Source organism: Nerophis ophidion, linkage group LG05 (assembly GCF_033978795.1).
Source record: "Nerophis ophidion isolate RoL-2023_Sa linkage group LG05, RoL_Noph_v1.0, whole genome shotgun sequence".
NCBI classification, from domain to species: domain Eukaryota; kingdom Metazoa; phylum Chordata; class Actinopteri; order Syngnathiformes; family Syngnathidae; genus Nerophis; species Nerophis ophidion.
The window spans coordinates 52,171,744-52,315,922 of record NC_084615.1 but is presented as its reverse complement, the minus strand read 5'-3'; the positions used below and the strand labels follow the sequence as shown (position 1 = coordinate 52,315,922).

The 144,179-nt window shown below is 39.7% G+C and overlaps 5 protein-coding genes across 8 annotated transcripts in view; 4 read left to right on the top strand and 1 right to left on the bottom strand.

Annotated features, from left to right (window-relative positions):
• Window positions 1–16,471, top strand: part of ctsf (cathepsin F) — a 24,817-nt gene extending 8,346 nt beyond the window's left edge. Inside the window, exons 6-18 of the mRNA XM_061902170.1 lie at window positions 625–738; window positions 815–963; window positions 1,062–1,158; window positions 1,237–1,317; window positions 1,788–1,907; window positions 7,374–7,438; window positions 7,539–7,629; window positions 7,738–7,796; window positions 7,919–7,970; window positions 10,946–11,034; window positions 11,357–11,465; window positions 15,818–15,926; window positions 16,009–16,471. Coding sequence (XP_061758154.1) covers window positions 625–738; window positions 815–963; window positions 1,062–1,158; window positions 1,237–1,317; window positions 1,788–1,907; window positions 7,374–7,438; window positions 7,539–7,629; window positions 7,738–7,796; window positions 7,919–7,970; window positions 10,946–11,034; window positions 11,357–11,465; window positions 15,818–15,926; window positions 16,009–16,219 — 1,346 coding nt within the window. The 3' untranslated portion in view covers window positions 16,220–16,471. The remainder of the gene's footprint in view (window positions 1–624; window positions 739–814; window positions 964–1,061; window positions 1,159–1,236; window positions 1,318–1,787; window positions 1,908–7,373; window positions 7,439–7,538; window positions 7,630–7,737; window positions 7,797–7,918; window positions 7,971–10,945; window positions 11,035–11,356; window positions 11,466–15,817; window positions 15,927–16,008) is intronic.
• Window positions 16,472–22,815: 6,344 nt separating this feature from the next.
• Window positions 22,816–55,318, top strand: aup1 (AUP1 lipid droplet regulating VLDL assembly factor). Of its 2 annotated transcripts, XM_061901505.1 has the most exons (12): window positions 22,829–23,187; window positions 25,673–25,810; window positions 28,737–28,887; window positions 31,174–31,361; window positions 35,905–35,977; window positions 36,170–36,243; window positions 39,518–39,584; window positions 45,706–45,808; window positions 45,877–46,014; window positions 50,228–50,367; window positions 50,454–50,542; window positions 55,034–55,318. In XM_061901505.1, exons 1-12 carry the CDS (start codon window positions 23,147–23,149, stop codon window positions 55,077–55,079), a joined length of 1,248 nt encoding a protein of 415 aa, XP_061757489.1. In that variant the 5' UTR covers window positions 22,829–23,146; the 3' UTR covers window positions 55,080–55,318. The 2 variants fall into 2 exon arrangements, with proteins under 2 accessions (XP_061757490.1, XP_061757489.1); XM_061901506.1 differs by lacking the exons at window positions 35,905–35,977; window positions 36,170–36,243 and having other exon boundaries at window positions 22,816–23,187.
• Window positions 55,319–57,985: 2,667 nt separating this feature from the next.
• Window positions 57,986–77,536, top strand: fnta (farnesyltransferase, CAAX box, alpha). The gene is made up of 9 exons (XM_061901502.1): window positions 57,986–58,164; window positions 58,410–58,495; window positions 60,408–60,522; window positions 60,661–60,765; window positions 60,945–61,071; window positions 64,003–64,151; window positions 65,273–65,335; window positions 71,439–71,628; window positions 77,104–77,536. Exons 1-9 carry the CDS (start codon window positions 58,037–58,039, stop codon window positions 77,245–77,247), a joined length of 1,107 nt encoding a protein of 368 aa, XP_061757486.1. The 5' UTR covers window positions 57,986–58,036; the 3' UTR covers window positions 77,248–77,536.
• Window positions 77,537–100,177: 22,641 nt separating this feature from the next.
• Window positions 100,178–101,312, top strand: LOC133552381 (transmembrane protein 271-like). The gene has a single exon (XM_061899591.1). It carries the CDS (start codon window positions 100,422–100,424, stop codon window positions 101,196–101,198), a length of 777 nt encoding a protein of 258 aa, XP_061755575.1. The 5' UTR covers window positions 100,178–100,421; the 3' UTR covers window positions 101,199–101,312.
• A 9,813-nt stretch (window positions 101,313–111,125) lies between these two features.
• The window catches only part of pigg (phosphatidylinositol glycan anchor biosynthesis class G (EMM blood group)), a 154,984-nt gene continuing 121,930 nt past the window's right edge, over window positions 111,126–144,179 (bottom strand). The window contains exons 12-14 of one of the 3 annotated variants that reach the window (XM_061901499.1): window positions 141,556–141,719; window positions 133,364–133,600; window positions 111,126–111,256 (exon numbers count right to left, since the gene is read on the bottom strand). In XM_061901499.1, coding sequence (XP_061757483.1) covers window positions 133,384–133,600; window positions 141,556–141,719 — 381 coding nt within the window. In that variant the 3' untranslated portion in view covers window positions 111,126–111,256; window positions 133,364–133,383. Of the gene's footprint in view, window positions 111,257–122,589; window positions 124,383–132,812; window positions 133,601–141,555; window positions 141,720–144,179 lie in introns of those variants that run through there. The other 2 variants (XM_061901498.1, XM_061901497.1) reach the window with 2 other exon arrangements.

The following is a 144,179-nucleotide window of genomic DNA, read 5'->3' as shown; positions in this document are numbered from 1 at the left end:
TTCAGCTAATTTTGTATATTTAGAAGTAATAATCATGAAATATGTCCATTTGTATCCTCTTTGAAGTATGCTATTTCAAGATTCATACCGCATTTCAGTACAACTTCTGCTCTTCACCTTTCAAACCATTTTTAACTTTTAAATTATTAACCTTCAAACCATTTCTGCCGTCCACTAGCATATCACTTCAGCTTATACTTGTCAAAATTCAAACCATTTCAACATTCAAACCATTCCTTCTATTAATCAATTTCACCGTTTAAGCCATTTCAGTATTCAAACCACTTCTACATTTGAACTAATCTTACATTCATTCTAACTTCCATCATCAGCATTTCAGTTCAGCTTCAACATTGCACCATTCAAACGCAATTTGTCTGGCTTCATCTAGTTTAATAATCAAATTCTAATTGATAAAATGTATCTGTTAATTAATAAAATCTTAACACTGATCTTACCACAGTGATCGGTTTTGTAATCCCACATTCCAAGAACATGTTGTTCATAGGAGAGCGTCAATGCTTGTTAGCATATATGCATAATGTGGCTGGCGACCAGAAGGTGTACCCCACTTCAAGAGTATGTAGAAAAATGATAATGATTAGTATTCATTTGTGTCCGTAGAAGCTGACCGCCGTCTGCAGATCTTCCATGAGAACCTGAAGATTGCGGAGAAGCTCCAGTCTTTGGATCAAGGCTCTGCGGAGTATGGTATCACTAAATTCAGCGACCTCACTGGTGTGTATGTTGGCGTGTTCTGCCACGTTCTTGGAGCATCTCTTGGTTTAACAGGTTTCTTTCTCTTTGCCTTCAGAGGAAGAGTTTCGCTCGACATACCTGAACCCGCTGCTCAGTCAGTGGACGCTTCAGCGACCAATGAAACTGTCTGCTTCTCCACGAGGGCCCGCCCCTACCAGTTGGGATTGGAGGGATCATGGAGCAGTCAGCCCGGTAAAAAACCAGGTAACGGAACGCAGGAGGAGGTTTCCCTAAAAGTATGGGACTAATAAGCTATATTTACTGTCAGTTGACCTCCTTATGTGTGTGTGTGTTTCCTCTAGGGTATGTGTGGATCTTGTTGGGCATTTTCTGTCACGGGTAACATCGAAGGCCAGTGGTTTCTGAAAAATGGAGCATTGCTGTCATTGTCGGAACAAGGTAACTTTCTGTTACCCCCTAAAAAAAAATATATAGTTAAGTACATGATTTGAAAAGTTAATAATTTGTTCCTCACAGAACTGGTTGACTGTGACGGGCTGGACCAGGCGTGCAGAGGCGGGTTGCCGTCAAATGCCTATGAAGCGATTGAGAACCTTGGTATGTAGACAGGAGTTTGTGCAACCATTTTAAAAAGTACAGTGAATAGTTTCATTTTTAGGTGTCGAAATCCACATATGTTGTACCACGACGAGGGTTGTACGGTATACCTTTACTAATAAAATACTGTGATACTAATTATTTGAAATCGGTGGCAATTAGTATTACCACCTTTGCTTCAAACTTAGGTAAACATTTAAATAACAAGCATTTACATCTGCACAAGGAAAGAGTGACAGGTAATAATGTAGTCGTTACACCTCTCCTGCTGTTTGGCTCCCATACAGACCGTGGTCGAGGAGCACAGGGCAGATGTTCATTTCAGGTTCAATATCTTGTTGGGGGTAACACACAAAATAATTCCCGTGGTTCCTTACTGATACCTCTATATAAACATTGAGCTCTGTGCTTGAACGTTATGTAACATGTGGGCAATTTTTAACGTTGTTTCTCCTGCGTGTTTGCTTCAGGCGGTCTGGAGTCAGAGAGCGACTACTCCTACAGCGGCCATAAGCAGACATGCGACTTTGCCAGCAAGAAGGTTGCTGCCTACATCAACAGCTCAGTGGAGCTGTCCAAAGATGAAAGTGGTAAGGCCACGAAAACAACGTGGGGCCAAAATAACTCAAGCAATACACACCAATGTGAAAACCACACTTAAAACAAGCAAACAACAAAAGGGCATTTTAGGGATGGGAATCGAAAACCGGTTCTGTTCCCAGTGTATTAGTTCCTTGGAATCACTTGTCATTTTTTCAAACCAATCTTAACGATTCCGGCGGGCTTGCACAATGTCATTACGTAACGTGCATAGTGACATGGCAACATGGCTCCCACACCGGCAGAAACTTTCTAAAGTCTTTTTACAAGGGATTGCAACAGCGCTTCTTGTGATACAGTAATTGCAAGGCTGCTATTTCATCAAGAGGAGACATACGAGCGATACGCTGAAACATTTGAACATAAAGCATGCAATGATTATAAACGAATGTTGCAGCAGTCATCTGGTGTAAATACAACAGGTACTAACAAAACACTGACTTTAAAGTTATAGATATTTGTAAAATTTAAATGAATGTCTTCTCATTTGGATGAGAAGTATTAAAGGCTTATTGAAATTAGATTTTCTTATTCAAACGGGGATAGCAGGTCCATTCTATGTGTCATACTTGATCATTTCGCGATATTGCCATATTTTTGCTGAAATGATTTAGTAGAGAACATTGACGATAAAGTTCGCAACTTTTGGTCGCTAATAAAAAAGCCTTGCCTGTACCGGAAGTAGCAGACGATGTGCGCGTGACGTCACGGGTTGTGGAGCTCCTCACATCCTCACATTGTTTACAATCATGGCCACCAGCAGCGAGAGCGATTCCGACGAGAAAGCGACGATTTCCCCATTAATTTGAGCAAGGATGAAAGATACGTGGATGAGGAAAGACTGAAAAAAAAGACGAGGGCAGTGGGAGCGATTCAGATGTTATTAGACACATTTACTAGGATAATTCCAGAAAACCCCTTATCTGCTTATTGTTTTACTAGTGTTTTAGTGAGATTATATGGTCGTACCTGTAAGTCGGAGGGGTGTGGCCACGGGTGTGGTGACCGCCAGCGTCCGAGGGAAGCCACGTTTCTCGACGAGGCAAGGCAGCCGGGCTGAGATTTTTTTTTTCCCCTCCTCCACGGTGTAAGCATCCGACGGTCGGGGGCAGCCGGTAAGAGGAGGCAAGAGGGTCACTAGGAAACACTGGCTGTGTTTGTGTTGCTAAAGGCGGCCGCAATACACCGCTTCCCACCTACATCTTTCTTCTTTGACTTCTCCATTATTAATTGAACAAATTGCAAAAGATTCAGCAACACAGATGTCCAGGACACTGTGTAATTATGCGATTAAAGCAGACGACTTATAGCTGGGATCAGTGCTGGATCAAAATGTCCGCTACAATCCATGACGTCACGCGCACGCGTCATCATACCGCTATCGTTTTCAACAGGATACTTTGCGCGAAATTTAAAATTGCAATTTAGTAAACTAACCTGGCTGTATTGGCATGTGTTGCAATGTTAAGATTTCATCATTGATATATAAACTATCAGACTGCGTGGTCGGTAGTAGTGGGTTTCAGTAGGCCTTTAAAGACAGATTCTGACTGGCGCGCAGTAAATTATAGCTCCAGTTCATGTCTGCTGCTTGATGAATGTAATCGTGCAGTGACTGTTTGTGGTCAAAAACTTGCATCCATTTGCCACCGTAGACATTCCATTTTTTTGGCAGGGGAATGTTCAATGACAGTCTAAGAAAAGTTGCATGTTTTACTCCAAACCAGATTTTCACTCAGTTACACAGGTGAGATTAAAAAAAAAGAATATAGTGTAAAAGTTCTATCATGTCCGCAATTTAACTTCAAATGTGAAACTAATATGTGGTATTAACTCATTACATGCAAAGTGATGTCAAACTTTTATTTATTATAAGTTTGATGATCATGGCTTAAGACTTTTGAAACTCCACATTTTCTGAGATTTTCAATTGAAGGTTTTTATAAACTGTGAGCCATAATCATCAAACCTATATCAAAAGTAGGTTTGACATATCTGACTTAGCATGTATTGAGTTAATATCACATGTTACTAAATGTTATGTTATTGTTTAATATCCACATATGATATCTATCCATCCATCTTCTTCGGCTTATCTGAAGTCGGGTCGCAGGGGCAGCAGGCTATGCAGAGAATCCCATACTTCCCTTTCCCCAGTTACTTTATCCAGCTACTGCCGGGGGATCCCCAGGCATTTCCAGGTCAGCTAAGACCTACTCCCCTCACGTGTCCTGGGTCTTCCTCAGTGGCCTACTACTGGTCGAACGTGCCCTAAACAACTCCCCAGTTAGGCGTCCGGGGGGCATTCAGATCAGATGCCCAAACTACTTCATCTGGCTCCTCTCGATGTGGAGAACCAGCGGCTTTATTTTGAGCTCCTCCGGAATGACGAAGCTTGTACCGCTTGTACTTGTGATGTTGTCCTTTCGGTCATAACCCAAAGCTCATGACCATAGGTGAGGATAGGAACATGGATCAACGGGTAGATCGAGAGTGTTTCTTTCCGGCTCAGCTCCCTTTCACCACAACAGATTGATATAATGTCCACGTCACTGCAGACGCCGCACCTGCCGAACTCACGATCGTCTTTTTCCTCCCTCGTGAACAAGGCCCCAATATACTTTAACTCCTCCACTTGGGTGCAAGATCTCCTCCCCAACCCGGAGAAGGCAATCCACCCTTTTCCGGGCGAGAACAATGGACTCGGATTTGGAGGTGCTGATTCTCATCTCTGTCGCTACCACACTCAGCTGTGAACCGATCCAGTGGGAGTTGAAGATCCTGGCCAGATGAAGCCATCAGGACCACATAATCTGCAAAAAGCAGAAACCTAATCCTGCAGCCACCAAACAGGATCCCCTCAACACCCGACTGCATCTAGAAATTCTATCCAAAAAAGTTGTAAACTTACAGTAACTCATATCAAAGGACAGCACTAGTGGAGTCCAACCCTCACTGAAAACGGGTCTGACTTACTGCCAGCAATACGGAACCAAACTCTGACACCGATCATACAGGGAGCATACCGCCACAGGCGGTCCAATACCCCATGCTCTCTGAGGAATCTCCACAGGACTTCCCAAGGGACACGGTCGAATGCCTTGTTGGTGGGGCAAACTTCCATGCAGCCTCAAGGACTCTGCTAAGAATATGAAGCTGGTGACTCACAGTTCTACGACCAGGACTAAAAACACACTGCTCTTGAATCTGAGTTTCGACTATCCCGCATAGCCTCCTCTCCAGTAGACCTGAATAAACCTTACCAGGAAGGCTTAGGAGTGTGATCCTACGATAGTTTAAACACCCACTCCGGTTCCCCGTCTTAAAGAGAGAAACTACCACCCCGGTCTGCCAATCCAGAGGCACCACCCACCCCCTATGTCCATGCAATGTTCCAGAATCTTGTCAAACAAGACAGCCCCACAGCATCCAGAGCCTTAAAGGAAAACTGCACTTTTTTTGGAATTTTGCCTATCATTTACAATTATGAAAGGCATGATGACTGACGTTTTTTTTTTAATACATTAGAAGTATTAAATAAACAAAAAATAAATGTCTGCTCCTAGAGGCGCCAATCGGAGCTCCACTATTCCAACAATAAAATCAGTCCGCTGCCTCCAGAGTCCCATGAGCCAAAAATACCCGATAGGACTCTTTCTTCAGCTTGACGGCATCCGGAAACCAGAAGGTTCTGGAAGCAGCCTCCACAATAGAGGCACGGAACAAGTAACGAGACTGAGTGAAAACCCAAGAACATGACTTAAAAAGTTGCCGTCATATTATGAGTTTTTTCTACTTTTAAAAAACTTCATTTTAGTCTCCATAACATGTCAAAGTGGTCCTTTGGTTAAAAGTTTTCATAGATTATATTTTACAGACCATCTTAACCCTCTTCTGGCCATCTCTTCAGGATGCATCATTCTGTGGGCGGTCCTACTTTCGTGATTCCACTTCAACTGCGTCTTGTCCCCGCTAGCCATGTTATAAGTTTAAGCGCCTCCATAGCGAGCCTACTGACAGATGTAAGTTCGAACTATACGCTACTTTTTATTAGAAATGGCAACAGCGCAGGATGCATGTGGATGCACGAGTCAGTCCATACATACCATGAATTGATTAACGTGGACCAAACAAGTTGAAAAACTTATTCGGGTGTTACCATTTAGTGGTCAATTTTAAGGAACATGTACTGACTGAACTGTGCAACCTACTAATAAAAGTTTCAATCAATCAAAAAAAGTATGCCACACAACAAACAGATAGAGAAAAATGCAGAGCTTGTTAATAACTACAGCGCCGGACTACAATGTTGGACTTGCACAAAGCACTTTGGGTAAATTTAACCTATATATAAACGTAACTTGTAACAAATACGTCACAAGCTACTCAAACTTCAAATGACTTGTTGGAAAGAAGCCTGAAGACAGGTGAGATTGTTTTATAACTATCTCTGTTGTGCTTCCATGGGTTGAATTAAAATTTTTGGGGCTTACGCAGATCCCAAACACATAAAAACAGGTACCAATGAGTAAGATGTTGGGTCCCCTTTAAGTGTACATTTTACAAAATATTTGTTTTAAAGAAAATGTACTTAAAAGCACAGTTGGGATAAGTGTAAAAAAAAAAAAAAAAAACTTTTCTGAAAGATTCAAATTATTATTTCATGGTTAAGTCGAATTTTAGGAAGAGGGTACCGGCAAAAAAATATATTTTTCCATAGTTCAAGTTTGTTAATTTTTTCATAGTTTAAGTTTGTTCAATTTTTCAAATGTATTCATCAAATATGTAATTATATTACTGTACAGGACATTTTTCTTACTAAAGAAAAATATTTTTGTGTTTATTTTATTCTACAGGGATACAATTTATTTCCAGTGGACACAAATGGCAAGAACGGGTGGAGTGGCCTAGAACCACCTATGAAAATAGAAATGAAAAAAAAATCAAAACATGAACACTGTCAAGATTTGTACATAGGCTCAGCAGGAATGATTTGTGTTTAATGTGCAGGCTGTGCGGGATTACCACCCAGTTACTATAGTTTTTCTCTTTAAGTGTCCTGTTATTGACTGCTGACCAGTACAGTCAGAATGCCCAAATCTCACCCCCTTATGAATATGCTAATCATATTGAAATTAGCCATGTGCCTAAGATCTGCATACTCTGCAGAAAAGCAAATGTTGGCAAAGCCCAAACGACCACCTCTCTGAGTCGCTAAAGTTTTGCCAAGTATTGTAGAAATATGCATGATGTTGGCATGAGGCAACACACATTTCCACATCAAGTTCACTCTCTTGATACATCTCATTTTTGCTGTAAAAAAAAGGGCATACGCCTTGTTACAAGAAGCCCAAGGTGCATTATAAAGTGTAAATGAGAGAAGGTGAATAGGTAGCGCCAAATTTATTTGTGTCGGTTCGCAAATTCATTGTGTCCATTTTCCCCCTTTCTCTCAGAAATGGCAGCTTGGCTGGCAGAGAACGGCCCCATTTCTGTGGCTTTGAACGCCTTTGCCATGCAGGTAAAGCCATACTATCTCCTGATTGAAACAAATAAGAAACAATACCTGTTAAAGCGTGATATTTAACATGATATTTTTTTGTTTTTCTTGACTTTTGTAGTTTTACAGGAAGGGCGTGTCCCACCCTTTTAAGATCTTTTGTAACCCCTGGATGATTGACCACGCTGTGCTGCTGGTGGGATATGGAGACCGTAAGTGATTGTATATGACTTATGAAGGCAGAAATATAGAGCTGCTTGAATGTGCAAGGGTATCAATTTAGGAATGTGATCAAATAATGGAGGTGTCTGTGCCTTTAGGTAAAGGAATTCCATTCTGGGCTATCAAAAACAGCTGGGGGGAGGATTATGGAGAGCAGGTAAGACAAACCAATACAAAAGTATCATTCCCTGAGCCTTAATGGATAGCAAAACAAAGTTATTATGTGGAATATAATTATTTGATTGTTAATTTCAAATTATTTATTCTTTTCTCACACAGGGTTACTACTACCTTTACAGGGGTTCCAATGCATGTGGAATCAACAGGATGGGTTCATCTGCTGTTGTCAACTAAATAACACAGCACGCGCACACGCACGCACACACACACACATATTATCAAACCACCATGGCTCACAGACTGCATGACAAGCTCATCTACACAAAGGCATGCGCCTGACTTCCTCATGTTATTTTAAAACCAGACTTGTGTTCCTCTGTATTGCAAAATCTATGTTACAAAACAACCCAGCGCTATTTTACTGTTACAAATATTGTGGATTTGTTGATTTTTGAAGCATTCTTCACATAACCATTAGGTGTACTTTTTCATTTGTCAATTTTAGGGGTGAAAAAACAGTTTTTCTCACTGTAGGCTGCTGTGCTGTGAACTGTCTTATTTGTTTTGTTACCACTGACTGGAGAAATGAGAAATGTGATTAGATTTATCTTCATGGTAAGCTGTGGTGTAAAAATGTTGGAAGTTGGTAATAAATAAATTGAGAAATCGAAATATATGAAATTATATTTTTCTTTGTACATTTGTTGACAATCATTTACAACATGCCACCTGTGTGAAGGTGCCACCCCCCTTGTCAAAATCTCCCCAAACGTTTCCCAATTGTTTGTGCTTTTAACATTTTTACCTCAAACGTGCCACCTCATCGCAGGGCCAACACAGATAGACAACATTCACACTCACATTCATAACTATAGTAGTCAAACAAAAAATTGCAGCAAAAACGATTGGGAAAAAACAGAGGAGATTTTGACGAGATGGGGTGGCCAACTTCACACAAGCCAACATGACTAGTCATTTAAAATGCTGTTCTAGAGAAAACTTGTGTTTTCTGGGAAAACAACTACTGTGCTTAAAGGCCTACTGAAACCCACTACTACCGACCACGCAGTCTGATAGTTTATATATTAATGATGAAATCTTAACATTGCAACACATGCCAATACGGCCGGTTTAGTTTACTAAACTACAATTTTAAATTTCCCCCGGAGTTTCCTGTTTAAAACGTAGCGGAATGATGACGCGTGTTTGTGACGTTATTGGTTGGAGGGGACATATTAGCCCAGCACCACTTCGGCTTAAAGTCGTCTCTTTTCATCGCGCAATTACACAGTATTTTGGACATCTGTGTTGCTGAATCTTTTGCAATTTGTTCAATTAATAATGGAGAGGTCAAATAAGAATGCTGTTGGTGGACAGTGGTGGATTGCAGCTGCCTTTAGCACCAAGACACAGCCGGTGTTTCTTTGTTTGTTGTGGGGCTTTAACACAGAGCGATCAAGCGAACATGTTTCTCTACGTCAACCAGCAAATTTTTGGATGGGAAAATTGTGATATTAAGTCGGCTCTTACCGGAGACTTGAGTGGATTACGCGACCTCATCCTGGAGCTCAAAAAGGCAGCTGTGAGCTTGGCTCCTCGGCTTCTCTCAGAGACACTGGCGTTCACCGCAGCCATCCGACTTTCAGGTATGACTTCATAATCTCACTAAAATACTATTAACACAATAAGCAGATAAGGGATTTTCCAGAATTATCCTTGTAAATGTGTCTAATTAAATCTGAAACTCTCCCACTGAAGCCGTCGGCTTTTCTTTTTTTGTTCTTCACTCTTAACTTTCCTCATCCACGAATCTTTCATCCCCGCTCAAATTAATGGGGAAATCGTCGCTTTCTTGGTCCGAATTGCTCTTACTGCTGGTGGCTCACTTTATAAACGATGTACAGTCAAGGCTTTTTTATTAGCGACGAAAAGTTGCAAACTTTATCGTCGATGTTCTCTGCTAAATCCTTTCAGCAAAAATATGGCAATATCGCGTAATGATCAAGTATGACACATAGAATGGACCTGCTATCCCCGTTTGAATAAGAAAATCTCATTTCAGTAAGCCTTTAAACATATCCAAGCCATATTTGCTTATTGCCTTTTCCACTTAATATATATAAGAGAAGCAGACTATTAGCGTCATTCACACCATTTTTACTGGATAAGTGGCAATACGTTGTTGTACGTGTTCCAGCCGCACGCTGCTTGATCAAACCCAAATTGAAATAAACTGACTCCATATCCCATGATACACTTGCACTATTCCGGTCAGAAAATGTAAGTCGAAATAAAAGTCGTGTGTTTTTTTTAACTAGGTAACCAAACAAGCAGCAATATATCGATCAAACGGGCTTAAATGCTTATTAATCCTACGTAAACTCTTCATTTCAAATCATATCGTTAACTCGACTGTCGTGTGCAAAATTAAAACACGAAGTCTTATTGTGAAATGTACTTTATGGCGCTTAAACCCGGAAGTGAACGAGTATCATTTCCATTGTTGCCACAACACGAGCGCCTGAATGTGGTTGAATTTATCTGTAAATATAAGTTCATATATACATTTTAAATCTACATCTGGGCCTTGGCAAGATTCAGTGACATGCGCTGACTAAAAGACACTAATCTTTTCAAGGTACTTTAACAGTTTAATCCCAAACTTTTGTAGCGCATGGAGTCTGCTAACATCAGCTAAAATACACCATTGCACGTTGTTATGTTTTACTTAAAGAAAACCTTTGATTGTTTTGGGACTAATTTTGGACAATGTGGCATTCTATATCTTGGACATAGTATTAAAGTTGTCATCCAAAAGGGACAAGCGGTAGTAATGGATGGATGGATCAAAAAAAAAAAACCTGTAGTTTACAACTACTAGCTATACTACTGAGTGGGGTGTTTGAAAGTGTGGGCCGGGTGCCACTTTTTGCCCGCAGCTTGTTTTTTGTTGGCCTTTAATGTAATGTAAACCAACATTACGGTATTATAATAATGTATTTTTTAATAAAACTGGATGCATGGTAGGATATCTTAGCATTTAACATATATCAACCTACAGTGGATTGATTTCAACATCTTAAATGCACATAGTGAAACCATGCCTCCTTCATTTTTTCTGTGGGGAAGAAGAGTAGACACCCCTAAACTACACTGCATTTATTTCCTCAGCTGGCGGATGATTCATAATGTCACAGGCCACAAAACGCAAGCATGTGGTCAAGGAGGTTCTTGGAGACTTTGTCACGCCAGCGGAGAATCAGCAGATTGTGAGGGTTAGTAAGACATTCTTTGAATGAATTAATTATATATTTTCAAAGTGCTTTACATTGCAAACCCCATACATCTAAGACTGGTGGTAGTGAGCTAAATGTACACCAGTGTGGCTGGCACTGGAAGCAAGGTGGGTGAAGTGTTTTGCCCTAAAACCACGGCAGCAACTAGGATGGCATATGCTGGAATCAACCCAACCCTCAACTTTCTGGACACTGCTCCACCTGCTGAGCCATTCCGTTCTGTCATATACTTACCCTTTTAAATGTATATGTAATCATGCAACACTTGACAAAATACTTCCTGTCTCTTAATCTCTGGTAGGTGACTGGTAGCCGTGGTAACAACCTCCATGAAACAGTCACACATCAGGGCCAGATGTTTCTTGTGAGCATGCCCACTAAATTCCGCAAGAACATTTGGATCAAGAGAGGTGAGAGCAACTACAACTTAAATAAATAAATGATAAATGGGTTGTGCTTGTATAGCGCTTTTCTACCTTCAAGGTACTCAAAGCGCTTTGACACTACTTCCACATTTACACATTCACACACACATTCACACACTGATGGAGGGAGCTGCCATGCAAGGCGCTAACCAGCACCCATCAGTAGCAAGGGTGAAGTGTCTTGCTCAAAGACACAACGGATGTGACGAGGTTGGTACTAGGTGGGGATTGAACCAGGGACCCTCGGGTTGGGCACGGCCACTCTCACACTGCGTCCCTTCACAAGTAAAACAGCCTATGATTGAGTGTCAATCAAATTAGTCACTGTTAATCTACGACACTTACACACTGTCATTCTGTCTGTTTGTATAGAGCAAAGCGGTGGTTATCACTCTTAACTGGTGGGAGTAGTGTCCATACTAGTTATTCCAATACAAACAGTCCAGGCCAATAATTGTGGGAGTCACTCAAAAAGGTTGTATTATGCTAAGCCCTATTTTTTTGCATGTCATTACTATGGGGGGCAACGATTCATCGAAATTGTCAACAAATATCGACCATACCATTTGTTGCCAACAAATTAATTTGTCTGTGACGTCATGACTGGTGTTTTTCTGGACAGAAGTGAGTCATCGCGACAACATTTCAGATGAAAATATGTCAAGTGTGGGAACATTTCACCTTTGTTTTGTTAAAGACATTAATGCTTTGCTGTTTTTGCAAAGCGGACCTTGTTTTTTAAGGCAGTACATCTGTCATACGGGAACATTTACAGTGGAGCCATGGTGTCGAAAATCAGAAAAATGCGACCTTAACTTGATAAGATAGTTAGCTTGTACCTTCCCAGTGAGACAAAGTTGTGTGAAAAATATATTATATTGTCACTTTAGCAAAAGTTCAAAGTCTGCCAGTTAAACTTTTATTTTTAATCAATTCAAGTATTTTTTTTTTTTTTCAGAACTTCAGAAATAATGCAGCATCGGTATAATACCAAACATTATTTACACACACACACACACACACACACACACACACACACACACACACACACACACACACACACACACACAAACATTAGGCACCACAGATCACAAAATAATGACTATACAAATCATTTAGATAGTTAAACTGTTCAGAATTAATCAAGTCTATTAGATTGCAAAAAATGCCAGAGTTAATCAATAATCATATACCTGTGTGCAGCTTTTTAAACACATAATTTGACAAAATGATTGTTTCTTTTTGAGGAAGTTAGATAGCTTTGGTCGGCCCTGCGATGAGGTGGCGACTTGTTCGGGGTGTACCCCGCCTTCCGCCCGATTGTAGCTGATATAGGCACCAGCGCCCCCGGCACCAGCCTAATGAGCCTAATGAGCAGCACAGTAACAGCCTAATGAGCAGCACAGTTACGACATAAATAAATATCTCAGAATGACGTGCAGCATCATGGCTCATGTGTTAGAGTGGTTGGCCCCACCTCGATGTTTGTTGGTTTGACCCTTAGTACCGCTGTGAACATGTTGAAGTATCCTTGGGCAAGACAGAGTTGCTCCTGATGCTGCGTCATCAGTTGGTAAATGTGGTAATAGTGTCAAAGCACTGTACCTTGAAGGTAGAAAAGCGCTATACAAGTATAACCCATTTACCATTAGTAATCTTTTTAAGTCAGCACTAGGGATGGGTGCTGAATTTGTTACTCTTCCAAAATGCGCTAGCTTTTTTTGAATTCTTAATTGCAATGATTTCACAAAATCTTGTCATTTGCCATTGCCCCTTTTTTCAGAAATAAAACATTATAGTGAATGTCGTATATATATATATATATATATATATATATATATATATATATATATATATATACATACAGTATATATATATATATATTTATATATATATATATATTTATATATATATATCCATCCATCCATCCATCTTCTTCTGCTTATCCGAGGTCGGGTTGCGGGGGCAGCAGCCTAAGCAGGGAAACCCGGACTTCCCTCTTCCCTGGGGATCCTGAGGCGTTCCCAGGTCAGCCGGGAGACATAGTCTTCCCAACGTGTCTTGGGTCTTCCCCGTGGCCTCCTACCGGTTGGACGTGCCCTAAACACCTCCCTAGGGAGGCGTTCGGGTGGCATCCTGACCAGATGCCCGAACCACCTCATCTGGCTCCTCTCGATGTGAAGGAGCAGCGGCTTTACTTTGAGTTCCTCTCGGATGGCAGAGCTTCTCACACTATCTCTAAGGGAGAGTCCCGCCACACGGTGGAGGAAACTCATTTCGGCCGCTTGTACCCGTGATCTTATCCTTTCGGTCATGACCCAAAGCTCATGACCATAGGTGAGGATGGTAACGTAGATCGACCGGTAAATTGAGAGCTTTGCCTTCCGGCTCAGCTCCTTCTTCACCACAACGGATCGGTACAACGTCCGCATTACTGAAGACGCCGCACCGATCCGCCTGTCGATCTCACGATCCACTCTTCCCTCGCTAGTGAACAAGACTCCTAGGTACTTGAACTCCTCCACTTGGGGCAGGGTCTCCTCCCCAACCCGGAGATGGCATTCCACCCTTTTCCGGGCGAGAACCATGGACTCTTATTTTCCTTGGCGATTTCAACACCTCCAAATTCAGTAATGAAAACTACAAGATGAATGTTACAATCAAACAGCTCGTGTGTAATAAAGTGCATACTTGCAGTATAAACACTTTGTTGGGCCTAACATCACACATTCTGCTCCTTGGAAAAAGCTGCAGGTACTTTTTAGTTAGACAACATACCCCAATAGCCAATTAAGCACTGCCTTCTAATTTCTTGAAAGTGTAACTGCATTGCAAATGAGACTCAAATGTGTATGAAAAGAAGCTATAACAACTGTACAGCACAGTTAATAATCAGTTATTTTTTTTCAAACGTTACATTAAAAACTACAAGTTTACTATCAAACAATAACATTTATTACCACACACAAAAGTACCAAAAATTGGTACCGTTGAGGAGCTGTATTGAATCCCAGGTAGTTGGAAATGGTACCGTATCGTTTCAAGTGTGAACGGTACCCATCCCTAGTCAGCACATGCCCAAAATGCAGCGCATCCTGAAAGTATCCCCAGTATTCACTTTACTTTTTCCACATTTTGTTATGTTATAGCCTTATTTCAAAATAGAATAGATTGATTTTTGGCTTGAAAATTCTAAACACAATACCGCATGATGACAATGTGAAAAATATTTATTTTTTTAGATTTTTGCAAATTTATTAATGATAAAAAAAACTTAAAGGCCTACTGAAACCCAGCTCATTTAACATTCTCAACCGCCTTGTGCTGAAATAAACAATTTATACACGGCCACTTGAGACAGCGACCAAACTACGAAACTAAAGCTAGCAAGAACAATCCATATACCCACAACACATCTCATCTGCTTGTGTTGTTGTGAACAACATCATGGATGTAACATCAATGAAAACAGTAGTCGCAACTTGAGAGGCATGTTCTCTCTTTCAAAAGGCCTCAATTCGCCTATTTACTCGTCAAGCTGAGAACAAAAGGACAGCCCACTTCCTCCCTTCACAATAATAGCGCGGTGCGCCACATACCGTCTGACTGCGTTAACAAAATAAAGGTTTTAAAAAGGTAGACTACACAAGCATAATGTATTTAAAGCACTTACTGATACACTTACAGCTGTATTATGCATAGAAAAATGTCCAAAGACGTATTGCACCAATAAATGTGAAGCTTTTAGCTTTTAATTGACAAATTTTTATTTTTAGTTGACACAAAAAGAACAAATTCTATGGTGGCAAAATAAAATTGTGGCGGGACAAGCGGTAGAAGATGGAAATTGATATTCAAATATATTGTTATTAATGTTATTATTTACTTGTTGGGATTTATTTGTTACTAATTCATGTCCGTTAATCTGAGTTTTGGTGGTACAATAGATAACTTTTCAAATGAAAGAATAATCGTGCAATCAATTGTGATTACAATGTCAATCAAATTAATTGTGATTATTATTGCCATAATCATCCAGCACCAGCTATGGCTGCTCTACTCAACGTATGTTATGAAAACCAAATTGATTTAATCAAAGCTGCTTCCTGCTAGAAAATGTTGTGCGTTTTTACTAATAAGACAGCATTCTCTGCTCGATTTGCTGCAGCACTTTCCCACCCTGCAGATAGCGCCATTAAACAACGTTCTTTTCATGTTATGATAAATATTTTTCATATTTTTACAATAAATTGTATATTATTAAATATTTATATTAAATCTAAACATATGTGTAGGATCTGTTGAACATTTACAATTGTCTGTGGTGTCATATCAAGGAGACTTTGTGATTGTGGATCCAATCGAGGAAGGCGAGAAGGTAAAGGCAGAAATCAGCTCCATTCTCTACAAAGATCACATTGAGTACCTGCAAAAGTGCCATCTGTGGTGAGATTCTACTCAAACTCCGCACAGCAGAGCTTGTCCTCAGGAATGAAACTGACTGCTTTGTCTGACTGATCGCCATTAGGCCTGAGGGCTTCACCAAGGAAGACCAGACTAATCAGAAGCCTTATCAGAAAGACCAGACTGAGAAAGAGGAGGAAGAAGAAGACAGTGCTAGAGAGTCTGAGGACGACGAAACTGATCTCTTTGTGAACACCAACCGCAATACCTACCAGTACAGCGAGAGCGAGGAGGACGAGGACATTGAAGAGGGAGAGGGACAGACCGACTCTTAGTTGCATTGGTGAACACACTTGCAGCTTCCTTACGGACTTGTTGGACGCTGTAAAAGCTGGACTATTTCTGGATGTAAATGTCGGCCCAGAGATGCCTACATTAAACCATTTTTATTACCGTAGATGTTCGGAAACATTTCCACATTATATATGGGCTTATAAACATTATGGAGATTGAATGAAATAAATAAGTCTTTAAATGGTGAATTAAATGTGTCATGAATGAATTAAAATCAGAATTAAATACGTCAATTAGTCTTAAATCGATTTAATATATAATGATATAGATTTAATTGGTGGGGCAGTGGTTAGTGCTCGTGCCTCACAGCGAGAAGGTCCTTTGTTACATGCCCAGGATCAAGGTCTTTGTGGGGTTTGCATGTTCTCCCTGTGACTGCATGGGTTCTCTCCAGCTATGTTGTTTGGGATAGGTTGATTGACAACACTAGATGGTCCCGAGTTTGTGAATGTCTGCTTATCTCTGTTGGCCCTGTGATGAGGTGGCCACTTGTCCAGGGTGTACGCCACCCTCTGCCCGAGTGCAGCTGGGAGAGGCTCCAGCACCCCCGGGACTCCGAGATGGATAAGCGGTAGGAAATGGATGGATGGACGGATAATTATGAATTAAATCATTAAATAATTTTACATTAGATTAATTAAAGACAATTTAACACAAATTTAAGCTATGTTTAAATTTCAATAAACGCCCGATTGTAGCTGAGATAGGCACCAGCGCCCCCCGCGACCTCAAAAGGGAATAAGCGGTAGAAAATGGATGAATGGAATAAAAAATTACCTAATCTTTGTTTTGCTTTGTCAAATACTTTAAGTTCAAAACGGGTGTCCAAATTTTTACACTGAAAAGTCAAAGGATGCATGGACAATTTGGATTTCATTTTCAAAACCAACATAAAATGAAATAAACAGCCTGCATGTTACCTTTGTGTTAATTAGCATCAACATGTCAGTTTTTTTTGCGTCAAATTACACTGGTTTCCTTTTTTTACTCTACTTTTTAGGTTTTTGTTTGTAATAACATTTTTAGAGCCAGTAAAAAATGAGCGGCAGGCTGCACTTTGGTCACCCCAGGTTCAAACCAATACAACTAATATGAAACATTTAAAATTATTTTAAAAAAGAACAATAGTGTCACAGTAGCTTACACTTCCATCGCATCTCATAAGCTTGACAACACACTGTGTCCAATATTTTCCCAAAGATAAAATAAGTCATATTTTTGGTTCATTTAATAGTTAAAACAAATTTACATTTTAGCAATCAGTTCATAAAACATTGTCCTTTACAATTATAAAAGCTTTTTACAAAAATCTACTACTCTGCTTGCATGTCAGCAGACTAGGGTAGATCCTGCTGCTATGTATTGAATGAATAGAGAATCCTTTTAAATAGGGAAAAAATCCTTTTTGAATTGAGAATCGTATTGAACTGAAAAAAAAATCGATTTTGAAACGAATCTTGACCCCAGGAATTGATATTGAATCGAATCGTGGGACACCCAAAGATTCGCAGCCCTAATATATATATACATATATAGTGTTATTATTACATTTTATTTTTATTTTTATTTTGGACAAACAAAATCTCATCTTAAGTTTTACCGTACATGGTTGATGATGATTGAATTTAAATGATTTTACCTTTTTTTTTATAATATTTCAAGTTCTTGTTTTTGGATGGTAATGATCCATCCATCCATTTTTTTTTACCACTTGTCCTGTTTGGGGTAGTGGGGGGTCGCTGGAGCCTATATCTCAGCTGCATTTGGGCGGAAGGCGGGGTGCAACCTGGATAAGTCGCCACTCATCGCAGGGCGATGGTAATGATATTGAATCGATTTCTCAATGTACCTTTCTACTGTTCTGTTACCGGTTGTATTTTTTGTAATGAAATGTATGTTCATGGATGGCTGGATGGATGTTCCGTACTACATTATCCATACATACATTTTCCTACCGCTTGTCCCTTTCGGGGTCGCTGTAGCCCAGGGGTCACCAACGCGGTGCTCGCGGGCACCAGGTAGCCCGTAAGGACCAGATGAGTCGCCCGCTGGCCTGTTCTAAAAATAGCTTAAATAGCAGCACTTACCAGTGAGCTGCCTCTATTTTTTAAATTGTATTTATTTACTAGCAAGCTGGTCTCGCTTTGCTCGACATTTTTAATTCTAAGAGAGACAAAACTCAAATACAATTTGAAAATCCAACAAAATATTTTAAAGACTTGGTCTTCACTTGTTTAAATAAATTCATTTATTTTTTTACTTTGCTTCTTATAAATCTCAGAAAGACAATTTTAGAGAAAAAATACAACCTTAAAAATTATTTTAGGATTTTTAAACACATTTACCTTTTAAATTCCTTCCTCTTCTTTCCTGACAATTTAATTCAATATTCAAGTTTTTTTTTTTATTGTAAAGAATAATAAATACATTTTAATTTATTTCTTCATTTTAGCTTCTGTTTTTTCAACGAAGAATATTTGTGAAATATTTCTTCAAACTTTTTATGATTAAAATAAATAAAAAATATTCTGGCAAATCTAGAAAATCTGTAGAATCAAATTTAAATATTATTTCAAAGTCTTTTGGATTTGTTTTAAATGTTTTGTTCTGAAAAATCTAGAAGAAATAATTATTTGTCTTTGTTAGACATATAGCTTGGTCCAATTTGTTATATATTCTAACAAAGTGCAGATTGGATTTTAAAATATTTAAAACATGTCATCAAAATTCAAAAATTAATTTTAATCAGGAAAAATTACTAATAATGTTCCATAAATTCTTTTTTGAATTTTTTCAAAAAGATTCATATTAGCTAGTTTTTCTCTTCATTTTTTTCGGTTGAAGTTTGAATTTTAAAGAGTCGATATTGAAGATAAACTATGTTTCAAAATTTTATTTATTTTTTTCGTGTTTTCTCCTCTTTTAAATCATTCAATTAAGTGCTTTTTTCATCATTTATTCTTTACAAAAAACCTTCCATAAAAGGAAAAAAAAATGTACGACAGAATGACAGACAGACATACCCATTTATATATATATATATATATATATATATATTTATTTATTAAAGGTAAATTGAGCAAATTGGCTATTTCTGGCAATTTATTTAAGTGTGTATCAAACTGGTAGCCCTTCGCATTAACACTAGAACTACCAGGATTTTCCACCTACCTAGAAGTACCAGAGAGGGGTCATTTGACCCGGCGGCTTTTACCGAATACACTAATCACTCATTTTGTTATGGTAATGAGGCTGTTAGGGGCCGTGTGTGGGGTGAGGGGTGAGGGGGTCACACCTTACAGTGGTAACAGCCAAGACAAACAGGGACAGACAGCTTCTTCCCAAGGGCTGTCAGCCTCCAAAATCGCCACAGGTAAATAGCAACTTGCATGAAGATATCAGCAGCAAAGACAGATAGCACAGTTTGGCGGACAGTGTGTTACAGTTTTTCTCCATTGGTTTGGCTCATTTCTTGAAACTGAGATGTCATTCTCAAAACATGGACAAATCCCAAAACTAATTTGCAGTTCCTCACAACAGAATGGCATTCATCATTGCTTTCATCAAATTTCAAATGCTTTTGTACATGTCTCAATCATTTAGTACATCCTTGCAAATGGCCATGTACAAGTATCCTACAGTTAACACAATCAGCTTACATTTAGTACAATTTTCAAATGAATGTACCTTGCTGATCTATCCCAATTGGTTGATTCTCAGTGTAATGGTTGTCCTGAAAACATGTCAGCACATTTTCTTCATATAGGTCATCATATGCAGAATAGTCTGCTCAATTTTCAAGATAGTGTTAGGGAATTGGGATAAAATATTTTAGAACGTTTTGGAAGATGTCATATCAAAATTATGATAATCAGGTTAGTATATAACATGTCTCGTCAACAGTCTCTAGTAATGAATGTTAACGTAAGCCATCAAAACAACGGAATAGCAAGTGTCCAATTATGCGCCTGAAGTATGGAGCCTGGCGCATGTTGTTTCCAATTGTTACATTCATGGAGACTGACAGAGACTGCGAAAATGCCTGAAACGTGAACGTGCATTCATTAGGGCATGCGCAAGCTGCGTAAAGACTGGAATAGCCAGCGTTTTGTGTGTAAACAAGCGAGTTGCCGTGCAGTTTGCAGCAGGAGCATGCCCAGTGCGAAATTTCTCACCTCAAATTCGTACTGGGCATGCTCCTGCTGCCAACTGCACGGCAAATTGCTTGTCTGCCGTGCACGCGAACGCGATGATTGGTTCAATGAACGTGTGTATGTCCCATGTGATCATGACGAATCATATGACTGCAACCAGATAATGGTTGAATTAACGTGTGAATCTCCCATGCCATGTGACCATAACGACTCATGTGAATGCAACCTGGCAATTGTTAGATGGATAAATACCAGTGCATGTGGACTACTGCTTCATTTCCCTCAAGAATTTTGTGGTGAAAGAAGCTCCTCTCCAAGAAACGAAGATGCAGAGATACAGCACTCAACAGGCATTGGAAATGATCCTGGATGGAGCTGACCCTTGCGAATCGGATGGAGAAGACATCAATCTCCAGGTGGATTCAGACTCCGAGCTGTCTCAGTTGTCTTCAGGTAATATTTCATTTAATATTATTTCCCATTTTACATTTGATTTCAGTGAGGGAGTAAATCACCTCAGAACTAGTATTTTTTACTAGAAATAAGAACCTAAAAGCTAGACTATTTTGACATGTTTTAAGACATTTGCCAAAGGGGCAAGCTTTTTTACTAGCTAAGATTTTTTACTAGCTTGATTTACTCATTTCAAGCAAATGTTGTTTGCCTAGCAAATTTTGCCTAGCAAATTTGCTAACCTAGTAAAAAAAATGCTTGCCCCATCGGCAAATTTCTTAAAACAAGTAAAAATAGTCTAATTTGAGGTTTTTATTTCTAGTTGAAAAATACTAGTTCCATTCATCTTCTTCTGCTTATCCGAGGTCGGGTCGTGGGGGCAACAGCCTAAACAGGGAAACCCAGACTTCCATTTCCCCAGCCACTTCGTTTAGCTCTTCCCGGGGGATCCCGAGGCGTTCCCAGGCCAACCGGGAGACATAGTCTTCCCAACGTGTCCTGGGTCTTCCCCGTGGCCTCCTACCGGTTGGACGTGCCCTAAACACCTTCCTAGGGAGGCGTTCGGGTGGCATCCTGACCAGATGCCCGAACCACCTCATCTGGCTCCTCTCGATGTGGAGGAGCAGCGGCTTTACTTTGAGTTCCTCCCGGATGGCAGAGCTTCTCACCCTATCTCTAAGGGAGAGCCCCGCCACACGGCGGAGGAAACACACATATATAAAAATACTAGTTCCAAGGTGATTTTTACTACATTACTTGAAACTAGAAAAATAAACAATTTTTGCAGTGATTAGCTTCTATACTTGCATTTGTGATATCATTTGAATTTCCCATTGCTCATAAGTACATTTTTTTCACGCTACAGATGAGGAGAGTGCTCCCAAACCAACAAAGAGAGCTCGGCTGGCGACTGATGTGACAGAGACTGCAAAAGATGGCACAGTATGGCATGAAGAACAGGTGGGAACGGGTCCACATTTCACCCCACCATCGCCATACAGCGCAGATGGAGAGCCAACAGCTAAGGCCAGGAGGTCAATCACAAGTCGCCTTCAGAGCTTCCTTTGTTTCATCACTCTGGACATGCTGTGAGCTGCTAACAGCCACATTTCCACAACAAAAGGAGTGTCCGCAGGGGGTCCAAAGGGTCAAATGACCCTCTTGTGGGTCTTTTAGGTAAAAAGGTCAATTGACCCCTCCGTGGTAGTTCAAAAAGATTCAAATTAGCTAGTTTTTCTCTTCATTTTTTTCGGTTGAAGTTTGAATTTTAAAGAGTCGATATTGAAGACAAACTGTTTCAATTTTTTTTTTTTTTTCGTGTTTTCTCCTCTTTTAAATCGTGCAATTAAATGTTTTTTTTCATCATTTATTCTTTACAAAAAACCTTCCATAAAAGGAAAAAAAATGTACGACAGAATGACAGACAGAAATACCCATTTTTTAAAATATATATATATATAGATCTATTTATTAAAGGTAAATTGAGCAAATTGGCTATTTCTGGCAATGTATTTAAGTGTGTATCAAACTGGTAGCCCTTCGCATTAATCAGTACCCAAGAAGTAGCTCTTGGTTTCAAAAAGGTTGGTGACCCCTGCTGTAGCCTATTCCAGCTGCACACTACTTTATTGTAATTGAAATAAAACAAAAATGTTAGATACGATATATTTTGCGTGACGGGAAGTTTCATTTCTAAAGTAATGAAGATAAAAACAACTACTGCCTCAAAAGAACGAACAAAAAAACTCTTATTCTTGACCTAAACGTTGGCTAATTATAAAATGTGTTTGTATCGAGACGTGTTCACAGACGTGTGCGACCCAACAAGTCTCGCTGACGTATTAAAATGTTTATGTGCTTGTTTATTAGGACGCTACACAACTTGTATGTCACTAACTCACCACAAACATGTGCCTTCGTATTATTTTTAGCTTAGCATCGGCTATGTTGGCGAGGAACATTCATTCGCATTAGCTTTTTTTATTTTGAAAAATGTTTCCCCGGAAGTGTTTCCCGCTAAGGTTATCAGGGCGCATCGGTCCTAGCAGTGCTTGTGCTAACATAAGCGATTAAGCTAACGCCATAAACTTGTTGGCTTGGTTTTCTCAAAGCCCTTTTGTTTGAATTTCTTCCAAAATCTTGGGAGTGAACATTAACATTTCACAGAAGAGTGGTCTGTACACGCCCGTGGAAGATAATGTTGTTGTGAACGTGATGACTGGTTTATTTTTAGGGAGAAGCCAGGTTGTGGTTGTTTTAATAGCGGCGTCCTTTTGAGTAAATAGCTTGCACTTGACAGACATGGAGGCTCCCAACATTGAAGATATGATCGACTTTCGCCGGTAAGTCATACAAGGCTTGCTAGCTTATGTAACGACTTGATACAGAGCAAAGCATTTGACATTACCCACTACATTTGGGATCTAAATACCTCGAACCTTATTTGTTCGGTCTCAGTTGTCGGTGTATATTTCGGAACCAACTAAACATGACATAATGTTAAGCGTTCATTATTATGGCGACACACAGTGACACGTAATGCAGTGTGTCCGAAACGAAAGTCTCTAACTCAGGCCTGGGCAATTATTTTGACCCGGGGGCCACATTTAGAGAAAAAAATGTGTCTGGGGGCCGGTATATCTATATCTGTGTATATCTATCTATATATGTGTATATAAATATACACACCCACACATATATAAACTGTGACAATCTGCTGTACAATATGTGTGTGTTTGGGTCCTATTTTTAGGAATACCAATACAAAACCTCACAATAACGTCTGATTGAATGGTGATAGGGTGAGAAGCTCTGTCTTCCGGGAGGAACTCAAAGTAAAGCCGCTGCTCCTCCACATTGAGAGGAGCCAGATGAGGTGGTTCGGGGATCTGGTCAGGATGCCACCCGAACGCCTCCCTTGGGAGGTGTTTAGGGCACGTCCAACCGGTAGGAGACCACGGGGAAGACCCAGGACACGTTGGGAAGACTATGTCTCCCGGCTGGCCTGGGAACGCCTCGGGATCCCCCGGGACGAGCTGGACAAAGTGGCTGGGGAGAGGGAAGTCCGGGCTTCCATGCTTAGGCTGCTTCCCCCGCGACCCGACCTCGGATAAGCGGAAGAAGATGGATGGATGGATGAATGCTGTTGTAGGCACAATAGCAGTTGCGCATTTTGCAAATTTGTATAATGCGCAATCTTTTTGCAAATTGCTTCCAGCTATATATTTGAATAATGTGTGGTGCACATTTTGCAAATCAATGGGCGCAAATACATGTTTTTGGTGTCAAAATAATTTCTTAAATACTTATGTAAATCTATTCATTTGTAGTCGGGACAATATAACTGAGTATTGCCCTCAAATCAGTCCAACCCTAACCCTAGCCCTAACCACTATACAGTGTACATCCACTACTAAACTACTGACTAAACTACTACCACACTTTGGTTTACTATTCATAAAATATAATAATGTAGGGTTACTGACTAAACCATCCACACAATCCCGTCTTAAATCTCGTTTTGCGATATGCAAATTGCTTGCGCACAATGGAAATGACGTCCATCCATCCATCCATTTCCTACCGCTTATTCCCTTTCGGGGTCGCGGGGGGCGCTGGCGCCTATCTCAGCTACAATCGGGCGGAAGGCGGGGTATACCCTGGACAAGTCGCCACCTCATCGCAGGGCCAACACAGATAGACAGACAACATTCACACTCACATTCACACACTAGGGCCAATTTAGTGTTGCCAATCAACCTATCCCCAGGTGCATGTCTTTGGAGGTGGGAGGAAGCCGGAGTACCCGGAGGGAACCCACGCAGTCACGGGGAGAACATGCAAACTCCACACAGAAAGATCCCGAGCCTGGGATTTGAACCCAGGACTGCAGGACCTTCGTATTGTGAGGCAGACGCACTAACCCCTCTGCCACCGTGAAGTGGAAATGACGTATAATTTGCAAAGTGCGCGAGATTGGTGTAATGCTTACAACAATGCTAAAAAAGTTATGACAGACCGCCTTAGGAAACAGAATGGAATTTTACATGTTGCATTGAATGAGACACCCAGAATGTACAGGAATATAAAGAATGTGGGATTTACAATTTTAACTATGACCGATACAACACTCAATATTGACAACATATGAACGTCACACCGCCACTCCATCCAAATTATTTACGATCAAGCGAAGCACAACAAAAATGCAAACACGGCGAAATATGAACGCAAAGAGTAAAAAAAACCACCTACAATCTAATATATGCCTTTTATTGTAGAACTTTGTTGTAAAAAGCTCCTTCAGCTTCTGTCCCTGACACTTGCATTTCAGGCCGCTCTGGGAACACTATGTGGAAACGCTCCCCACCCACATTGCTTGGTACCTCATCTAAACTGCTGTGACTTAAATTACCATCGTAGCTAATTAGATTACCATAGTAACTAGTATATCATTCAAAAGCGCAGATTCCAATCATTGAAATACTTTGTATAGTTCAAGACTTTCGGTCATTAGAAAAAAATCACTGCACATCATAATGGCAGCTACACTTTCCATCTTAAAGATCTAAAAACATTATTTGGGAATGTCCTGCGGGCCAGATTGAAAAGCTTAACGGGCCGCATGTGGCCCCCGGGCCTTAATTTGCCCAGGTATGCTCTAAATGTTTGGAAATAGAAGGTCAACACATGATTATGTTCATTATATTGATTTACTGTAACGACATGCTTGGATTGAGAGCGATAGCTTTCTATTAACACACTCAGGTATGCTTCCTCCTCCTCGTAAACATTATTTTGAATTATGTGCTTTCCATTTGTCCACAGGTTACCCAAAGATACGCTTGTCCTCCTGCTGTTGCTGCTTTACTTTCCTGTTGGCATTTGTTTGATGTTATTACGGATTTTTATCGGCATCCACGTTTTCTTGGTCAGTTGTGCACTACCAGAAAGTTTTCTTAAAAGGTAATTATGGTTATGTGTTTGTCAGTGCTTAAAAACATCCAAACACTTTCATCAAGGTTATAATATACAAACCCCAAAACCAGTGAAGTTGGCACGTTGTGTAAATCGTAAAGAAAAACGGAATACAATGATTTGCAAATTCTATTCAACCTATATTCAATTGAATACACTGCAAAGACAATATACTTAACGTTCGAACTGGTAAACTTAGCTATCTTTTGCAAATATTAGCTCATTTGGAATTTGATGCATGCAACATGTTTCAAAAAAGCTGGCACAAGTGGTAAACAAGACTGAGAAAGTTAAGGAATGCTCATCAAACTCTTATTTAGCCCTTTGAGACACTCGTGATTTAGGGCTACATAAGTAAACATTGATTGATTGATATTTGGAACATATCACAGGTGAACAGGCTAATTGGGATTAGGGGGGTGCCATGATTGGGTATATAAGCAGCTTCCATGAAATGCTCAGTCATTCACAAACAAAGATGGGGCGAGGGTCACCACTTTGTGAACAAATGCGTGAGCAAATTGTTGAACAGTTTAAGAACAACATTTCTCAACGAGCTATTGCAAGGAATTTAGGGATTTCACCATCTATGGTCCATAATATCATCAAAAGGTTCAAAGGATCTAGAGAAATCACTGCACGTAAGCCGCAAGGCCTGTGACCTTGGATCCGTCAGGCGGTACTGCATCAAAAACCGACAATGTGTAAAGGATGTCACCACATGGGCTAAGGAACATTTCATAATACCACTGTCAGTAACTATAGTTCATTGCTACATCTGTAAGTGCAAGTTAAAACTCTACTATGCAAAGCGAAAGCCATTTATCAACAACACCCAGAAACTCCGCCGGCTTCGCTGGGCCCGAGCTCCTCCAAGATTGACTCATTCAAAGTGAAAAGGTGTTCTGTGGTCTGACGACTCCACATTTCAAATTGTTTTTGGAAACTGTTTACGTTGTGTCTTCCGGACCAAAGAGGAAAAGGGCCATCCGGTCTGTGTTAGGCACAAAGTTCAAAAGCCAGCATCTGTGATGGTTTCGGGGTGTATTAGTGCCCAAGACATGGGTAACTTACACATCTGTGAAGGCCCCATTAATGCTGAAAGGTACATAAAGGTTTTGAGCAACATATGTTGCCATCTAAGCAACTTCTTTTTCATGGACACCCCTGCTCATTTCAGCAAGACAATGCTAAGCCACATTCTGTACATGTTACAACAGTGTGCAGTGTTTCCCACACATTCATTCATTTATTTGTGGCGGCCCGCCACGAAAAAATTACGGCCGCCAAAAATAAAAAAAATAAAAAAAAAAAAATATATATATATATATATATATATATATATATATATATATATATATATATATATATATATATATATATATATATATATATATATATATATATATATATATATATACATACATATATATTTTTATACTCCGCGTTCTTCTTGGTCATCGCTGCCGCTGCTGCCATTAAATTCTAAATAAATGATTATTTTCCAAAAATAAAATACAACTTTCTCAGTTCGAACATTAAATATCTTGTCTTTGCAGTGTATTCAATTGAATATAGGTTGAAAAGGATTTGCAAATTTGAATTCTGTAATTATTTACGATTTAAACTGCCAACTTTACTGGTTCTGGGTTTTGTGACAAGTAACATATCGCTATATTGATTTTAATTATCATGTACACATCATTGCACATTTGCTATTTCACTATATTGACCAAAGGAGATAGGTTGATTGGCAACACTAAGTTGCTCCTAGTGTGTAGATGTTGTCGATCTGTGTTGGCCCTGTGATGAGGTGGCAACTTGTCAAGGGATGGATGACATCACTCCTTTGAAAATGTATTTTAGAATAACTTAAAAACCGTAACAAACGGCACAAACAAACATTTTTGCAGCACAAAGGTTTGGGACAAGTTTGGGGAGTTTTGGACAAGGTCGGGGGTGCAACTTTACACAGGTCGGTTTAAATATAATGTACACATCATTGTACATGTAATATCACTATATTGAATTTAAATATAATGCATACATCTTTGTACATGTAATGAATCAATATATAGATTTAAATATAATGTACACACGATTGTATATGTAGTAACTCATTATATTTTTGCACAGATGTATAATAGTATTAAGTAGTCTTAATGGGGGGTCAAAGCACACCTACAAGTGACGCTATGTCTCCATAGCTGGTGTAATAGATGGATGCAGGTTACACAAAAAATTTATATAACCATTTTTTACTCTACGCTAACACATTTCTGATATGTCTTTATATTCATTACGAATATTACATTGTTAGATATATTTAATCCAATCCCCACTATTTATAGCTGCTTCTGAATGAGTGAGGTATCTCTTTCGCCGTGGCAACATAATATCTTTGTACCGTGTGGTGGCAGTGTTGTTGCGCTCAGTCGAGAGCAAGAAGATGGCAAGTTAACTCACAGGCATACATAGACAGTAACGTTTGTGTTTTAATCACGTTTGTCCAATTTAAAAATCTATGTGTTTAACATTACTAATTAATTAATCTCAGTTAATGCAATTATTCGACGCCTCTAGTTTTCGTAAGTATAAAGTTGCTTGGCACTTTACACTTCCTTTGCATCACCTAATTTTTACCAAAACGTTGTACTTTCTTTGCCGTGGTGGTTTGCAGGAGTCTAGATGATCTCATTGTCTAATTGCATAGTTGTAATGTCATTCTTTTAAAGTAAAAAAAAAAAAAACATCAATTTTTTTTCTCAGTCATTGTATAGAAAATAGAGGTTGCAGGTTGACAGCTATGATAATTTGATTAAATATGGCCATTAGCTGTGAGCATACAGTCTTATTTGTTCAATGTTTTTTCATGTGGTTGAGAGGTCACTTTTTTTTCTTTCTCTCCTAACAGATTCATTGTGAGGGTTATGTGCTCGGTTTTGGGGATGCACGTGAGACAGAAGAATCCTCGGTCCAGAGACAAGAATACCAAACTTTTCATATGCAATCACGTGACAGAGTTTGATCACAACATAATCAACCTCCTGACCCCCTGCTGCACTGTGAGACCCCCTCATTTTTGCTAAATGAATACAATCTGTTTTGTGACCCTGCTTGACTTCTTTTTTGTTGAAATTTAAAATCAAATTTGCCCAAAGGTAATGCTGCACAATAGTCAAATTTTAATCACGACCACCATCTTGGTTGCCACGATTAAATGAGGTTGATCGTCGGCAATATTAACATTTAAAAAGCAGGCTTCGCTGCATATTAAATTAAACACTTTTACAACTGCAGCGGCAGAAACCAGCCCTGTGAAGCGCGTGCCCGTCCACACCAGATGCCTTCGTGTATGAGCACAGAACTCCACCACCATGTCGAACTGAAACATTAACATTATTCGTATTAACATGTTTTTTTTTTTCATTTTGCTGAGAGTTGTTTTATGTCAGAAAGTTATTACTTAAAAAGAAAAAACAGTTCAAGTGACATAGTGTTTTGTGAATGTTTTGCAGTGTGTAGTTAGGTTTAACTTTACATAGGCAATCACAGGACAGAGCTTGATCACAACGTAAACAACCTCTTGACACCCTGCTGCACTGAGTCCACCTCATTGTTGCGAATACCTAGTTAGTTAGTTATAAAGTCATTTTTGACCAGTGTTCTGGCGAAACCTGCTCCCTAATTATAAATTATTGAATTATGGATGATGAATTATGAACTAGTGAGAGACTGTTGCTGAAGGTAATTCAACTTCCAGCATGACCAAGGGCCTCATTTGAACAACTGTGTGGATTCCAACGTAAAACATTGCTTGAGCACAAACCTCAGGATGTTGGTATGGCAAAAAAAACTGATTTATAAAAGCATGCTGCACATACTTCTACTTCTTCTCAGATTGATGTTTATCGTGTCGAGCATCAAACACGATTATTTTTGGAGGGCTTAGTGAAGTTATATCTAATACAAATAATTGGAATTTGAAAATGGTACCATCAGATTTTACGTAAGTCGGTACCTGATAGTAGACTGCCGAAATGTAATTGTGTATTGACACTCTTTTCACATTAGTTCAATTTTTACACTAAATTAATATATTTTTCTACCTTGTCATTTAATGTACATGTTTCACTCTACAAATGATCAAATCTATAATTAGGTCAAGCAGGTGTGTTCAATTAATGACTCGAGGGCCACCCATAGAATGCGGTGGGTTTTTTTTATGGCACCGTCAAATATGGAAAAATTGAGCTATAGGGATCATCTAATGGGAAAAAGCTGACATGTTGGTACTAATAATTAACAAAACCACAACTATTTCTATTTTAAATTTCTGGATAACGTGTATCTAACCCTTTAAAGACTATAAAAATGGGACCCATTACCTCCCTCCTTGGCACTCAGCATCAAGGTTTGGAATTGGGGTTTAAATCTCCAAAATTGATTCCCGGGCACGGCAACCGCTGCTGCTCATTGCTCCTCTCACCTCCCAATGGGTAATCAAGGGTGATGGGTCAAATGTAGAGAATAATTTCGCCTCACCTAGTGTGTGTGTGACAATCATTGTTACTTTAACTTTAACGTTATTAGATTATTTAATTAAAAAAATACATGATGCAACCCCACCAACACTATTTTGCCTAACGTATTGAATAATCATGATTTATTATCATACTTTGAATATTGATAAAAACAATTGTAATTATTAATTTGGCCATCATCGTGCAGCCCTACCAACAGGAAATAATTATAATCCAATTATCGGTCCTACTGTCGTTAAAAGTGTAATTCAACTAAAACTAAATTACGGTGTGTGTTTCGGAACTAGTGAGAGACTGTTGCTGAAGGTAATTAAGCTTACAGCATGACCTAGGGCCTCATTTGAACAACTGTGTGTGGATTCCAACATAAAACTAAGCTTAAGCGCAAACCTCAGAATGTTCGTATGGCGAAAAAAAAAACTGATTTATAAAAGCATGCTGCACATACTTGTACTTCTTTTCAGATTGATGTTTATTGTGTCGAGTATCGAACAAGATTATTTTTGGAGGGCTAAATTAACATATGTAATACAAATATTTGGAATTTGAAATATAGTACCATTAGATTTTACGTAAATCGGTACCTGATAGTACTGACTGATATTGGTTCGTACCTATAAACATTTGTAATTTGGTACCTATTCCTATGCACATGTGGTATAGTGCGACAGCATGTATGATGATGTTATTAGTTATGTGAAACTTTAAAGGCATGTTTTTCAGATAGTGTATGTTTTATTCCAATGCAATTTAAGAGGCATTAAAACGAAAAATTATATTTGAACTAATCTATGTTGTTCTCATCAGCCCCAGTTCGAGGGCTCCACAGGTTTTGTATGTTGGGCCCGAGGTTTCATGGAAGTTCATCCAGCACCTGGCCAGGAAGCCATCGGAGAGTTCTTACAGAGGTACTGCTCCATGGAAGCTGTCTCACCCTTGCTTCTGCTTCCTGAGGAGGACACTACAAATGGCCATGTAGGTCTGCTTAAGTTCAGGTCAGTGCAAACATGAGTGTGACACAATAGGTGTGATCTACTACATCAGCATAAGATGCCTCTCAACTTCAACATCTGTATAGTTCAGGGGTGTCAAACGTACGTACGGCCCACGAAAAGGTTTAATCCGGCCCGCGGCCCACAAGATCAGTTTGCGAAATATAAAAATTAGCTGCATTTTTTTCATGAAATAAACTTCTGTTCAAAATGTGTCCACTGGATGTGGCAATAGCAATTGAAGTGTCACCCACTTCACACATGACACTGTTTTTAAAGATGACGTGTCAACTGACTTTAAACGCCCACTGGATTGGCTGCCGCTGCTCCAATCAGCGCAGGTGGAAGCAATCAGCTGCTCCTGTTGTCGCTGGCATAAGATGGCGGCAGTATTAACACTTTCATTGTAAATTATCCACTCAATGGATAAAATGATGAATTGGTAAGATGCAAGGATTTAAGTCAACTTGACCATCTTTGTAGTTTGAGTTACGTGCAGCGCTTGCAATTGGTTGAATGCACAATGCGCACCCTGAACTCCATTGTAAAATGTTTTTATATTTCTTGTTCTATTTCATTTTATGCTTATATGTACTATGTTCACATTAGTTTAGTTTGTAGTTTTGTCACCTTGATTTCGGCTATGGTGTCATTTTGATAATTGTTTTATTTGTATTATAATTGTAATATATAAATGATGATAAATGAATGTGTTGGGGAAGTTGCGGATTTCACCAATGCGCTAGTTTGAGGAAACACTCTATTGCTTTTCCAAACGTTTTTAATGGTGAACTTCCAACATGAAACTCTTAAACAGGAAGTGCTTAAAGTTGAATGACTTTGTTAAAGCACTGAGACAAAGAATATTTTCATTCTGTTCTTCGTGGTGTTTTTGAAACTGCACAAAGTATTTCCTCTAAATTTTCAACTAACTTGAAGTGTTTTGCGCAAATGATTATTTGTATTATATGTACATTTTCAGAATGTACTTGTTCTATTTTTGGCCAAAATACGACCAAAAAACAATCAGAAGTTGTCTTTATTTTAATGCTGTTTCTACCAGTCCGGCCTACATGGGAATACATTTTCCTCCATGCAGCCCCTGGGCTAAAATTAGTTTGACATCCCTGGTATAGTTAATACATGAAGCTTTATTATAAACTCATTTTGCAGTAAACAATGTATCACTGTGTTGTACTGAATACTATAGGACATTTTTTTAAGTTTACAGGAACTAGACACAACAATTTCAAATCGCAAATTTCCTCTAATTCTTTGACTACTCATGTACATCAGTGCTTCTCACCAGTACGCACCAGAATGCACATCACACTTTAATGGCAAAGGATGATTCTCATTGCAAGGCATTGCAAACCCCCAAAATTTATACTACAAAAACCAGCCTACTTGGATGATGAAACCTACTCGTATGAGTGGCGAAATGTATTCTAAGACAAGCCAAACAGTCCAGTTGTGATCGATTGAATGCTCTGAGACAATGACCTGGATGAATGAGAAGATTCATAGACAAACATCCATCCATCCATTTTCTACCGCTTCTCAATTTCAGAAATGATAAACAACGGTTCAAAAGGGCGAATTGTCCTGTGCAAGATGGACAGAATGGTCTGTTATTTTACTTTGTATTGTTGCATCCCTATGTCTGGGTTGTGTGCTGTTGTGCACTTAGCTGTTGTGTATTGGAGGACATTTCGATGTTAACTGGCTGTCCACCTTTGCACAATTAGACAGACTGCAGGTAAGCTTGTAGCAGAGATTTTTAGATGCAATCCCATGTATTCTGTTTTTGCTGATATTGAAGCAAGAGAAAAATGCTACTTTGTAGTTCTATTATGGATTTAACAATATGAAAATGTTATATCAGGGTTATGACCAAAATTATCACAGTTGTCATTATTGACAGTTCACATTGTTGAATTTGCTCAAAAAGTACCTGCTGGAATCTTTTGTGTAAGTTATTTTATTTATATCAAAAATGAATAGACACACCGATTAAAAAGCCATTGTTCCGCATGTTTTGTATTCCTTCTGCTTCATTGATCAGTGTTTTAGTCTTAGTATTTCATCTGTTTTAATGGATACGCTTTTAGTATTTTGAATATTGGGTTTTACTCTTGCACTTCAAGATTTATTTAAATGAAAAGTGTGTAATGCATAAAATATATTATAATTACCGGAATTTTGGTGGGTGTTGTGTCTTGTCATACTCTGTTTAGCGGTTCTATAAGGAACCGTATAAACACCTCTATCTTGTAATCATTGATCGATTTGCTAAGAGAGCACAGCTTGTAGGTTCAATGTGCACAATTATAAAATTAGTTGCTTAGACAGCAATGTGTTATATAAGTTTAGATTGGGGTATGTCGTGTGTTAAAGGGGCAACTGCACTTTTTCGTTCACAATCTTTATGAGTAACAACATTCTAATTTGCATTGTAATTTGTAATCGACTTGTTCCAGTTGGCTAGCAATTTAGCTAGCGGGATCAATCCATTCTGCCTCTGAATTACTTTAAAAATGCATCCAAAAACTGCCAACAATACTTCATTTATGTTCCGTAACTTGTGCAATAACCAAGCTGTAGCAACATTGTTACTGTAAGAGCGAACATTAAGTGGCAAGCGGTAATACATTGCCTTGCCACGGCACGCTACAACAGTAGCCGTAAGCTAGCTACGGCATCAACAGCTGAATGGCTTTTGAGTTTGTAATGCACAAGACAATGTGATAAGACACCAATCTGTACTGACTGAAAAACATAAACAATCATCATCTGTAATAATTAGCACACATTTTGTGTTTTGTTCGTACACAGCTAGCTCAACAGTGTCTGTACTGTAGTTGTAACAACAAGAATGATGTGCTGCATGTATCAAGATCAATATTATAAAGTTAAAGTACCAATGATTGTCACACACACACTAGGTGTGGCGAAATTATTCTCTGCATTTGACCCATCACCCTTGATCACCCCCTGGGAGGTGAGGGGAGTAGTGGGCGGCAGCGGTGGCTGCGCTCGGGAATAATTTTTGGGGATTTAACCCCCAATTCCAACCCTTGATGCTGAGTGCCAAGCAGGGAGGTAATGGGTCCCATTTTCATAGTCTTTGGTATGACTCGGCCGGGGTTTGAACTCACAACTTACCGATCTCAGGGCGGACACTCTAACCACTAGGCCACTGAGTAGGTGACTCACTCGATGGACAGTTGTCAGTTTGGTCCAGATGGCTGGGGAAGTTTTTCCAGATGATTTTGGGTAAGCATGCCATTTATGTCGCTATATAGCTTGGCTGCAAGTTCCACATTTAAACCGTCAAGTCACGCTGACATCTCTCTCTTGGCTTCTGTCTGCTCCAACGTTCATGTTTTGTGCTCGCTTCTAAACCCACCAGTTCATCCTCCTTATAATCAGGTTCAAAAAGGTAAGTTGGTGAATCCTCATTTGTCCAAACATAGTCGTTTTCGTTGTCTGCCATGATTCATGATTCATGTCTGCCACACACGCGTTTTTTGGGGAAGTAGGAACATATTTCATATTGTTCTAAATGTGCCTGTTATTACATTATATATATACTTGCAGTCTGTATACAAAACATTGATGGAGGGCTTTGAAGGCTACAGTGATAACTCCCATTAGCCACATCTTGTGAGCGTTTTTTTTATCATCTTTAGAATCCTAAGACTTGTGTTCTTGTCGTTCATAATGATTGTGAAAAAAAGGGCAGTTCCCCTTTAATGGGTAAACATGCCTCCTGTTTTCATGTTGACATCGAACAGGGTATCCGCGGGGTCTTAAAAAGTCTTAAATCCAACAATCTGAATTTAAGACCTTAAAATGTCTAAAATCATCCTAAAATCCTATAAAAGGTCTTAAATACAATTTTGAAATGTCTTAAAAATCTTTTAACTTTACTTTATTTACATGTATAAACAGTCTGGTTTTTAAATGTTTAAATTTTTGAGGACGCTATAATGTAACAACAAAACGGAACTAAAGTAGGCTACCTGTGCTGCCCGGTCATAATTTATCGAGCATCGCCATCTAGTGTGCTGTACGCACCCAGCGGTGTGTTGTCACAGTTTAGCAGAGCAGCAGCGAAAACTGAACAAAAGCCCTCAGAAAAGCCAAATTACTTGCATTTGATGGGTAAGTGCAAGTTTGAACGATTGTGGCTCGAGAACGATCAATTTAATGCATGTTTGAAGCTGATGGATGGCAACGTACAAATTGTGTAGGACCTGGATGTGGAGCCATTGAGGAGGGAAGCGTTTACAACCATCGCGGTGAAAGTGAATATTTTGATCGGATCGTTAACCTGTAGTTTATAATATTCAACTTTTTGACATTTTATGAGACACTGAATTTGGAGGTTTTACTTGTTGTAAACTTTAAATTAAATATTTCACTCTACGTGTAGTGATGACCATTGGGTCATCAAAAGGTGTCTCGCAGCCAAACCAGTTGAGAAGCACTTCTGCAGAGTATGATATACAACACTCATAATAATGTCTTCTTTCCTCCTCAGTTCATGGCCTTTCTCTTTGACGGACTCCATTCAACCTGTGGCTTTACGGGTTGCACGACCCCTGATTTCTTTGGTAATTTTATGTTTTGCATTTGTCTGAAATTTGGACGAAAAGGATAAACACAGATAGTTAAAACTGACACTGCTTATTCGACTGCCTATTTGGCTGTGTGTTGGCTCAAATATGCACCTTTGCATACAATTAGATACTCATTATATTTTGTAATTGAACAAAATCCCATTTTTTGTGTTTCTATATTTGCAGAACACACCACAGTCCAGTTGGTTGACAGAGCTTTTATGGACATTTTTTGCTCCATTTACAGTGTATCATGTAAGGTACTAAATACCTTTTATCATTATCATTATCTCTATCAGCTGCATCATCTTGTGGTGACTTCATCACAATATGTACTGTATGTTTTTCTTCTTCTAAACTTGATGATTTTGTTGCATGCCCACTGAATCCTTTTGCACACGCTTTATGCATTAAACAATATTAACTCCTGAACAAAATCTTAAGGCCCTTTATCCGAAATTAAAACGTAAAATAAAATAAAATAAATATAAAATATAATATCATGTAATATTACATATTGTATTATTGTTCTACATGATGTAAAACAACAACATCATGAGCTAACTTATCCCTGCTTGCTATTTTTTTAGGGGTGTCGCAATCCGATATTAATTGAGACTGTCAAAAAAAACGAGTTTAATCATGTGAATAATGACAAAAAATTATCGCATTAATCACGTATACATGCAGATTAAGCCCACAATTTATTTGGACTGCACATGCTATTTTAACTTAAACGCGAATGATTACTAGGTTAATAGGTGGCAAAGGTTGTTATATGGTCAGTGATCAGGTCACTGCATGCGCCAGTGCAAAGATAAGTAAGGAAACTCTGACATGGCAAATTTCAGTCCAGAGTACACCTTAGATTAAACTGTCAGCAAGTTTTGAGCAGGGCTTCACGGTGGTAGAGGGGTTTGTGCAGGGGTAGGGAACCTATGGCTCTAGAGCCAGATGTGGCTCTTTTGATGACTGCATCTGGCTCTCAGATAAATCTTAGCTGACATTGCTTAACACGATAAGTAATGAAAAATTCCGCTGGTAATCACGATGTTAAAAATAACGTTCAAAATATAAAACATTCTCATGCATTTTAATCGATCCATCCGTTTTCTACCGCACCTGTTCAAGGAATAACAATGTTATTCAAAAGAATTAGAGACTTATCATACTCTAAAAATATTGGTCTTACTTAAAAAATGCACGCATTTGGTTGTATTCAGTGTTAAAAAATATGATAGGGCTCTAACGAAAATACATTTTAAAGTATTTGGCTTTCATGGCTATCTCAGTCAAAAAGGTTCCCGACCCCTGGGTTAGTGCGTCTGCCTCACCATACGAAGGTCCTGTGTAGTCTGGGGTTCAATCCCGGGCTAGAGATCTCTCTGTGTGGAGTTTGCATGTCCTCCTTGTGAATGCGTGGGTTCTCTCTGGGTACTCCAGCTTCCTCCCACTTCCAAAGACATGCACCTAGGGATAGGTTGATTGGCAACACTAAATTGGCCCTAGTGTGTGAATGTGAGTGTGAATGTTGTCTGTCCATCTGTGTTGGCCCTGCGATGAGGTGGCGACTTGTCCAGGGTGTATACCGCCTTGTGCCCGATTGTAGCTGAGATAAGCACCAGCGCCACCGGGAGCCTAAAGGGAATAAGCGGTAGAAAATGGATGGATGGATGGAAGTTTTGAGCAAATAAATGATGCGCATTTATTTAAAACATTAAAAAACTAATCCTGTTTAACCTTCTAACAGGAACATTGCAATTGTGTCCAACATTTTCTTTTTTAAGTCCCTGCGATCACAAAAAGGGAATAAGCGGTAGGAAATGGATGGATGGATTTTTTTAAGTGATTTTAAATTATTAAATTTAATTATTCAAAAGTGGGATTAATCTGATTAAAAAATCTAATCATTTGACAGCACTAATTTTGACATTGGACATCAGTGTTATACCAGCAAAACTATATGGGCTCACACATGAATTCTTCAACACAAGCAGTCCTGCGGAGTGTTTACTTGTGCAAAGCTGAACAGCCAGTTTACATCTAAATGTCCTCCAATAAGAACACAAAGTTGGTATTTTCTTGCATTTTAGTCAAATCATTTACAAAAGGTAAACATGGTAGGCTATAGGCTACTACTAGGAGCTAGCAGCCACACAATAGTTAAGCACACAAGCTGGACTGACGTAACAAGTACACAATATAATATAATAGAACGCTTTATTGTTGTCGAGCATGACGAAATTACAAGTGTTACTCTTTTAGGTGCAATAGAATACAAAGCAAACCATAAATAACATGTTAAAAATAAATACACACCTACCAGTAGGAACAGCAGTGCAACAGCGAAAATCAGTGTAAGCTATTAGGAGAGATTCATTATCCTAACGTCATACGGGTATATCTTAATGTCCTACGGGTAAAAACTTTTAACTGTTCATTCTGTTTGTGTGGCTCTTTTGTGACCGAAATGTCCTCAATTTAACAGTATTGCAGTCTAAAACAGCACCTTTGTCAATATTAACAATTGTAAAATAATTATAGTTGCATACAATTTACACATACAAAGACTCTCTAAGGTAGAGAGGCCTATTAGAAAGTATCCAGTAACAAAAGTGTACATCTTTCGACTTACTGCACCATGACCTTACTCTATTGAATTATTGTGACCACTAGATTTCGCCAAAGAGACTATTACCACTCCACTTCAACTTAAAGACAATATAAATCCATTCCAGATAGTTACTAATATATAGGTTAGTGTTTTTCAATTTCATCTGTTTGACTAATTTCGCTTAATCAAACCTGTTCTAACATTCTACACTACAAAAATAATAAAAGTCTGTTACTGATATTCTATTGTATTGCTATTAGCCAATACTCAAGACTTCAATATCAGTGTTGTATCAGATATGAAAAAGTTGCATCAAGCCACCCTCCAATTTTGAATTTCTCAAGTCACAAATGTAGGATGTCCATGAATTGACAACTTAATGATACTTTGCTCCCTTTTGCCACGTTTTTTTTTTCAGACAAAGAATGGTGTATCAAAATTGGAGTAAGGCAGCATTTTTTTGGTTTTCTGGGCAGCTGAAGACCTATCTCGCGATCACTGCTCTTTTGCTTTCAACGCTTAATGTACAGCTCTCTAACCTTCGACCCCTGACGAACCGCAAAACGGTTGGCGTGGTTGGGGAGGAGGCGGCAAAATCCATAAGGCCAAGAGGAGAAGGCGGCAGATTTACCCTTTCACACAACTTTATATTTTTGGAGTATTTTATCAACATGAAATATAGTGCCCAACTGGAGTCCAATAACCTCTGAGAGTATGACCAATTTAAGTGTGGGGGTGATTTGCAAGTACTTGCAATGTGGATTGCAAGTACCATCAAAATGCCAAAAGTTGAAACGGTAGCAAGAGTATTTGTAATATTCTCAAATTTTGTTCAGGAGTAGTATTTTGAAAAACAACCCACAATTTTTGATAATTGATATTTTGGAAATATCCTAACTTTATTTCTTCTCTGTCCTCAGTTGGTTACCACCAGTTTCCCGACAAGATGATGAGTCCTCACAGGAGTTTGCCAACAAAGTCCAGGAGGTAAAATACAACTAGTTGAAAAAGCTTACTTAAAAAACGTAAAATCATGTAATCTTGCCAATCTTTTCTTTGTATTTGTACAGTGATGTACAGTCATTTACGCATCTTAAATTGTAACTCTCGTTACTCTGATATCAAATCAGTTTTGTCCATTGATATGAATTGAAATGCCATTATTTGCCCAGACCCCCAAAAACACAGCTGTCATTTTTTATTACATGTTTAAATAGGAAATGTGTACTTAAAAACAGGTGTTGCGTAAAAATTATGGTTGTCAAAGTTAACGAAAATGTCCTTAAACGGCACTATCTTTTTAACACACAATTAAATTGTCCAGTCAGTCCCATGTTGATAGTGTTACCAACTTGAAAATGATCTGCCCAAGGTACACGTATGAAAGATAAAAAACCTCTAACTGGACACATTTTTACGAGTTAACTACAGCGATTAGTTGTGAATAATTATGTGGCGACTTATCCAGGGTGGACTCTGCCTTTCGCCCGAGTGCAGCTGGGATAGTCTCCAGCCCCCCTGTCACCCTGAAAGGGACAAGCAGTAGAAAATGGATGGATGGGTGAATATTTGACAGCACTAGAAACAACAGTACAATATTATGTAGAGGTGTGAAAAATATCTAATTTACATTTTTTAATACCCATTTTTTTCAAATAAACATTTTTAAGTCATGTTTTGGGTCGATTGTAACTCAAGAACGCAAAGTATCAATAGACTGATTTGCTGTGCTGAGTTAGTGGTGAGCAAGGCAGTACAAAAAGTCGACTATTTTTCATTTTAGGTGGCAAAAACCTGATCTACTTGCTGTACAATTGCAATAAAAGGAAATTGGATAAGCGGTAGAAAGGCTGGATGGATGGATCAATTGAATGTCATTCTTTTTTTTTTTTACTCAGTTTCCACAATAAAATCTAGTGTACATACAGTACTTGAAATTTGTATTTTAAGATGCATTTTATATTTATCAGTGAATTATGTAGAACTGTAGTCCCCAAACTACAAATCTGGCCCTCCAGCATCTACAATCTGGCCAGCTAAGTTAAATGAATATAATTTTATTTTTTTTATAAATCTGTCCTGTCCAGCCACTCAGGCAAATCATATTGTTCATGTATATATCCATATCTGTTAAACCGATTTACTTTACAAAATAGAAGTGCGGTATACATCTCTGCCTGCCTTATTTGTACAAACCCCAAAACCAGTGAAGTTGGCATGTTGTGTGAATCGTAAATAAAAACCGAACACCATGATTTGCAACTCCTTTTCAACCGATATTCAATTGAATAGACTGCAATGACAAGATACTTAATGTTCGAACTGGAAAACGTTTGAGATTTTTGCAAATATTAGCTCATTTCGAATTTAATGCCTGCAAAAAGACTGAGAAAGTTGAAAACCCCTCATCAAACAGTTGTTTGGAAAATCCCACATGTGAACATACTAATTGGGAACAGGTGGGTGCCATGATTAGTTTTACAAGCAGCTTCCATGAGATGCTCAGTCATTCACAAACAAGGATGGGGCGAGAGTCACCACTTTCTGAACATGTGTGAGCAAATTATTGAACCGTTTAAGAAAAACATTTCTCAACAAGCTATTGCAAGGAATTTAGGGATTTCACCATTTAATGTCTGTAATATCATCAAAAGGTTCAGAGAATCTGTAGAAATCACTGCACGTAACATTGAATGCTCGTGACCTTGGATCCCTCAGGCAGTACTGAATCAAAAAGCGACAGAGTGTCTAGGAAATCACCACATGGGTTCAGGAACACTTCAGAAAACCACTGTTAGTAACTACAGTTTGTCGCTACATCTGTAAGTGCAGGTTAAAACTCTACTATGCAGAGTGAAAGCCATATATCAACAACATCCACAAACGCTGCAGGCTTCGCTGTGCCTGAGCTCATCTGAAAAGGACTGATGCAAAGTGGAAAAGTGTTTTATGGTCTGATGAGTCCACATTTCAAATTGTTTTTGGAATCTGTTGGCATTGTGTCCTCCAGAACAAAGCGGAAAAATCCATCCGGATTGTTATCGGTGCAAAGTTCAAAAGCCAGCACCTGTGATGGTATGGGGTTGTATTAGTGCCCAAGGCATGGGTAACTTACACATCTGTGAAGGCACCATTAATGCTGAAAGGTACGTACAGGTTTTGGAGCAACATATATTGGCATCCAAGCAACTTTATCATGGAAGCCCCTGCTTATTTCAGCAGGACAATGCCAAGCCACATGTAACAAAAGCGTGGCTTCATAGTAAAAAAGTGCGGGTACTAGACTGGCCTGCCTGTAGTCCAGACCTGTATCCCGTTGAAAATATGTGACTCATTATGAAGGGTATAATACGACAATGGAGACCCCGGGCTGTTGAACAACTTAATCATTACATCAAGCATTAATGGGAAATAATTCCTCCTGAAAAGCTTAAAAAAATGGTCTCCTTTGTTCCCAAACGTTAACTGATTGTTGTTAAAAGGAAAGGCCATGTAACCCAGTGGTAAAAATGCCCCTGTGCCAACTTTTTTGCAATGTGTGGTTGCCATTTAAATTCTCAGTTGATGATTATTTGCAAAAAAAAAAAAAAAAATTCTCAGTTCAAAATATCTTGTTTTTGCAGTATATTAAATTTTATATAAGTTGAAAAGGATTTGCAAATAATTGTATTCCGTTTTTATTTAAGAATCACACAAGATACCAACTTCACAGATTTTTGGTTTTGTATTTGACTTTAACCCTTAGATGCATAAGTGGGTCAAAAATGACCCGGTGAGGTTGTTTTCTTGAAATATCTTTGTAATGAAAATTTTTTAACATTTCATATTCCAGGTATTCCTCGAAAAACATGTTTTTGACATAATTCCATTTACATTTGTAACTTACCTTTTAAAAATTTTAAGAAATTTTAGTTTTTGTACTACTACCCCAAGCTTCCATAAGTGGGTCACAAATGACCCGCATGCATTTTCTTTGGAATCCAATGGGAACCTTCCATTCTTATCAGCTGTGGCTGTCTGGAATAAATAAATTGTGGACCACACGGACTATATCAGAAGTTTGACCCTTCAGGAAGACTATTTTACACAGCAAGAGCTGATACATGTAAGTATTATTGTCATACAGTATAGTATTGTGTGTGTGTGTCTTTCATGACTTATTCACTGCTTTTATTTATCAACGGATTAGCCTAGTTTATAACTAGCTAAAAATAGCTAGCTAACTAAGTCAGCTAACATTACTATTTGTATTGTGTTTGTGCGTGTGAGAATGTTTGTATTATTCATCAATAAATTAGCCTACTTTACAACTAGCTAACACTAGCTAGCTAACTAAGTTTGCTAACATCACTATTTGAATTGTGTTTGTGCGTGTGAAAGAGTGTTAGTATTATTCATCAATAAATTAGCCTACTTTACAACTAGCTAACACTAGCTAGCTAGCATTACCATATGGTATTTAGTGTGTATGTGTGTGTAAGTGAGTGCTACATATTAATCCATTGAAAACATTACTCTCATGTTTCTTCATAAAGGTGTCATGGCTGCTAAATACACAATGGAAATGGGCCTACAGATACTGGATGATGGAGAGGCGATAACGGGGTTGGACTCAGAGTCTGAAATTTCTGATGATGAGGACCCAGACTATTGTCCAGGTGGCAGTGGCAGTCGTCCACCTGGAAATCCAACTGAACAGGATCAATCTGACTCAGAAGATTCCTCTTCGGTGTCCTCTGAAGAAGAAAATATCATGTCCAACAGAATGAGTCGGAAGGGCTCTTACTGGAGCGAGTTACCTCCCACCCAGGGTAGAACACAGAGCCACAATATCATCAGAAGTCGGTCAGGGCCTGCAGAAGGGCTTAGCACCACTGTCTCACCAAAAGATGCATGGGAGCACTTTATCACTGATGATATAATACAAGAGGTGATGTAGTGCACAAACTTGGAAGGACGGAGAGTAGCAACAGCTAGAAGAAAAGAATGGACAAATGTCACTAAAGATGAATTCATGGCCTTCATTAGATTGACCCTGCTTGCAGGAAGTGAGAAGAACTTGGATGTTTCAGTCCGTGAGTTTTTTGGGAGTCCTCTACATGATCTTATGTACAAGGCCACTATGGCTGTTGGAAGATTTGAAGACATTCGCCTTACCTTGCGCTTCGATGATAAGAGGACCATAGCCTTCCGACTGGAAACAGACCATATGGCAGCCTTGCGCTATGTATGGGACCTGTTCCTGGTCAACTGCAGACAGCGATTCATCCCCAGTGATTGTGTCACTGTGGACGAACAGCTTGTGCCATTCAGGGGTAGGTGCAAGTTCTTACAGTACATGCCAAGCAAGCCCGCCAAGTACGGCCTAAAGATCTTCTGGGTTTGTGATGCACGCATCCCCTATGCAATAGATGGTATAGTTTACATAGGGAGACAACCAGGTGAAGAAGTTCAGAAGAATCTGGGGGAAAACATTGTCAAGCAGTTGTGTGGTAGATTTAGAAACACAGGTCGCAACATCACAAAGGATAACTTTTTCACTAGTGTGCCTCTTGCACAGCATCTTCTAGAAAAGTTTCTCACTATTGTGGGGACTCTACGTCTGAACAAGCCAGACATCCCTCCTGATGAAGCCTTCTAAGTCCAGGGAGGTTCACAGCACAGAGTTTGGATTCAACAACAGCCTTACCAGGGTCAGCTATGTCAGAAAGAAAGCAAAAGCTGTTGTGCTCCTGAGCACGATGCACCACGACAAAGTAGTGGATGAAAATAGCAGAAAGAAAAAAACAGAAGTGATCACATTTTACAACAAGACGAAAGGAGGTGTAGACACCACTGATCAGATGGTTGGAACCTACACCTGCAAGCGCCAAACACAGAGGTGGCCCATGGTGTTGTGGTACAACAAAATTGACATCGCCACCCTGAATTCCTACACCTTTTTCACGGCTCAGCACCCAGATCTCAAGAGCGACATCACCAATGCACGACGGATCTTCCTCAAAGAGCTGTCAAAGGAGCTTGTCACCCCACACATGAGGAGTCGACTGGAAGGCTGCCCCCAACTGCAAACCCCGATTATTGAAGCAATGTGGGGTGACAAAAGCCAAAATCCAGCCACAGGAGAGAAGCAGACATGGCCAACCAAAGAGAAAGAGGTGTCAGATCTGCCCAAGTAACACAGATCGCAAAGTTAACAACAGTTGTGGGAAATGCAATGATCACAGCCAGAAACAGGTAGTTTGTCTGAACTGCATACAATGATGAGACAAGGCAAAACAGGGAAAAGAAAGAGGAACTGTCAATGACTGGACATACATACACACACGCACACACAATGGATGTTCAAATTTTTTCTATTGCTGTTCTGGGTAATTTTGTTTTAAATTGTGAAGAAGAAAAGTGAAGAATAAAGATATTTTAAACATGAAATCATTCTTGTGTGGTCCTAAATATATTACAAAATATTATACAAGTGATTATTCTTCACCAAAATGACAACAAATGGCATGAAAACACGTTGATTCTAACATGGGTCATTTTTGACCCACTTGTGGAAGAGTGTAGGGTCCAGTCACTCGTGCATCTAAGGGTTAATAAAGGCCCATCCATCCATTTCCTACCACTTGTCCCTTTCGGGCTCGCGGGGGTTGCTGGAGCCTATCTCAGCTGCATTCGGGCGGAAAGCGAGGTACACCCAGGAGAAGTCGCCACCTCATCACAGGGCCAACACAGATAGACAACATTCACACTCACATTCGCACTGTTTAGATATGTTGTGGCAGAACTGAATATTTTTTGTCTAATGATCTTGACACCCCATATTGTGCACATATTTTCGATTGTGAAACTGTGGATGTTACGGCACTTGCTGTGGCATATTATGAGAGCATTTGAGGATGGTTTATTACCTACATTGTAGCTCAAAAACCAAAGCAAAAAACGGAGGAGGGTTGTATATAAAAACTGGTATGTCAAAGAACCACTGTACTGTATATTGCTGTGTCTGCGCTGGGTTTTTGCTGCTTGTTTAGTTTGTTCATGTAAAGATGCTATTATAAAGGGAAATGCTTACAAAAGTGTGAAATTGGTGGGCCTCCATCTTCAGCTGCTGGCCTGTGAACTGGGCTTGGTCTCCACAAAGCTCACCAGAGCTGACAAAGCAGAGCACATCAAGAGGAAACGACATGCTGTGCCACCAACGTCTACAAGTAAGCAAATTGTCAACATGCTCGTGAATGAGCATTGTATTTACTTTTTGATTGATTTGTCATTGTAGGAGTGAGGCCTGCTTCTATCAGCCTGGGTTTCATGGTGCCGACTTTGGGAACAGATGAACGCAGAATTGCTAAGATGGCCCAGCAAGTGAAGGATGTACTGCCTCACATCCCACTGAACATCATTGTAAAGGACTTAGGTAAATGAAGTACTGTCACACTTTTACTCATCCATCCCATATCCTCTTTGTGCTGACCTCTGCTCAACCACAATCCTATTTCAATTGATTATGGCATTGCATTGATGTGCAGCGGCGTCATGTTTTTTTAATTATCCTATATTAAGTGTCTGGTGAGAGAAATGTACAGTGTACATTGACTGTCCCCGAAAAAACAATGGTGACCTAACACTAAGTAAAGAAAAAAGGTCCATATTGGGACCAGTAAGCAGAGGTGGGTAGAGCAGCCAGAAATTGTACTCAATTAAGAGTACTGTCACTTTCGAGATTTATTACTCAAGTAAAAGTAAGGAGTAGTCACTCAAATATTTACTTGAGTAAAAGTAAAAAGTATGTTGTGAAAAAACTACTCAAGTAGTGTGTAACTGATGAGCAACCTGATTACGGCAACAAATAATGCACAAAAACATAAAAATAGCAATGAGCAAATTCAGAGCCAGGAATATCTCTTAAGCAACTAAAACAATAATATATATTAAATAATAGTACATTAAAATAAAAAAAAATAAGGCACATTGAGCCACAATAACTTAACAGCACCATAGGCTCAGTAGGCATTGATTGATTGATTGATTCATTCATTCATTGAAACTTGTATTAGTAGATTGCACTGTACAGTACATATTCCGTACAATTGACCACTAAATGGTAACACCCCAATAAGTTTTTCAACGTTTATCAATTACTTAATAAATGACCAAGTCCAGGTGATCTACCTCATATATACGTATACATACACACACATATCATATATATATATATATATATATATACACACATTTATATATACAGTATATAATTTATATTTATTTATTTTGCCGTTTTTGTTGACATGTTAAAAGTGTTTTAATGAATATACATGCATGATGTTTAACATATAGATTCCTATCTTTCATGAAGACAAGAATATAAGTTGGTGTATTACCTGACTCTGATGACTTGCATTGATTGGAATCAGACGTCCACGTTTTCAAATGGAGGAGAAAAAAATGTCCTCTTTTCTGTCCAATACCACATGAAAGTCGTTGGTTTTTGGCATCTTATTTGTCCAGCTTCCATATTCGTTTTTATACACTTTACAATAAATACATTGGCGGCAAACTCCGTAGCTTTCTAGCTTGTTTGCGCTGGCTTTCGGACTCTTATTTTGTTAGCGCAGGCGCGATGGAGCGACACTTTTATTGTGAAGACAGGAACTGTGCGATCAGTCTTTAGGCTTTTGACGGGAAGTACGGTTGAAATAAAAAGTGTCTTTTTTCCTTTACACTTTTGATTGATTGAAACTTTTATTATTAGATTGAACAGTACAGTACATAATCCGTACAATTGACCACTAAATGGTAACACCCGAATAAGTTTTTCAACTTGTTTAAGTCGGGTCATGTGACCGCCTGGCTCTGTTTGATTGGTCCAACGTCACCATGTGATTGGTGAAACGCAGGCATGCGTAATCCTACTTTGAAGGTCTGTCATAAACCAAAACAAACATTAACAGATCGATAAACAAAAGTAACGAGTAGCGAGCCGAATGTAGATAAATGGAGCGGAGTAAAAGTAGCGTTTCTTCTCTATAAATATACTCAAGTAAAAGTATGTTGCATAAAAACTACTCGTACAAGTACAGTTTATCCCAAAAGTTACTCCAGTAAATGTAACGGAGTAAATGTAGCGCGTTACTACCCACCTCTGCCAGTAAGCACTTTCCTTTACTGGTGTCATGTGATGTTAACCATACAAGGTCTTTGTTGTGAACACGGAGTAGGGGCATAATGTACAAAGACCAGCGTTGATTTACTCCTGAAATAGATTTGAACTCCTGTATGTTCAAATCTAGAAAATGTTGTATGCAGAAAAATATCCAAATGTATAAAAGTTTGTGTAAAAAAAAAAAAAAAAGTCCAAGCACATTTACTTTGTACATTCCAATCAACATGGAATTGAGTGCACATGTTGAATTGGTTTGCCTTTCCCTGTCCACGATTCTTATTTATTGTTCAAATCGGAATTAAATTAGCCATGCACCTGAGGTTCCCTTCTCTGTAGGATGAGAAAACAAAGACAATGGGTAAGACGTTCAAAAAAGAATTTGACTCAAAGCAATGACACAATTAAACCAGCAAAAAAAAAAAAAGTCACTAACTTTAACAACTGACTTTTAATGATGGAACATAACGTTTTCGGGGCACTTGCTCAATGCACATCACAGGGATTAATATTAAGACAATTACATAGATAATTTATAGTCAACAACAAGTTAGCCATCGTGCACAGTGCCAGCTTGAAGTATGTTCCCAACCACTGAGTTACTCAAAATGACTAAATAGTGTGTTGAACCAATGCTGGCCACATCACATATGATCTGCACATTCATCAAATAAAAATGTTTCATGTTGACATCCACAAATTCATTAAGTGATGAATAACAACGTATCTGCAGTTGACAAGTTCGATAACATTAGGAACACTGACTAGAGTGACTAGGCGTGGCACGTCTCAGTTGATTGGCATAGTTTATAGCAGGGGTGCCCACACTTTTTCTGCAGGCGAGCTACTTTTCAATTGACCAACTCGAGGGGATCTACCTCATTTATATATATCATTTATATTTATTTATTTATGAAAGAGACATTTTTGTAAACAAGTTAAATGTGTTTAATGATAATACAAGCATGTGTAACACATATAGATGTCTTTCTTTCACAAAGACAAGAATATAAATTGGTGTATTACCTGATTCTGATGACTTGCATTGATCAGACAGTAATGATGATAACGCTCACATTTTCAAATGGAGGAGAAAAAAAGTTGTCCTTTCTGTACAATACCACATGAAAGTTGTTGGTTTTTGGCATCTAATTCATCCAGCTTCCATACACTTTACAAGAAAAACATTGGCGGCAAATTCCGTAGCTTGCTTGATTGACATTCACGGCACCCGAGGGTCTTGTGAGATGACGCTGGCTGCTGCCAGTTCATTATTATGAAAAAATGACAGAGAGGAAGGCGAGAAACACTTTTTATTTCAACAGACTTTCGCGCCGTCCCTTCCGTCAAAACTCTAAAGGCCGACAGCACATTTCCTATCTTCACAATAAAAGCCCTGCTTCATGCTGCCTGCGCTAACAAAATAAGAGTCTCGGAAAGCTGGCGTGCACAAGTGATGTGCACGCCAGCTTTCTGAGGGATCGCTTGTGCACGCCAGTTTTCCGAGACTCTGTATTTAGTTAGCGCATGCAGCATGAAGCAGGGCTTTTATTGTGAAGATCGGAAATGTGCAGTCGGCCTTTAGAGTTTTGACGGAAGGTACGGCGCGAGAGTCTGTTGAAATAAAAAGTGTTTCTCACCTTCCTCTCGGTCATATTTTCATAATAATGATCTTGCAGCAGCCAGCGTCATCTCACAAGACCCTCCGGTACCGTGAATGTCATTTAAGTGACGTCTTGGTGAAGATTGATGATCACAAATTTTTAGGTCCATTTTTTTTTTAAAAGCCTGGCTGGAGATCGACTGACACAACCCCCGCGGTCGACTGGTAGCTCGCGATCGACGTAGTGGGCACCCCTGATTTATAGCCTACATGTCAACATTTGTAATTAAAGTACGGTAAACCTCCCAAGAAATGGGGAAAAATAAGGGATTTTCATCACAGTTTGCCAATATAATCAATGGTTTTGGTTCAACAGGAGTTTGAACCCAAGTCTGTTGCGATACAAGACACTGTCACAAAACACTGAGTCATCCACCCCGACACACACAGACACATACACAATTCAACAAGTAAATAAACTCTCTGAAAACATCAGCAGCCCTGAAAAGTTGGTTCATGCCAGCCGGCAAGGTAGTCGGTGTGGTGATGAAACTCTGTGCCGATGCACAATGGCCCCTCTGAGTGGGCGGAAGCATATTCACAGGACTTTTCTTTGCCACCGTGGGCTGTGAAAGAGTTATGATATTCATCGGAGCCTGTATTTTAAATGTTAATATGACCTGTGATCACACTCATTTAATCATGGCAGCCAAAATGGTGATCATGATTAAAATTTGATTAATTGTGCAGCCCTAGTGTCAATCATCCTGTTAGTCCAGAAAAGAGGATTCTTTAAAACACCATGCAAAGTATGAATTGCACTGGTTATCTGCAGTGCATGACACTTGCCTTTGAATGATTCCACAGCAAAAACCAATTGTGTTGACCACACCATTACAAACCTCCTGGAGAACAGGGCAGAAGCTTCAGTGGAAGAAACTGGGACGTCATCCTTTGGAGCATCAATGAACAGCACATACTCTTCTAGTTCTGCTCCAACAACAAAGGTTTCACTTTGATCATGTTTGTTGTTCATGGTTTATGTTACTCTATATTACATAACAATCTTCATTTTATATTGTCTTCTTCACAGCCTGCTGGCAAACCTTTTGCGAAATCCCCAGCTGACAGACATTTGTCTCTCCAAGAGAGGAAAGAAGCGCTGTACAATTTTGCACGAAGGTTTGGATTCCATTATATCTTTGTAAAGCAGTATTGTATAATAAAGATAAGATTAAGATAGATCTGCTTGTTGTAGCACTCTCAAAATAAAGCCGAGGATTAAAACATTTGAGTGACAGGAGGAAGTTTTTAGCACATAATTGAAAAATGTATTAAATATAGCCAGATTACATTTATGCTAATAGCATGTTGACACTAAGCACATTACAGTTCAATGACAAAATAAAACAAAAATATTAAAAAACATTTACCGTCAAAAATAATTTGAGTAACAGGTCTGTGCTGAGATTTTAGTTGAAATATGATGGAATATACATGAAAAATACATTTGTTAACTTTTGGCCGACAGAGGCGGTGAAAGATGCGACTTCCTTTGGGTGGTTCATGTGACTTGAAGAATGTTTCACATATTTCAAAAGTGGTTATGTGCTAAGGTAACAGGACTTAGTGAAACCCCATTAAAGTGTGAATATTTAATGCATTGTTTTTTGTTTTTAAAATAAAATGCACTTAAAAGTTTTGTTGAGAAAGGGAGTAATACACTTACAGTGTTTCCCCCAGAATACATATTAGTTAAGGTGGTTACCCTCCAGGACAGGCGGACACACGGGGAAGGGGCTGGCTGGCAATATACGATATATATCTCGGTATTTTTTTTAAAACACTCCTTGTTACCTGAGATAATAATTATTTCATTATTTTGACTTAGTAAATATTGACTTACTAAGACAAAATAATGACTAAGTCAAATTAATGATTTACTGCAAATAAGCGTTTGCAACAAGCATTTGTAAAAAAGAGTTAAAAGCAGGGCCACATGCTGACATATACTCAACTCATCATGCTTAATTTATTACAGCATTTAGGAAGCCTGTTGTTGATTTTTATTATGGAAATGTTATATTTTTATCAACATGTGATAGCAGATAAACAAGGCTGCTACATTACTAATGATTATTGTAACTACAGCTGAAAAAATAGTACAATAACAATACGAGAGACTATTCATCCCTGAACACCATGGAGTTCATGTAGGCTTTATGATGCAGTTACATTATTATATCAACTATCAGCCATTATTATGTCAACTATCAGAGACGTATACTTTTCATTTAACACAATGTCAACAAGCTCATAGTGATGGTACTAGTAGTTGACTGGGAGGTGTTTATTATAATTTGCGGAGAGTCCGCTGCATTATGCTTCCCTGCTAAACACCTTTCTGCTAATACGCACCGTCTCTCTTCTCTGCCTGCCTCTGCTATGAGCACTGACTCCATGTGCTCTGAATTCTCATTGCTGATTGGCTGTTACCGCTCTGCGTTTGACCAATCAGATGGTTGTGTGGGTGGGACAATGCTGGGTGCTGCAGAGAAGCACTGACAGAGGCAGTAGGAAGCGTAGCAGCTTGTTAAGACTTTAGTTTAGCACCAAATGATAATATAAATACATTTAATACAGTCAGATATAAATATGGCTACAAGAGAAGTATCCTACACTTCTCTTTTGTAAAGTAAATCTGAACAGCCGATATGCGCATCTCAATCAATCAATCAATGTTTATTTATATAGCCCCAAATCACAAATGTCTCAAAGGACTGCACAAATCATTACGACTACAACATCCTCGGAAGAACCCACAAAAGGGCAAGGAAAACTCACACCCAGTGGGCAGGGAGAATTCACATTCAGTGGGACGCCAGTGACAATGCTGACTATGAGAAACCTTGGAGAGGACCTCAGATGTGGGCAACCCCCCCCCTCTAGGGGACCGAAAGCAATGGATGTCGAGCGGGTCTAACATGATACTGTGAAAGTTCAATCCATAGTGGCTCCAAGACAGCAGTGAGAGTCCCGTCCACAGGAAACCATCTCAAGCGGATCAGCAGCGTAGAGATGTCCCCAACCGATACTATATGATTTGCCTGAGAAGCTGGACAGGACAAAAATTATTATTATTATTTTTTTTTTTTTAAGACTTTAGTTTAGGCGGTGGCTCTTTGTTGTTAAGGCGCCCACCTTAAAAAAAGAAGCCCTGCGGTAAACCCTGACTTATAAAAGCATATAACATTTCCTAAGGATTTAAAAGATGATAATTGAAGGTAAAATGTAATTTTAAGTACAAACCCCGTTTCCATAAGAGTTGGGAAATTGTGTTAGATGTAAATATAAACGGAATACAATGATTTGCAAATCATTTTTAACCCATATTCAATTGAATGCACTACAAAGACAAGATATTTGATTTTCAAACTAATACTTTATTTTTTTTTTTTAAATAAAAATTAACTTAGAATTTCTTGGCTGCAACACGTGCCAAAGTAGTTGGGAAAGGGCATGTTTACCACTGTGTTACATCACCTTTTTTTTTTTTTTTTTACAACACTCAATAAACGTTTGGGAACTGAGGAAACTAATTGTTGAAGCTTTGAAAGTTGGAATTCTTTCCCATTCTTGTTTTATGTAGAGCTTCAGGCGTTCAACCGTCCGGGGTCTCTGCTGTCGTATTTTACGCTTCATAATGCGCCACACATTTTCGATGGGAGACAGGTCTGGACTCCAGGCGGGCCAGGAAAGTACCCGCACTCTTTAACTACAAAGCCACGCTGTTGGAACATGTTGCTTGGCATTTTTTTGCTGAAATAAGCAGTGGTGTCCATGATAATGTTACTTGGATGACAACATATGTTGCTCCAAAACCTGTATGGACCATTCAGCATAATGGTGCCTTCACAAATGTGTAAGTTACCCATGCCTTGGGCACTAATACACCCCCATACCATCACAGATGCTGGCTTTAGAATTTTGCGCCTATAACAATCCGGATGGTTATTTTCCTCTTTATTCCGGAGGACACCATGTCCACAGTTTCCAAATAAAATTTGAAATGTGGATTCGTCAGACCACAAAACACTTTTCAACCTTGCATCAGTCCATCTCAGATGATCTCGGGCCCAGCGAAGCCGGCGGCTTTTCTGGGTGTTGTTGTAAATGGCTTTCGCTCCGCATAGTAGAGTGTTAACCTGCACTTAGAGATGTAGCGACCAACTGTAGTTACTGACAGTGGTTTTAGGAAGTGTTCGTGAGCCCATAAGGTGATATTCTTTACACACTGATGTCGGTTTTTGGTGCAGTACCGCCTGAGGGATCAACGGTCCTTAATATCATCGCTTACGTGCAGTGATTTCGCCAGATTCTCTTAACTTTTTAATGATTTAACTGACCGTAGATGGTAAATCCCTAAATTCCTTGCAATAGCTCGTTGAGAAATGTTGTTCTAAAACTGTTCGACAATTTGCTTACATAGTGGTGAACCTCACTCCATCTTTGTTTGTGAATTACTTAGCATTTCATGGAAGCTGCTTTTATACCCAATCATGGCACCCACCTGTTCTCAGTTAGCCTGCACACCTGTGGGATGTTCCATATAAGTGTTTGATGAGCATTCCTCAACTTTATCAGTATTTATTGCCACCTTTCCCAACTTCTTTGTCACGTGTTGCTGGCATCAAATTCTAAAGTTAATGATCATTTGCAAAAAAAAAAAAAGTTTATCAGTTTGAACATCAAATATGTTGTCTTTGTAGCATATTCAACTGAATATGGGTTGAAAAGGATTTGCAGATCATTGTCTTCCGTTTATATTTACATCCAACACAATTTCCCAACTCATATAGAAACCGGGTTTGTACATGAGAGAGAAGTGGAAGTGTGATGATTATCTCTCACTGTCTTGACTCACAAAAATTTGTGCTATAAATCACTCGCAACAGGTTCTCTAATGTTCTTGACATGCAGGGATAAATTAGTTGAAACAAAAATGAATGTTTAAGATGGACAAACACTTTTCAAGCATAAAACCTTCATGGAGAATGTCTACAACTTGTGGAGAGACGGAGCAGGCTATGGACAATAAGGAAGTCTTTGGTGGTGTTTCTTTCTGTAATTATATGTATTATTATTATTATTATTATTAATTGTAATAAAACAGTACAGTAATTTGTCAATGAGTTCCAAGTACAGTATGTGCTTTTACTGATATATAGTGTCTACTTCTACCTCTGTGTTGTATAAAACAAGTAAAACATCAATACAGTATTCGTTTTTCAATATGTGTTGAAATTCTGTGCTTTTTAGGCTAAGGTTACGAGGAGCACTTAAAAAATGTATTGCAAATGTATACAGTGACAAGTTGCTTCTACATTATTGGGGAAAAAAAGCCTCAAAACATTGCAACTTTTGCCGCAACTTTGTGAAAAAGCTGCTGCAAATTCAGCCTGGCTTGCAACAAAACTGTGAAGGTCAGCGACTCCGATACGGTACACTTTTTAAAACATGCGTCATGCCCTGTGCCCCCGAAAGGGACAAGCTGTAGAAGATGGATGGATGGATGTTTCTCTTCATTGCATTGAAGATGATACTGTATATGTGTTGAGTCTGAAACAGCAGTGATGTCATTAAATGGTGTAACTATTCCTATTTGTTTTCCAGACGCTATATTGAAAAACACGGGTTGGACCAAGAAGACGGTCACTGAACACTTTGGATCAAGCATTCAATTAATCTGTCTTATCTTGAAAGATGATTTTTATACTCAGTCAAATTGCGGGATGTTGATAAAGAGACTCAAAGTGATTTATGCATGTTCAATACTTCATTCTTGCTGATGCGTCATTTTGATAACACTTTTTATTATGATGCTGACTGTGAATCATCTATTTATTTTTATAATGTCAAGAGTTGTCCAATAAAATAAAGTTTAGCTTGTCCGAGCAATGTTTCACAGACAATCAAAGTCTGCCATCGTTTGCCAACAAATGTTTTTTTGTTTGGCAAAATGAATTAATACTGATCTGAAATGTTTTTCAGTAAGATTTATTATCTTTCATATACTGTACATTTAAGACACAACTTTGGGTTCTGATCAACGCTCACATCACATCACCTTTGTGAAAAATTCCAGTCTAGTTTCCGCTCTGGCCAAAGTACGGAAACTGCTCTGGTTAGGGTCACCAATGACCTGCTGATGACTGCTGATGCTGGCTCACCATTTTCTCTTATCCTCCTTGACCTCACTCCAGCATTCGACACTGTTGATCACTGCATCCTCCTACACTCCGCCATCGAACTCCCTGATACTGCCCTAAACGGGTTCTTAGACAAAGACTTAGACAAACTTTAATGATCCACAAGGGAAATTGTTTATGTCGTCCCTCACAGTGGGAACAGAGTTTGTCTCTCTGGGAGAGGCAAAGTCAGACACACACTGTCACCCGCGGTGTCCCTCAAGGATTAGTCCTTAAGTGTGGGATGACATGTGATTGTATGTAAAATGTGTGATATAATATTTGATACAGGCAGCCCAACAGCGTGTTTATTTGTTTAAAGCTGGACAGCCAGATAACATGTAAATGTCCTCCAATAAGCACACAAGGTTAGTCTTTTCTTGTATTTTTGTCAACTCATTTACAAAAGGTAAACATGGTAGGCTATATGAGACTAGCAGCTGGCAGCCACACAACAGCTATAAGTACACAATAGCACAGAAGCTAGGCATACTATAATATGTCCTTAATTGAATAATATTGCTGTCTAATACCCCACATTGGTCTTTATGAACAGGTATCAATATTTTGAAGCTGAGTTACAGAATATGTCTTTGTCGTTGAAATGACAAACATTGCATCACAATATTGTTAGAAAAGTTGTTCCCAGATAAAACATTGAATGGATGTGTTTGAGTTATGTAAATGTATTATAAAGTAGTAGTCTTCTTCTCAATATGTCCTATTTGACTTAAGTCTCGCTGTAATACTCGGGCCACACTGCAGCATCTATTCACGGGCAGCATCCCCCTACTGAGCAGTACTGGGGCCTTGACCTATATCACCTGTTCCATTCCAACCTGCGCTGCCGCCAGAGACACCTCTGGCAGCTATACCTCTTGGGGCGGTGCCAGCAACTGGGGTTCCATCCCCGCTTCTGCCAACCAGTCACTGCCGTTGTGTCCTTGGGCAAAACACACTCACCTGCTCCCAGTGCCACCCACTTTGGTTTAAAAATGTAACTTAGATATTGGGTTCCCCAATGTAAAGAGTCAGTTGAGAAAAGCGCTATATAAATATAATTCACTTCACCTCTCCTTAGACCACCTGGTGGTCCCGGTCTCTCCCAGGAGCACCATGTCAGTACTAAACATAAGTCTTAGGTCAAACGATCTTTCGGCCTCAACCACCCAGTTGTTCGAATTAGATCGAAGTGGCACTCGCCACGGCACCCGGTGACAATGGTAATGCGGGTACGTTTGATTCGTACCATAGTGACGTCAACAGGAATTATGCTGACCTCTAGTGGTCATGTGTGAAAATATGCCCATTTGAAAAGGGGAGAAAATGTTTCAACTTAAGATCCATCCATTTCCTACCGCTTATTCCCTTTGGGGTAGCGGGGGGAGCTGGTGCCTATCTCAGCTACAATCGGGCGGAAGGCGGGTTACACCCTGGACAAGTCGCTATTTCATCGCAGGGCCAACACAGATAGACAACATTCACACTCACATTCACACACTAGGGCCAATTTAGTGTTGCCGATCAACCTATCCCCAGGTGCATGTCTTTGGAGATCAGATTGTAAAAAACCTTGCTCCAAATCTGTTACTATTAGTACCTTTTCCATGTAAAATGAAGGTGATGATTGATGTAGCAAGTTGCAAAAATGCCCGTGTGTAATTAGGAAGAAAACATAATTGCATTAATATGACTAAAAAACGTGGCATAACATCAAGACAATTCAAGCAATGTTTTCACATTTTTATGTCCACTGTTAATATACATATGAAAATGGAATAATAATAATTTTATTTCATGGTTTCTTGATGTACTTTCTAGTTTTTACTCACTTCCTATTATGTATATTAACACTAAACATTAAGTCACCAGCTCCTAGTCACAGTGGGACACTGCAAACAAAATCTTTGCATAAATTAAATATATTTGTTAAACGTTCTGAGATTTTATTAACTTAGTCTGTTGAGCAAATGGGCGTGTCTGTTCATTTCATCTGCGATGAGGTGACAACTTGTCCAGGGTGTACCCGCCTTCCGCCCTATTGTAGCTGAGATAGGTTCCAGCGCCCCCTGCGACCCTGAAGGGAATAAGCGGTAGGAAATGGATGGATGGATGGAAGTTCATTTCAATAGTGAATCATTGCCTTCGTACCATGAATTGATTAACGTGGACCCCGAGTCAACCCCAAGTTGAAAAACTTATTCGGGTGTTACCATTTAGTGGTCAGTTGTACGGAATATGTACTGAACTGTGCAATCTACTAATAAAAGTTTCAATCAATCACTCAATGCTGATTTCTCGTTCTTTTCGACCGTTTGCACATATGGATGTAATATTTCCCAGCGTACTTCAACGCACCGCGCGTTAAAACCGGAAATTACGTTCTGGTTTTCTTTGCAGCGCTTTGACGTGATTAAGCACGCTAGCAATGTCGGGTATGGAAGACATGTCCAACGATTTTGGAACATTTAAAGACGACAGTGCTTTTAATGTCGAGGCTGGGGACCATGGCGAAGATGGATTTGTTTTGGACCCGACGCGATATATGTTTTACAGGTAGCTTTGTACGTTACACAAGTGTATTTTGTTTAGCTAGCTCGCTGCTTTTAAATTCATCAAACTTCAATGAATGTCGACTAAGCCTGGAATAAAAATATAAATGTATGGCTATTTTCACAACATAACATTACTTAAGTTTTATGGTTTTGTGTTAATTTTGAACTGTTGAAAGACGCCCCAAACAGATACATACTATATGAATCGTGCAATACATTGGGTAAATGTTAATTTGTGTGTTTCAGAGACAGAAAGGAGTGGGCTGACTTGGAGCCTGTTCCTCAGGATGATGGACCAAACCCTGTGGTCAAGATCGCTTATTCGGAAAAGTGTAAGTTTGACAAGAGACAAACAATAGAAGCAACATGGTTATTTCAGGTTAAAGTACCAAACTATTATGTTTGTTGATGGACTGTCAGATGTGGGTGATACTGCACATTTTAGTATTGAATCCATACTAATGGGCCAGTGTCACCGATAACCTTTAATTATAATCACAATCCAGCCATTTCTACTGCTTGTCAATATTTAAGATATTATGCAAACCAAAACACTTAACATATCTATTTGTAAACAATATACAAATACAACAATTTAGCACAATGTAATAATAATATCAACGGAATGCTTCATATATTCCCTTCATATTCATATACAAAATAAACACATTTGTGAAAATGAACAGGAGAGGACTATAAAAATATTGAGCTCATCACTTTATTGTTTCAGTACTGGTGCTCCCTGGACGTTGATACTATCAGTGTTTGAATTGATCCGCCCACCGCTAATTTCTCTATTAACTGTGAATTGAATAAGTCAGTCCCTCCAAGAATTGCTTTCATGCCAATTCACTCAAATTCAACCCATTCCTGAGGATTTGGCAGCATGGCAACTTTGTCAAATGCCCGCAACTCCCCCCACAATTTCGCCAATCGAATTTGTCTCAATCACGCACGTCAATTTTATAATCAAAACTTAACATATCAACTATTTGTAAATTAAAATGTAAATAAAAGTCATCTTACAGCAGAGCCCATGGGAGGTCCTCTATTTCGCCAATAAAATCCAATAAATAACCATTCAAAAAATGCCAACAATACTCAATTTACATTTCATGATTTGTATATTAACCAAGTATCAGTGATATTGTTATTATAAGCACTAACGCAGACAAACTGTGACCTCTAAACCAAGGCATGTACCGAACCGAAATTTTTGTGTACCGTTACACCCTTACCATTCATACAATATATTACTTTAATTTCTTTCCACGTAAATAAGTCCTAATTTTCAAAGGTGGCGGTTTCAAAATAGCTGTGGTGCAGCACCAAGACCAGAGAAATATATAGAGAATATATAGAGAAAACCCTGTACTTTGATTCCTAATCAAAATATAGATTATTGATTGACCTGAAATTGCTGTGGTGCAGTTGCATAAATGTTAAGTATATTACGTATGTTGGTTACGTAAGTTTGATGAAAATAAAGCTAACGTAGATCCACGCCGAAAGCCATAAAAAGATAAGTACCCCCTAAATATAATTAAGGTTAAAGTACCTACGAAGTGAGGGGAGCAGTGGGCAGCAGCGGTGCCGCCCCCGGGAATCATTTATGGTGATTTAACCCACTATACATCTATATCTATCTATCCATACATACAATTATATTACTTTAATTTATTTTCATGTAAAAAAAAAACCCACATTTTTCAGGTATGTCGGCTTTTTTTTTTTGCCGTGGCGGGCAGACACGATCAAGTACAAGTAAGGGATACCCTGTAATTATAATAAATTATCAAGATTATTTGTACATATTACATAAAACAGTACAGTAATTTTGCCATTTAGTGTCTACTTTTAAGTCTGTGTGGTATAAAACAAGTAAAACATGAATACAGTATTTGTTTTACAATTTTGTTGATATCCCTTGCTTTTTTTAGGTTAAGGTTATAAGGAATCCCTAAAACATTGATAAGTTATAGAATCACGAGTTGATTGTATGTTTTTTTTAAAGAAAATATAAGCCTTAAAACATTGCAACTTTCTAAAAAAAATTCAGGCATTTTAGGCCGCGTCAATTATAAAAAAAAGCCACCAGAATCTGGGGGGGCTTATAAGTCCTAAATGTTTGTATGGGTCAACTGTTACCACAATTATGTGTCACAGTAGCCAGACGAATTAGACATGTAAATAAATAACTTTGTGTGCTGGACATTTTAACTTGTTTTTTGTTTCTACCAACAGTCTCCGATGTTTTTGACTATTTCCGTGCCCTTCTAAAGCATGATGAAAAGAGCGAGCGAGCCTTCGCCTTGACAGCAGATGCCATTGAGTTGAATGCTGCTAATTACACCGTGTGGTAAGTCCCTTGTTGTTTTGAAAATGATCTGATGCTCAGGTTCCCTGCCTGTAACAACACATTTTTTGAAAGCTTGTGAAAGCATCAACACCAAGCACAAACGTTTGCATAATGTGCTCATTTTCTGGCAAAATGCAGGCACTACAGGCGGGTATTGCTTCAAGCTCTGGCAAAAGACCTGAGAGAAGAAATGAGGTACATTACAGCCATCATTGAGGATCAACCTAAAAACTACCAAGTGTGGTGAGTCAAGTCAAGAAATGTCAATGTCTGTGTTTCACTGGGTTATTAGCTGTAGTAGTAAAACATAAACAAATAAATGAATGGATATGTTCAGAAAGGAAAATGAACATGCTCTCCAGAGAGAAACAATGTTGTGAAGTTAAATAAAATACCATGTAGGTATCACAACTGTTTTCCAGGCATCATAGACGTATTGTGGTAGAGTGGTTGAATGACCCTTCAGAGGAGCTGGAGTTCATTGCAGACATCCTCAGCCAAGACGCAAAGAACTACCATGCCTGGCAACACAGACAGTGGGTCATCCAGGTAGGTGCTGGACAGTGGGTATGATAATAATAATATAATACCATGGTATTATTGATACATTATAATTATATAGCATTTTCTTTTACAGGTATTTGTTTTTAAACTGTAACAAAACTAACCAGGCGATAGAGAATGAATATATCAGTGGCATCAATTTTGTTGGACTCTCTTCGCTCCCTCCAAAAATATTGTAAAAATAATGTTTAGTACATGTAGTCTTAAAGCGGTTGTCCTATTTTCATCCCCTTCAAACATAAAAATAGGTTTAAAGTGCTATATTACACTCAAATATCATTCATGTTACCATCCCACCATATGAATTTTTAATTGGAATAACTACCCTTTTGTTAGTCATTCCTGCTCAAAGTCTCATACTAGTTAGTCGGCTGCAAGAGTGCAGGAAGTAACTGGTGGTGGTTTATTTTTGAGGAAGTAAAGTTTATTAGCAGTGCAGTGCACATAACACAGAACATACCCCTGTGCGTCCACGAAAGATACTCACTCTACATTGCTTATGGCTAATTACGGTCTCGCTCGCCCATGTTTTAACACTCAAAAGATAACACATCTCTTAAAAAGCCAGAACAATCGTCAATATTTTTCTGCCCAGTAATTCATATTGTATGTCAAACAAACCCCAAATGAGTTGGGTTTAAAGATTTGTGTGTGAGAGAGTATTATTTGGGCACAAATAACAAACAATTCTGTGATAATATTAACTGATCATTTTGGTCACAATAACCGTGGTAAGAAATGTTCATGTTGTTACATCCCTAACCCTTTATCTTAACATGTATTAACAAATTATGTTATACATCCCCATATACTCTCCTATCTGTGTAATAATTAGAAATATATTGATGTTGGCTTTGAACATGAAATGTAACGTGAGCGTAGCAGGTTCCTTTTCAACAAGCTGTGTACTGCGCCTCTGCTAAAATCCTCAAATTAGAAAAAAAAACGTCATTTAGATGTTGATTGGTGTCACCTTTTCTACCAATCATTGCATTTCTCTTGTACAAACCCTGTTTCCATATGAGTTGGGAAATTGTGTTATATGTAAATATAAACAAAATACAATGATTTGCAAATCCTTTTCAACTCATGTTCAATTGAATGCACTACAAAGACAAGATATTTGATGTTCAAACTCATAAACTTTATTTTATTTTTGCAAATAATAATTAACTTAGAATTTCATGGCTGCAACACGTGCCAAAGTAGTTGGGAAAGGGCATGTTCACCACTTTGTTTCATCACCTTTTCTTTTAACAACACTCAATAAACCTTTGGGAACTAAGGAGACACATTTTTGAAGCTTTTCAGGTGGAATTCTTTCCCATTCTTGTTTTATGTACAGCTTAAGTTGTCAACAGTCCGGGGTCTCCATTGTGGTATTTTAGGCTTCATAATGCGCCACACATTTTCAATGGGACAAGGTCTGGACTACAGGAAAGCCAGTCTAGTGCCCGCACTCTTTTACTATGAAGCCACGCTGTTGTAACAAGTGACTTGGCATTGTCTTGCTGAAATAAGCAAGGGTGTCCATGATAACGTTTCTTGGATGACAACATATTTAGCTTCAAAACCTGTATGTAACTTTCAGCACTAATGGTGCCTTCACAGCTGTGTAAGTTACCCATGCCTTGGGCACTAATGCACCCCCATACCACCACAGATGCTGGCTTTTCAACTTTGCACCTAGAACAATCCTGATGGTTCTTTTCCTCTTTGGTCCTTGAGGACACGACGTTCACCGTTTCCAAAAAACAATTTGAAATGTGGACTCGTCAGACCACAGAATACTTTTCCACTTTGCATCAGTCCATCTTAGATGAGCTCGGGCCCAGCAAAGCCGGCGGCGTTTCTGCGTGTCGTTGATAAATAGCTTTGGCTTTGCATAGTAGTTTTAACTTGCACTTACAGATGTAGCGACAAACTGTAGTTACTGACAGTGGTTTTATGAAGTGTTCCTGAGCCCATGTGGTGATATCCTTTACACACTGATGTCTCTTTTTGATTCAGTACCGCCTGAGGGAACAAAGGTCCGTTATATCATCGCTTACGTGCAGTGATTTCTCCAGATTCTCTGAACCTTTTGATGGTATTACGGACCGTAGATGGTGAAATTCCTAAATTTATTGCAATAGCCCGTTGAAAAATGTTGTTCTTAAACTGTTTGACAATTTGCTCACCCATTTGTTCACAAAGTGGTGACCGTTTCCCTATCCTTGTTTGTGAATGACTGAGCATTTTCACGGAAGCTGTTTTTATACCCAATCATGGCACCCACCTGTTCCCAATTAGCCTGCACACCTGTGGGACGTTCCAAATAAGTGTTTGATGAGAATTTTTCAACTTTATCAATATTTATTGCCACCTTTACCTACTTTTTTGTCACGTGTTGCTGGCATCAAATTCTAAAGTTGATGATTATTTGCAAAAAAAAAAACTGTTTATCAGTTTGAACATCAAATATGTTGGTTTTGTAGCATATTCAACTGAATATGGGTTGAAAGTGATTTGCAAATCATTTTATTCCGTTTATATTTACATCCAACACAATTTCCCAACTCTTCTGGAAACGGGGTTTGTACAATGTTAACATAATAACTACTGGTTGGGGGCATTAGGACAAAACATGACACCCGGAAGACTGCAACCTCTTTGTGGATCACCAGATTATTATTTCTGTGTGACCAATAAAAAAATAAATAAAATATTGTGTAAAATTTTTACTTTGCATATACGTGTTAGTCACACTGTCATCCTGCTATGTTGTCACACAATCAAAACTTCACACCAAACATCACTCTCTGGTCTTTAATGTGCAGCAGCATTGTTTGTGCACAACTTAGTGATGACGTACTGAAATGTGTGAAAGTGCCAAATGATTATGTGTTTTTTTCCACTCTTTCCATTCAAATTTAGGAGTACAAACTATGGGACAATGAGCTGGAGTTTGTAGAGAATCTCTTGGAAGAAGATGTGAGGAATAATTCTGCCTGGAATCAGCGGCATTTTGTCATCTCAATCACTACAGGCTTCTCTGATCAAGCAGTTCTGGAGAGAGAGATCCAGTAAGTCCCCAAGAAACCTCTTCTTCTTTTTTAATTATTTATTCATTTATTTTTTTGTCCTGTACAGCTTCTCAGGCAAATCATATAGTTGATGTAGATGCCCAAATTGTGGTGATAAGAGGGGCATTAGACAGAGAGACAAAAACAAAAACAGCAAACACATCAATAACAACAAAAACAACATCAACAATAGAACAATACTAGCACATACGATATGTACAAATATGATCGTAAAAGTGATACCAAAGAAGCAGTTAGCGAAATAAATAATATAGAAATGACAATGAGCATTTTTACACTACAACTGGAGCAATACAAATACCAATAGAAAAAGCGCTTATGATCACGAATAATACCAATAGTTTACCTTTATTATCAACAGTATAGTTGTTCAAATGCAATAATACATATACATAATGATAACTAGAGAGAGAAAAAAAAAGGAATACCGAAAGATGGAGGGGAAGAGAGAGAGGCAACCTATCTTGTAGATTGTTGTAGTAACAATGGGTTAAGCTTTGTCAGTGTGCCATGTGTTACCCAGTTTCCCCTAGGGCAACAACGTTAATATATGTTTGATGAAACGTGATTATGTGCATGAGTGTATGTATGTATACGTACAGAATGTGTATATGAATGTTTGTACAGTAAATGTAAATGTACAGTATGTGTATATGAATGTGTACAGTGAATGTATATGTACAGTATGTGTATGTTTGTACCGTGAAAGTGCGTGTAGATGGACGAACTTGGAGTATGTAGGTATGTACTGTATTTTTGTATGTATGTGGGAGTGTAGGTACCTATATTTGTATGTCTGAATAACGGTGTGTGTGTGTGAGTATATGTGTGTTTGTATGTACAATATATTTGACTCCCAGTGTGCGTGGGAGCCAGAGTACGGCCCTAGCCGCAGAAGAACCTCTTCTGATCACATTCCTAATTTTGTTGCCAAGGTTTCTGAGGAATATCCACCATCCTTCATAGTCATGCATGTTCAGGAGTTGGTGTAGTTTATAGTGGTAATTGCGACTTCCTCAGTTTTTTTGCCTCTGGTTTTTGTTTCTCTATTGTTTCTCCTACAGTTGATTTTCTTACATTCATTTGTATTTTCTTTTTAGGTACTGTCTGACCCAGATCAAAAAGGCCCCCCACAATGAAAGTGCATGGAACTATTTGAAAGGGTAAGGCATTTATTTTTGTATACAGTGGGGCAAAAAAGTATTTAGTCAGCCACCGATTGTGCAAGTTTTCCCACTTAAAATGATGACAGAGGTCTGTAATTTTCATCATAGGTACACTTCAACTGTGAGAGACAGAATGTGAAAAAATCCAGGAATTCACATTGTAGGAATTTTAAATAATTTATTTGTAAATTATGGTAGAAAATAAGTATTTGGTCAATAACAAAAATTTAACTCAATACTTTGTAATACAACCTTTGTTGGCAATTACAGAGGTTAAATGATTACTATAGGTCTTTACGTGGTTTGCTCACACAGTAGCTGGTATTTTGGCCCATTCCTCTATGCAGATCTTCTCGAGAGCAGTGATGTTTTGGGGCTGTCGCTGAGCAATACGGACTTTCAACTCCCTCCACAAATTTTCAATGGGGTTGAGATCTGGAGACTGGCTAGGCCACTCCAGGACTTTCAAATGCTTCTTACGGAGCCACTACTTCGTTGCCATGGTGGTGTGTTTGGGATCATTGTCATGCTGGAAGACCCAGCCACGTTTCATCTTCAAAGCTCTCACTGATAGGAGGTTTTGGCTCAAAATCTCACGATACATGGCCCCATTCATTCTTTGCTTAACACGGATCAGTCGTCCTGTCTCCTTAGCAAAAAAGCAGCCCCAAAGCATGATGTTTCCACCCCCATGCTTCACAGTAGGTATGGTGTTCTTGGGATGCAACTCAGTATTCTTCTTTCTCCAAACACGACGAGTTGAGTTTATACCAAAAAGTTATATTTTGGTTTCATCTGACCACATGACATTCTCCCAATCCTCTGGTCTATTATCCATGTGCTCTCTGGCAAACTTCAGACAGGCCTGGACATGCACTGGCTTAAGCAGGGGGACACATCTGGCACTGCAGGATTTGATTCCCTGTCGGCATAGCGTGTTTCTGATGGTAACCTTTGTTACTTTGGTCCCAGCTCTCTGCAGGTCATTCACCAGGTCCCCCCGTGTGGTTCTGGGATTTTTGCTCACCGTTCTCATGATCATTTTGACTCCATGGGATGAGATCTTGCGTGGAGCCCCAGATCGAGGGAGATTATCAGTGGTCTTGTATGTCTTCCATTTTCTGATAATTCCTCCCACAGTGGATTTTTTCACACCAAGCTGCTTGCCTATTGTAGATTCACTCTTCCCAGTCTGGTGCAGGTCTACAATTTTTTTCCTGGTGTCCTTCGACAGCTCTTTGGTCTTGGCCATAGTGGAGTTTGGAGTCTGACTGTTTGAAGCCGTGGACAGGTGTTTTCTATACAGATAACAAGTTCAATCATGTTCCATGCACACAGGTAACGAGTGGAGGACAGAAGAGCTTCTTAAAGAAGTTGTTACAGGTCTGTGAGAGCCAGAGATCTTCCTTGCTTGAAGTGACCAAATACTTATTTTCCACCATAATTTACAAATAAATTCTTTAAAATTCCTACAATGTGAATTCCTGGATTTTTTTCACATTCTGTCTCTCACAGTTGAAGTGTACCTATGATGAAAATTACAGACGTCTGTCATCATTTTAAGTGGGAAAACTTGCACAATCGGTGGCTGACTAAATACTTTTTTGCCCCACCGTATACACGGAAGTGTTCATTTTTATTTTATGACTAACCAATAAGTTTCATCAACAACCTATATTCCTTGAAAAAAATGAAACAAATTGTCAAAATAACTTTTTCCTCCTCACCCACTCTGTTCTTGTATATTTTTGGAACTCAATGCACTTTTCACAAATGACCAGCTGTAGTAGCCACAGGTTTTGAGGGCTTCCCTCAAATGCCTATGCTCTCTCTATTTGGCGTGTGTGCTGGTAGGGACATTGTCAGCTTTGTGTTGTCGGATTCTAATAACGCCCAGATTGTGTTCCAGTGGGTGGTGTGAGTCAAAAAGTAGGTTACTGATCGGTATGTGTGGGTTTTCGGTAAACCCCAACATGGAGGCCCTCGATTTCTTCAATGTGGACATTAGTCCAAAATAGGCAACTTACTGTCTTTGACATCCTCACGTGTGAACCTGATGTTTTTGACCACTGAGGTAGTAATGTGCTCTGTGAAAGCCTGCACTTTTTGGTAAAAACGTTATGGACAGTTGGAAGACTGAATGGCACTTCCAGTAAATGGAAGGACACTGCAGCACCGACAGTGAGCGAACTTGTCAAAAAGATGGTGCCACAGCACAAACAATAAAACACCCTTTGTGTTTGTGCTTGTTTTTTTTAATAGAAATATTTTTACTATGACCACTAGCGGCGAAAAAACCTAATTGCGATTTTTCTGTCAAATTGCAACTCTTATATTGTTTACATATAAATGCATAAGACTGCAAAAATAACAAGTAAAGGAAGACACATTACTTTTAGTCTTTCATTCAACATTCTTGTCTCAAGATGCCACACATTAGAACAGTATGCAATAATTTTATTTTAAAAATACACTACTTTGCTTTAAGCAGACAGACTCAGTGCTTTTGTCTACATCATGCCCTTAAACTGAAGAAATAATCCATAAAAACTAGACAGTGTTTCGTGCAATCATAATATATAATAATAGTAAAGCAAATAACCATTTAAAATTGTATAAACTTTTATTTCTCATTATTGTAGGATTGTTTACCATTGTACTGTAATTGGATGGTAAATAACTTTATCATAAATATATAATCAGAAAATACAACTAACTCCCTTGTGTTAGCATAAATATAACCAAAATAGATATTGAACATCTTAAAGTGCATTTGTTTCCCAGTTGGAAAAATTAGATTGGAGAGTGTTTTTTTGTTTTTTGCCCTCACCTGATCACGACAACATTTCCGATCGTTCGTTCATGTGATGGGCTCATATCACCCATCTGATATGAAACTGAAATATTCCCACAACAGGACTTTTGGCTTTATAGTAAAAATGTTTCCCCCTAATTTGTGTTAATAGTTCATAGTACTTCTCACTGGCGAATCGCAAGGCTCTCATTACTGTGAGTGTATTGGTAACGGCCCACTTCTCTTGTCTCCGCCAAGACAAAGATTGTAAACGACTGAAAAGAGGGGTCACTCTGTCATAAATTCTGGTGATAGCGGGCAACAAAAAAACCTCAGCCTCTTGCGGTTATTTACCGCACTAATTAAAACCTTGATGTCAATTTCGTGTAATCGTGCAGCCCTACTTTGTACGCTTTGAGAAAAGGCTAATAGGAACCGCATTACAGCAGGAAGTAAATGGCTAAGAAGAGGAAATTAGCAACTACATTAATAAATCATGAGAGACTGTAATATCCACACGGTACGGCAACAGGTCTGTCAACCGTTGATTGGTGAGTGGGTGGCTACGGCTCTAGCCAATGGCTTGGACTTGGGGGTGGGACTTATGGGACAAGGATGGGACGTGACGTGCGGTGTGGGGGGTAAAGGTTGTGCGAGTTTTCACAGAGGATGGCAAGAAATGGAGATTTAGTTTGTTGTCGTGGCGCGCTGCATTTTGTGACTAACCGACACTTGGAATCTGTCTGAGCTTGTATTCCTTGGAATGTTACAATATTTGTTACAATATGATGAAAATGAGACGACACACGCCTTCAAGCAGCAAATTTATGACGACTGGGGCCAAAGTGTCTGAACATGATGTGATTTTTAAAAGGCACAACAATTGAATAAACAATGCTTGTTCGCCAAGTAGGGACTTTATTTGTTCACTTGGCAGGCTTCTACAGGTCTCACGGATTTAGTCTTCCATATCTATATCTGCTGTGTGCACTAATCCAAAAACCACATACCGCATAGGCAGTATCCAACGGATGAGTCTTGTAGACAGATTAGAAATATGAATATTTAAATTAAATACAATCAGAATATATAATAATATTATACAATATATAAACAATATACAATATAATAATCGTAGATGTATAAATAATTGATTTATAATCAAATCGTATCCCCTGAATCGTAATTAGATCATGAAGTGCCGAAAGATTCCCACCTGTACCTGCTAGTGTTAATGTCTATGTTCGTGTGTTATGATAATTGTTCCCATGGTTTGAACACCGTGATGGCATAGAACAGTGCTTCTCAAATATTTTCTGTTACCCAGCTTACGCCACTCCTAGGAAGAATAAAATATTTCGGGCCCTCCTCCCACTCTCCACCGTGACTAAAAATAGTATATTTTGACGCTAAATTTGTTATGACAATACCTCTGCATTGTAAGCTTATCAAAAATAAAGGAAACAACACACCAGTCTTTCCTTGTCACCCATTGTGGTTACAGTGAAGCAAAGTCCGATACGCACATCATATTCTGGTACAGCAAAAGAAGCATATTCCCCGAGGTTATGCGCCTTCCCTGACATTGCACCGTGCTTCCCAGGGGGGCCCGCCCCATTGTTTGGAAAGACTGGCATAGAATGAGGAATTGTTGTTGTGTATCTGGGAGTAAACTATATAGACGAAAGTGTGTGCACGGGAGGGAATATGTGTTAGAAGTGGAGCGGTTGTTAGCATAACATTGGTTAAAGTTAAAAAGAGCGTGAGCAGGGTTAGTGTGTCTGCCTCACAATACGAAGGTCCTGAGTAGTCCTGGGTTCAATCCCGGGCTCGGGATCTTTCTGTGTGGAGTTTGCATGTCCTCCCCATTACTGCGTGGGTTCTGTCCGGGTACGCCGGCTTCCTCCCACTTCCAAAGACATGCACCTGGGGATAGGTTGATTGGCAACACTAAATTGGCCTTAGTGTGTGAATGTGAGTGTGAATGTTGTCTGTCTATCTGTGTTGGCCCTGCGATGAGGTGGCGACTTGTCCAGGGTGTACACCGCCTTCTGCCCGATTGTAGCTGAGATAGGCACCAGCGCCCCCCGCAACCCCAAAAAGGGAATAAGCGGTAGAAAATGGATGGATGGATAAAAAGAACGTTGGACTTTGTCTTTTTCTGGACGCTACAATGCATTACATCACTTTAATGTGTTTTCACGCAAAAAAAAAAAACAACTAATTCCTAAGGTGAGGCAGTTAATATTTTGCTGCTGTGGTGCACCGCGATCGGATAAATTAACCTCTTAAGGCCCAAGCTGTTTGTTTACATGCTTTTTTAATTTCTAATGGCCTAGTGGTTAGAGTGTTTGCCCTGAGATCGGTAGGTTGTCATACCATAGACCAGTGGTTCTTAACCTTGTTGGAGGTGCCGAACCCCACCAGTTTCATATGTGCCTTCACCGAACCCTTCTTTAGTGAAAAATAAAATGCTGGTTTTTAAAAAATCAAGACAAAGTTATGTTTTTTTTATTGGTGCACAAAATGCAAAATGAACCGTGCATGAACAACACAAACAGTGCATGAACTCACAACAATTTACACACCTGCAAATCAGAGGGAAAATAGTTTGGGGGTATCCATAGGGAGAAGTTTTTATTTACACGATGAGTTGGGTGTGTATTGACCTCACCGAACCACTGAGGCCTACTCACCGAACCCCTAGGGTTCGATCGAACCCAGGTTAAGAACCACTGCCATAGACTATAAAAGACTATAAAAATGGGACCCATTACCTCCCTGCTTGGCACTGAGCATCAAGGGTTGGAATCGGGGGTTAAATCACCAAAAATGGTTCCCGGGTGTGGCCATCGCTGCTGCTCACTGCTCCCCTCACCTCCCAGGGGGTGATCAAGGGTGAAGGGTGAAATGCAGAGAATAACAGACACACACACACAACTTGTGTGTGTGTGTGACAATCATTGTTACTTTAACTTTAACTATTGGACCCTAATTAGATTAAAAACTTAGAATCATCTTTTGATATGATGTACTTATTAGTCCATAAGTAACAAACATGTACTTCATGTTTAGTGACATGCTAATTCTTATTTTTACATATTTTTTTTTTTTTCAAAATTCCATTGTATGTTATACTCTTCTGACACCACCAGTGCCCGTATAAGTGTCCACATAAGCGGCCATAAGACCCCAATTCAAGAGTGTACACAATTTTAGAAATAAGAGGTAAAAGGTGCTGTCCACTATTCCTTTTGAATTAAGGGAGAATCCTGTAGTGATCGCCAATTGTGATTTCCCTTTTAGGATGCTGCAGGACAAAGGTCTGTCATCTCAGCCTGGCCTGCTGGAGAAAATCCTGGAACTGAAGGAGACCCGATGTTCCTCGTACCTTCTCGCCTTCCTGTTTGATTGCTACGAAGACGCTTTGGAGAATAGCAGTCAAAAAGGAAGCGCAGAGGAAGAGCAGATAGAAACCTTAAAACAAGCTCTAGAAGTAAGTAATCATTCAAAAATGTCATTTGGTTGAATGGGTCAGTAGTCAAAAAACGTTTTATGTTGGGTTTTTTTGTATTGTATATATTTTTTTGCAACCGTATTAGTAGTGAAAATGGAAACTGTGCTCGGTGATCAGAAAACAGATATTTTCCGCTCAGAGTTGTATGAAAAACGCGAATTGTAACACATGAACACACGCAAAAGTACAAAGGTGCGACTTGGCTCAGGTGTTTCAGCGGCTGTGCCAGCAACTTGAGGGTTGCAGGTTCAATCACAGCTTCCGCCATCTTAGCCAAGACAAGACACTTCACCCTTGCTCCTGATGGGTTGTGGTTAACACCTTGCATGGCAGCTCCCGCCATCAGTGTGTGAAAAAGGGGGAAATGTGAAAATAGTGTCAAAAGTGCTTTGGGTACCATGAAGGTAGAAAAGTGCTATACAACCAATTTACCATTTACAGAAAATTGGTACTACATAGTACTGATACTGTAATGTGTGTGTGTCCCTGCCATGTGTAATACAAACCCCGTTTCCATATGAGTTGGGAAATTGTGTTAGATGTAAATATAAACAGAATACAATGATTTGCAAATCTTTTTCAACCCATATTCAGTTGAATGCACTACAAAGACAAGATATTTGATGTTCAAACTCATAAACTTTGTTTTTTTTTTGCAAATAATAATTAACTTAGAATTTCATGGCTGCAACATGTGCCAAAGTAGTAATTACGGTCTCGCTCGCCCATGTTTTAACACTCAAAAGATAACACATCTCTTAAAAAGCCAGAACAATCGTCAATATTTTTCTGCCCAGTAATTCATATTGTATGTCAAACAAACCCCAAATGAGTTGGGTTTAAAGATTTGTGTGTGAGAGAGTATTATTTGGGCACAAATAACAAACAATTCTGTGATAATATTAACTGATCATTTTGGTCACAATAACCGTGGTAAGAAATGTTCATGTTGTTACATCCCTAACCCTTTATCTTAACATGTATTAACAAATTATGTTATACATCCCCATATACTCTCCTATCTGTGTAATAATTAGAAATATATTGATGTTGGCTTTGAACATGAAATGTAACGTGAGCGTAGCAGGTTCCTTTTCAACAAGCTGTGTACTGCGCCTCTGCTAAAATCCTCAAATTAGAAAAAAAAACGTCATTTAGATGTTGATTGGTGTCACCTTTTCTACCAATCATTGCATTTCTCTTGTACAAACCCTGTTTCCATATGAGTTGGGAAATTGTGTTATATGTAAATATAAACAAAATACAATGATTTGCAAATCCTTTTCAACTCATGTTCAATTGAATGCACTACAAAGACAAGATATTTGATGTTCAAACTCATAAACTTTATTTTATTTTTGCAAATAATAATTAACTTAGAATTTCATGGCTGCAACACGTGCCAAAGTAGTTGGGAAAGGGCATGTTCACCACTTTGTTTCATCACCTTTTCTTTTAACAACACTCAATAAACCTTTGGGAACTAAGGAGACACATTTTTGAAGCTTTTCAGGTGGAATTCTTTCCCATTCTTGTTTTATGTACAGCTTAAGTTGTCAACAGTCCGGGGTCTCCATTGTGGTATTTTAGGCTTCATAATGCGCCACACATTTTCAATGGGACAAGGTCTGGACTACAGGAAAGCCAGTCTAGTGCCCGCACTCTTTTACTATGAAGCCACGCTGTTGTAACAAGTGACTTGGCATTGTCTTGCTGAAATAAGCAAGGGTGTCCATGATAACGTTTCTTGGATGACAACATATTTAGCTTCAAAACCTGTATGTAACTTTCAGCACTAATGGTGCCTTCACAGCTGTGTAAGTTACCCATGCCTTGGGCACTAATGCACCCCCATACCACCACAGATGCTGGCTTTTCAACTTTGCACCTAGAACAATCCTGATGGTTCTTTTCCTCTTTGGTCCTTGAGGACACGACGTTCACCGTTTCCAAAAAACAATTTGAAATGTGGACTCGTCAGACCACAGAATACTTTTCCACTTTGCATCAGTCCATCTTAGATGAGCTCGGGCCCAGCAAAGCCGGCTGTGCCAGCAACTTGAGGGTTGCAGGTTCAATCACAGCTTCCGCCATCTTAGCCAAGACAAGACACTTCACCCTTGCTCCTGATGGGTTGTGGTTAACACCTTGCATGGCAGCTCCCGCCATCAGTGTGTGAAAAAGGGGGAAATGTGAAAATAGTGTCAAAAGTGCTTTGGGTACCATGAAGGTAGAAAAGTGCTATACAACCAATTTACCATTTACAGAAAATTGGTACTACATAGTACTGATACTGTAATGTGTGTGTGTCCCTGCCATGTGTAATACAAACCCCGTTTCCATATGAGTTGGGAAATTGTGTTAGATGTAAATATAAACAGAATACAATGATTTGCAAATCTTTTTCAACCCATATTCAGTTGAATGCACTACAAAGACAAGATATTTGATGTTCAAACTCATAAACTTTGTTTTTTTTTTGCAAATAATAATTAACTTAGAATTTCATGGCTGCAACATGTGCCAAAGTAGTTGGGGAAGGGCATGTTCACCACTGTGTTACATCACCTTTTCTTTTAACAACACTCAATAAACGTTTGGGAACTGAGGAAACTAATTGTCGAAGCTTTGAAAGTGGAATTTTTTCTCATTCTTGTTTTATGTAGAGCTTCAGTCGTTCAACAGTCGGGGGTCTCCGCTGTCGTATTTTACGCTTCATAATGCGCCACACATTTTCGATGGGAGACAGGTCTGGACTGCAGGTGGGCCAGGAAAGTACCCGCACTCTTTTACTACGAAACCACGCTGTTGTAACACGTGGCTTGGTATTGTCTTGCTGAAATAAGCAGGTGCGTCCATGATAACATTGCTTGGATGACAACATATGTTGCTCCAAAACCTGTACGGACCGTTCAGCATTAATGGTGCCTTCACAGATGTGTAAGTTGCCCATGCCTTGGGCATTAAAACACCCCAATACCATCACAGATGCTGGCTTTTGAACTTTGCGCCTCCGGATGGTTATTTTCCTCTTTTTTCCGGAGGACACAACGTCCAGTTTCCAAATATAATTTGAAATGTGGACACGTCAGACCACAGAACACTTTTCCACTTTGCATCAGTCCGTCTTAGATGAGCTTGGGCCCAGCAGAGCTGCCAGCGTTCCTTGGTGATGTTGATAAATGGGTTTGGCTTTGCATAGCAGCGTTTTAACTTGCACTTACAGATGTAGCAACCAACTGTAGTTACTGACAGTTGTTTTTATGAAGTGTTCCTGAGCCCATCTGGTGATATCCTTTACACACTGATGTTGGTTTTTGATGCAGTACCACCTGAGGGATCAAAGGTCCGTAGTATCATCGCTACATGCAGTGATTTCTCCAGATTATTTGAACCGTTTGATGATTTTACGGACCTTAGATGGTAAAATCCCCAAAATCCTTGCAATAGCTCATTGAGAAATGTTGTTCTAAAACTGTTTGATAATTTGCCTACAAATTGGGGACCCTCGCCCCATCCTTGTTTGTGAATTACTTAGCATTTCATGGAAGCTGCTTTTATACACAATCATGGCACCCACCTGTTCCCAATTAGCCTGCATACCTGTGGGATGTTCCAAATAAGTGTTTGATGAGCATTTCTCAACTTTATCAGTATGTATTGCCACCTTTCCCAACTTCTTTGTCAAGTGTTGCTGGCATCAAATTTTAAAGTTAATGAATTACCAAAAAAATATCAAATATGTTGTCTTTGTAGGATATTCAACTGAATATTGGTTGAAAAGGATTTGCAAATCATTGTATTCCGTTTATATTTACATTGAATATTGGTTGAAAAGGATTTGCAAATCATTGTATTCCGTTTATATTTACATCTAACACAATTTCCCAACTCATATGGAAAGGGGGTTTGTAATAAAACGGTTCAGTTGTCATGTAGTGTCTTATGTGAAGACACACACACACACACAAAAACACAACGCACGGTTTATGTGTGTTATTAACCGACAGAAGTGTGTGGCACACTTGTGGAGTTGTTCTGCACACTGTCACACCTCTGTTTTCATGGCTGTGGTAATGCACACTCCCCTTGCTTGTGGAGGTGCCCTGCATGTTTGGATCTCTGCTTCACGTGACATCTTGTATTTGATTACCAAGTAAATGCACGTTGCAAGAAACACGCCCTGTCTTTAACTGCAAACGCCCATTAGTCTTCCACTTCTGTGTCATTAGGCCTTTTTCCACCAAAAATTCAGGAACTGAAGATACCTGTATAAATCTGTGGTCAGTGTTTCCACCGCATTTCACAGTTTATACAAATCAGACTTTTTACACATATGGAAATAAACTAGAAAAAATTAAGTCATATTTATTTTACTATAGTATTAGTAAATTAAATACAAGGCAATAATATACAAAACCTTTTACATAAAAAAAGGCTTTTGTCCGCAGTGTCCAACAGTGAAAAAGTAATCCTCTTTTTAAAGACAAATTCATGACAGTAATGCCCTCAAGTTCCAGTTCAGCTGTTAATAACAATACAGGTACATAAAGAATGTATGTCAGTGTTTATCTCAGGAAAACATAAACACATCAGATTTAGTGTTAGCCTGTTTGTTGGTTGGTTTATTTCAAACATGAATGCAGTTTCAACATGATACATCACATTTTCCATTTCTTTTTACAACATGCTCGAAAAGGAGTAGGAAGGAGCAGATCTTATTTTTAATCCTACCCTTTTTCCACTTCATAGCAGCATTGACATTGGTATTCGGGTCACTCAGGTTCAGACAAATAACCACGGTACCCTAATGGCGCTTCACTGACTACTTTAACAGCAAGTAAATAAGTAAAAAGTGAATGTTTGATGTGATTTACCTTCATTCTACTCGTCTTTCATTTCACATTTATCTTTAAACTACAAGGTCGGAGTCTCAGTGAACCACTCGCCTCGCCATTTCTAAGTCTGGCTAAATACTTTATATTCTTCTGTAAATACGTTTAAAAGAGTCGATCCACTTTTTGTCGCTTCCCATAATAAAATGAAGTTTGTAAAAATGAAAAATTTGTTCTCAAGGTGGCTGAAAGTTTGGGTACAAAGTTTTAGAAAAGCCCAACTGTGTTCAGCCAATCAGCATTTGACAGCTCAGCCCGTCCCTCTAAGGTTCCTGAAAAGTAATTATTAGTAATTATCATTTGTAAATTTGCAGACATGTTGTTGTTGTTACGATGTCTATCATTGAATGTATATTCATCATAATATTAAGGTTTCTGTGATAAAATATAACTAATCGGCAGAAAACCTTTGGTTGCCAAAATTATCGAACCACAAAGTTTCATAGGAATCTGCTCCAGTGTTTTCTTCAACCAACATGTCATTACACTTCAAAAAGTATCCTTTTCTACTTAGTTCGGAAAGAGCAAACATTTAATATTTTCTCTCTTTTCTTCCAAGATTTGTCACCTTTTAGCCCAGGAGAAGGATAGCATCCGTAAGGAGTATTGGCTGTTTTTGGGACGTTCTTTAAAGAGCAAATATGGATCCAGTGGGCCCAGAACTGGTGACACCGTACCTCCATCTACAGCGGCGGAGAAGTAGGAAATGAACTGGATGCACTTAGTTCACTCCACTCCCACAAAACTGGTTTGATGAACTTATTGCTGTAAACTGCAATTTTGTGTATTGCACAATAGGCATGTTGCTACGAGTGGCCATGCAGTGAAGGAAATGAGTGTTATTATGTCAAGGCCTTCTTTGAAAAACCGGACAAAAATCACCCCTGGGCCATTAGGTTTTATGTTGCAGCATATTTGTATCTATTATATTGCTCTCTAATAGACCTGGGCGATATGGCCTAATAATAAAATCTGCAATTTTTTACAAACCATTTGATTTCCGATTTTTTTCCCTACTTTTGAAAACAACGAGTAGAAATTACAGGGATAATTCAAAACAAGTAATTTGAATTGACACAGCATACATTGCTTCTTACTCTTAGCAAAATTCAAATTTGAAAAATGTTCTCTGTAGACCAGATATAAATTATACTTTTTATGGAATCGTTTTCAAAAATTTCAATTACGAGATTCTCTTGGAAAGCAATTCTTCTGTGTTTTATACAACACTACTCTTGACAAAATATAGCAATGCACATTGCATGTAAATAAATAAGAATCTCCAATATTGAGATTAATAACGTGAAAAGTAAAACTTCTGAATAAAACATACTGCTATTAAAAATGTAGTATCATATGTTGTATGCAAATAAATAATCAAAACATTGACGGGAGTATAGTTTCAGTAAGTGGATAAACACAGGTTTTTATATTCACAGATCTTGGCGGTGTGTAGAGACTGCTTTAGTGATCGTTCTACGCAATGTGCTTCTTTGTCATCATACATGGTATCATCATACATAACTGGTGCAAATGATACCACCATAGTAAGCTGGTTTTTAGCAGTAGGTTGTTTGTTTTTATGGTCTTATTTGCCTTGTATAGAGTTGTATTTCCCACACTCAACTAGAGGCTTCGGTCTCTGATGCAGGAGTAAGTTTGTTGTGCTGCAGCCTTTTTTAAACAAACTTTGCAGGGTGCAGAAACGTTTTGCTATTGTTTGTGTTAGCATTAGTCATGTTTTGCCAGGTGTGCCGCTAAGTAAATAAGGGGCAGGGTGGAAGCTACGGAAGCATTTCGGGGCAAACAATAAACTGGCGCAAGAAGGAAATAAAAAACATTTTTAATTGTTTGCACCAAAAAAACTTGAAGAAATCGATATCGCCCAGGCCTACTCTCTACATACATAGTAGTTTTGTTTTTATTTGGTCGAAGTTCATCATGTTCCTTAGTGTTTTACTTTGCAAAAATACATCATGTGATTACTATAAGCACTATTTGTGTTTTAAAATTATTATACAACTGACTCATTAAAGGTGTTGTATGTCAACAGCTCAGAATGACACTTTTTAAAGTAAAAATTATAACAGCACTATCAACTGGGGGTGTCCCGGTATGGCTTTTTCACGATACCGTTATTGAAGCCTTGAGTGTTGGTCAACACCAATAATAATTTGATACGATATCAGCACAAATCATAGTACATACTTTAATTATTTTGTAAGGACTTAACGATGAGCAGCATTGATGATAACAGGGGTAAAACTCCCAATGGTTAGTAATACCGATTTAAATGCTCACTACCTTAAATGCTAACATGAAAACAAGACATGGCAACGCCTGCCAGAAATTAATAATAGATTTTATTTGTTAAGCACTTTGCATTTAAATACATCTTTAGGTGCTACAATACAAACCGATGTTTAAACAGTAAAAGCTTAGCCATTAAAACAGATACAAAGCTAAGACTAAAACACTAAGGGACACATTAAACACCCAAAACATCCATTATTGTGGCTTTTCTAACTTTCTATTTTAGTTATGACAAAAACTTGGTCAAAAGATTTAAGTGTGTGTCTCTATGTGATAATTTTAATCACATAACCATGATGTGGAAGTTTCATATTGTTGCATGCCAAATATTTTGTAGTGTAGAATGCTAGACAATATTTTATCAATTGAAATAACTCCGAAACAATGATAGGTATAAAAAACACTAACCTTGTGACTGATTTATGCTCATCAATCAATCCATGTTTATTTATATAGCCCTAAATCCCAAGTGTCTCAAAGGGCTGCACAAGCCACAACAAAATCCTTGGTTCAGAGCCCACATAAGCGCAAGGAAAAACTCACAACCTAGTGGGATGTCAATGTGAATGACTATGAGAAACCTTGGAGAGGACCGCAGATGTGGGTGACCTCTGTCTGGACGTCGAGTGGGTCTAACATAACATAATTTTCTCTCTGGCACTCACTGAGGGTGTACGCTCCCCTTTCCTCTCCCTTATCTCTCCTGCTTGCTTCTTTGTTTTGTCTTGTCTTTGACTTTTTTGTTGCCTCTTTTTGCACTGCTCTCCAAATCTAAACATTGGAACTATTTAACTGGCCTCAACAAAATTGACAAGATCTTGGGTTTGGGGGAACCTGCCTTCGTGACGAAGCGGTTGTTGCTGGACACACGACGGACTCTTGGGAGAAGAAGGAGGGCCGCGTGCCTGGCGACCCTTTTCTGTTCGGAATTATGACAACAGGACATCTGCTGATTGGAGTAAGCGTTGCTCTGGTTTGTCGACAAATTGGAAGTTGCTGGCAATCTTCAAAGTACCCCAAAGCTGCCACAAATGATTGGAGGATGCGGGAAGAATTGTGGATTACATCGGACTGTCTACCCCGCAGTTTTTGAGGACCAGTCATAGACAATTTAGAGTGAAAAGCAAATTTCATTTTCACTCGCATAAATTTTTTTTTAACTTGGGTTGTTTACCTGGCTTCGAGACTCTCCCGAAGATCACTGCAGGAAGACAAAACAAACTCCCTTTTTGTCTCTCATGGACACACACCTGTTGCTGTGAACATTGGACTAGCGACGGCAAATACATCAAGGCCGCGGAACAGAGACACACGATGGCTTATACACACACACACACACACACGCATCCACAAAAAAAAATATACGCCACAGATACACCCCCCCGTCCCCCAATCCAACGCCCTCGACGCAAATCCTGTAGGGGTGATGAATGGATGGTCAGCGCCTAGATATCTCGAGATGTATGTTGTAATATGTATATGTGCTTTGCTATCAAGGTTTTTTCTCACTCCGAACTGGGCCCCTTAGGAGCCCAGTCTGGATTGTATTTTTTTTTCTCATCCTTCCCCAGCGTTTACCTTTTTCCCATCTTTTACGGGGCGCCTTATGGCGACCCATCAGCGTTCTTGTTCTGTAACCCTGTACACTGTTTGTTTGTCTAATCTTGAACAGGTTTGTGCTGAAAACAAAGTTTCGTTATATTTGTTGCAATGACAATAAAGACCTACCTAACATAATATTGTGAAAGTCCAGTCCATAGTGGATCTAACATAGTAGTAAGAGTCCAGTCCATAGTGGGGCCAGCAGGAGACCATCCCGAGCGGAAACGGGTTAGCAGCGCAGACATGTCCCCAACAGATGCACAGGCGGTCCACCCCGGGTCCCGACCCTGGACAGCCAGCACTTCGTCCAGGTCTATTTAAAGGCAAGAGTATACAAATGAGTTTTAAGATGGGACTTAAATGCTTCTACTGAGGTAGCATCTCGAACTGTTACCAGGAGGGCATTCCATAGTACTGGAGTCCGAATAGAAAACACTCTATAGCCCGCAGACTTTTTTTGGGCTCTGGGAATCACTAAAATGCCGGAGTTCATTGAAAGCAGATTTCTTGCTGGGACATATGGTACAATACAATCAGCAAGAAAGGCTGGAGCTAAACCGTGTAGTATTTTATATGTAAGTAGTAAAACCTTCAAGTCACACCTTAAGTGCACAGGAAGCCAGTGTAGGTGAGCCAGTATAGGCGTAATATGATCAAACCTTGTCAAAAGTCTTGCAGCCGCATTTTGTACCTACTGTAAACTTTTAATGCTAGACATGGGGAGACCCAAAAATAATACGTTACAGTAATTGAGACGAGACGTAACGAACACATGAATAATTAAAGCTGCAAGCAACGATGGACGGGACCAAGTATATATAGAAGTGGCTGAGGAGAGAGGGAAGTCTGGGCTTCCCAGATATAAGTTAGAACAACACACTACTTTGTATTATATTTTAGTTTTTACCTTCCATAACGTGTCTACTGACAGATATAAGTAAGAACTATACACTACTTTTTATTATAAATGTTGTAGTTTTTACCTTCCATAACGTGTCTACTGACAGATATAAGTTAGAACTATACACTACTTTGTATTATAAATGTTGTAGTTTTTATCTTCTCTAACGTGTCTACTGACAGATATAAGTCAGAACTACACACTCCTTTGTATTATGTTGTAGTTTTTACCTTCCATAACGTGACTACTGACAGCTATAAGATAGAACTACTTAGTATTATAAATGTTGAAGTTTTTATCTTCCATAACGTGTCTACTGAAGAATGTAAATTAGAATGAAAATACATGGGTACGGCTAGTAGCTACTATCAGCAAACAGACCTACCAACTCAGTGCATAAAAAGTGCAGATGGCCTTAAAAAGCCACAACAGTCAGGCACCATATGTAAATACCCAAAATAAAGACTCGACATACAAATAAATTCAATCGGAGCAGATACATAGGAGGAAAAGGGATTAAAACCCGATGCTAACACCCCATTGAAAATACATGGGTACGGCTAGTAGCTACTATTAGCAAACAGATAGACTTACCAACTTGGCGTAATATCTTAACATCGACACACTCCCTCATCGCAACTCGGCCCTGATGGTCGCCACCTATAAGTTTACAATTTGTTGTAAAATGTTGCACAGTTGTTTTTACGATATGCAGGCAAACAACAATTTTAAAACATACCGGCTTAGCTACGGCACCTGGCAGCCATCTTGGTATAGACGATCACAGCCCCTCCCTCACGAATATTGGTGCAAGCGCACCAGCAGCAGACGGTACGAAAAAAAACGAAGAAAAAAACCCCGTCTCCCTCACTGTGGCTACGCACGGTGGCCATCTTTGAAATGGTTTTCAGCGCAGCGGTTCTTTGGAGGCTGATAAAATCAGAACCATAGCAGTAATTAAAACTCTCATCAACTTTTAATCAGAAGGGTTCAATCTCTCTCGTGTGGTATTTTGAAGCTGATACGACAAACACGCTCAGAGGAGATAATGTTTGAAAAAAGGTGACCGGTTTTTACAAAACTTTTGTTTTAAAGGGGGAATTCCAAACTTTCTGTTGATTTTTTTCTGGGGGTTGTCAATATATGAAATGTTGGTCTAAGTGAGACCTACATGGAGGTTTTCGTTTCATGTCTCTACGACAGTCCTACTGGAAGGTACAGGCAGTTTTGTTCGTGTTTTCTTCCTAGGAGCAGTTTTGTCTGTGTTTTATTTGTAGAAGGCGCTAAAGGTATCGTCAATGGTTTGAACCAGAAAGAGGGCTGGCCAGAATGATGTCGGTGGTTTTTAACGCAAGCGACCCCAGGAATCCACCGAACTGTGACATACAGCGGCTTTAAATCAATAAATCTCCTTCTTCAGGTCGAATTAGCACAAGAAAGATGTGAAGACATGCGTGATATGTTAAACTACTGTTAAACTGTTCTCCGATCACCCTTGTTGGTTCTGCAAATCTACATTAGCACTACTGACTGTACTTGTTTACTACACTACAAAATGTTATGCTTTTCGCCATAGCCGAGTGTTAATAGCCTTTCAATTCTGGTGCATTACAAAAAATTTTGGCGTAGATAAACTGCAAACTACCATTTGGTTGTAAAATAAAGCATCCAGATAGACTTTAGCAGAGTGAAGGCAGGAAATGCAGGCATCAATAATTGCTGACTGTTCTCCCTGGTGTTAAAATCATAAAGGGTCAGCTGTCTGATTTTAAATACCATTCTGTACAAATGAAATTAAACCCAAATGAGAGCAGAACCCCTTGACTCCCTCGCTAGTGTAGGTGAGTCATCAAACTAAAGTATGCACTCATTTTTGTCCACAACATTAGTTACCATAAAAGCTTAAACTCCAGGCTGGTTTACAAAATCCATCTTTATAAGCAGAAAATGAATGCAGGATCAGCGCATCAACAAGGAGTACTGGCCAAGATTCAGCAAAGCATCTGCTTACTTGATTACATTTATTAAGTTTGCAGCCAAGCATGGTTTATAATCCACCACGTTTTTTACACAATTAAAGATTGCTGTAGAAACTGAAAAAATCAGAGGTTTGGAGTGTTTTTGAATGATCCTTTAAGGTTCTATTGTAGTCCAACAAAGTCAGTTCTTAATCTTAATGTACTGAAATATGCTTAATTGTAATAATGTCAGCTCCACTACTTCTGTCCAGTGTCAGCAGATTTATTGTCATAGTTACTTAAAATGTTATGCACATGGCGCAGTAAGTCGCATGAAGCGGACACGTTTTTTAGTGGATACTTTCTGATACGCTTCTGCCTTGGAGACTTTGAATGTTTTCGTAATATGCAACCCATAATTATTTGATACTTGTTTATGTTGACAAATGTGCCATTTAGACTGCATTGTTTAAAGGCCTACTGAAATGAGATTTTCTTATTTAAACGGGGATAACAGGTCCATTCTATGTGTCATACTTGATCATTTTGCGATATTGCCATATTTTTGCTGAAAGGATTTAGTAGAGAACATCCACGATAAAGTTCGCAACATTTGGTCGCTAATAAAAAAGCCTTGCCTGTACCGGAAGCAGCAGACGACGTGCGCGTGACGTCACGGGTTGTCGGGCTCCTCACATCCTCACATTGTTTATAATCATAGCCACCAGCAGCAAGAGCGATTCGGACCAAGAAAGCGACGATTTCCCCATTAATTTGAGCGAGGATGAAAGATTCGTGGATGAGGAAAGTTAGAGTGAAGCACTAGAAAAAGAAAAAGGCGAGGGCAGTGAGAGCGATTCAGATGTTATTAGACACATTTACTAGGATAATTTTGGAAAATCCCTTATCGGATTATTGTGTTACTAGTGTTTTAGTGAGATTATAAAGTCATACCTGAACGTCGGAGGGGTGTGTTGACCGCCAGTGTCTCTGATGGAAGCCATGGATGAGCCCAAAAAGTCGCAGCTGCCTTTTTGACAGCTGCTGCAGGAAGACGCAAGCTCCGCTGATGTCTCCGGTAAGACCCGCGTTATTACCACAATTTTCTCACCGAAACCTGCTGGTTGACATGTGGTCGGGAAACATGTTTGCTTGACCGCTCTGTTTCATATTAAAGCTTCACAACAAACAAAGAAACACTGGCTGTGTTTTGGTTGCTAAAGGCAGCTGCAATCCATCGCTTTCCACCAACAGCTTTCTTCTGTATAGTCTCCATTATTAATTGAACAAATTGCAAAAGATTCAGCAATACAGATGTCCAACATACTGTGTAATTATGCGACTAAATCGGACGACTTTTAGCCGTGAGTGGTGCTGTGATAAAATGTCCGCTCCAACCAATATTGTTAAAAGCACGCGTCAACATAAGCGTCATCATTCAATTTAAAATTGTAATTTACTATACCGGCCGTATTGGCATGTGTTGCAATGTTAAGATTTCATCATAGATATATAAACTATCAGACTGCGTGGTCGGTAGTAGTGGGTTTCAGTAGGCCTTTAAGGACACCTATTAAGTGTGTTTAGCTTGTATGGTAATTATATTTTATAAGTTAACGCACTGTAGGACTGCTTGGACAGTCAGAGTTTTTAGACGCAAACTGATATAATCCCATACTTTTTTAGGCCGATATCTGGCTACATCAACATCTCCTACGACCCAAGAGTGCCTAATTTATTTTCTGTACTTCAGTTGTCAACATTGACAGTCATGTTAAAAGGTAAAAGCAACATTTTGATCTTGTAACCAATTATTTTATAATTTCCCTAAAGAGAAACCTTTACAAATCTGTGCGAATTGAAGGTTAAATGCTTTTCCAATCAGACGAGGACTGATTTTAAGTTTTACTGGGGGTGTCCCAATTCCTATATTGGAACCCAAATAATGGTCCAATATCAGCAAAACAACAAAGTAACTCGTAAAATGTGTGATTTAAGCTCCAATACAACCATACATAGCGTGTTTACTTGCGCAAAGCTGGACAGCCAGTTAACATCTAAATTTCCTCCAGTAAGCACAAGTTTGGTCTTTTCTTGTATTTTAGTCAAGTCTTTTTTACAAAATGACTGTGAATGCCATTGAACAATATTGCAGTCTAAAACACGGCATTTTTTCAATATAAACAAGTATCAAATAATTATAGTTGCATATACTTACACATACAAAGTCTCCAAGGTAGACCTGTATTAGACAGTATCAAGTAAGACATCTGTCCATATCATTCAATTTACTGCTTTGTAATCTTAACTTCATGAATTATTGTGGTGACCAGTTGTCAACAAAAAAACAATTACCACTTGTCTTCAACTCAAAGGGGTCTTATCTTTTTTCAACATTAAAAACCCTTTCTTGTGGTCTACATACCATGTAATGGTATAATTGGTCAAACTTTTGCATAGATTATGTTTTACAGATCATCTTCAAGCCTCTTTCTGATCGCTTTTCAGGAAATGCTGTTTTGTGTGCGGTCTTATTTATGTGCCTCCACTTCGACTGTGTCTTCTCCCTATCAACCATGTTGTAGTTTTTAGCGCTTCCATATGGAGTCCACTGACATAAAAGTTAAAACTGTACGCTAATTTCTATTACAAAATAGCAACAGCGGAGGATACATGTGCATGTATGAGCAAGTCTGCCCCTGGACAAAAGGATAGAGAAAGAGAAGAAGGTTATTGACAACAGTGTCAGACTATGATGGTGGACTTGCACAAAACTCTTCAGGTAAAATTTAACCAGATATGGAGGTGTCCGCTGACCTTACCAATGGAAAAAAATCACAATCTTAGCATTGCCTCTGCTGTTGGATTGCCACTTTTTGGGACTTATGCAGATCGCAAATGAACAAACAGGTACCGATAGGTAAGAAAAGTTGGTTTTGCATAAAAGTCCTGTTCAGAGACACAAGTTCATTCCAGACTGTTAGGTTTGGTCAATGTGTTGACCCCAGATGCAGAGACAAGAGGCAAGATGGAATCAAAAAAACAGGACTCTTTAAGACCAAAAAGGTTAACAAACGTTGACAGGGCAGAAACGCACACTGTATAACATAGCCAATATGTGGGAACCTCAGATGTCAGCAGGGGTAAAGGCCAGGGCACACTGAGCAAAGGAAACGTCCACAACAGACATCTTCTCCACCTCAGGGAGGAAAGAAAAACACACGGAGGTTATGTGTATAATAACAAGGACGAGAAAACTTTCCCGGACTTGGGAGGTCAAGCAACTGCATGTGACTTGGAAGGAACAGGAAACAATTGCCAGCAAGGCACAACTGTTTGAGCCAAGCTTAAATAGTCCATGAACTGATTAGCTGCAGGTGTGCCTCAAGGTCCGCCTTTTGCCGGGGAAGAGTAAACTGGAAAAAAAGGCACAGCAGGGAAATGCAGGCACAAAATAAAAGGGAAGGCAGGAGGACAGTAAAACACAACAGGACCCCTGCCCTTAATGGACGCCACCTGGCTTGTCTGGAAAACGATCATAAAACACAGCCAATAGTGTTGGGTCTGGAATAAGGGAACGAGGAACCCAAGATCAGTCCTCGGGGCCATAACCTTCCCAGCTGATCAGATACTGGAAACACCTGCCATTTCTCCTCACATCAACAATGGCCTCGACTGTAAATGCGAGATGACCATCGATAAGCCTGGGAGGTGGAGGAGGCACTTCTGGAGGACTCAAGGGGCTGGAGGTAACGGGCTTGAGCAGAGAGACATGGAAAGAGGGATGTCCGGAAGATGTAATAGAACAGCAGAGGAATTGATTACTTGCTCAATGGGGTAAGGACCTATAAACCGTGGCTGCAGTTTCTTGGAGTCCACCTGAACAGGTAGGTCGCGAGATGACAGCCGCACCCTCTGACCGGGCTTGTGTTTTGGTGCTGCGCTTTGGTGGCGGATAACAAGACGTTGGTTGCGCTCTGAGGTGCGCGAAAGTGTAGTCTGGGTGTTATACCAGGCTTAACGTGCATGGCGCAGGCGGGCAACCACAGACGGCACGGCAACCTCTGATTCCAGCGAAGGAAATTCTGGAGGCTGGTAACTGTAGGCATGTCTGTTGCAGAGCTGAGTAGAGTATTATGGCCGTACTCGATCCAAGGTAGGCGGAGTGCCCAGGAGACCAGCTGATGGTGGAAAACGCAGTGGATAGCAGCTTCAGATCTTGGTATGCGCACTCAGTCTGACAATTTGTTTGCAGGTGATTTCCCAAAGAAAGGCTGGGCGACGCTCCTAAAAACTTACAGAAGGCCTTTCAAACAGATGAAAATTGTGGCCCTCTACCTGAAACCACATTAACAAGGATTCCATGCAGCCTGAAAACGTGGCTTACTAGCAACTCCGCAGTCTCGAGTGCTGAAGGCAACTTGGGAAAATTGATGAAATGGACCATTTTAGAAACACGGTCCACCAAAGTTAATATAACCGTGTTGCCATTGGATGGTGGGAGTCCTGTGACAAAATCCAATGCCACATGGGACCAGGGGAGGGAGGGGATGGAAGTGGGAGCAGAAGGTCAGGTGGTGCCTGATGAAAAGCCTTATTACAGGCACAGGGGGCATAGGCAGTCACAAACTCCTTGATGTCAGCCCTGAAGGTAGGCCACCAGAATCGCTGGGATAGGTGAAAAAAGGTACAGGTTATCCTGGAGTGGCAGGCGATCTTGGAGCTGTGGGCCCTTCAGGACTTCCGGACAAAACTCTGGGACCACAAACAAACACCCTGGAGGACAGTTCCTGGGAGAGGGAAAATTCTTTAGTGCCTCCGTCACCCTACCTTCAATGTCCCACTGTAACGCTCTCAGCACTCGGGACGGAGAAATGATGGTCTTCGCCTTGACCTCTTCTGAGGTACAGGAGTATATTCTCCACAGGACGTCCTGTTTACCAATCTGGGATCCTTGGCGGAAGTTCAAGGTGAAGTTGAATCTGGTGAAGAATAGTGCCCACCTTGCCTGTCTCTAGTTGAGCCGTTGAGCGATGCGAATGTAGGCCAGATTCTTGTAGTCCGTGAACACAACAAAAGGGATCTCTGAGCCCTCCAACCAGTGCCTCCATTCTTGAAGAGCCAACACAACAGCGAGTAGTTCTCTATTGCCAATGTCATAATTGTGTTCCGCTGGAGTCAGGCGACGGGAGAAGAAAGCGCAGGGGTGCAGTCTTTGGTCTGAGGAGGAGCGCTGGGAGAGAACCGCCCTCACACCGCAGTCAGATGCGTTGACCTCAGCAAAAAAATTGAGAAGTGTTAGGATGAACAGGAACCAGTGCAGAAGTGAACAACAATTTGAGTCTATGAAAATTAGACTGAGCCTCCGTGGTCCACAAAAACAAACAATGTACCAGCAGCCGAAATGAGGTTCCTTCATCGAGTGACGAGACTCTCCCTTAGTGATTCGGGAATGCATATCGGACACATCCCTGTGGAGGTGTTTAGGGTCCATCCCACCTGTAGGAGGCCAAGGAGAAGATCCAGGACATGGAGGAACTATGTCTCCCAGCTGGCCTGGGAACGCCTCAGGATGCCCTGGGAGGAGCTGGACAAAGTAGCTAAAGATAGGGAAGTCTGGACTTCTCTGCTTAGGCTGCTGCTCCCCCGACTCAACCTCGGATAAGTGGAAAATGGATTGATGAATGGACAAAAATGTTGTACCAAATTTTGGTCAAACTTTTATATCCTGCATCAGGTGTGTTCCTGCTGGGCAACTGGTTGAACAACATGCCAGTAGAATGAAAGTGCTTATTAACATTTGCCAAAACTTTCCCCAACACTGCAAAGTTGCAGCGAGGAGAAGGTATATTGGACCCTAACCCTCCCTTAGTAATAACAACAATAATACATTATGACACATAATCTAATGATTGTTAATCAATGGGAGGGTTATCCTGATCATTAATCTCCGCTCATTAAGCGTCCCTAAAAATCACTAAGGGTAAAAAACTTTTTACAAGCTTAATGGAAAACTATGAAGCAAGTATTCATCCTCTCAGAACAATCACAGTGATGGTGGTGGTTGGCAAGAAATGCACTTTGGATATTAATCTTGTTTCTGCATCAGCTGCTTCAACCGGACCAGTGGGTGGGATGATTTATAATTGGCCATTCCATATTTTGAATCAGAACTTAATGAAATGATGGCCAAGTCATGTGACCCAGCACTGCCTGCAAAGTGTCCTTGAATGGCGACTTCCTTCTGCTATTTTTGCAGATTCCTGAACTGAGGTTCTTTTTGGAAAAGTCCCTTCAAAGAAACCAGTTGTTCACATTCATTTGTGAGTAATCAAGTCTTTTATCACGCGTTCACTTTTAATCTTTGAAACTTGTAAAGCCATAAGAAACCCGTAATAATCAATAATAATAATAACAATAATTATAATAAAGAATAATCACATTTAAGATATGATGTGGACCGAACAGCTTCTTATAGCTTTGTTCCTCACCCTGGGGAACCATTTGTATCATGACAATAAAGATAATAAAAACACATACTGTACTCGTCACATCGTTCAATTAAAGTATTTTTTTTTCTTGACTTCTTAGACCTTCTGTGGTCCAACTTTGTTTTTTTAGAGCTCTTCATCGCACAATCTTTTGAGTTCTAACAGGCTCCACTTTAAAGAACACACACATAAATGTGGAGTTCAGTGTATTGTGTATATCAATGATTCGAAAACTGTGGTAAGCGGGCTCTATCTAGTGGTATGCCAAAGAATCACCTGAATAAAGTAGTGTTTTATTTCCCTATATTCAAACACAGTGATGCTGTATACTTAGTGTAATGTTGCAGTGGCTAAAATATTTAAATGTACTTGTTAAAAAACAAATTTGGGTTTACTACGCTACTGTATTTTATTATTGGTCATTATGTTGGTACTTGACGAAACCACTGGTGTATATAATGTTTGTAACATGGCCCATTCCTTGTACTGTATATCTAATCACTGGATATGATGTTGAAAGGCAACAGAGGGGAAACATATGGTCTGCACATCTGCCTCACATCCAGCTGCTTCACGATTTGATCTTAGCACATACAAACCCCGTTTCCATATAAGTTGGGAAATTTTGTTACATGTAAATACAAACGGAATACAATGATTCGAAAATCCTTCTTAACCCATATTCAATTGAATGCACTACAAAGACAAGATATTTGATGTTAGAACTCATAAACTTTATTTTTTTTTGCAAATAATAATCAACTTTGAATTTCATGGCTGCAACACATGCCAAAGTAGTTTGGAAAGGGCATGTTCACCACTGTGTTACATCACTTTTTCTTTTAACAGCACTCAATAAACTTTTGGGAACTGGGGAAACTAATTGTTGAAGTTTTAAAAGTGGAATTCTTTCCCATTCTTGTTTTATGTAGAGCTTCAGTCGTTCAACAGTCTGGGGTCTCCACTGTCGTATTTTACGCTTCATAATACGCCACACATTTTCGAGACAGGTCTGGACTGCAGGCAGGCCTGGGAAGTACCCGCACTCTTTTTTTACGGATCCACGCTGTTGTAACATGTGCTGAATGTGGCTTGGCATTGTCTTGCTGAAATAAGCAGGGGCGTCCATGAAAAAAACGGCGCTTAGATGGCAGCATATGTTGTTCCAAAACCTGTATGTACCTTTCAGCATTAATGGTGCCTTCACAGATGTGTACGTTACCCATGCCTTGGGCACTAATGCACCCCCATACCATCACAGATGCTGGCTTTTGAACTTTGCGTCGATAACAGTCTGGATGGTTCGCTTCTCCTTTGGTCCGGATGACACGATGTCGAATATTTCCCCAAAAAATTTGAAATGTGGGCTGGTCAGACCTTAGAACACTTTCCCACTTTGCATCAGTCCGTCTTAGACGATCTCGGGCCCAGAGAAGCCGGCGGCATTTCTGGATGTTGTTGATAAATGGCTTTCGCTTTGCATAGTAGAGCTTTAACTTGCAGTTACAGATGTAGCGACAAACTGTATTTAGTAACAGTGGTGTTCTGAAGTGTTCCTGAGCCCATGTAGTGATATCCTCTAGAGATTGATGTTGGTTTTTGATACAGTGCCGTCTGAGGGATCGAAGGTCACGGTCATTCAATATTGGTTTCAGGCCATGCCGCTTACGTGGAGTGATTTTTCCAGATTCTCTGAACCTTTTGATGATATTATGGACCGTAGATGTTGAAATCCCTAAATTTCTTGCAATTGCACTTTGAGAAACGTTGTTCTTAAACTGTTAGACTATTTGCTCACGCAGTTGTGGACAAAGGGGTGTACCTCGCCCCATCCTTTCTTGTGAAAGACTGAGCATTTTTTGGGAAGCTGTTTTTATACCCAATCATGGCACCCACCTGTTTCCAATTAGCCTGCACACCCGTGGGATGTTCAAAATAAGTGTTTGATGAGGATTCCTCAACTTTATCAGTATTTATTGCTACCTTTCCCAACTTCTTTGCCATGTTTTGCTGGCATCAAATTCTAAAGTTAATGATTATTTGCACACAAAAAAAATGTTTATCAGTTTGAACATCAAATATGTTGTCTTTGTAGCATATTCAACTGAATATGGGTTGAAAATGATTTGAAAATCATTGTATTCCAATTATATTTACATCTAACACAATTTCCCAACTCATATAACAATGGAGGGACGGATATATATATCGATAGTATTGATACCACAGGTAGTATCAGTACTGCACACCTGTTATAGTTTGCATTTTCTGGGGGAAGAATGTTTATTCTGTTCTTTCCGGAGGCAAAAATCTGTTCTTTTCAGGGTATAAAAGGGACGATTCTGTGTGAAATTCCTCAAACAACAAAAAAAGAAAATTATATTTTTTGGAAATAAATAAGTGGTGGTGGGGATATTCAGTTCTTTTTACGGAAAAAATAGTGGGGGGAAGGGAAGGTTTATCCTCGTATACCCAACATGCCAACTACACTGGTTTTGGGTTTTGTACATCATGTGCAACATGTCTGTCATGTGTGATATGTACGACATCATGTATGATATGTTTGACATCATGTATGATATGTGCGACATCATGTATGATATGTTTGACATCATGTACCACATTATATACGTGTGTACCAGACAGCCGTGAGTGGCAGTTTTGAACGCCATTCACCTTATATGACCCCAAAAAATAAATGTACGACCCTTTTCATTCTTGTGGGAATTAGAAACCTTTTCTGTACAATCTGTTTTCTTCTTACCACTATGTTTTTGTAACAAAAATGGGACATGCAGCAGATTTAAAGATTTGCTTCACTTTCAGGTCAGATTGAATGAACATAAAAGATGTAACTATGGCTGCAACAGTACTTCACATATTCACTTTTCAGCCTTTTAACATTGTCTGTATTTACTTGCCTTCCCAAGTAATCAAATCTGGATGTTGTCTTACCTCTTTCCCAAGATAATAAAATAAACACATTTGATTTGAGACTGCATCATCATAATCATCATAATCATCATCTCCATAGCAGCAATGTGATGACTCAACACAAGTCCCTCTACATTGATCTGTACTATAACGCATGTTATTACATAATAACACAAGAATGAGGCATAAGCATAAGCCTTACTATGCTTTTATTAAGACCACTTTAGAAGGAAATATTTAGTCTTGTATTGGCAGTGAGTTTCATCACCACGGATCATTTTCTACTGTACTGCACTCCTACTCACCCTGACAAACAAGCACATAATTATGGAAGAAAAAATGCATCTGTTTCTACACAGCCGTGTGCATTACTTCACAATATAAAAACCCTGTGAGTTTTTTTTATACCTGGCAGTTAAACATACACTACAACATGTGTTTTATATTACATAGAAACATGTGTTTGCTAACAGTCAACATTCCATCACAGACAATGATGCATCTTCTGCCCTCTAGCAGACAAGCACTGAATTGCTCGGCTTGTCCCTGCATGTTGCTGGAAAAACAAAGCTATATCATTTTTGATTAATAAATCATTTTTATTCGGAGTGCTCGACAAAAATGAATTAACATCCGAATTAAGATGATTATTAATTGCAAATCTGAATCACTTTTTAATGTTTTTTTAGGACATCACGTTGCTTATTTGCAAAGTGTTATACAGTTGTGATCAAAATTATTCAACCCCCACACAATTTTGGTGTTTTAGCAAGTTGGACATTTATTCCGTATTTTGTTTATAGTCATATCAAATATAGATGTGTCAAATAGAGAAATGCAACTCAAATTGTAACACTGTATTTTACAAAATACCAAAAAATAATTTTTTCTTAATATCTCATTGACAAAGTTATTCAACCCCCTAGTTACATGCATCTTTAGTACTTAGTAGAACACCCTTTGGCAGTAATTACATCCTTCAAACGTGATACATAACCGGACACAAGCTTCTTGCAACGATCTACAGGTATTTTAGCCCATTCCTCTTGGGCAAAGGCCTCCAGTTCATTCATATTCTTGGGCTTGCGTGCTGCAACTGCCTTCTTCAAGTCCCACCACAGGTTTTCTATAGGATTTAGGTCTGGCGACTGTGAAGGCCACTCCAGAGTCTTCCAGCCCTTCTTCTGCAACCACTCTGATGTTGATTTGGAGGATCGTTGCCCTGTTGGAAGGTCCAACATCTCCCAAGCCTCAGCTTCGTCACTAACTTCATGACATTTGCAGCTAATATATCCTGGTAGGAAATATAATTCATAATGCCTTGAACGCGCTGGAGATTCCCGGTACCTGAGGAAGAGAAACAACCCCAGAGCATGATTAACCCCCCACCATGCTTAACAGTAGGCAAGGTGTTCTTCTCTTTGTAAGCTTCATTTTTTCTCCTCCAGACATAACGTTGATTCATAGGCCCAAAGAGTTCCAGTTTTGTCTCATCACTCCATAGAACAGTTTCCCAAAACCTTTGGGGTTTGTCCAGATGATTTTTGGCATACTGGAGTCTATTTTTCTTGTGGCTGGTAGTCAGAAGTGGGGTGCGCCTGGGAATTCTGGCATGGAGGCCTTCATCTCGTAGTGCCCGCCTTATTGTCTGGGACGAAACCTGCGTCCCCCCCTCTGCAATGTCCTGTTGTAGTTCCTCAGTTATTACCCGGGGGTTTTTCACCACTGTACACTTCAAATACCGGACTGCAGTTGCACACAGCATCCTCTTTCTACCACGCCCAAGTAGTGTTTCTACTGTGCGTTTAGCTTTAAACTTGCGAATTATGTTCCCAACTGTGTCTCTTGGAATGTGTAATGTCTTTGCTATTTTCTTATATCCATATCCTTTCTTATGAAGAGAAATTACCTCCTCTCTTGACTTCTTTGACCACTCCCTGGACTTCACCATGTTGCAAATACACCATTGACAATCTATAAGAAGCTGAGAGTCACAGTCTTTTTCAATCAGTTTAATTGTTGCTTGTTATGGTTCTAATCACATCTACAGGTGTTTTCAACACCTGATTGAAAAAGACCTTATTCAAATTCTGTTCTTAAGAGTAATGATCTTCAAGGGGTTGAATCATTTTGTCAATGAGATATTAAGAGAAATGACACTGTTTGTTATGTTACTAAATATAATGTTGTAATTCAAGATGCATTTGTCTATTTAATGCATCTTTATTTGATATGCCTATAAACAAAATACGGAATAAATGTCCTACTTGCTAAAACACCAAATTGTGTGGGGATTGAATAATTTTGATCACAACTGTACATAAGCAGTAAAGATGAACCTTTGTAACCTGTTTGAAAGGCTCTATAATAATTCATATACCAAATATAATATATTGCAATAACCATTTTGAATGGAATTGGAATAATGCAGTATATCTTTTCTAACAAAAGAACAACATATTCGGTTGACCCAAAGCTGAAATTTTCAGTCATATTATGAGTGAAAATTTAGAAGCAGTGTTTTCTTTGAGTTGCACAAGTGCAGTGTGATGCATCTGTTGCATATATTTTCTAATCAATAAGAAATTAATTTAAAAAAAAGTACACAAGGGACATTAGGACAATATGTTTTTTTGGTATTTTCACTTAAAACACATCATCCATCCATCCATTTTGTACCGCTTATTCCCTTTGGGGTCACGGGGGGCGCTGGTGCCTATCTCAGCTACAATAACATCATTTTGCACCTTAAAAATACAATAACTTTTTGGGGAAGACAGCTATTCCATTTCGTCCATCCATCCATCCATTTTCTATCGCTTGTCCCTTTTCATTGAAAAAAACCCCAAAAATAAATCATCGCAATATCATCTTTAAAGTCCCTGAAAGGAGAAGATACTTTTCACATTTGTGTTAAATGATACAACAAAATGCAAATGTCTAAATGAAAAAGGTATTTTTAATCCCACGGTAAGACTTCAGTTTGGATGAATAGTTTTTAATTTAACATTTTTTTATACTTGTCCACTAGGGGGAGCTCATGTTTCCCATTTAAAGCATGCAGCAGCCCACTTTGATACCTTTCTCTTTTTTTGGCAAGAGTGCTGACTGAAATTATAAATGTGTATCTCGACTGAAGTTGGATTCTTTGTAACGGTTACTAGAAGTATATTAAGGTTGCAATATGACATTAGCCGAGGTGGGTGGTAACATGTTACATTTACAAATTTACGACCTTATTTGTACTTATTTTTGGATAAATTGTACTTGTCAGAGTAGGTTTTTTTTGGGGGTCCTGTCTAGCTAATCAGGCAAATCATATAGTTGATGTAGATGCCCATATTTGTTGTACAGATTTACTTCACAAAAGAGAAGTGTGGAATACTTCTCTTGTTGCTTTATTTGTATTTCACTTTGATTTATTTAATGTTTGGCTGGAGCAGGAAGGTTTAGGAAGAAGAAAATAATAAGACGTGAGGGGGGGGGGGGGGTGTTCAAGGAATAAGAGCGGGATAAGACAGAGAGACAACATAATCAAATACGATATGTACAAATATGATACAAGAAATGACAATGAACATTACTGCCATACAAATAGAGCAATAAAAATACCATACTATTGATAATGAGTAATAATAATTTCCTCAAATACCAACAATACAATTGTTTCAAATGCACTAATATATATATGTAATGATAACATGAAATACAAAAAAAAAACAGATAAATGGAGGGGAAGAAAGAGAAGTGAACTGTATTAACTTTATAGATTGTTATAGTAACAATAGGTTAAGCTTTTATCTTTGTAGCTTACCAAAGTTGCACTAAAATATTTTAACAGATATTTTAGCGCTGTGTTTAATGTTCTATATTCTCAATGAAACATCAAACTTTTGGTGTTGTTAGGTTACGGGTACTTGCTAGCGTCATTTATTGAACAGGCTTCAACCTGCAGCCCACACATACAGTATCTCTTATGTGTGACTGGCATCTACTGGTCACAACTTATCATTACATCTTGCATCACATAAAATTGCTTCAAGGTTGGTAAACCTAACCAGAATGAATAAGAGGTTATAAGGCGCACCGACAATTTTTGAGAAAATTAAAGGATTTTAATTGCACTTTATAGTCCGAAAAATACGGGAGTTCCTACGCGTTAGTGCTCATAATAACAATATCGCCCATACTTGGCAAATATTCAGGTCATGACATGTAAATGGAGTATTGTTGGCGGTTGTTGGATGTTTTCTTAGAGGGCTTTATGGGCGCAATAGATAATTCCCATTCGCTACATTGTTAGCCACCTTGTACTGCTCAGTGGCCTTGTGGTTAGAGTGTCTGCCCTGAGATGGGTAGGTTGTGAGTTCAAACCCCTGCCGAGTCATACCAAAGACTCTAAAAATGCTTGGCACTCAGCATCAAAAGTTGGAATGGGGGTTAAATCACAAAAATTATTAGTGGGCGTGGCCAGTGCTGCTCACTGCTCCCCTCATCTCCCAGGGGGGGAGGGTGATGGGTCAAATGAAGAGGATAATCTCACCACAGGTACAATTGTTGCTGTGTATTAAAAACTAGAATGCATGAAAAAGTATAAATATGTTTTTTTTTTCACATCAGGATTGAGAATGATAGACAAAAGTCTGAAAAGGGTCAATTCCCCTGACACTTCCTTTGTGTGATTATAAGAAAGAGTACCTTTTCACTAGTACTGTATTACTAATTACTGCATCTGGAAAATAATCATGGACGTCTCTTTTTCCACATTTTGTAATCTGTTAACCTTTAAAAAAAAAAAAAAAAAAAAAATGGACCAAGAAGTTAACTTTGCAGTTCACTTTTACTGCAGTCTGAGTCTATCTTGGATTTTTAAAGGCCTACTGAAACCCACTACTACCCACCACACAGTCTGATAGTTTATATATCAATGATGAAATATTAACATTGCAACACATGCCAATACGGCCGGTTTAGTTTACTAAATTACAATTCTAAATTTCCCGCGGAGTTTCTTGTTGAAAACATCGCGGAATGATGACGCGTGCTTGTGACGTTATTGGTTGGAGGGGACATATTAGCTCAGCACCAGTTACGGCTAAAAGTCGTCTCTTTTCATCGCATAATTACACAGTAATTTGGACATCTGTGTTGCTGAATCTTTTGCAATTTGTTCAATAATAATGGAGACAATAAATAAGAATGCTGTTGGTGGAAAGCGGTGGATGGCAGCTGCCTTTAGCACCGAGACACAGCCGGTGTTTCTTTGTTTGTTGTGAAGCTTTAACACAGAGCGGTCAAGCGAACATGTTTCTCTACGTCAACCAGCATGTTTTTGGATGGGAAAATTGTGATTTTAAATCGGCTCCTACCGGAGATATCAGTGGATTACTGGACCTCCTCCTGCAGCAGCTGTCAAAAAAGGCAGCTGTGAGCTTGGCTCCTCCATGGCTTCCATCAAAGACACTGGCGTTCACCGCAGCCATCCGACTTTGAAGTATGACTTTACAATCTCACGAAAACACTATTAAAACAATAAGCAGATAAGGGATCTTCCGGAATTATCCTAGTAAATGTGTCTAATTACATCTGAAACGCTCACACTGCTGCCGCCCGGAACAGTCGCTTTTTTTTTTTTTTTTTTTGTGCTTCACTCTAACTTTCCTTATCCACAAATCTTTCATCCTCGCTCGAATAATGGTGAAATCGTCGCTTTCTCGGTCCGAATAGCTTTTGCTGCTTGAGGCTATGATTATAAACAATGTGAGGATGTGAGGAGCCCTCACACCGGTGACGTCACGCGCACATCGTCTGCTACTTCCGGTAAAGGCAAGGCTTTTTTATTAGCGACCAAAAGTTGCGAACTTTATCGTCGATGTTCTCTACTAAATCCTTTCAGCAAAAATATGGCAATATCATGAGATGATCAAGTATGACATAGAGAATGGACCTGCTATCCCCGTTTAAATAAGAAAATCTCATTTCAGTAAGCCTTTAAAGTACCATTGAGTACATTAAAGGGCTACTGAAACCCACTACTACCCACCACGCAATCTGATAGTTTATATATCAATGATGAAATATCAACATTGCAACACATGCCAATACGGCCTTTTTAGTTTACTAAATTGCAATTTTAAATTTCCCGGGAGTTTTTTCTTGAAAACGTCGCTTAATGATGACGTGTAGGCGTGACGTCACGGGCTGTTAGGAAGTATGAGCGCTGCACACACACACAGCTAAAAGTCGTCTGCTTTAACAGCATAATTACACAGTATTTTGGAGATCTGTGTTGCTTAATCTTTTGCAATTTGTTCAATTAATATTGGAGAAGTAAAGTAGAAAGATGGAGTTGGGAAGCTTTAGCCTTTAGCCACAAACTCACGGTGATTCCTTGTTTGAAATTCTCTGAGGTGAAACTTTACTATGGATCACAGCGAACATGGATCCCAACCGAACGTCAAACAGCAGGTTTCGGTGAGAAAATTGTGGTAAAAATTCACTTCTTACTGGAGATAAGGTGAGCTTGTGCTGCCCATAAAGCTGCCGTCGACTTCCCTGAGACACTGCGTGTCAACACCCGGCCGTGGACACACCCCTCGGACTATCAGGTACTGTTAAACTCACTAAAACACTAGCAACACAATAGAAATATAAGGGATTTCCCAGAATTATCCTAGTAAATGTCTCTAAAAACATCTGAATCCGTCCCAATGCAATCACGTTTTTTTTTTATTTAAACTTGTTTTTGTTGTTGTTGTTTTTCTAGTCTGTCGCTATCAATATCCTCAAACACGAATCTTCCATCCTCGCTCAAATTAATGGGGAAATTGTGGTTTTCTCGGTCCGAATAGCACTTTTTGTTGGAAGCTCCCATTAAAAACAATGTGAAGATGTGAGGAGCCATCAAACGTGTGACGTCATCGCCTGCGACTTCCGGTAGAGGCAGGGCTTTTCTGTTAGCGAGCAAAAGTTGCGAACTTTATCGTGGATGTTCTCTACTAAATCCTTTCAGCAAAAATATGGCAATATCGCGACATGATCAAGTATGAGACATAGAATGGACCTACTATCCCCGTTTAAATAAGAAAATGTCATTTCAGTAGGCCTTTAAGGCTTGACTTTAACCTGCTGGGACTCCTCCACCTGTCTTTTCTAATTTTATATTTTGTAAAAAAAAAATAAAAAAATGTAATTGTAGGTTTTGAATTTGTCTTTTGACAATTTGGTTTGTTTTCATGGAATGTAAGAGTGTTGCATTCCTTGCAGGCCACCATACATGACTCTTCTCCAGTTATAGGTCCACAGGGGGCTGCATACTCCCACGCACGCACGCACGCACGCACGCACGCACGCACGCACGCACGCACGCACGCACGCACGCACGCACGCACGCACGCACGCATGCACGCACGCACGCACGCACTCCGAAGTTGCGGCGCTGTGAAAAGGTGATAAGTGAGAAGTGATCGATGTTTGTGAACGGATTATCGATGAGTCGGTGAGTGTATCAAAGAGAATCAGAGAAGAGGATCTACCTCCCCGCCATGAATTATTTAAAGATTCCCGGTAACGCTGCCGGACGCCAGAGCGGCGTGGACGGCCGCCCGTGAAGCGGCCGGTGATGTCCGCCGGTGAGGAGAGTCTGCGGGCAGACGGAGGATGAGGAAGGCGGACTATAATGAAGGTGAGCGGCCAAGGACTGTGCGTCGTCCTGTCCAGCTGCCTCGTCCTGGTGTGCGCGCTCAGCGAACTTCTTGTCGGCTTCAGATGCCTTTCTTTGGGCTCCTCCGTCAAAGAACATTTCCACCTGGGCGCCGCGGCGGGGGCTTTCTACTCCGGGATGCTGCTGGGCTCCGGCCAGGTCCTGCTGGGTGTCGCGTTGCTCTGCTGCAGCGGGAAGCCGCGAGGCGGGAACTTGGTGCTGCTGGGCGTGCTGGTCTTCCTGTTGGGGGTCCTCACCGCCTTCTCCGGCGCGGTGGTGGACGGAGACGCCGCTTCTCTGGCGGACAGGAAATACTCGCACTACTGTCTCCAGCCGGCGCCGCCGAGCCCGGCCTGTGCGCGGCTGAGGGACTACCAGCGGAGCCTGCTCCTGTCCGCCGTGCTCAGCACGCTGGAGTGTCTGCTGGGGCTCTTCCACCTGCTGCTCCTCCAGCGCTACAAGGCCAGCAGGCCGGGTCACAGGCACACGTCCGGACCCATCATCTTCGGCGAGGAGCGGGACGTCTCCTCAGCGGACTTTCAGCCGGTGTCTTACATCAATTTGGCGCTTTTTAACGTCTTGGACGAGACCGGCGCGGAGGTGTGCCGCGGCGGGCACCCGTCCATCGAGCTGCCGGGTTACTCCCCCGCAGACCCGGACCTCGACCGCTGCTTCCCCTTCTCTTACCCGCTGCCCAGCGACCTGCCGCCGGCCTACGAGGACATCTTCCCCGCTGAGGCGCGCGACACATAGTGGAGCACAGGTGCTTATGATGAACACATAATGACATTAATAATGCAGTATATATTCATAAGTGTGTGTTGGATTATGTATTATTCGCATTTATACTTGTCAATAAAAAGTATATTTAACCTCATCTCACGCCCATTCATTCCAACTAAACACATCTCACTTTGAACTGTCAAAAAAAAAAAAAAACACATGTAATAACCATGTTTTTCTAGGCTACGAACATTTTTATTGTAAATTCCCAGCAAAGTAAGGGCTGATTATTGCATTACTTTTACAGTAACATTTACAGCAAGTTGCTGTAAAACAGGGCCAGTTCTAGGCAGGCATAAATGTGAATAGGGCATCATGTGTGCATCATTCTCCTGCACTTTTTCCTGTGCTAACACAGTAGTAACATTGCCTTCTTTGTGGAATTTGGTAGTTAGCTATAGTGTAGGAATGATTTACTAAGATCCAAACACCATGCACCGTGTGCAAGCTATAAAATAGTGTGTTGCGTGATCTACTAAGACTGCATGTACAGTTGAAAAGTGGTGCAGACCAACTTATCTGAATGATGATTTACTAAGACTGCATGTACAGTTGAAAGTGGTGCAGACCGACTTATCTGAATGATGATTTACTAAGACTGCAGGTACATTCGAAAAGTGGTACAGACAGACTTATCTGAATGATGATTTCCTAAGACTGCATGTACAATTGAAAAGTGGTGCAGACTGAATTCTACCTGTGTCGTTTTGCTATGTTTTCAAACATCTAGGAGACTTTTACAATTTTTTATGGGATTTTTAGAAGTAGAAATGCAGTGCATCTACATCGACACCATTTGTTTTTAGTTTTTTTTACTGCTGACGGTGCTTTGGAGAGAGGCTGCACTAACTGCGCTCAATACGCACAAATGCTATGTTTTTTTCATATAAGAAGTATTTAAATGATATATATTTTACGTGAGAAAAAACACATACAATCAGCACAATGGAACAGGGGTTGGTGCATGTGCCTCACAATACAAAGCTCCTGGGTTCGATTCCCAGGCTTGCGGTCTTTCTGTGTGGAGTTTGCATGTTTTGTGCGGGTTCCCTCCGGGTACTCCGGCTTCCTCCTGCCTCCAAAGACATGCACCTGGGGATAGGTTGATTGGCAACACTAAATTGGCTCTAGTGTGTGAATATGAGTGTGAATGTTGTTTGTCCCATGTGTTGGCCCTGTGATGAGGGGGCGTTTTGTCCAGGGTGTACGATGCCACCCGCCCGAGTGCAGCTGGGATAGGGACAAGCGGTAGAAAATGGATGTATGAAAAAAACAAACGTCAGTAAAAAAAAAATACTATAGGACGCCAAAACGCATCAATTAAATTTACTTTAATCAGCTTTAAGTCCTCTAATCGCTTTAAGATTATAGATGGCTAATATTTTTAATTTCTGACTATCCAAATATGTTGAAAGGATTGTTGTTTGTCCATTGTGTGTCCGTGCAGCACAACACTGATCCTGCAGCCGTGTGGGGAACTGTCAGTTTGCACAGTTACTAAATGAAACGCTAAATAGTGTTGTGATGAGGGTTGATAAATTACATTAACCCTCCCAACCCCCTCCCCCACACCCCTCCCGCCGCCTTACTCCTCACTCAAGAGAAATAATCCACTTTGCACAGGTTTAGTAGATCAGCTTTGTGTGCTGTCAAGTTTGCACATGTTTTAGTACACACAAACCTTTAGTAAATCAGGACCTACAACAGGGGTCGGGAACCTTTTGGCTGACAGAGCCATGAAAGCCAAATATATCAAAATGTATTTCCGTGAAGGCCATATAATGTTTTTTTTAACACTGAATACAACTAAATGCGTGTTTTTTTTAAGTAAGACCAACATTTTTACAGTTTACTGAGTCTCTTATTCTTTTTAATAACATTGTTATTCTAAAGTTACCCAATAATAAATATAATACTTCTTACCATTAATGCGACATCTTGAACAGGTGCGATAGAAAACGGATGGTTGGATTAAAATGCATGAGAATGTTTTATAATTTTAACGTTATTTTTAACACTGTGATTATCAGCAGAATTATTCATTACTTATTGTGTTAAGCAATGTCAGCTAAGATTTATATGAGAGCCAGATGCAGTCATCAAAAGAGCCACATCTGGCTCGAGAGCCATAGGTTCCCTACCCCTGACCTACAGTATGTGTCCAGCTTCAACCTGGAGAAGTGGCTGCACTTTGTCAGGCCTCTACCTTCACACCTGTATTACTTGGGTATCCCATGTGAAGACTAAGATCCTGCTGGTAGTTTTGAACCACAATAAGGGGGCAATCTTTCAGGAGCCATCACAACATTAACTTAACTGAATTTAGTCTATAAGACTTCACACATAATAGCCAATGTTTACAAAACTGAAAAGTACAGTAGTCTTACGAATAAAACAAAAACAATCTTCTCAAACCAGTTTTCTACATTCTACTCTCCTTCTCATAGACAATTGAACTTACCATCACTCTAGACGCAGTCATCTTTTTCAATTCGTGGGTTACTGTACTAATGAACTGACCAGGAGTCATCTATTTCCCCTCCATCCATCCATCCATCCATCCATCCATCCATCTTCTTCCGCTTATCCGAGGTTGGGTCGCAGGGGCAGCAGCCTAAGCAGGGAAGCCTAGACTTCAGTCTCCCTAGCCATTTCTGTTCTTTAAAATTATATTCATTTCATTGTGTTCTCTGACCAGTAAGTATGTAGACACATCGTGAGGAAGTTCACATTGACGCAAACAATGCTATTCTACATATTAGTTTTTATCACCGTTTAAGCAAAGATTGCAACCGACCACTTTTCTTTACATGAAATAAAACACCCACGATTATTTTATTAAAAGTTGGTCTGTTTGTGTCAAAAGGTGTTAAACAAACATTTTTCAAATCATGGTCCAGTTTCCTGATGTTTCTGTTGACTAGTGAACAATTAGCAATGCTTGGTTTCATTTTGTGGACATGACATTGTTTACTATCCATCCATCCGTTTTCTATCCTGGTATTATTTACATGATTAATGCATTTATACTGCTGACTTATTTCTTTGGCCACCTTTAGAAAAAAGTTAAAGTAATGTGCAACCATCCACAGTTGGCAACCACTTGCATCGATGTCGGCCTAAACGGGTCCTGCTAATTCAAGTTGTCATCAAACCACGTCTTTTCTGACCTCAGTCAAGAGCATTCTATTGAGATGATCCTTTTTTATTTTTTATTTCCCATTTAGCTTAAATTCCACACAAAAAGTTCCATTTTCTTCTAAAAAATATATTTTTCAGTAGTTGTGATTTGATCAAGAATATTCTTTCCCGTTTTCTTCCTCAAAGATGATCATTTTAAACATGATGTGGCATGCTTTGAATGTTGAGATGTTTGGCCAGCAATGTAAGTCCAGAGCATGGCAGGCTTTAAAAAAAGTAATTTTTTTGTATATTAGACCTGCAGATTATTTTTTGTTGGCCATCAGCATATTAGAAAAAAACATAAATAATGTGCTGCATTACAAATATTATGAACACACTATGCAGTAGAAGTAAGGCCACACTAAAAACAAAAGTAAAAGTGTTTTTTGCTATGTAATATATATATATATATACATATATATATATATATATATATATATATATATATCCATTTTCTACTTTTTATTCCTTTTGGGGTCGCGGGGGGCGCTGGTGCCTATCTCAGCTTCAAGAGGGCGGAAGGCGGCGTACACCCTGGCCTGGACAAGTTGCCACCTCATCGCAGATATATATATATATATATATATATATATATATATATATATGTGTGTATATATATAGATATATACACCCCGTTTCCATATGAGTTGGGAAATTGTGTTGGATGTAAATATAAATTGAATACAATGATTCCATTTATACAATCATGCGGAAGGCGGCGTACACCCTGGACAAGTTGCCACCTCATTGCAGATATATATATATATATATATATATATATATATATATATATATTTGTGTGTGCATATATATATATATATATATACACCGTTTCCATATGAGTTGGGAAATTGTGTTAGATGTAAATATAATTGGAATACAATGATTTGCAAATAATTTTCAACCCATATTCAGTTTAATATGCTACAAAGACAACATAGTTGATATTCAAACTGATAAACATTGTTTTTGCAAATAATCATTAACTTTAGAATTTTATACCAGCAACACGTGACAAAGAAGTTGGGAAAGGTGGCAATAAATACTGATAAAGTTGAGGAATGCTCATCAAACACTTATTTGGAATATCCCACAGGTGTGCAGGCTAATCGGGAACAGGTGGATGCAATGATTGGGTATAAAAACAGCTTCCCGAATAATGCTCGGTCTTTCAGAAGAAAGGATGGGTCGAGGTACACCCCTTTGTCCACAACCGCGTGAGCAAATAGTCAAACAGTTTAAGAACAACGTTTCTCAAATTGAAATTGCAAGAAATTTAGGGATTTCAACATCTACGGTCTATAATATCATCAAAAAGTTCAGAGAATCTGGAGAAATCACTCCACGTAAGCGGCATGGCCGGAAACCAACATTGAATGACCGTGACATTCAATCCCTCAGACGGCACTGTATCAAAAACCGACATCAATCTCTAAAGGATATCACCACATGGGCTCAGGAACACTTCAGAACACTGTCTCTAAATACAGTTTGTCGCTACATCTGTAAGTGCAAGTTAAAGCTCTATTATGCAAAGCGAAAGCCATTTATCAACAACATCCAGAAACGCCGCCGGCTTCTCTGGGCCCGAAATCATCTAAGACGGACTGATGCAAAGTGGAAAAGTGTTCTGTGGTCTGACGAGTCCACATTTCAAATTGTTTTTGGAAATATTCGACATCGTGTCATCCGGACCAAAGAAGAAGCGAACCATCCAGACTGTTATCGGCGCAAAGTTCAAAAGCCGGCATCTGTGATGGTATGGGGGTGCATTAGTGCCCAAGGCATGGGTAACTTACACAACTGTGAAGGCACCATTAATGCTGAAAGCTACATATAGGTTTTGGAACAATATATGCTGCCATCATGGACGCCCCTGCTTATTTCAGCAAGATAATGCCAAGCCACATTCAGCACATGTTACAACAGTGTGGATTCGTAAAAAAAGAGTGCGGGTACTTTCCTGGCCCACCTGCAGTCCAGACCTGTCTCCCATCGAAATTGTGTGGCGCATTATGAAGCGTAAAGTACGACAGCGGAGACCCCTGACTGTTGAACGACTGAAGCTCTACATAAAACAAGAATGGGAAAGAATTCCACTTTCAAAGCGTCAACAATTAGTTTCCTCAATTCCCAAACGTTTATTGAGTGTTGTTAAAAGAAAAGGTGACGTAACACAGTGGTGAACATGCACTTTCCCAACTGCTTTGGTACATGTTGCAGCCATGAAGTTAATTATTATTTGTAGTGCATTCAATCTAATGTGGGTTGAAAAGGATTTGGTAATCATTGTATTCCATTTATATTTATGTCTAACACAATTTCCCAACTCATATGGAAACGAGGTTTGTATATATATATATATATATATATATATATATATATATATATATATATATATGTGTGTGTGTGTGTGTGTGTATGTGTATCAGTGACGTGCAGTCAGGGGAGGCAGGTGCCATCATGGAAAGAAAAAAATGTAAAAATTGTTATATGTATCCAGTGATTATACTTTACAAAGTTATTTTCCATTTAACAAAGATTATTTTTAGTCAAAATCGCAGAATTTTCCCATTTGCCGTTCAAATACTGAGAAGAGATTTGCGGTGAGTCGCAGCCAGCTGAGCCTCACCATGGATTGCGCAATGACTCGGCTAACTGCTGGCTGCTGTGCAGTGAGACCGTATTGCTATATGAATTAAATTATAAATTTCTATAGTTTATTTAGCTGAGGTATATAATGTACAGTGTATTTTGTCAACAACTGTATGTGTGTAACGTATTTCTTGTGCTGGGCAATCATAAAACGGCTGTGAAGACACACTGTATGAGGCACCTGTTCTCCCGCCTCCTGGTGATAGAGGGTGCTAGTGATCCCAGGGATCATTCTTCTGACAACTCGGCTGCAGAAGAAGTGACAACAAGCAGCAAGAGTGATCAGCGTGTTTTTATTTTTTCCTCTCCCCTGGACTTTTAAACACGGATGATTACATATCTAAAATAAAACAGTTTTCTAAACTGGACTTTCCATCGAAGCAGGAGGTAATAATTAAAGGAAGACCAACGCTGGAGCTAAAAGGTTTGCTTCAGACAGTGATCTCCATCAAGACAGAGAGACTCTTAAAGCTAAAGAAAGATAAGGAAGACTTCTATAAACAAGTTATCGATGTTTTTGTTCAAAAGGAGCGGTGCATTGACTTCATTTATAAGTAAAGGTAAGACCATAATAAAGTTTTTTTTATTAAATGCGCTTTTTTATGTGCTACAGTTTGTATGTGTAAAGAATGCCGGTATGAGCTTTTAAACATAACCTGTTAACTGCTGCCAATCAAATGGTGAATAAGATACTTTGTACAGTTCATATGTTTGTAAATCTGACTGTGATGAAGTCAGTGCCTCACCGGCCATGAACCTCACCACACGTCACTGCTGTGTATACATACACACATTAGGGCTGTCAAATGATATTTTTTTAAATCTAATTAATCACACATAAATAATCATGATTAATCACAGTTTCATGAATACAGTTTGCTTAAGAAAACACCCCAATACAATACAATTTGGTAGTTAAAATATCATACAGAAACCTTTTTTATATGATTTACTGAACTGCAAGTCATTGATTTGCTCAAAACTTGGTGACAGTCAGTAAAGTAAGAATTAAGTGCACATTTTGAAAGTTTTGCAATAAAAATGCAAACAAGGTATAATTGCCAATCAAAAATATAGTATACACACTTATAAACAACTTAAAGGAACTGTTTGCAACATTTACACAGATGCCGAGAGGGTGCCAACTTTCCAGTGTGTTTTACACAACATATCCCGCCATCTTACGACTTCTCCTGCGTTATGAGATGAGATTATAAGAGAGTTCCAGTTCATTTTTATCATTTATTACCTTGCACTTGGACAGTATTTACTGTGATTCACTTTTTCAACATTTTGTAATGTTACAGCCTTATTCCAAAAAGAATTAGTTTGTTTTTGTCCACAAAATTCTACACACAATACCCTATATCAGGGGTCGGCAACCTTTACCACTCAAAGAGCCATTTCGACCCGTTCCACAAAATGAGGAAGACAATGGGAGCCGTAACTATTTTCGTCAATATCTGCGGGTGGTCACCCAGATGACAAGAATAAGGGCATGCTATGAAGCCATTGCCTTAAACACCTTCTACACCTTCTACAACATGTACAAACTGTTTGCCAGTCCAGCAACATGTTGTGAGAGGCTTCCACAGATGCACGCACACGACTGGAAGGCATACTGGGTGACACAGAGTACACTGACGGTTGTGATACAAACAACTTTAACACTGCTACTAATATGCGCCACATTGTGAACCCACACAAAAGAAGAATGACAAACACATTTCAGGAGAAAATCCTCAGAGTAACAACATAAATGCAACACAATAAATACCCCAAATCCTTTGCATCCATGACAATTCCTGACTCATTTAAACGGGGGAAGCAGGTCCATTCTATGTGTCATACTTGATCATGTCGCGATATTGCCATATTTTTGCTGAAAGGATTTAGTAGAGAACATCCATGATAAAGTTCGCAACTTTCGGTGCTAAGAGAAAAGTCCTGCCTCTACCGGAAGTCGCAGACGATGACGTCACATGTTGAGGGCTCCTCATATATTCACATTGATTTCAATGGGAGCCTCCAACAAACACAGCTATCCAGACCGAGAAAACGACAATTTCCCCATTAAGTTGAACGAGGATGAAAGATTCGTGTTTGAGGATATTGATAGTGACGGACTAGAAAAAAAAAAACAAGTTAAGAAAAAACATAACGCGATTGCGATCGCGTTGCATTGAGACAGATTCATATGTTTTTGGAGACATTTATTAGGATAATTCTGGGAAATCCCTTATCTTTCTAATGTGTTGCTAGTGTTTTAGTGAGTTTAATAGTACCTGATAGTCGGAAGTGTACGTCCACGCCGGGTGTTGACGCGCAGTGTTTTAGGGAAGTCGACGGCAGCTGTATGGACGGCACAAGCTCAGCTGATACCCGGTGAGAGGTGACTTTTTAACCACAAATTTCTTACCGAAACCTGCTGGTTGACAAGTAGTCGGGATCTATGTCCGCTGTGATCCATACTAAAGTTTCACCTCCGTGAATTTTAAACAAGGAATCACTGTGTGTTTGTGTGGCTAAAGGCTAAAACTTCCCAACTCAGTCTTTCTACTTTACTTCTCCAATATTAATTGAACAAATTGCAAAAGATTCAGCAACACAGATCTCCAAAATACTGTGTAATTATGCCGTTAAAGCAGACAACTTTTAGCTGTGTGTGTGTGCAGCGCTCATATTCATAACAGCCCCTAACATCATGCGTACACGTCATCATTACGCAACGTTTTCAAGAAAAAAGTCCCGGGAAATTTAAAATTGTAATTTAGTAAACTAAAAAGGCCTTATTGGCATGTGTTGCAATGTTAATATTTCATCATTGATATGTAAACTATCAGACTGCGTGGTGGGTAGTAGTGGGTTTCAGTAGGCCTTTAAGCTGTGTTCTAGAAGAGTCCAGAGTGGTGGCGGAATTGATATTCAGAGGGAGCTTATTCCATAGCAGAGGTGCCATCACTGAGAAAGCACAGTCTCCCTCTGTCACTAGGTTTGACTGTGGGACCTTCAGGGTCATCTGGTTGTCAGATCTAAGGCAACAACCAAGCCTGGAGCTGGTCGGTTGGTCCAGGAGATCTTTTAATGTAAGCAGTGGCGAGACCATCGAGCGCTTTGAAGACATATTTGAGGATCTTAAATTTCACTCTGCGCTTCACTGGGAGTCAGTGAAGGGAGGAGAGGATGCCAAGGAAACATCACCGAACCGACAAGAAGTGGAGTTTTGAGCAAACGAGATACCAGCAAAGGAGGAGGCTGGGCTTTGGGAAGCCAAGGAGCCGAAATAGGCGTTGTTAGGGCTTTGGAAAGGCAGGAAAAGGCAACGCTCTGGCTTTGGGTAGACCTGTGGAGTTTGGGCTTTGAACACTTGGGGAGCTGGTGCCTGTCGAGCTTGAGGAGGAGGGTTGAAACCGCACTAACCTGGCCTTCATGTTTGTGCGACCGAAAAGGTCGGTGCCATGTCGCTGACAGGCGTCTCTGCGAGGTCGCATTCCGGCTGGAGTATTGCTGCGGGGGTTGTGCAGGAGTCAGGCGGCACAGGTGGTGCATCAAACCAACATGAACAGCAGTCATGACAAGGCAACACAGACAATCTTGCAGACCTGACTGCTGATTAGGGATCAGAAGCAGGTGTGTCTCCTAATTGGTAATCAGCGGCAGGTGAGGGAAACAGCGCTCATGGAGGCAGGAAGGGCAATAGAAAGTAAGAGCACAGGAAAGGAAACAGTAAAGTAAGGAAACAGAGAAGATGGGAGACCTGACGTGACAGATCGTCACAACGATGTGATTTGAATGAAAGCCTCAAGACTACACACGAATATTGAGCACAATTGCTTGAGAAAGAGTTGAGCGTTGATTGATTGATGAAGGTATTGATCAGCAGGTTGATTAGTGATGACTTCATGTGCTGCTGGAATGATCATTATGAATGTTAACGCACACTAAAAGGTCAACTTCTGGAAGTGTGTTAAGATCAAATCAGTGGTGTTCTGTGATCTTTAGCTGCATTACTGTAATGAACCTCCAAGGTGAAAAAGTGCTGACTTGCATTCCCTCACGTCCTCTCTTGAGCTGCTTCAGTGATGGCGCAGCACAAATGTGGAAGAATGAGGAAGGTTGATATGTGCTCGCTGCCAGTGAGACTTGATGGAAGCTTTTGGCGGAGAGGTGACTTGCAAGTCTTGGACAATCTGGACACATTTTTGCACACAAGCATTATTATGTTGGTGAGAGAGTTACAGTACAAACGGCACATTACACGTGTACTTACTGTACGTCTGCTATCCACACAGAATCAATCTCTATAAAGGACGATGATAATATTCATGTCCATTTTTTTGTGAGCTACAGCTGCATTGTTGATCTTTAAATGTGTTTTGTTGCTGACATGTGTGCAAGTTTGGAATTTGTGCTTTTATTTTATGGACAGATAAAGCCTTTTATTTTTTGAGATGGGTCATTTTTTATCACAAAATTAATTGGACAGTAGAAAAGACTTTCCCGTCAAAACGGGCTCATTTGACCAATCAGAAAGAAGTTGTGTTGATGTCATCAGCTCGTGTGATGTCATTAAACACAGTTGAAAAAAGAACGTTTGTTCAGGGGCCAAAACATTTTTCCAGGTAGAAAGTAAACATTTTCATCACAAATATGTTCTGTATAATGTCCATTTTGTTACATTTGTTTTATCAAATGATTCATATGCATGCATCCATCCATTTTCTACCGCTTGTCCCTTTTGGGGTCGCGAGGCGTCGCTGGAGCCTATCTCAGCTGCATTCGGGCGGTAGGCGGTGTACATCCTGGACAAGTCGCCACAAATGATTTATTTATAGTTTCCCTAATTTTATTTGACGTGTTTTGAGCATTTTAATGTCTGCTTGGCATGAGAACGGTTAAAGTGTGTATGGTGTATTCGGAAAAACGGATGATAATGAATCTCACTAAATCAAATTGCTGGAACTCAAACATTCAAAGTCTGGTAAAGACTGAGTTTCGTCTTTCTGACTCCGAGCAATACAAACTGGATTTTGATGTTCAGTTATGGGATTATTTTAATCCACACCTCTTTGTAGATTTTCCACTCCCACATAGTCAAATCTGAAGAACCTTTTTATTTGTATGCTCACATGTATACTAGCTAGAGCACAACTAAAGGGAATCCCGCAAACGTGCAACTTTCCCCCCCAAAAAGGCGAAAACATTCCGATAAACAAATAAACACGACCGAGATTGGATAGTTTAGTGAGGGCCCCTGGTCGTCAACTTGTAAAGTGTTGTAAAAGCTATTTAACAAAATTTTACTAAAGGACATATTTCCAGAAAGCTAAAGACCAGAGGGCTGGACATTTCCCTCCACACTAATCTTATTTTGTATATTATTGAAAATGTCCAGCATCCTCTGCAGTGGACATTTGATTTTTGTCTATTTATTTTGTCAGCGTTACTAAAGTCAGGAAATAAACATCCCTGTTTAACATGAGCTACTGCCAAAAATCTAGTCAAAGATCCTCTATAACAGGGGTTCTTAACCTGTTTGACCTCGGGGTCTAACTTTTCCACAACAGAGGGGCCCAGGGCCACACAAATATTAACACTAAATTAGTAATCTTACTTTGGATCGTAATTGTATTCAATAATTAAATCTAACTTACTTACAGTTTAACAGGATAAACGTTGTCAAATTATATGAAACCATGTTTGAATTACAGAAATGATCAATTATGATTTTTATATTTTTTTCATAAAACTTAAATTTAATTTGATGCAAGATTTGTATGACAACGAATTTATGGGAAATGTATTATTTAAATTGTTTTTTTTTTGTGCAAAATAATACATTTAACATGAATACAACATACATTGGTGAACCTTCTCTGGCCCAAAAAGCACCCAAGCAAAAAGTGTGTCTATCAAATCACCTCCATTTGAATAAAGATACACTATACTCAATTTGTAAACAAGTCAAATTCCAGACAAAGGCTAATTTCCATCTGTGGTCCCTTGACAAGAAGCTGTTATGACACAGCAACATACTTCAGCTAACGAGACATAGACACACATTTACATTTCCAACAAACAAGGACATACATTAAGGAGGTGCTGTAGAATACATTAAAGGATCATCTGAAGCTGTAATAATGGTTTCCGGTTAATGTCATTTGTCTTTATGTGCATTATTTACAGCTCAGCGGGAATAGTGGAGTGGTCCCCATAAAATGCAAAAATATATTGTAAATCATTAAATAAATACAATGAATGATTGGAAAAGTGTACAATCAAGCAGATTGTGTAAAAATGTGCAGATTTGTACTACAAATAAGGATGGGTTCCGAATTCAGTATTTTAATAAGTACTGACCAAATTTAGTAGATACTACTGAGTATCAACTCACGTAAAATCAAAGCCACCATATTTCGATTACCTTACATCTAGTTACAAACTCGACACCGGTTGAAGCACCTGGCGGGCAAACAGGCGTATTGGCAACAGACATCCTCTAGAACAGTAGTTGTCAAATGGGGGTACGCGTACCCCTGGGGGTACTTGAAGATATGCCAAGGGGTACGTGAGATTTTTCAAAAATATTCTAAAACTAACAACAATTCAGAAATCCTTTAATAATATATTTATTGAATAATACTTCAACAAAATATGAATGTAAGTTCATAAACTGTGAATAGAAATGCAACAATGCAATATTCATTGTTGTCAGCTAGATTTTTTTGTGGACATGTTCCATAAATATTGAGGTTAAAGATTTTTTTGTTGTTGTGAAGAAATGTTTAAAATTAAGTTCATGAATCCAGATGGATCTCTATTACAATCCCCAAAGAGGGCACTTTAAGTTGATGATTACTTCTATGTGTAGAAATATGTATTTATAATTGAATCACTTGTTTATTTTTCAACACGTTTTTAGTTATTTTTATATATTTTTTCCCAAATAGTTCAAAAAAGGCCACTACAAATTAGGAATATTTTGCTATGTTGTACAATTTAATAAATCAGAAATTGATGACATAGTGCTGTATTTGACTTCTTTATCTCTTTTTTTCAACCAAAAATGTTTTGCCCTGATTAGGGGGTACTTGAATTAAAAAAATGTTCACAGGGGATACATCACTGAAAAAAGGTTAAAAACCACTGCTCTAGATAATGTTGTAATTTTTCATGCCAACAAAGCAAACATGTCTGATAAAAAAGATGAATTACAATTACTTGTTACTTCCCCCCCCCCAAAATAGAATCAGATTACTAACAGAATCATTCTTTGTGGATGTAATTATTTACTCCTGAATGCAACTTAAGTGTTACTTTTTCCAACTTTCATATAGCTGGTGATTACAGTTGAGCCATGTTTCATGAGAGAAGGGTGCATGGGTGTGTGCCTTTAAAAGGCGGTGCCTGTTGCCAGGTGACATCAGCAAGGGCGCATTGGCAGTTTTAGCTCAGCCTTGGTAGTCTGCAAACTGGAAGAAGATTGTTGACGGCAGCGCTTGTGCAATGTTTTCACTGATAGGTAATACAGCAATTGAACGTATGTCAATGGCTAAACCCCTTCGGCAAAGTCAGCAACAATATAAACATTCTTTCTTGATAATGGTTGCAATGGTGGACTTGTTACCTCCATATTTGTGAGACAATCTATCCTGGCCCCCGTCTATTCCTTGCAAATATGTTTGTACAGGATGTGACGTCGGGGCCCGTCTCGTCAAAATGGCGAGTACAGGAAGCAATGTCATCAAAATGGCAGGCCCCACAGAGGTTCCAGCGGCATATTAAATAAATAAATGAATGAAGTGATGGCCATGGATGAAGTGCTGGCTGTCCAGAGTCGGGACCCGGGGTGGACCACTCGCCTGTGCCTGGGTTGGGGACATCTCTGCGCTGCTGACCCGTCTTAGCTTGGGATGGTCTCCTGCTGGCCCCACCATGGACTGGACTCTCACTATTATGTTAGATCCACTACGGTCTGGACTTTCACAATATTATGTTAGAACCACTCGACGTCCATTGCTCTCGGTCTACCCAAGGGGGGGATATTTCCTAAAAGTTTCTCATAGTCATTCACATCGACGTCCCACTCGGGTGTGTTTTTCCTTGCCCTTATGTGGGCTCATGTACAGCGGATGTGGTCGTGGCTTGTGCAGCCCTTTGAGACATTTGTGATTTAGGGCTGTATGGATGAACATTGATTGATTGATATTTGGCTCGATCTAAATGTCTGTAGACCAAAAACAAATGCAAATAGAGGTTTGTCAATCGAGGTTTTGCCGTACAAGACTGCCCCATTTACCGTAATGGCAAACTACTTCCGGACTACAGCAACACGTTTAGGACAAACTGAATTGAATCACCGCTTCCACAAATAATATTGGACCCAGAATTGATCCTTGAGGGACGTTTGCATTACAACTCATAAGAGATGATCTTGACACGTTAAAGGCCTACTGAAATGAGATTTTCTTATTTAAACGGGGATAGCAGGTCCATTCTATGTGTCATACTTGATCATTTCGCGATATTGCCATATTTTTGCTGAAAGGATTTAGTAGAGAACATCGACGATAAAGTTCGCAACTTTTGGTGCTGATAAAAAAGCCTCGCCTTTACCGGAAGTCGCAGACGATGACGTCACAAGGGTGAGGGCTCCTCACGTCCTCACATTGTTTTTAATGGGAGCCTCCAGCAGCAAGAGCTATTCGGACCGAGAAAACGACAATTTCCCCATTAATTTGAGCGAGGATGAAAGATTCGTGTTTGAGGATATTGATAGCGACGGACTAGAAAAAAATAGATAAAAAATTAAAAAAGTTACAAAAAAATAAAGGCGATTGCATTGGGACGGATTCAGATGTTTTTAGACACATTTACTAGGATAATTCTGGGAAATCCCATATCTTTCTATTGTGTTGCAAGTGTTTTAGTGAGATTAAATATTACCTGATAAGTCAGAGGGGTGTGTCCACGGGTGTTTTGAGGCCAGTCTCTGAGGGAAGTCACGGCAGATAAAAGGACGGCGCAAACTCCACAGATCTCCGGTAAGTGGCGACTTTTTAACACAATTTTCTCACCGAAACCTGCCAGTTGACAAGTGGTCGGGAACCATGTTCGCTTGACCGCTCTGATCCATAGTAAAGCTTCACCTCCGGGAATTTTAAACAAGGAATCACCGTGTGTTGTGGCTAAAGGCTAAAGCTTCCCAACTCCATCTTTCTACTTTGACTTCTCCATTATTAATTGAACATATTGCAAAAAATTCAACTACACAGATGTCCAGAATACTGTTTAATTGCGCGATGAAAAGAGACGACTTTTAGCCGCTAGTGGTGCTGCGCTAATATTTCCTGTCAGTCTGTGACGTCATGCGCACGCGTCATCATTCCGCGACGTTTTCAACAAGAAACTCCGCGGGAAATTTAAAATTGCAATTTAGTAAACTAAACCGGCCGTATTGGCATGTGTTGCAATGTTAATATTTCATCATTGATATATAAACTATCAGACTGCGTGGTCAGTAGTAGTGGGTTTCAGTAGGCCTTTAACCACGCTGTTTTCTATTGATTGATTGAGAGTCCATCTAATTATAGCTTCACTTGAAAAGTTCAAATGCTATTAGTTAATGTTAGGGAGCCAGACTCCGGATGTTTTGGCCCAATCTCACAAGGTTCACAGTGGCATTGAACACGCCAAGGAGTGATGGGAGAGTACGTGAAGCTGGTTCCTAACCCTAATTGTCTCCTGCCGCTACCACTGTGTACAGGGCTTGAGAGAGCAACGTAGTTCTTAAATGATTCATTCAATGAATCTAATGTGTGTGTTGCTGCCTAAAGACTATTAATGGGAGAGCAGATTCTTGCTTCAGAAGATGTAAAAGTGTACTTAATGCTGCATGGTGGTGCAAGCCTTCCTTAATGCATTGCAGTCAAAATGGAAGCAGTGGTGAACGTCTGAGGCAGCGAGGTGCAGGAAGACGATCACACGGTGCAGACCCACCAGTGAATTGGTGTCCATCAGCAGCCTCAGCAGTGGAAACTTGTAATAACCTCTCTGGCTGCTTGCCATGCTCCACTTAGCAGACAAATCCTAGCAGACGGCTGAGGTACGGTCAGGGACAACTTCAATACACAACTCCACTTGTTAAAGGACGACAAGCTGCTTGGTCACGAGCGACTAACGGACCTCCTTCTTAGTGGTCATTGTTTGGAGCAGACATCACGAGTCAGAGTGTTCATTGTTTGGAGCAGATATCACAAGTCAGAGCTCACCACAAACCTCCTTTGAGAGGCTGAGTGATTATTCTGCCTTTGTTGGACCATTAAACTTTATTATCTGCTGACAGGTGCTGGCAGCCCAACAGAAACGCTGACTGCGTGGTTGATAGGATGAATTCCGACCCAGCTATAATATTTGCTAAACATAGAGCAAACGGAGACAAGACGACAGGACAAGAGTAAGACTACACCTCTCACACGGTCACATGGACACATTAATATTATTTACTGTACATAACCAGTAGTTTTGGGTAGACTTTAGTCAACATTTATGGTTATGGTTCAATTCAGGAACCAATCAGGGGTCACACTCCTTTGTCCAGGACTGAAGTAATCCATTATTTCTAATTGCTTAATTATTAGTTACTCTCATTCTGTTCAATAAGTCAAGAATTTGTCCCCCAGTGGTCTCTGTGGTACTACTCATCTCCTTTTACTGACAGTGTTTTAGGATATCCAGTTTGGAGACCACTGCTATTTGTGCAAGTGAGGCTCATACCTGGATGTTTCCTAAACAGACTATAACATATTGTAATGTAAATACAACAAGAATAGAAGAATTCAATTTAGGTTTTTAAACACTTTTCATTCTTATTCAATCTTTTGAAACCATTTGATTCATTTATAAAAAGAGGGACTATCATCTCCAGGAAGCGCTTACTTTGTAAATGTTATTTTAGTTTTAAGGTTCTGTGCTTTAAAATAAGTTTTGCATTAACATTTACTTCAAGTTATTACAGCATGTCTCTATATAGATTATTTAAATTTTTTAAAATCAATTTTGGCCAAAAGTGGCGCATTTCAATTTCTTGGGACAATGAATTCTTGTTCACCTGTCCTCATATGGAAGGTACTTTTCCTTGTTGATGTCTCAAGAAGGGTACACACACACACACACACACACACACCATGAATTACCATGATAACCATGAATTGATTGGACCCCGACTTAAACATGTTGAAAAACTTATTCGGGTGTTACCATTTAGTGGTCACTTGTTGGGAATATGTACTGTACTGTGCAATCTACTAATAAAAGTTTCAATCAATCAATCCATCACACACACGCACGCACACACAGTCCACGCACACACACACTGTCCAGTACACATTGTGACATCAGGGTGGTTATAACAGCAAGTAAACAAATTTTCATCTTGACTACAGAATTACATTCAGTCAGTATCGGCGTGTCCACAGGCTGGATGGGAGAACACGAATACAAAAAATGTGCATAAAAGTGTGTAAAAAACTGGAGAGAATGGCCCGCAGTTATTCACCAAGCAGTGCCAAATCTGATTTTGCCCGTGGTCAAACATATTTTTAACAGCAAATGCAGAACCGTACAAATAAACACATCTCAACTTTTTCAACTATTACTGCAAAAACTTGGAACACTCCGCTAATCAAATAAACACGGTAGAGCTTGGACAGTTTAGTCAGGTCCTGGGATTGGCCATGAAGACGATTAAACGTGACTATCTACTGGACGTAAACATCGCTCCATAACCCAACACGTGGCGTGCCCCACTTGGGCCAATGAAGCAGGCGGCACAGCCCCACGTGGCCCATCTCGTAACATCCTCCCAACACACCTGCTGTATGCAGAAGCCCCAGGGTCCTCAACTGGCCTAGAAGGAGAGGTCATCAATGTTTAACGATTTGTTTTGCGAGTTTGAGAGTCGAATCAGACTCCTGCGAATTGAATCATTGAGTATTCTAAGACTCCCTTAGTAATCAGAGAAGAAGACATCATCATAGGTTGCCACCATGTATTCAAGTGCACTCAGTGCTGAGTGCGGTGTACTCAGAGCAGATGCCTCGCTTGTGCAATTAAGTAGAGGGATTTGCTGCAGCCTCATCTAAACCTTCTGACGATAATGGTATCATTGAGCTGTTCCAGTCCGGTTTCAGAGCCCTCCACAGCAGAGTCAGCACTTCTAAAAGCATCTAACGATATCCTCCTGTCAACAGATTTTGGTAAATGTGTTGTCCTGGTGCTTTTAGATCTGTCTGCTGCGTTCGACACTGTCCGCCACGCCACCTTAATCACGGGTCTTGACAACTGTGTGGGCATTAGGGCGCCGCCCTCAACTGGTTCAGGTCGTACATGACTGACAGGAGTTTTAGTGTAAAAATAGACAGCTTTTTGTCTTCCACAGCTCCTCTTCCACATGGGGTCGCCAGGGGTCAATCCTTGGCCCTCTTTTATTTGCGGTTTACCTTCTCCCCCTTGGTTCTGTTTTCAGGAAGCACAGTATTGCATTTCATTTTTATGTCAATGACTGCCAGATCTACTTTCCCATGGCGCAAAACAACACGGTCTAACGTCTCATTGACTGCTACAACGAAATCAAAGCCTGGACAGACAGAAGTTGTTGTTCGGTCCAAGTCGGTCCCCCTACCCCAACGTAGACCTCGGCACTCTGTCCCAATATCTCAGCGACTGTGTCACAAACCTGGGGGTAAAGTTCGACTCAGATTTTAAGTTCGAAAAACAAATCAGCAGCCTCGTTCAAAAAAGCTTTTATCAACTACGCCAAATAGCAAAAGTGAAACCGCTTTTGTCAGGACCTGATCTTGACAAATTAATCCACGCCTTTGTCTGGACTCGTCTTGACTACTGTAAATGCCCTGTACGTAGGTACGTAGACCTCCCTCGCCCGCCTGCAGCTGTGAGCACATCACCCCTATACTAGCGTCCCTTCACTGGCTCCCTGTGCGCAACCAAATCAACTTTAAACTCCTACTATTTGTTTTCAAATGTCTAAACAACGCTGCGATGAGGTTGTGACTTGACCAGGGTGTACACCGCCTTCCGCCCGAATGCAGCTGAGATAGGCTTCAGCACTCCACGACCCCAAAAGGGACACGCGGTAGGAAATGGATGGATGTCTAAACAGCCTCGGTCCAACATATCTCTCCGACCTCCTTCAGCCTTACTGCCCCCCGATCCCTAAGATCAGCCAATCAGCTGCTACTGACGGTCCCTGACACAAGGCTGAAGCTGAGAGGTGACAGCGCTTTGGCCGCAGCTGCTCCCAAGCTCTGGAACGACTTACCTTTGAGTGTTAGACAGGCCTCCTCTCTTCCTGTTTTTAAATCGCTCTTAAAAACACACTTTTATTCCATGGCTTTTTACACTCTGTGATCTCCATCCTGCTATGGCATCCCATAATGCACCTTTTTGTATATTTTTTGTGTTTTTAAAATTTTTTTTTTATGGAGTTGTGTTTGTGTTGTGTTTGCTTGTTTTTCTTGTGTTATCTTTTAACCTGCGTATTTTTACAGCACTTTGGCCACCCCTGTGGTAAATTTTAAATGTGCTTTATAAATAAAGTTGATTTGATTTGATTTCTGCCCTGTATTTAAACATTAAATGTGCAAATTCAGCAGTTTTTACAAAAAGGAAATTAAACGTCAAAGATAAAATACAAGAATATTTATTTCACTGTTGATTTTGTGTCTTGTATTTGTGAGTGTCAAGGTTCACATCTCAGTGTGGACATCCTGAAACCGAACCCTGCACTTGGAGATTCGAGGTTACGGTTCTTAGTGGGAAAAGGTGGATTTCACACTCCGAGTGAAGGGTGAAAGTGTCTCAGGAGTTGACGGGTGGGATCTGGCTCCATGTGACGTCAACAGTCTGTTCAGGAACTGTAGTGAGCGAAACTTTGCCATGCAGTTATTGGATTATAAATGCAAATTACACATGTGGCTTGCATACACGTGATGAAATGGATATATTGATCTCCCCATTATGTTTCTGCATGCTAACTATGATATCATTATTACTGTAAATCAGGGGTCTCAGACACGCGGTCCGGGGGGCCAATTGCGGCCCGTGGGACGTTATTTTGCGGCCCACACCTTAATATAATTTGGGACGGCGTGGCGCAGTGGGAGAGTGGCCGTGCGCAACCCGAGGGTCACTGGTTCAAATCCCACCTAGAACCAACCTCGTCACGTCCGTTGTGTCCTGAGCAAGACACTTCACCCTTGCTCCTGATGGGTGCTGGTTGGCGCCTTGCATGGCAGCTCCCTCCATCAGTGTGTGAGAATGTGTGTGTGAATGGGTAAATGTGGAAGTAGTGTCAAAGCGCTTTGAGTACCTTGAAGGTAGAAAAGCGCTATACAAGTACAACCCATTTATCATTTATCATTTAATGTTAGTGTGGCCCGCAAGTTTTGTATGATTGCCGCTTGACAGCGTTGTGTTATCTGGGTCCAAAATGACTCTTTCAACTTTCTGCGTTGCCTACCCCTTCGTTAGTGGAAAAGCGGCAAATGAGTGAAAGAGACAGAGACGTTGTCATGGAGACAAGGGTTTTCTTACGTGCCTGGCTGCAGTCACACCGCGACACCTGTCCGTCAATAAAAACAGTCCCTGATAACCTGGACCAATTCAAACTGTTATTTGTTTTTTTTATTGTTTAATTTGCATTGCCTCACACGATGAACACTACATATATTTCTATATGCCACGGATAACACTCCGGGAGCCATCACTTTTTTGCGCTCGCTATCCCGGTATTTTCCCAGCTATTATCCGCCGACCGCCGTGTTGCTGTATGGAGGAAAAGCGGAACAACACGCATTGCGGAAATATCATTATTCTCCGTGCGTCGGCTAATTACAAATATATTCCACAACCCCAAACATGTCTTTTCCAAAACCTGCAGTGAAGAGAAGGGTTAGTGATGAGCAAAGACAATCCCAGGAAAAGAGGGAGATGCAATATTTATTTGTTGAGCACAGGGCCAGCCCGACGTGTCTTATTTGCACAGAGAAAGTTGCGGTGCACAAGGAATACAATTTGAAACGTCATTATACAACTAGCCATCCTGAGGAGTATGCAACATTTTTTTAAAAAAATATTTTCTTGCGGCCCAGCCTCACCCGGACTCTGCGTCCAGTGGCCCCCAGGTAAATTGAGTTTGAGACCCCTTGCTGTAAATGGTTAGTTTTAAAATCACACACACATTATATCACAGCCCGTAATGTGTTTGTGAGCAGCAACTCCCATAATCTCAACATCCCAGTACCGGTAGCCTATGGAAGCCCATAGGACAAACCCCTTATTTTGAGAAGAGCCATGAAGTGACACAATGTCTCCCTTTCTGGAACAGCCATTAGAACTGTATTTATTTTATTCAAACAACAACAATAAAGCCTATCTAAGACGGTGAATCGGAAAGTCACTTGGTGAGTTCTTATTCGACAAAGTCCGAACCGTTGAGGAGGACAGCACCTTTTTCCCCTTCATGTTTCATAAATTAGATACTTGGACTTGTCCCCTGAACTGTGTTGACATTTTCTTAAGTAAAAGTTGCTGAATGTGCATTCTGGATCAAACACAAGACAGAAACCTGGCAGGAAGAGTGCGAGACAAGCATACTGGAGCTTCTCCATGTGCAATTTTAATAAACCGGGTTGGATGGTGAGCACCTGTTTCTGTTTGTCAGCAAGTCGTCAATCTAATGTTTGTAGAAATGTTTATTATGCGTCATGACTTTGGACAACATGTGCAATGTATTTTGCATACATTCTATACTGAAAAGCATCAATACAGTATTGTAATTCTTATTAGTTGCACCTTCTGCCTCCCACCTTTTTCATCCGTTTCAAAGCATTCCACTTTCAAAATGTTCAGTTTATTTTTGACTCTTTTTTTTTTTCTCGGATAACGTTGACATTTCAACTCTCATCAACATCAAAACATTCTACTTATTCAGGACCGATTTAAAATACGAAATGCTTCTTGATAATGTTAGATAGCTTAAAGGTTAGCATGCTTGCACATATTTACAGGTATGAGCCTCATTGTCAATTATGTTGTTACTGTTGCACATGCACTATATTGCCAAAAGTATTTGGCCACCCATCCAAACGATCAGAATCAGTTGTCCTAATCACTACAGGTGTAAAAATTCAAGCACTGAGGCATGGAGACTGTTTCTACAAACATTTGTGAAAGAATGGGCCGCTCTCAGGAGTTCAGTGATTTCCAGTGTGGAACTGTCATAATCAATCCAATCCACTTTATTTCTATAGCACATTTAAACAACATAAATGTTTCCAAAGTGCTGCACAACAATATTAAAAACAATATTCAAATATTATCCTTCGCTCACCAATGACTGAATAAAAAAATAAACCAATAGAAAAATTAATATGATTATAAACTTTTTTAAAGGGTAAAAACAATTAAAACAATACATAGAAAAATAAATAAATAAAAAAACACAGAAAACCACACAACTTACATTGTGTTAAAAGCCCCCTCAAAAAAAGTGGGTCTTAAGATGAGACTTACTGCACCCACAGTTAAGTGGCAGCAGTTCTAACATGGAGGGGCAGAGTGTTCCAGAGCTTAAGGCCGACCACAAAGAAGGCCCCTGTCTCCCTTGGTTTTAAGTTAAGATGCCACCTGTGCAACAAATCCAGTCGTGAAATTTCCTCGCTCCTAAATATTTCAAAATCAACTGTTGGCTTTATTTCAAGAAAATGGAAGAGTTTGGGAACAACAGCAACTCAGCCACGTAAACTGACAGAGAGGGGTCAGTGGATGCTGAAGCACATAGTGCAAAGAGGTCGCCCCCTTTCTGCACAGTCAGTTGCTACAGAGCTCCAAACTTCATGTGACCTTACAATTAGCCCACGTACAGTATGCAGAGTGCTTCATGGAATGGGTTTCCATGGCCGACCAGCTGCATTTAAGCCATACATCACCAAGTCCAATGCACAGCATCTTATGCAGTGGTGTAAAGTACGTTGCCACTGGACTCTAGAGCAGTGGAGACACTTTCTCTGGAGTGATGAATCACACTTTTCCATCTGGCAATCTGATGGATGACTCTGGGTTTGGAGGTTGCCAGGAGAACGGTACATTGGGCCGAGTGTGAAATTTGGTGGAGGAGGAATTATGGTGTGGAGTTGTTTTTCAGGAGTTGGGCCTGGTCGCAACCTTGTGGACAGCCTTCCCAGAAGAGGTGAAGCTGTAATAGCTGCAAAAAGTGGACCAACATCATATTGAACCCTATGGGATAGAAATGGGATGGCACTTAAGTTCATATGTGAGTCAAAGCAGGTTGTCAAATACTTTTACCAATATAGTGTATGTTAACATTTAGCATTTTAGTATCATAACAACATGGTAGCTTTTTAGCTCATTCGAAAATTTAGAATTTTATTTCTACAAGTTTCCCTAGTTTTAAAAGTGATTTATTTATTGAATTTAAAGCATAATGATATTGTAGCATAAATAATTATATTTGATCTATTCCAGTTAAAAAAATAAAGCATTGAAAACATAATTATTCAATTAAGATATTTAGTTTTTTCCCCTCATAAAAAATATTGTTTAACATTTGTACAACCTCCTGGATGTTTAATTTTAGAATTGCAAATGGAATAATGTTTTTTTTTTTTTTCTTTAGGAACAAAACACTTTTTTCTCCCTCAAAAGTCCTGCTAATTTCCAGATACAAAAATCCTAATTTCTCAGTTTTTTTTTTTTTTCCCGCTAAAATCCATTATATTGCTAAGATGTTTTTGCAGTGTCTTCGTTTGTCTGTCGGATAGACGAGGACCCCTCTCGTCAGCCTAGGGTTTCTAGGACTGGCTCTGTCTGTGCGTGCACAGATGGCTGAAGCCCCTTCCTCAAGCCATGGAGGTGAGCAGTGCATTTCTGAAAAGGGCTGCTCAGTCACCCTAGGTGCTGCCGGACTTCACTGCTGCTCCGTGTCAGCGAAGAATGACCAATGCCCTGGGCTGCCCGCGTGCAGGATTACGGGGACGGCTTTCAGTGTACCAACACCTGCCTCTTTGTTGCTTGCCTGTCACCACAGGACTTGTCGGTGATTGATGTGATGGAATGGATGACGAAGTGACTTGCGCGATGACTTGGATTTAAGTAGAATAGAATAGAATAGAAAGTACTTTATTGATCCCTGGGGGAAATTCAGCACCACAGTTTGCTCACAATAAACAATAACAATAATAAATAATGTATGACATATTATATATATATTTAATACTGTATATGAATAATATAAATATATTCTACATTTAAGTGCAGTCAAGGAACATATGCATTATACAGTCTGATGGCTGTCGGTATGAAGGACCTCCTGTGTCGTTCCGAGTTACATTTTGGGAGTCTGAGCCTTCCACTGAACGTGCTCATTCTCTCCGCAATGTCCGAGTGTAGTGGGTGGGAGGTGTTGTCCATAATGGCTAGGAGTTTTGCTAGACTTCTCCTCTCTAACACCACCGGCAGATAGTCCAGCTCCACTCCCACCACGTTACTGGCCTTCTCTACCAACTTGTCCAGTCGGTTTGCGTCCCTCACTCTTAGCCCTCTGACCCAGCAGGCCACGGCGTACAAGAAAGCGCTCGCCACCACCGACTCGTAGAACATCTTTGTACAGACGTTGAAGGATCCTAGCCTCCTGAGGAAGTAGAGGCGCAGTTCATCAACCTCACTCTCTCGCCTGAGACCATCTTAATCCAGTGGCAAGACAGAGTCGAGACGGATACGGGTGCAGTGGATGGCCATGATGTCCTATGTGTCTTGTCATGCCCTTAGAGTTCCACAACGGTATGCTGAGAATGTGCTTCTTCTCCGTTGACCAGCTGTCGATTCACCCGTGCCGTCTGCCAAACCCAGTCTTTACGTACGTAGGGTAGACATACCTAGATCACAGAGGGATTGGGACCCGTCGGCAATTTTCCCTCCAATTTTTCATATGTGTGAGCAAACACCAAAACTCCTTGAGCATTCAGTGGCGCACATGTAAGCGACGGCAGACGTGCACACTGTTATGTGCTTATCTTTTTATTCGATTTTGTGCGCGGCCTAGATTTGCCGTGCGCAGAGGACGCATGAGCAGTGTGCAATTGCACAGGCGCGTACCTTAGAGGGAACGTTGCCCGTCGGCTACCCTCACCAGGTTTTGCTGGTCAGTCGAAGCAGTTCCGCGGGGTGTGGCTGCTGTGCACGCTACAACTTCATGGAGCAACTGGTGAGAGCTGAGTAACAAGTGGGGACCAAAGGTGGACAAATGACCCCCCAGAGAGTACGACCTGTCCTCCACCAGAGGTATACCCCGCCTGAACAACCCTTACACCCCACTATACACCTTGGTTGAATATTCTGTTACATCACTTGTTCTACCCTTTTAGCTAATGTTTTTCAGGTAATATGCCTCAATGTAAAATATATTTACATTTTTCACGCATGTTAACTTTTTTTTGGTCATTTTGAAGTTATTCATCCAAGAGTCATGTAGCATTTTGTCATTTGAAGCTATCTGGGTAGTGTGCTGGACATCAGCTTTTCAACTTTCACACGCTAGTTTTATCGAAATTTTATTTTCTACTTGTTTTTGATGATCTGACAAAACTGCTCAAAAAAGTCATTTGGTCAGGTATACAATAGAAGACTTATTGGAAAGGGGCTGGGGGGGTAAATGAGCGGGCAGGTGCTTGTCGCTGCCATCTTTCTACAATTACATTTATATATTTTTTTATTTTGGTTAGAAGAAAGTCCCACTCAGAAATAGGCAAAAAAAAATGTGTGAAAGCTTGTTTTCAATAGACCCGTCACTGAATTTTAACTCATCTTGCCATTGTCTTCCAAGATGGTCTTGGTAAGACACAAGGTCCATAAAACCATCTAAGACCTTTGGAATGAACTTTAACTGACCTTAACCCCCACGTAGAAAATCCAGACACTTTTGTACAGACAATTTGAGTCCCCACTCAGAGCAGTCTTTTGTTCTGAGGTGCAACTTCCTCAAATGTTCATCCATCTCGGAGCGATGACAGCAGATTGCATGCAAAGGAGTATATTTATGGAGCTGCTAATCACTGACAGGAAGATGCTCGTAAATTTCTGTTGGAATGTCTTTAAATGCTCTTTGTTGACACATGCCGACAACAAATCACACAAGCTAAATGTCTGCAACGAAGTACATTTATTTCATGAATAAAAAGAAGTACATTTATTTCATGAATAAAAACATAAATAAAGCTAAGACTGTTTTGACTTCCAGAAATCGTGACCCACCACTTTCATTTTATACTTTCATCAGGACTCGACAGAAAGGACAGATGTACAGAAATAATTCCAGTTAAAAAGATGAATAAAACAGACAGTAGGAGTAACTTAACATCATGGTGACCACGGACTTAAATGTCGGGAGAAAATCACAGCAATTCAAGGGGTTGCCATTCCGAGAGCAGATAGCAAATAAACACGAGTAACTATAAAAATTATTGTTTTTCACATTCTGCTGCGCTATGAGGCACCGTCGAATTTGTCTGGCGTTCAGGCTTGTCCTTCACCGTGTCTCGTACACATGGAAGTGCAAGAGAAGCAACTAAGCAACTGTTGCTATGCCATCCATCCATTTTTCTACCGCTTGTCCAATTCGGGGTCGTAGGGGGTGCTGGAGCTTATCTCAGCTGCATTCGGGCGGAAGGCAGGTTACACCCTGGACAAGTCACAACACAGACAGACAACATTCACACTCACATTCACACACTAGCGTCAATTTAGTGTTGCCAATCAACCTATCCCCAGGTGCATGTCTTTGGAGGTGGGAGGAAGCCGGAGTACCCGGAGGGAACCCAGGCAGCCACGGGGAGAACATGCAAACTCCACACAGAAAGATCCCGAGCGCAGGATCAAACCCAGGACCTTTGTATTGTGAGGCAGACGCACTAACCCCTGTTTCACCATGCTGCCTCTATCCCACCGTGCTGTATCTATGCGCCCTGTGAAATCAACGCACCCAGGAAAAAGTTGCAGTAATGTGTAAAAGGACCACAATACTGTGAATATTGCCATAAATGTGCCTGTTACTACAGGATTACAGAATGTATTTAAATGTTGTTGTGGGTTTTATAGGGCTTTATTGGTGGGATAGGTGAATCCCCATTGGCTCCATTGTTAACTGCCTCCTGCTAGCAGTTTTTTGCTATTTACAACGCACAGAAAAGGGAAAGACCTGTGTGTTCTTGTCTCAAACAAGGATCGCAGGTGATGGTCAAGTTCCTTTCAGTGTCGTTTGCTCCGAGCAGTGACTTTTTGTGTCAACTTGGGCATAAAACATGAAGGCTTGTGCTGTGGTTCTGGGCTGCCTGCTGTCACTTAGGAGATGTCACTATGCCAGGCCTTCAGGTGCCACATGACAGTCAGACCTCTCACGCTGACTGACTGGTTTGGGGAAAGGAATGTGTGTCATTCATCTTTGTGCTCCCATGGCGTCCATCTTTCATCTGGTTTTCCTCAGAAGAAGCCTCTAATGATGTAATAATCAGCAACGAGTCTGTGACTCATCCTCAGAACTACTGCTCATATCTGTCACTAAAGTAAAATCATATATATTCCTAAAACTTAGTTAAATTTTAGAGTAAGTCATAACTTGTAGTGACAAGAGCATCCATGTTGTCACACTGTACACAGAACATGTAGAAACTACTGTCATAAAAATCATACCACTTAAAAAACTCATGAGCCAATTCCTTACTTTTATTCCTGTGCTTGTCTTACACTGGAAAGGAGTGTTGCTGTTGATCGCTAATGTCAATAATGAGACCACTACGTTACTTCATCTGGCATGTTCAAAGACCAAGCATGCAACCAATGTTTCTGATCGATTTACCACATCTAAATCATTTCACTGCCACACACGTCGTTCCTTTCCTTTGACGCGCTGCCGTCAGAAGAGTTCACTTCACGCTTAAGAGACATCATTAAAGGCAAAAAGTTCAAGAAAAAGAACCAAGTTGCCTTTTTCTTATGACGTGTAAATGGTAAATGGTTGTACTTGTATAGCGCTTGTCTACCCCTTTTTTAAGGAGCCCAAAACGTTTTGACAGTATTTCCACATTCACACACTGATGGTGGGAGCTGCCATGCAAGGCGCTAACCAGGACCCATCAGAGCAAGGGTGAAGTGTCTTGCCCAAAGACACAACGGACGTGACTTGGATGGTCGAAGGTGGGGATTGAACCAGTAACCCTCAGATTGCTGGCACGGCCACTCTCCCAACTTCGCCACATGTGCTCGTAACTACTACCCCGCCCCACCATTTTTACATACAACCAAATATTACAATTGTGCATCATTCTTAAAGACAGCAGATCGGATCAATATCGGCCAATATGCACGGCACCAATAAGGGTATCGTCTCAGAAGTGAAAAAGTTGTATCGGGACACCTCTAACGTTAACCTCTAAGCCAGGGGTCTCAAACATGCGGCCCGCGAGACGTTATTATGCGGCCCGCACTTTGATATGACAATTTAATGTTGGTGCGGCCCGCGAGTTTAATATGAACGGCGCTTAATAGAATCATACTTGCCCACGTTCCCAATATTCCCAGGAGACCCCTAAATTTCAGGGCACTACCCAATTTTCCCGGGAGACCCCTAAATTTCAGGGCACCAATTCTCTCGAAGCCCTTGTCGATTTATACCATATCAACAATATTCAGGGAGTGCCATAATGGCACTTTAGCGCCCCCTACACCCTGAACTGGCACCGTGCAAGCTCAGTTATATGTTGCATCTGGCCATGCAAGACGCACGTGTGTTATTGCAAGTCATACTTGATCAACAGCTACACAGGTCACACTGAGGGTGGCCGTGAAAAAAAACTTTAACACTGTTACAAATATGTGCCAGACTGTGAACCCACACCAAACAACAATGACAAACACATTTCGGGAGAACATCCGCATCGTAACACAACATAAACACAACAGAACAATTACCCAGAATCCCATGCAGTCCTGACTCTTCCGGGCTACAATATACACACCCCCGCTACCACCAACCCTCCACCCCCCCGCCCTCCCTACTTGCGTCGGTTTAGGTGTTGTATATTGTAGCCAGGGAGAGTCAGGGCTGCAAGGTGTTCTGGGTATTTGTTTTCTTGTGTTTAAGTTGTGTTAGGGTGCGGAAATTCTCCCAAAAAGGGTTTGTCATTCTTGTTTGGTGTCGGTTTACAGTGGTGCGCATATTTGTAACAGTGTTAAAGTTGTTTATACGGCCACCCTCAGTGTGACCCGTATGGCTGTTGAACAAGTACGTCTTGCAGCCCCTGACGTTGTTCTGCACAAGTCTCATACAACATGTTACAGAGCCGGCACATTGGTTGTGTGATGGAGAAGCGTGCGCGATGACATAGTAGTAGAGCAGTAGTCCTCTTGCAGGGGATGCTCAAACCCCTGGGGGTTCTTGGAGGTATGCCAAGGGGCAAGTGAGATTTATTACAAAATTATTATAAAAATAGCAATTTATAAATCCTTTATAAGTAGATTATTGAATAATACTTCAATGAAATATGAATGTAAGTTCACAAACTGTGAAAAAATAATACAATAATCCAACATTCAGTGTTGACAGCTAGACTTTTTATGGACGTGTTCCATAAATAATTATGTTAAAGATTTATTTTTTTGTAAAGAAATGTTTAGAATTAAGTTCATGAATCCAGATGGATCTCTATTACAATCCCCAAAGAGGGCACTTTAAGTTGATGATTACTTCTATGTGTAGAAATCTTTATTTATAATTGAATCACTTGTTTATTTTTCAACAAGTTTTTTGTTATTTTATATCTTTTTTTCCAAATAGTTCAAGAAAGACCACTACAAATGAGCAATATTTTTCACTGTTATAAAATTTAATAAATCAGAAACTGATGACATAGTGCTGTATTTTACTTCTTTATCACTTTTTTTCAACCAAAAATGCTTTGCTCTGATTAGGGGGTACTTGAATTAAAAAATGTTCACTGGGGGTACATCACTGAAAAAAAGGTTGAGAACCAGTGTTGTAGAGGACGTTAAAGGCAGTGCAGTCATGGCAGCCCTTAATACTGTCGGCCGGATGAAAATTGGGACAAATTCGGGAAAATGGTTGCACCGGTAGATTGTCGGGAGGTGCACTGAAATTCAGGAGTCTCCCGGAAAAATCGTGAGGGTTGACAAGTATGTTGCTAGGGCGTGAAAGCCATTCATAGAAGGTGAATTCATTAAAAAGTGCATGTTAGATTTTTTAAGAAATATTTTCTTGCGGCCCAGCCTCACCCAGTTTCTGCATCCAGTGGCCCCCAGGTAAATTCGGTTTGAGACCCCTGCTCTAAGCTAACTTGAGTGTGAAGTAGTCAAACAACACAAGAATTCAACTTCTACACAACAGCAGAGAGTAACCAGCTAAGAGGAAATGAACAATTACATCAATTAATATTAATGCCTGCTGGCCAGATTGTGACAAAACGAGTAAGAGGAAATTATTTTATCATTAATTATTAATATTATCTGTTTAACGTCACGCCACAGGAGGTCACCCATTTTGCCTTTAAACATGACAAAAGTGAAAAATCAGTTTTTTTCTCATTTTTCTCAAGCTCCTGCAACTCCTTTTTAGTCCTGGTCGCCACACCCTTTAAAAATTGCTGCTCTAAAAGATGCCGATGATGTACAACAGAGCTATTCAACTAGTGGCTCCGGGTCTAGATCTGACATCAGAACTATTTGTGAGTTCAGTTTTTGTAGGAGATTCCTAAAAACACTAGAACGCTGTTATATAGAGGATCTTTGACCCACTTTTTGGTAGTAGGTCCTTAAAACAGCGGAGTTCTCCTTCATGCAATCAAGTACAAATAGATTTGCAACCAAACAAATTATTTGCAAACAAAAATTGTGTTGTTTTTTTTAACAATACGTTAGAAGCCTTTTTATTGGTCAATCTCAGATAATGGTGTGACCACATAGTGCTGACTTCTGCCCGCAACACATTTGGAAGAAAAATACCAAAAATTAAGGGTGGACAATTCTGACCAATAAAAGGGCTTCCAACATATTGAGTCTAAACCATACTTGCCAACCTTGAGACCTCCGAATTCGGGAGATTGGGGAGCGTGGTAAGGGGGGGGGGGGGGGGGGTTCTCCCGAAATGTATTGTCATTCTTTTTTGGTGTGGGTTCACAGTGTGGCGCATATTTGTAACAGTGTTAAAGTTGTTTATACGGCCACCCTCACTGTGACCTGTATGGCTGTTGATTAAGTATGTATTGCAGTCTCTTTTGTGAGTGTGTAAAAGCTGTAACTGGGCCGGCGCGCTGTTTGAATGGAGGAAAAGTGGACGTGACGACAGGTTGTAGAGGACACTAAAAGCAGTGCCTTTAAGGCATGTCTCCAATATTGTTGTCCGGGTGGAAATCGAGAGAAATTCGGGGGAATGGTTGCACCGGGAGATTTTCGGGAAGGGTACTGAAATTCGGGAGTCTCCTGGAAAAATCGGGAGGGTTGGCAAGTATGATCTAAACTCACAAAAGGATTTGTAACCCAAAACATTTGCATCCCCAAAAACTATTTGTAACCAAAATATTATCTACATTTGCTTATTGGTTGCAAAAAAAAACATTTCTTTCCATTGGTTGCATAGACAAGTACATTTTCCCCCAAATTTAATAAAACTGACAAAATAAGACAACAATCAAATGTCCACTGTAGAGGACACTGCTTCTCAGGAATATACAAAATAAATGTAATAGTAAAGGTAGAAAATCAGACTCCCCAGTCATTAGCTCTCTGGAAATAATTTAGTAGAATAGCCCTGCCCTGATATAGAATGATACGATGAATAGTACATTCATGAAAAGCTATGCAATTAATGAATTACAGTTGGTGAATGTGGATTAATGATTGTACAACGTGGTTGTGTCTAAGTTCAATGTACAGTATATTCTTAGTCCAGTAGATCATTTTAATAACTGCTGCTTCATCTCAAATATAAAAGTGGCTCGTAGGCCAGAGAGTGAAACATTTGCGTAGCCTAGTGGCCTTCCTGGGAGTCCCTGAGGTATTTCATGGTATCTTCTAAACAATATTTACATCGCTTTTATTCCAGAAAATGTACACCCTTTCTGATGCACCCTTCCACATATTGTGTATAAATATAAATACAAGGAGGTGTTGCAAGGAGGTTATGTCATAAATACCCTTTGACCTTCTTGGCGCTCTACAACGTGCGAGAGCTTTGCTCCATGGCGTTGAAGACGAGACAGACGCCGGCGGTGAGCAGAAGGTGCATGGCCTCGTACAGTAATTTGGGAGAAAAGACGCTCCATATGAAGAGGTGGTAGCGCAGGACAGTAACCAGGACGATGTAGGCGGCAGCTGGCACCGACCTGAGCACCGCCAAACAGTAGCAACCGTGGCCGATGGCAACCGGACTCCTGCGTGCAGAGGGAAGGACGTCAGTAGAGAAGGCAACGTTCAATAATTCTATTCTTGGAATTCTGTCCAGTGGTAGATGAACATGATCGTCTTTCTACATTACTATGTTCTAAAATGATGATTTACTAATATTCTTCTGTATACTAGCTAGCCGGGTTTAACCTAAGGCAAGGATTCTCAAACTGTGGTATGTGTACCACCAGTGGGACGAGGGCTACATCCTGTGGTACGCCAAAGGATCACTTGATTAATGTACAGTGTTTTATTTTCCTATATTCAAACACAGTGTTACTGTACAAACTGGGTGTAATGTTACAATGGCCAACATATTAAATAAACTTCTTAAATAACACCTCTGCCTTGTTTTTTATGAATATTTAGGGCTAATGTGCTACCGTACTTTAATGTTTGTCGTTATGGTGGTACATGGAGAGCCAAGTTTTTTCTGAGGTGCTGCGAAGAGGAATGGACGAAACTGCCCAAACGTTGGTGTGTCAAGCTTGTGGCATAGTATTCAAAAAAACTTGCGCCTGTAATTGCTGCATCAACAAAGTATTGAGAAAAGGCTGTGAATACTTTTGTGATTTTTTAATTTTTTTTAACAAATTTGAAAATTTGAAGAAATATATATACAGTATTTTTCGGACTGTAAGTCGCAGTTTTCTCCACAATCCAGCAGCCAAACAAAAAACAAAAAACAAAAAAAACAAAACCATTTTTTTGTTTTTTTTGGTTTTTTAATAGTTTGGCCAAGTCTCACCCCTGGCCAAACTACAAAAAAAAAAACGCGATTTATAGTCCGAAAAATACGGTATATATACTTTCACATTGTCATTATGGGGTATTGTCTTCAGAATTTTGAGGACAAAAATGAATTCATTCTATTTATGAATAAGGCTTTTATTTAACAAAATGTGGAAATGTGCTCTGTGAATACTTTTTGGATGCAATGTATGTATTGATACATTTATTGAAAAATAAAACAATACATTAGCAATGTAGCATTAGCTCAACTGGAGAACATGTAGATGAGATAAACTACGTATAATGCTATATTCTTGCATACAGTAGAATAGATGGAATGCCTTTTATTGTAACCATACACGGGTACAATGAGATTAAAAGCAATCCCAGTATCAGTGTGACATGGATGGCATGGATATACATTGAGGTTTTAAATATGGAGACAGATATTATGTAGCCTGTATACTTATACAGGCTACATGTATACTTAGCCTGTATACTGTATACTTAACTTCTAGCACTGAATGGGGATAAAAGGCTGAGCTAATAACTTTTCTCCTTGGTTCTGAGGTTTGTTCTTTTTCCTTCTTCCTCGTTCAAAATCACTTTATTTTAACGAGAGAACATATTTAATTTCACAATCCTTTAGCAAGTGATTTAATTATAGGCCAATACATTACTTGTACTTCATATAATTGGAACAGCTGTACTAAATGCATCTATTCAAAATTGTATGATTGTTTCAGTCTTTGAACGTTAAAAATATGAATTATTTCAATTAATTTTAGTGAGGTTAGTTAACAGTCACTATTTTAAAAGGTATGAAAGTCCGGTCAAAGAAAGCTGACAATGTTAAAAGGAGAGATGATGGCGCCTTGAAATGAGCCTGTTTTAGAATCATGTATGGCTGCAAGCAGAAGCATGGATGATGGCTAACGGAGGGCATGGAATCTATTAGAGACCGCCTCATGAAAGTGAGGGGCCGAGCCAACAACATCCTAACGACTCATGAGGGAGCGGCACAGAGCGTGCAGTGAGGATGCTTTCACACAGCGCAGGCTTGTGGGCAAATCAAGGGTGCAGTAATGTTATTTTGTGGCTATGTGAAACTGATCAATGTGAGCGTTGCATCTGAATGTATTTCATCACGTCTTACGAGAGTTCTTCTTCTTACCCAAATTCATTAGCAAAAGCAGCACTAGACTGATGTAAGCAAGTAGCTTTAATGCTTGCACAAATTCAACGCTTAAATGCACATGTGGGTTAAACATTTTGAGTTTTGCCACATTTGTTCCAGTGTTTCAGTCACATTATAAATGCGTCATAATATGTACTTTAGACACGCATTAGTAGTCAAACTGTCTTTAAAGCCTCCTAACTTCCAGTGTTGACCTAAAGACTAAAATCAGCACAAAGTATTGCATTCTCATGGGGAAGTAGACAAGCAGAACCCCGCCAAGAACTACCTTCCAAAACTGAAAAAAACTGGGAAACCAGATCAGCCACAAAATTGAATCAGTTGTGCCCTATCTTATTTTTTTGACATTTTCTGACGGCTTTACAAACATTTCCCTTAACCTTCTGAGTTTTCTATAGCAGAATGAAAGAAACAGAGTGGACCCCCATGTCAGTCATCTAATCTATTTGCCTCTGTGGGTGGAGGCGGAGATCCTCGCATTCAAACACAGAAGTAGAGGCTCGTAACATAGTAGAAATGGCCCAGATCAGCTCCAAAGTGTAATCATTTGTTCCTAATCCTATTTCTGACATTTTTTGAAACTTTCATTAAAGGCCTACTGAAATGCGATTTTCTTATTTAAACAGGGATAGCAGGTCCATTCTATGTGTCATATTTGATCATTTCGCGATATTGCCATATTTTTGCTGAAAGGATTTAGTAGAGATCATCGACAATAAAGTTCGCCACTTTTGGTGCTGATAAAAAAACCTTGCCTGTACCGGAAGTAGCAGACATATCTATGCGAGCGACGTCACGGGTCGTGGAGCATCTGAACATTGTTTACAATCATGGCCACCAGCAGCGAGAGCGATTGGGACCGAGAAAGCGACGATTTCCCCATTAATTTGAGCGAGGATGAAAGATTCGTGGATGAGGAAAGTGAGAGTGAAGGACTAGGAAAAAAATAAAATAAACATTAATTTGAGCGAGGATGAAAGATTCGTGGATGAGGAAAGTGAGAGTGAAGGACTAGGAAAAAAATAAAATAAAATAAAAATAAGAGGACAGTGGGAGCGATTCAGATAGGGAAGATGCTGTGAGAGGCACCGTGGCAGCCGTGGGGGAGGCAGCACCACTCGGCCAGGCCCAACCGCAACAAGGGATAGAGCCATACGGCTTTGAACCTGACGGTGACGGTCAGGAGGACGCATATTGATGCTGGAGTAGCACACGACATAGAGCGCCTTCAGAATACAGAATGGTAACGTGTTTTTTATTAATACACATAATTCACTGTACTTTGTGTGTGTGGTCCAATCCAACCGTGTTCGCTTGACATCTCTGTTCCATACTAAAGCTTGACTGTCATCTTCCGGGAATGTAAACAATGAAACACCGGCTGTGTTTGTGTTGCTAAAGGCCACCTACAGCTTTCTTCTTTGATGTCTCCATTGTTCATTGAAAACATTTCAAAAGATTAACCAACACAGATCTCCATAATACTGTGGAATTATGCGATAAAAAGAGACTACTTATAGCTGTGAACGGTGCTGGAACAAAATGTTCTCTACAATGCGTGACGTCACGCGCACGTGTCATCATATCGCAACGTTTTAGCATGATATTTCGGCGCGAAATTTCAAATTGCAATTTAGTAAACTAAACCGGCCGTATTGGCATGTGTTGCAATGTTAATATTTCATCATTGATTTATAAACTATCAGACTGCGTGGTCAGTAGTAGTGGGTTTCAGTAGGCCTTTAAAATATGCCCATAAGTTTTTAAATTATGTTACTAGATAGCCAACTAACCAAACCACAAACTCCAACAATTTCATAACCTCCAGGCGGAGACAGCTAATTGTGCAAATTGCAGTAATATGTTTTAAAAAACTGTACATTAGAAAACTAGACATTTAAAAGTTAAACAAAACTAGTTCCAGGACTAACCCAAATATAAAATGTCCCTGAATATAAGACAACCCCTCTTTTACAAAAAATAGAAAACACCTTATTTTAAGACAAAACAACTATAAAATCTAGTTTCTTGTTGTTTTAGAATAGGTGAAATAACTACTGGTAGATAAAAAGGCCTGTTTGATGACTCTGATCACCATGATTTTAACATCATAAACTCCTCTTCTGTTTACCTTCCCAACATTTGATTTTTTTTGGTTGATTGGCAACACTAAATGGTTCCTAGTGTGTGAATGTGAGTGTGAGTTTTGTCTGTTTATCTGTGTTTGCCCTGCGATGAGGTGGCGACTTGTAGAGGGTGTACACTGCCTTCCGCCCGATTGTAGCTGAGATAGGCTCCAGCGCCCCCGTGACACCGAAGGAAATAAGCGATAGAAAATGGATGGATGGATGTTGCAGGAGTTTTTGAATATTGGAGAGTAGACAAAGAAATTTCAAACTGCTGCTGTTGTCAAATTTTATATTTGCTACGGGGATTTGCATTGAAGATTATTCTTCATCATTTTTTGGCACCAATTAGGGCAGAACCAGCAGTATTTGAGATATTGCAATCGCGCCTATTCTTGCAAACTCACCTAATCCCTCTGAAAGAGGTGCTTTTTAAACCCAGTGTATGAATTCCTTGGAATCGATTGCCATTTTTTCAAACAATACTTTTAACGCTTCCTATGGGCAGTAATGACTTCATTTCGCAACGTGCATAGTGCCGCCAGACAGCAACATTGTTGGTGCCCATGGTGGCAGAAACGCTCTTAAGTCTTTTTACAACAACAGAATGCAACGACACTACTTGTAATAATTGCAAGGCTGCTATTTCATCAAAAGGAGGACAGATGGGCTAAAACACTTGAAAACAAAGCCTGCAATAACTTTACAGAAAAACAAGCTTTATTTTTTTTTTTCATATACCACAATAATTTTGTAATGTGAAAATATCATACTGTGAGATTTTAAACCATTACACCCCTAATTGAACATTATATCAGTGATTTTAGATGTAAACCAACATAATCCAATATTATATTCAGAATGATACCTGATACCAATATCTGATCGGGTAATCTGATCAATTGTTAATAGTTTCAAAGATGTTGCTGTTTTTCATTAGTTTTTGCTCTTTTTTTTTGTACATTTTCACTGTTGTTTTTCTCTTTGATTTTATTTCTACAATATCATACGGGCCCCACTTATGGGCACTCCTGGGTAAAAGTTCAAGATGAAAATTCAAGTACCAATGATAGTCACACACACACTAGGTGTGGTGAAATTATCCTCTGCATTTAACCCATCCCCTTGTTCACCCCCTGGGAGGTGAGGGGAGCAGTGAGCAGCAGCAGTGGCCACGCCCGTGTATCATTTTGGTGATTTAAACCCCAATTCAAACCCTTGATGCTGAATGCCAAGCAGGGAGGTAATGGGTCCCATTTTTATAGTTTTTGGTATGATTCGGCCGGGGTTTGAACTCACGACCTAACCACAAGGCCACTGAGCAGGTTAGACAGTTGTGTTGCGTTTGAGTGCTGCTGGGAAAAAATTGATTGATGAAAATGTGGCTGATTAGCCAAAACGTGCGGGGAAATTGCAGGCATTGAACAAAGTTGCAAGGTCATGCATCATTTGCGGGTATTGATTACATTTTTGTGAATTGGGGAATTTGCAACCTTGCAAAATCCTGGAGGGAAAGGTAAGTGCCATTGAACATTTTAAACAAGAAATTCAATGTGTCTTCAGCGTTTGCCCAGTGGGATGCAATAACTGTCTAATGACCTATAATGTCCCAAGATGGATTTATGCAATAAAAACTTTGGGGTTATCAGGTTGTAACTAACTTGGGGATAGACTGTAGCAGCAGAGAGAGAAATATAACAAACATAAAACCACATACAGCATTGTAAACTGTGTGGGGTCAGCAAAATAAAGTAGCTTGTTCTAATTTTTCTTTCTGTCTGTTAATACACAAAATCGTTTTGTTGAAGCGGAAGTAAATTAGCTCCGAACAAATCGGATTTTTAGAAAGGGAAAAAGTAAATTTAGTTAATTTTGCCTGGAAAGGATTAAGCCCACCAAGAGTGCTTCTTAGACATTTTTGTGATACTTATTCCAAATGCTACTACAGACATACCAGTGATGGCAACAATGACATTTACAGTACAATACAACACTTGGGAAAACACCATACCATGACTTGGCTGCTCAGAGTAACATGGCTAACCATAACACAATGCTACTCCAGTTTTCTTTAGTAATATGTTCCAAAAGGTTAGACGAAAACCGAATTGTACGCAAAGCGAAGCATTTCTTCCCATAAGAAATAATGTAAATCCAAACAATTGGTTTCACACAACCAACAGTACAAAGATAAAACCCATTTTATAAAGAATAATTATAGTTTCACATGTAGAAAAAATATGAAATACATATATAAATAGCCTTTTTATACTTTTCTACAAGTTATTTCTTGAATTCAACATTATTTCTCACTTTCTTTATTAAAGTGCTGGCAGTTGCAACGTTTTTAAGTGGTGGATTATTTTGCAGTAAAACTCAATAAGAAAACTACAGCGATTGAGTAACAAATGCATGAGATTCTTTGTTTATGCGCATGGACAAACGGAATAATTTATTACGAGCAATGTTTGACCGTACAATACCCAAAACGGCGTACCTAAAACAGAGCAAAATTTGGTCATAAATTTTAATCTAAAACTAAATCATACGTAAAGTGTGGAGACTCACCTTCAAAGCAGTAAACCCCTCTCTCGCTCCTCATTTCCATATTATCATCAAAGCTAAGGTTTGGAATATGTTTCATAGTTTTTAGTTTTTATTATTAAAAAATAGGGATGTATACCATTCACATTTGAATCAATACAGATCCAAAACCAATATATGGGAATTAGAACCAGTACTCAGCGTTTGCAATGTTTAGTACTCTTGTGCGTGTTTATGTGTTAATAAATGTTAATTTGTTTAAAAATATAATCAAATAAAATACTTAGCAATTGAGTGAGCAGATACTGATATGTGCTGTTTAGTTGTTATATTTTGTTTTCTTACACTTCTGAGTTTCAGTTTGTCCTCTGTGTATTGCCTTAGCCAAACGCAGTATTTGCTATATGGTTGGATGTGCCAGTCTTGTTTTTAGATGAGTCCCGACTCCCTACAAAGTGTTTATACTGTAAATATTGTAAATATTACACCCCAGCTGTTTGATTCTAACGTGCATCTTAGTTGTAGTTTTTATTACCAAATTTGTAGGTGTTAGAATTGCCATGTAAAAATTCTAATGCCAATTGGTAGCATGTATATGACATATCCGATGTAAATTAGCATTGAGATAGTACATTTTGAAAAGTGGAGCCATACTTTTGAGCGCTTTCTATCACGCTGTTTTATCAGGCTCTCTGATTTTGTTTTGTTGGCATTGGAAATTGCAAAATTACTTCGAGGCAGTCTGCTATAAACACGGTTTACAGGCCAAGTGCTTGAGCCGGTGCCGAGTCTACAACCAGAAGTGACGTTAGGTGTTACAAAAGCATGGAAATATAAATGGGTAAATGGGTTGTACTTGTATAGCGCTTTTCTACCTTCAAGGTACTCAAAGCGCTTTGACACTACTTCCACATTTACCCATTCACACACACATTCACACACTGATGGAGGGAGCTGCCATGCAAGGCGCCAACCAGCACCCATCAGGAGCAAGGGTGAAGTGTCTTGCTCAGGACACAACGGACGTGACGAGGTTGGTACTAGGTGGGAATTGAACCAGGGACGCTCGGGTTGCGCATGGCCACTCTCCCCACTGCGCCACATTTTATGATACATTTTATGTTAATCTGGGATAGGCCCCATTGCCCCACGCGACGCAATGAGGGACAAGCGGTAAGAAATGGATGGATGTATGTATGCATGTACCCGGAAGTACCGATAGAATTCGGTCAGTAACTATTAAAGTACAACATTCCGTACCCATCCGTATATCAACAAACATTAACTTGTTTTTACCATAGTTACTGTATCTAACGCCGTGCTGCAGTAATGAGTTACTCACCTGTCTCTCTCTGAGCTGAGGTAACACACGAGGTGACACGCCCAAAGTAGGGGTCCAGCGTACGTACTGAGGGCTGTTAAGAAGATGGCAAGAGTTTCAACGTAGCTGTCCAAACCAACAAACCCCACTGAGATGTCAACAGTGGAAATGTTGTTGGAATTGCCCTGCAAAAGCACATAAAAAAAAAAAAAATTGCATTTAATATTTTATCTTAACGTCACAATACAAAGGTCCTGAGTAGTCCTGGGTTCAATCCCGGGTTCAGGATCTTTCATGTTCTCCCCGTGACTGCGTGGGTTCCCTCCGGGTACTCCGGCTTCCTCCCACTTCCAAAGACATGCACCTGGGGATAGGTTGATTGGCAACACTAAATTGGCCCTAGTGTGTGAATGTGAGTGTGAATGTTGTCTGTCTATCTGTGTTGGCCCTGCGATGAGGTGTCGACTTATCCAGAGTATAGCCTGCCTTCTACCCGATTGTAGCTGAGATAGGCACCAACGCCCCCCGCGACCCCAAAGGGGATAAGCGGTAGGAAATGGATGGATGGATGGATTATGAAAAAGCACAAGGATGAGTCATAAGAACAATAAGTGTCTTTGTACTTTGTGGGTCGCATAAACATGCTATTTGAAATATAACACTTCTGTGTTTGTTTTTTCTGGTGGAGGTATGTCATTTACAGTATTCTGTTCAGTTAGGGCAGGGGTAGGGAACCTGTGGCTCTTTTGATGACTGCATCTGGCTCTCAGATAAACCTTAGCTGACATTGCTTAAAGCAATAAGTAATGAATAATTCCGCTGGTAATCACAGTATCAAAAATAACGTTCAAAATATAAACATTCTCATGCATTTTCATCCATCCATCCGGTTTCTACCGCACCTGTTCAAGAAGTCGCATTAATGGTAAGAAGTGTCTTATTTAGTGTTGATTAGCCTCAGGATAACAATGTTATTAAAAAGAATAAGAGACTTATTATACTCTAAAAATGTTGGTCTTTCTTAAAAATGCACGCATATAGTTGAATTCAGTGTAAAAAAAAAATAATTATATGGCTCTCACGGAAATACTTTTAAAAATATTTGGCTTGTATGGCTCTCTCAGCCAAAAAGGTTCCCGACCCCTGAGTTAGGGCGTAATACTTTTACACTACATGAGTTCAAGTGTCTGCGATGAGATGGCGACTTGTCCAGGGTTAACCCCCCCTTCCACCCAATTGTAGCTGAGATAGGCACCAGCGCCCCCCGCGACCCCAAAGGGAATAAGCGGTAGAAAATGGATGGAGTTCAAGTGTTTAGACATTCACACAAGTTTCACTATTCACTAAAACCCCTTAAAAAGCTTTCAATGGGGCAATTCAAGAGTATATATCAAATTCATTCAAAGGCATGTTTGTTGCAAGTGGCAGCCTAGGACTAAAAAAAAAAAAAAAGCCCACACTTGGCACATTATTGCCGGACCCATTCTTTACTGGCATCTTTGTCAAGAACAGTTGTTCCTTGCCATTCGTGCTTCAAATTTTGCAACTTCACTCAATCGTGCTTTTTCTAAATATCTTTTATTAAAAAAAAAAACTCGCGTTTTTATTAACTTAAAATGACAAATCTATGGTACTGTACTATATTGCATAGCAGATCATCATAATCGATTTTTACAGCTTAGTGGTTGTGTTTAACAGCGGTGTGTGTGAGGGTCTATATTACTGTACAGCAATATACCCCTTCATGTTTCATGTCTGAGCAAACGTACCAACTCCCTGAGCATTCAGTGGACCGCATGTAGGAAACATCATACATGCACACAGTGGAACACACCAGCAGTACACCTGTCGGCATTAACATTCAACAATATTTATTGTCTGCATCAAAAGTAGTGTGCAACGTAACATCAAACTCAGTAACAGCTTTGTAACGGACATAAAAGTAATTAGATAGATAACTTGGTATTTAAAAAATTTACAGCATAAGTAACGCACTTATTATGTGACAATGATTTTCTGAACACAGAGTGGAGGTAGATTCCTGTACCGACATGTGCAACTCTGTTCGATTCCATGTCCAAGAGGAACGAGTTTAGATGATAATGACGCTTACACTAAAATATTCAACTCTGGAATAGTAAAGCGCAGACTAGACGGGAAACGAAGACGAGTTATCACCGCAATAATAGGAAGAGCTTTGCGAGTCACATTGTAAATCAAACACGGTGGATGCAGGCGAGTGTGTGTTTGCTTGTGTCACCGGTTGTGTATTTATGATGTGACTTCAGTCTAACATAGCAGGATGCACTCTCTAAATATGGGACCAGACTACTCACATTCATGCCGAAGATGCGAAGCAGAAACATAGTGCCAAAATTCATAACAACCAGCCAAAGAAATAATGGTTTCTTAAGACAAAAACAAAACATACGGTACGGTGTGATTATACAGCATTGTCTAGTTTGATATGTACCACTGTACTAAGAGCACAGTTCGGTTCATTTTAATACATTGAAATTAAAATGCCGAACACCAAGTGCTATAATAATGTGATCAAACTATAAAATGCACAATTATAATACAATTATAATTACTGCCAAAGTGGTGCAACTATTCTATTTAAATGACGTTTGCAGCAGACAACT

Bases quoted from the DNA above. Each gene is read 5' to 3' on its own strand.
- LOC133552381 (XM_061899591.1), top strand. From the start codon at position 100,422: ATGAAGGTGAGCGGCCAAGGACTGTGCGTCGTCCTGTCCAGCTGCCTC.
- aup1 (XM_061901505.1), top strand. From the start codon at position 23,147: ATGGAGGCTCCCAACATTGAAGATATGATCGACTTTCGCCG. The intron at 36,244-39,517 runs GTACTAAATACC...CTCTGTCCTCAG, and splicing joins TTTACAGTGTATCATGTAAG to TTGGTTACCACCAGTTTCCC. The intron at 45,809-45,876 runs GTAAGCAAATTG...TTGTCATTGTAG, and splicing joins TGTGCCACCAACGTCTACAA to GAGTGAGGCCTGCTTCTATC.
- fnta (XM_061901502.1), top strand. From the start codon at position 58,037: ATGTCGGGTATGGAAGACATGTCCAACGATTTTGGAACATTTAAAGAC. The intron at 58,165-58,409 runs GTAGCTTTGTAC...TGTGTGTTTCAG, and splicing joins ACGCGATATATGTTTTACAG to AGACAGAAAGGAGTGGGCTG. The intron at 61,072-64,002 runs GTAGGTGCTGGA...ATTCAAATTTAG, and splicing joins ACAGACAGTGGGTCATCCAG to GAGTACAAACTATGGGACAA.